The sequence below is a fragment of the Perognathus longimembris genome, chromosome 7, assembly GCF_023159225.1.
Source record: "Perognathus longimembris pacificus isolate PPM17 chromosome 7, ASM2315922v1, whole genome shotgun sequence".
NCBI classification, from domain to species: Eukaryota; Metazoa; Chordata; class Mammalia; order Rodentia; family Heteromyidae; genus Perognathus; species Perognathus longimembris.
The window spans coordinates 41,042,557-41,186,735 of NC_063167.1; the positions used below are offsets into that span (position 1 = coordinate 41,042,557).

The 144,179-nt window shown below is 38.8% G+C and overlaps 1 protein-coding gene across 1 annotated transcript; it reads right to left on the bottom strand.

Moving 5' to 3' along the window:
* Nucleotides 1-15,842: 15,842 nt before the first annotated feature.
* Nucleotides 15,843-79,255, bottom strand: C7H1orf87 (chromosome 7 C1orf87 homolog). Its single transcript, XM_048349926.1, has 11 exons — nucleotides 79,149-79,255; nucleotides 65,629-65,851; nucleotides 56,688-56,828; nucleotides 55,384-55,647; nucleotides 53,160-53,281; nucleotides 50,223-50,388; nucleotides 41,779-41,876; nucleotides 35,175-35,236; nucleotides 26,981-27,060; nucleotides 22,623-22,830; nucleotides 15,843-16,003 (listed from the first exon to the last, which is right to left on the bottom strand). The coding sequence occupies exons 1-11, from the start codon at nucleotides 79,253-79,255 to the stop codon at nucleotides 15,843-15,845; spliced, it is 1,632 nt and encodes a 543-aa protein (XP_048205883.1).
* Nucleotides 79,256-144,179: the final 64,924 nt, after the last annotated feature.

The window sequence follows — 144,179 nt, forward strand, 5'->3', positions numbered from 1 at the left end:
TGGATGGGCTTGCGTTTTCCTTCCCAGGCCCAGGAAGCCTCCACTTGCCTGCACCTGCCTTGTTATCTGTCTCCTGCAGACACTTCTTGCTTTGTGTGTGCAGTCTCTGAGGGTGGGTCTGTGAGAAAAGCTGGAGTTTCTGGGTTCTAATTTTGAGTGGGAGGAAAAGCACACTCAGCACAGCCCCTGTATCCTGTATCTGAGTAACAGGACAAAGTCATTCTGTGTTCCTCATGTGAGAATTAAAGGCACACACTGGGTGTGAGTGCGGTGCATTTACGCTATTTTAAACACGGAACGTTGGTATTTTAATTAAAAGTAAAAATGATAACTTGTTTGTTTGTCCTATAAATGTGAAATAGAATCATTCATGTCTAGAGATCAAGACCAAAGATGGATGTATTCTTTTCAATGTATATAAAATGTCAAGGGTGGGAATGTGGCTTAGTGGTAGAGTGCTTGCCTAGCATGCAGAAGGCCTGGGGATCTATCTCTAGGTACCACATAAACAACAAAAATAGAAAGTCAAACTACCGAACAACCCACCAGCCTGGTCAGGTGTGTGTGTGTGTGTGTGTGTGTGTGTGTGTGTGTGTGTGTTATGTGTGTGGTACGTGTGTATGTGTGTGGTGTATTTGTGTGTATGAGAGGGAGGGAGAGAGAGAGAGTCTCTAGAAGGCTCCATGGTTATCGGAACACAAAGCTCCTATTGCAAGAATATTTTTTTTAAATTTTCTCTCAAACAAATAAAATATGAACTGAGAGCAAGAAAGATCATTCCATGCTGAGATCTCCATCTGCACATGAAAACATTAAAAAAATAGAGATGAGTCAGAAATAGCTTATTTGAAGGCAATATTGTAGCTCTCAATAAAACATTTGTCGTGTCTGACCTCTTTGCTCCTCTTAAAGCTAAGTTAAAAAAAGATTTCTGTGTCTATCAAAGACAAGATGGAACTCTTCAATTGGAATCAGGTGAAATAGTTAGGATGATTTTTTAACTTAGTAGTTTCTACATTATTCCCTACCTTCTCTTTCTTTTTTCCTGGTGTCTTATGCCTGCTATCCATCTCTTGCCTTTTACCTATTTGGTGATTCCTACTATATACTCCCTGTCTCCGTTCTTGGCTCCATTTCCCCCCACACATAAGAGCAGAGGGGAGGAGAGAGGGAGGAAGGATTTAGCCTCAACAGGGCACCTGGTTGTGGCTCTCACCTCAGGAGATTTCTCCCATCCTTCCTCTGTTCCTCACTCTTGGCTGGCGTCCCATGGCCAGCATTCGGATGGAGGTTCAGAAGTGGAACTCTGGTGAAGGGCCTTGCTGGGCAACTGAGAACACGAAGGATTCTGTTGTCTTTATCTAAGGTGAGTCTGTGATTCCGCAGTGAAGACTGTTGAGAACATGTTCCTAAAACATTTGAAGCCATTGAGAACGTTTAATCAGGGAAAGCTGTTGCTTTATCCTTTTATAAATGAGGGATAAGGCAATCATCCTTTAGGCATGGGTCAAATGGCCCTCTGGGTTGTAAGGATAATCAAGAGAAGACAGCGCGACCACACTCATTTTTACTTTTAGCTTTTTTTTTCATTCTTGGCTTGTTAAAGAGTGGCCTGTTACCACGGAGGAAGAAAACGACAACGTCCCCGTTGTTTGTGTTAAATAATATAGGGGATCCGGAAGGGTCTGATGGATTTGACTAGCGAAGTCCAACACTGGTGTAAGGCAATTTCTCTCCCTGGCCACTGGGGGGCGCGGGAACCGAGGCTACGGCGCTGGCTGGGACTGGGGAAGCCGGGCTGCGCGTGAAGGGAAGGCGGTCCGAGGGGGGCGCGCGTCCCGAGGATGCCCCGCGCGCATTGGCTGCAGTTGTACTTGTTTCCCTAGCTGCAGAGACTCCTAGAGCTGCGAGGGAAGACCAGAACCCCACACACGCACCTCGCCGCACCTGCAGGGTGGAGGGAGTCCAGGGCCAGGCTAGGGGTGGATGGAGGGGTTACTGAAGGAGAAGGAAACTGCCCTGAAACCCGGGAAAGCCGAGGAAAGAAATAGCCAGGGGGCACAGCAGCGGCCCTGCCTTTCTGAAGGGCTTTTGTCTGGAAGAAGAAACAGGCTCCTTTTATGTGGCTCGGACAGCAGAACTGGGGCGTAGAAATAATATTTACCAAATGCAGAGATTCCTGTCCAGCCTGTGAAGAATCTGCAGGCGTGGAAGGCAGCATGGCGTAAGCAGGACGAGGGACTTGGGAGAAGCCACTTTACCTCTCCTAGCCTCCGTCCTCTCCTCTGTAAAATGGGCACGAGGAGGATCACATCTCAGGACTGTGAGATTGAATGAAGTGGCTGGGTACCCTGTTTGTTTTGTTTTTGAGAGCTAGCTAACCTTGGAAGCTAATTCGGTGCCATCTTTCACCCACCATCCCTCAGGCTCCCAATCATTCTAGGAAGTGAGCTTCTGTGCCCCCATTTTACAAACCAGCCAAGGAGGGCTCCGTCTAAGAGACGTGCCCAAGCTCTCCAGGCTAGAAGGTTGGCGTGCTGCAGTCCTCAGCCGGGCTCCGAGTCATCTCCCCTGCCCGGACGCGAAGCTGCCTGCCTGTGTCGCGCAGGGCCTCCTCCGCCGGGGCCCCTGGGACTGGCGGGCTGTTGGCGGGCTTATCGATCACACACAATGACGCGGGGGCACATATGCTGTCTTGGCAAGGCACCGCACATTTCCCCATGTCGGTGGCAAGGGTGGATGAATAATACAGAGAGGGATCAACAGAGGGGCAAGGGGGAGGCCAGAGCCGCATCAATTCCCTTGTTCACCCCCTCCTGCCGTCCCCCCCGCCCCCCCCCCCCGCAATGCAGGGTTGCAGAAGGGGCAGCTGGTGTCCCCCCCCCCCCCCAGTAGAGCTGCCAGCCCCATCATCTTGCCGCTGGATTTTGCACAGCTTCCCTGCCCTATCCTTTCTCATTTTTTGACACTTGTGATTATTACCGATCCTGGTGGCGCTGACGCACGGGAGCGCAATGGTTACCATGGCATGCTTAATAGCGAGAGCAGATGTTTGGCAGGCAAACTCCATGCATTCTAAATACACAAGGCGAAAGTCGGTGGAGGGCATAATTGATTTGCTGACTGCTGTGGGAAGCCGGCAAGCCGGCCTGAGCCCAGCCCAGCCCAGCCCAGGGCGGCAGCACCTTTCCACATCTTCTCTTTTACAGAGCACTCGGTTATCTCAAGAGAGTGGGGGGGGGGGGCGCTCCCCTCGCCTCCCAGGCCTTCACTGCCCACCTGCACGCCCCTCTTCAGCCTTAGGGACCACCTGCACCTTCCAAAGAAGCTGAGCATGGGCTGTCTCCCGTCTGGGCCTTGGCCCAAGTATTTGTCCAGGACACCCTGAGTTCTTTGTCTCCTGGCCGCCCGGCTCAGCCTCACACCCCAGCAGGCCTTCACAGTGTGTAAGCTGGCAGAAGTGCTCCTCGCCCACTCTATCCAGGAACTTCCCGGGCTTATTGTCTCCCCCTGATATTTGTAAGGAAAAACAGGACCTTTATTTATAGGGAACATTACAATTTGGCGAAATCAGACTTCTAACCTTTTCCATCAGTATCACCCACCTTCCTTCCTTCTTCCTTCCTTCTTCCTTCCTTCCTTCCTTCCTTCCTTCCTTCCTTCCTTCCTTCCTTCCTCTCTTCCTATTTCCCTTCCTTCCTTTCTCTTTTTCTTTCTCCCTCCTTCTCTCTTTCTCTTTCTGTCTCCCTTTCTTTCCTTCCTTCTTCCTTTCTTTTTTCTCTCCCTCCCTCCCTCCCCCTCCCTCCCCCTCCCTCCCTCCCTCCCTCCCTCCCTCTCTTCTTCCCTTCCTCCTTTCCTCCCTTCCTCCCTTGCTTTCTTGCTTTCTTGCTTGTCCCAGGCACAGTCCCTGAGCTTTTTTGCTCAAGGCTAGCACTTTACCACTTCAGTCATAGCATCACTTCTGGCTAGCCTGAGCAATGTCTAGAAATGTGCTATCCTTCCTTCACCAATCTCCGCCTTTTCCAATCCTGTCTGTCAGTGTCATGAAGGGTTCCTCTTGGCCTGCGTGGTTACCCTTCCCCGAATAAGGGCTCGTTTCCTGTTCATAATGGATTCCTTGTCACTACCACTCATGATGCCCACTCACCTCTATGATATGCTGTCCCTAACTCCTCTAACATTCTCACCTTTCTGAGAGAAGCCCGGTGTAGCAGTTATGAGCCAGGGTTTGGCCTCAAGACTAGATCCATGTCCGCAGTCTACCTGACTAGTGGTGACTTTGTCCATTTAAATGAGCTCTTCCGATTTTTTCATGTAAAGCAGGATGGTCACACATAGCCTATGTGGTGGCTGGGTGGTGTGAATGAGGTGCGGTGATGGTGATTGATGGTTGACCTTGTCAGCTTGATGGGGCTGAGAAGCACCTAGGAGACTAGTGCAGTGCCCTTCTTTGGGTGTCCATGACGGTGTTTCCTTCGAGGATTAATCAAGGTGGAAGACTTGTCCTGAATGTGGGCAGCACTTTCCTAGGCTGGGGGCCATGATGGAGCAAAATGGGAAGGAGGAAGCCCTCTTATATACATTAGCCACCATAGACCAAAAGCTCTGAAAGTGTGTCTGAAAATACGAATTTCTGCTGGAATATTCTAGTCCTTTCCCAAGAATCTAATATTGCCTTGACTCCATGCTGAAGGGTGCAAACCTCAGGCTCTTGTTGGTATGCTGTGGTAGAATCGGTCTCTACTACTCTGCCCTCTTGTATGCAAGGACTTTCTCTGTCTCTAGGCATGAATGACTGTCCCAGAACTCTACAATCTAGAGAGACAGGTTCTAGATCTAAGTTTTTTTTTATCAGGAATTTGTGACATTAGGGATACCTAGTTCTTTGGCTTCATATCTGAAGAATATCACGTTAGTCTCCATTATTTTCTGTTGGTGTGGCTGTCGTCTTTTCAGTTGACTGATAAAATGAATTGCATTGATTTTGAATGTTAAACCAACCTTGCAATTCAAGGTCAGTCTCACTTGGTGTTCTATTGATGTTCTACTGAACTTGAGAAGTTATTTCTTCTGTCTAACAGCACCCTTGCACTCTGGCATAGTAGGTTTTCAGAGGGCATTTTCCTCCTTTCTAAGGAAATGGAGACTCTCCAGTTTACTTGGTTCAAGGGTTTCATCTGGGTAGAAAGTCTCTCTGGACTTGATACAGGGATTTTTGAAGCAAGTAAGAAATTCAGGATTCATGGCTTCTCCATTTTTAACTTACTTTCGCCTTTACTCTTTCTTCCATGTCTTTCTCCTTTCTTTCTCCCTCACTCTCTTTCCCTCCCTCCCTCCCTTTCCCTCCCTCCCTCCCTCCCTCCCTCCCTCCCTCCCTCCCTCCCTTCCTCCTTCCCTCCCTCCCTCTTTTTAGCAAGAATACATTTAGCTACATTATGATGTCATGGGTAGATGGGAACAATCTGATACCATGCTTCGAATCCTCTGTTTCAGACAGGTGGCATGAATACTCTCCTCGATTCGGGAGGATTCGGGAGGTTCCAGAGCACTGCTTCCCAATGGGAACTGGAAAAAGACAGCTATTCAAATTCTAACCAGAGCCTAGAAAGATGGCTATTCCTTTTGATTGACCAAACCTCCCCCCCCCCCAAAAAAAAACAGCCCAAAACATGAGTCAGCTGCATAGGAAACTGCCTCGCTGAAGATATTCGTGCACAGAAGCAATTCCATCAGTGTAGGGAGTGCATTTGCAGGAGGCAACACTGGCAGGGCAGGGAGGACAGAATATTAATGAAGCTGTCATTGTGGGGGGGTGAGGGGTGGGCAGTGCTGCTCCAGCTGTGGGCAGCAGAGGGAGCTGTTGTCTCCTCAACATTACCTAAAGTTTGGCCAGGAGATAATGGTCAGAGATCTGCTCTCCTAGAGTTCTGTGAGGTACTTAGGAAAAGTGCATTTGAACCTCTCTTTGACTTAATTAGGGACAATCTGAAGGACAGACGATGGTTACTTATAATATAGGAGCTCACCCTGTTCAAGATTTACTATGAAGACCCAAAGAAACATGGACTCTATGGTCTCCTTTATTGGGAATAATTAGTACAGGTTTAGGCAAGTCACAGCAGAGGATCACAAGAGCCCAATAGCTATACCCTTATGAACACATAAGATGATGCTAAGTGAAATGAACTCCATGTTATGGAGACAATTGTTATATCACAGTTGTAACTACTTTCAACCTCCCATGTGTATCTGTAGCTTCTATTATTGATGATGTTCTTGTATCACCTTCCTGTGGTTGTACTTACACTATCTCTGTAATCTTATCTGAGTATATTGGAAACCGTGTATACTGGTATTAGAAGTAGGAAATTGAAAGGGAATACCAAAATTGAGAGACACAGGGTAAAAAAAAGACAAACAACTACAAAAGCAATACTTGCAAAACTGTTTGGTGTAAGTGAACTGAACACCTCAGGGGGGGAAAGGGAAAGGAGGATGAGGGAGGGGGGTATGAGGGACAAGGTAACAAACAGTACAATAAATGTATCCAATGCCTAATGTATGAAACTGTAACCTCTCTGTACATCAGTTTGATAATAAAAATTTCAAAAAAAAAGATTTGCTATGAACCGTATGATCAGCAAATAACACAGAAAGTATGTTTCAAGTCTCCTGCCTTGGCCTATGGTGTTGCTTATGACTACACAATTTCCTGCACATGTCCTTCCTCCCTGTGCCAAATTGGACAGGTAGGTAGTCAAGAGAGATGGATCCTGGTCGCAACAGGTACAGATGCCCTGGGCTGCCTTGACCTTTCTTCTTCTTGAGCCTTAGACACAGAATGGGATTTCAGCTCTTCTTGCTTGGAAGCCTTATGCCCTTGACCCTGACTCTCCTCCAACTGGGGAAGTGTGCTTTAGAAGGCAAAACTGAAGGACAGAAGGAACAGAAAGACAATTTTCACTTCTGAATAGGAGAGGGAGAAGACGAATAGCCTCTGTGGTTTCCTTTTGGTATAACAGATATTTAAATCATGTGCTCTCAAAGATACAATTGAAGGCTAAAATTCAATGAAGCTATCTGTTCATATAAACTTGGGATCTCTGAATACATCTTGATCTGAGGGCAGAAGACCTTGCTCAACCCAGAGGATGGAATCTGAAGCATGGTTCTCCACATCAGCCCTCTTGTTTTTGGGGGATTGGGGACTGCCTATTGTAGGGAACTACCTTACATATTGCAATTGATCCTTGGTTACTTACCAGAAGCCGGTGACACACTGCCGGTGACACACTGAGTTATATCCACAGTGTATCCCTTTCAATGCAGGGGATGAGTCCAATGGGTCAGCCGAAGGGGCCAATTCCCTTGGGTTGATGATGATAAAAGTGATGGGAGTATTAAGTAATCTGGTACTTACAACCAACCTATGATATTGGTAATTCCATTTTTATCAAAGAGAGAACTGATTGAGGTCCCAGATGAGCAGTGATCTCAGGCTTCAATCCCAGGCGTTCTTCCCTCTAAAATTATGTCATCTACTCTCCTAAGCTGATATAGATAGCAAGACTTGGTAAGTGGCCCCCCCCCCTCCTCCCGGCATGGGTCCATTTTCTGTTTACTCCATCCCTGGTGAGGGAAATTAGCTATATCACTAAGCACACCCATTAGTTCAGATAGCAATTCTTGTGGCAAGACTTTTTCAATGAAGAAAGCATGGGTTGACTTACCTTCTGACACAAGCGCCTTAACTTGTGGCAAACAAGCATAGAAATGAAAATATCAGGTAATATTTTGCCCAAAGCTTTATTGCTAACGAACTCTGCACACCCTATATTCTTTTCATGATCCTTGTAGGTGTGCCTTTCCAAGCCTTGGGAGACTCTCTTCTGTATTGTGACATCACATAAATTATCACCTTGCAGTTGAGGGAACCAAGTCTCAGAGAGTTAAGTGATTTGTTCTCACCATTCTAAGTTGGGAATCCAGAATGTGAATCTAGTTTTCCACAGCATAGTTCAGACAGTCTCTGTCTGTATTCTGATCTTAGCAGAGGTGGTTTTCTTCTTCGAAGTCTAGCTCTAAGTAAGTGTAAGGACTTGATAATAAATGACCCCTATTTCTTGGGGATTGTCTTTTTCATAGCATAATGCAGCAAAAGAAAGAAATTAAATCACTATTATTTTACCAGTGTACTTCTTACTCAAGAAGCTCAGTGTTATTTTGAATCTCTAGGGTTGTGGAAAGAGCTTGCATTTGGAAGCAGCTGTATCCCTCTTATTTAGAAACAATGTGACCTTACACATGTTTTTAAGCCTGTCTGGCCCTCAGTTCTCTCGCCTGTCAGGTGGATAGCATCACATGCACCTGTTGGGGTTTTGCAATTATGCAATAAAGCTTTCATTTTACACATACACACATGCGTGTGTGTGTGTGTGTGTGTGTGTGTGTGTGTGTGTGTGTGTGTGCCTACAAGCTGTCAATCTCAGGGTGAGTGCTCAGTCAGTATGTCTCTTCTCTGCTTCCTTCCATCTATCTAGTACATATTTTTCAATCTCTAAAACTGTCTTATAACATGGTAATAACAGTGGAAACCAATCTTTATCACTAATGTACAATCCATCTGGGAGAAAGCTAGTTCTCCTTAAATCAAGACTAATCAAGTGAGCCTCACGACCCAGCTCCGTCCTGCCATGAGCTTGTAGGAACAGATGGAAAATGGGTTGGGCAGATGGAAAAACTCCATTTTCCTACAGGAATTATTTATTTGTGAAGTTGGAACCACTTGGAATGAATATTTTGAATTAGGAGGATGAAATATTGTAAGATTCACAACAGGGCCATGAAATTAACTAATGTGCTATGACTACTAGAATCATTGTGAGGCAGGGGGGAAAGGATAATAATGAGGCTTTTAGAAATGGCCCAAACATAAATTATTTATTTCCATGTGTCAATGACTCCCTTGAAGCTTTTTCACTGATGGCATTATCCATTCATGCCCTAAGACATTTCTTTCCCTAAGAGAGATAGTTTTCACGTGAGTTCCTTTGTCTTTGTGATCATTGTGATTGGGTTATTAGAGGAAATGGATATTACAAAATATATAATTACCATTATGAAATATTCTTAGTATTAGACACTGTATGGTCTAAATATAAAATCTATATTATATATTCAACCCTTATCATAATCCTGCAAAGTAGGTCATTTAAAGCCTTCTTTCCTGATGAAAAAAATGAAGTTTAATGAAATGAAGTGATTTCACCCAACTGACATAAGTACTTATGTCAATTATTTATTCTTACCTGTGTTCTTGGGTATCTAACCTAATTCCCTGGATAGCCCTTGACTGATCAGAACATTCATCTGGTGGCATCAGTTCACTGTGTCATCTGTGTAGAGTCTTAGCAAAGTATCCGGGGTTTTTCAGGGTCAATTCTGCCTCCTTTCTTTTCACCTAGAACATCATATGTACATGTAACTACAGCAGACAATTCCCAGAAGTAGATCATGCCACAGAAGCTTTACTCATCTTGTGTGTCCCACCCAGAAAATTTATCCCTGCCCCAGGTTAGTTGATTTTCCTTTACCAAGATGTGACTCAGTCTTACTCTAGGATGCCTTCTCTAACAACAGTTGTGCTCCTGTCATTGGTCTGAAACATGTGTCTCTCAGTTATGGCTGAGCATTCAGGTTCCCATCTCACATGACACTGAGGGGCCACTGTTCTCCACAGCTTCCATGTCAAAGGTCTCTAACATCCTATGAGCTTTGCCTTATTGAATGCTATGGTGCAGGTACCCAGCACAGCATGACCACAGTAGGTGTTTGGCTGAATGGGTAATTAGATAAAAATGGCACATACTTCCCTCTTTCTAAAGTATGTGTGTAGTTTGTCTATATTATTTGAAATGGACTTAAATTAGCAAACAACCAAGCTATGTGGATAAGAATTAACCATTTGTCACTGGGATCTCAGGAAGGGTGGAGGGGAAGATTGACATTGGTTGAGTCAAAGTGAGAAAGACTGAACCAGGAGCCAGTTAAGAACCAGAAAGAAAATTTATCAACAGAAGCATTCTAGAAGTATCAGAAGAAAATCCAAGTTAGTCAGTGATACTTGGTTAAGAGCACTACCAAGGAAGAATGGATACTCTTTTAGGAATCTACCCAGACCACTTTCTGGGGGCTGACACATAAAAGTTACTTGGAAAATCCTAAATTACAGAAGCAGAAAATACAAGCTGACTTCCTCTTTTACATCCCCTCACATAAGAGGCCTAGGTAGACATCAGAAGGTAGCTGCACTCAGGACATTGCATGTTTCTCTATGCTCACAGAGTACGGGGTATCAAGGGTTTGGAAATGGGAATAGGTTTGTACAAATTATGATTAGTGTGGTCCTTTTTCTAGCCTCACCTCTTCAAAAAGTAGAAATAATTTCTATCTCCAGGGGATGACATATGCCATCACTGAAATTACGGAACCTGACCCACAGCATGTGCACCCTATTGAGTCACCTTCCTCTTAGCTTAGATTTACAGAACTTTGGCATGAGGTCAGGGAACAAAATCTTCAAATACAAGCATAATGGGGGATCAACATTCCTTGAGTCTAGTCTTTTTGGTTCTTGGCAATGGGAAGATCTACTCCAGGATGCTAGATACCAAGCCAGGATGCAGTTGGATTGTGAGATCCAACTACCAAGAACTCTATGGAAAAAAGATGGGACCTATCTCTGTCTCTAACTTCTTTTGACTCAGGAGCAAAGCCACAAAACTTGTTTGAACCCCTTTTTCCTCACTTGTAAAGATCAGCACTCTTCACATGTTCCACTCTATTCCTGGACATTCTTAAGTGTTGTTCTGAGGCACATTTGGAAACACACCCTAGATGAAGTCTAGGCCACTGAAATTGACCTAGTGAGAAGCGAGTCACTCTAGGGGGCATGGCCAATGGTGAGTACCAATTGCTCCTTCTTGTTTATTCATTCTGTCTCCCACATGCTGAACATAAGGGCAAGTAATGCAAGGCTGAGTAAGAAGTAAGTGTTGTTAACTAAGGTCAGCTATATTGCAAGCAGTTGAGATGGCTTGATTGGAATGGGATTTTTTTTTTTTTTTTACAGAGGATCACATACAGAAAATAAAAAGTAGAAGATGAAAGTCAGGGTTTGGGTTATGGAGAATTTTGTCCAGTGAGAGACATATGATTTAGACTTGGCAGAATAAATTAGAATTCAACAGTTAAAAATGAGAGAAAAAGAAGCTGGGCACCAGTGGTTCATGTCTGCAATCCTATCTACTTACAAGGTAAAGATCTAGGATCACAGTTCAAAGCCAGCCTGGGCAGGAAAGCTCATGAGACTCTTATCTCCAGTTAACTACACTCAAAAAAAAAGATGGATGGGGAACTGTTGTTCAAGTGGTAGTGTGTTAGTCTTGAACACAGAAGCTCAAGGACAGTGCTCAGGCCTAGAGTTCAAGCCCCAGAAAAAGCACCAAAAACAAAACAATACAAAAAACAGAGAGAGAGAGAGAGAGAGAGAGAGAGAGAGAGAGAGAGAGAGAGAGAGACAGAAGAGAGAGAGACAGAGAGAGAGAGACAGAGACAGAGACAGAGACAGAGACAGACAGACAGACAGACAGACAGACAGAGACAAAGAGACAGAGACAGAGAGAGATATTACAAGAAGGAAGGATTGTATGTACAGATGCAAAAAGCCACAAGCATACGTGATGTCTTTAGAAAACAGTAGGCTGTCCATGTGGCTGAAATAAAGATGGAAGAATGCTGAGCACATGACGTAGGAGGGTCTGGGCCATGGTGGGACAAAGTAACAAAAGGCTGATTTCTGGAACGGGTTAGACAGGCTTCATTTGGTCACATTTGGTGGGAAATGACAGCACTTTAGTCAGAATGCAGTTTTGTGACACTTGTCTTCAATGATTCAACAATGGTTCTTTGTTATCCCCTACAAGGTGGCTTAAGGTGGCTTTGCCTAAAACTTCACAGAATTCATTTGAGTTAAATCAGAAGTGTTAGAAAGTAAGTGTGAAAAACTTTTGTCTTGCTTGTTGCAGATGGCTCTTTAAGGTCGTGATAATATTTTCTAACTTCACCTACTGCTAAGCAAGTTGCTGTTGTGTCCATTGGGTTCTGCACTCACAGCTCAGCAGTTCGCACTAAGAACTGAATATGGCAGTACCTTGCTCTTAGGTGCAGAGCCTGGCCCATCACGAAAATGCGACACATGCTGTGTAGAATGAGAATTTGGATATGCTTAATCAGACTTAGCTAGAAAAACCCATGGCAAAAGTTTTATTTTCAAGCTACTCACTACCCAACAGCAGTAAGATAAAAGATTCAAAGCAATTGCCCTCCTTCCCACTTGTGACAGGGCGAAGCTGGGGTGGGAATTTTTTGTTTCCCTGTATATTTAGTTGGCCAACTCAAGGTGATTCTGACAGATTGGCAGCTCACAATCAAAGGCCTTCTAAGTATTTAATGAATCCATTGGTGTTTTGGGTAGCTTGGAAGACTTAAAGTGTTGAAACTTTACCTATGATGATATTTCCTATAATGCCTTGCATAGATCTTGTTCTGCTAAAATATTATTTGCTAAAAATGTTATTTGAAAATTTAAAAAGTACATTGGTAAAAAAATACACTGGATATATTTCTTTCTCTCAGTGTGAGCACATTTTCCCAGGGTATGTGTAAGAAAGTGTTTATTGCAGCCATACCAGTATTTATCTCTTGGCATTGTGGGTTGTACCATGGGCCCACACAAAAGATCAATGGGAGTTCTACCCTTGAGAAGCAGAAGACCATTTAGTTGGCATTGGAATCTTTACAGCGGTGCTCCAGTTCACATGAAGTCCTCATGGTGGGCCCTAATTCAATACGTGAATGTTGGGCATAGAGATAGGAGGAGAAAATCATGGTGAAAATGACATCAGAAACCCAACTCATGTGTTACTCATCTATAGACCAGAGAACACTTCAGATTGACAGAAAAGCAAGGCTAGGGAAGTGGGTTGGAATGGATGTTTCTTTGCAGCCCTTGGAAGGAACTATGCCTGCGGATTCCTTGATTTGGGGCTTCTACTTTCCAAACCGTGAGACAATAAATTTCAGTTGTTTAAATTACTCAGCTTGTAGCACTTTGTTACAGTAGCCCTAGAAAATGATTACATTTGCTCATAATATGTTCTCTAAATCCCCCTCTTTTGTTACACATTCTCTTTTGTAAATTATCCCTTATGGCAAGAAAGGCCAGGCACCAGGGGCTACAGTCACTGTTACAAAGTTCACATTCTGTCTGGCCACAGGGAAGGTGGGTGCTTATTTTAGGAGGACAAAAAAAAGAGTCTGTCTGAGAGGACAAGATGACCAAGTAGTGACATCCACGTCCCTGAAGATATTCAAACACATGGAGGCTGAGAAGAAACTGCTTCTGGAGAGATCTATGAGCATGCTGAGAGACAGCTTTGCCTGCTGTAATCTTCTAGGAGCTGGCCCATGGACCAGGATTTTGGAATTCTGGTGAGACAAAACCTGGGAACATGTCTCCCTTGTGTAAGCGTTGGAGACTGTGTGGCATGCGTGCTTTGAACAAGGGCTTAGTACCAAGTGCCAGTTGCTCTTCACCAGATAAGTCTCACTCGGCCTTTGTCAGAGCTCAATCTGCTTGTGAATTTGTCTGGAATCCATTCCCAGCAGCGCCATCTGTTCCCGATTGTCCTACCATCTGACCATTTACCCTTTGTCAACCCCCCTCCCTCCTACGGGCACCCTGACTGCCAGTTGGAGTCCACCCATTGTCCAACCTGGAGAAACTGAGTCTGCAGAGAAAACAGGACAGGAGTGAGAGGAGGAGACAGACACATGCCAATGGTGGTGGTGGCGTTTCAGGCCAAGATGTATCTGGGGAGAGCCCAAGCCTTCACACAGAACCTGGGGAGAGAGCATGTAGCCAAGGCAGAGCCATATTGTGCCCCAGGCAGCCTGATGGCTCCACAAATAATATTGACTCCTTTTGTTTGGAAACTTTTGTGGAGGCTTTCCCACTTCCCAACAAACCATGCTTCAATGCTGGCCCTCCCCCCAATCCACTTTGCCTTTTGCAGGGTCGGTTCCGTGGCCAACTGTGCCGGCAGAGGCAGAGGAGGGCCCCTCCATGCTAATGAGGGTGCGCCATGGCTGGCATTCCCCAGGCACCCAGGCTCTCCCCAACTGCCTTTGTTGCTAAGGAGTCTTGGAACTGTAGCTGAAAGGCTCTTACAAGAGAGGGAGTGAAGACAGGGAGAGAAGAAAGGCATACATTTGTTTTCTGAGCTTCACAGTTCCCTGGCCAGCTAGAAAAGCAGTCCAATTTCTGATCCCAATTAGAATATCAAACCCCCTTGTTATTGTTTCTCTTAATGATCTTGGGAAATTCCTCTGAAGAGTCAGGGAGCACTTAGCAAATGCTTTGGACTGTGCCCATTGTGCTTCTGACTGTATGAACGCACCACAAGGAGGCAGCCTGAAAATACCCATTATTCCAGCCCCCCGGGGTGGTGATGGAGTTGGGGGAATGTAAAGAGGGCAGAAAGCAGCTGGGTTTTCAAAATGTCCCAATGGGGGCTCTGTCCAACAGGCATTCAGTAGGCACCCGCTCTGCACTCTGTGAAGAATTTGGGGTCTGTCATGATGGAGAGACAAAACTGAAGATCCTGGCTTCCAGTTTGGATTTTGTGCCAGACTTCCTAGAGAGGCAGCCCATACAGACTCACGGGGGATTCTGTAGGTTATTTGCTGTAGCTGTGGGCTGTATGACATTATCAGAATGGGAGTTGTTCTTCACTGGTTTTCATCCTGGCACAGCTACTCACTGTTAGACCACAAATGAATAAATGATTACCCTATGCTTCATGTTCTCATCTGTAGGATGGGCACAGTAACCTAGTTTGTTTACTAAGAGCAAGTGCAAGCAGGAAAATGAAGAACAGGGATGAGAACAAGTCTTGATTCTCCATTGTCTCATGGCCATTTGTTAGCTTGGGGTGTCTATACCTGGAAAATGGTCTATTAAATAGAATAAAGTGAGATGCTGTGTAAGAATAAAACACACGAGTTTTACCTCATCGACCATGTCTATATGCCAGGTGGAGTGTGTTCTTGTCTTGTCTACTATGCTCCCTGGATAGGGAGTGAAGTATCTAGGATGGCACAGCTGAGAGACAGTCTGCCCATTGGTGAGATCCTGCCTTTGACATTCTCCTGCATTCTCCCCATCTTGAAAAGCCCAAAGTCCAAGGCTTGTAGAGAGATGTGGTAACACAGTTGGTTCCAAGCAAGTTTCATGACACAGAAACATACCCAGAAGGTTCTACTGGAGAAAACTCAAGACAACAGGTTTTACTATTCAGCAAGCTCTCACTAACACAGCCACAGAGAAAATGCAAAATGCTACTGAGAGAGAGAGAGAGACAGAGACAGAGACAGAGAGACAAAGAGACAGCAGAAACAGAGGAGAATGATGTTAATTCCTAGAGGTGGTTATTTAATCAGCAGTGTTGAAGAATATCAAACATACAATGTTAATAATAAGCTTTATTATAATAGCAAAGCAAAGTAATTGAGTTCTTATATTAACAAAGAAAAGTGGTATCTTTTCTGATCATTCTGAATTGCTCCTGGGCATCATAGTCAGAAACAAAGGCCATGGATCTCAGCTGCATGGATGTCAGCTCTGATAATGCCAGGGCCACTATAGTCAGGCTGGTTTAAACACGTGTCTGGGTTGAAAGCAAGGTAAGAGTGACATGTGTTCTCACAACATGGCCTAGTTATTACAGCTCCTTTAAGTACCTCAGAGCTGGCTCCAAGACCATATTTTCCCCTTTGCAAAATCTCTGCAAAGCCTGGTCGATTTTCCGAGGGCTGAGGGACAGGTTGTACATGAGATTGTAGTTGTGAATTAGGCGTCTGGCTCGTCCCTTCTCCAGAACTCCTGTGAGTAGATTGGGTGGGCAGAAGGTTTGTTAAAGAGGAAGGAGAGGAAAAAAAATATATGTATTAGCTCAAGTGACTTTAAGGTGGACACTAAGCACTAAGTTTTGAAACTTTAAGCATATTAAAAATCAAATGCCACATCCCAGAATATTTAGAGTCCTGGGTGCCCATCTGAGATTTTGGAAGGAATTTCTGTGTGACTTGGGGAGAGAGAAGGAAGGAGATGAAGTCCAATAAGAACCATCCCAGTAATCGTTCTCCATCATCTCTTCCAATCTCCCCTCCCGTTTTCATAGTTTCATAGGATATGCATTGAACATGAAGACTGCGTTCTTCTTTGCTTCTTCTCTTCATTTGTCTAACCCCTTCCTTTTGATTCCCTTCCTCCCTATCCTAAGTATCAGCTTCCTGGTATTCATTTTGTTGGACTGTGAGTTAGATTTTCTAGTGAGTTACCCTCTTTGAATTTTCCCCTGCATAAACTAGACTTTACTTAATAGGTTTGTGTACACGTGCATACATCTCCTTATGAGCCACACAACTTTTAAAGCCAAGTTTGGAAAGATGTGAAAGTATCTCTACATGTTTGAGTTTCTTTTTACCTTATCAAAGTATACAGACATGCTCCTACCCATGCAGGGTTGAAACTATGCATTTGAAGTGAGTTTCTGGACACACATTTACTGTGCTATTTTCTAGCTTGCTGGGAGCTCCTAGGTAAATTGCTTCATTTCTCAAGGATCAAATGTTGAACCTGTGTCACAGAGCTGGGGATACATACCACCTTAGGATACAGTCTGATACCTGCATGTGACAAAGGGCAATGCCAATGCCCGTATCCATTCTACAGGAAGGTTAGGAAGGTATGACAGTTGTTGAGAAAAGTTTTAAATGTATACCTAAGTATCACCAAAGATCACTAACTCATTCATAAGCCTGGATTATGAGCTTAGATGTGTCAAATACATAACTTGGGAATGTAAAGAATTTGTAGGACAGATCTGCTATCTCTGGAACTCTCTGACCCATTGGGAAACTAAGTTATGCAAAATGTCATTTAGAAGACAATTACTATGGTAATGATAACACATTACTGGATCAGGTTTACTATACGTCTGTAGGCATTTTGGCAGTATTAACTCATTTAATCCTCCCAGCGATCCATTTCACAAAGGGAAGAACTGAAATCTACCGTCTCCACATTATTTGATCAAGTTTCCTAACATGGTGCTATGTTAGGAATGAGGGGGAAAGAGATGGATTCAAATGTGTTTTATAGTGGTTCCTCATCTGTTTCTTGAATTGTGAAGACCTCTTTTACAGTTGTCAATAAAGAGCTTTCAAATATCTTTTCTAGAAGCGAAAGGCAATCCCCTGTGCTCTCTTTACTCCCCATTACCTACAGAGAATGTGATTGTAAAGCTATTTCTCCAAAGCCCTAGAGGCAATGCTTTAGTCATTTTATAGAGGATCATTATTAGCTCCCCACAACTGGGCAGTGGTAGATACGTGTCAGCCTAGCTTGCACTACCACAGAGAGTTGTATTTTCCTGTGAAGAGAGTGGTGAGCAGATCCTCTCTTAGGACCTGTTCTCATATGGGAATTCTTCTAGATTTAACAGTAAGCTATCCATTCAATTATACTTCTATTTTATTCTGTTCTCATTTGTTTATGTGTTGACTTATCCACTAGAATATACATCATTTTCTTTGTATCAACCTGCTTCTTTGCACAGGCAATATACAGCTTGGAAAGTCTCTGAATTGAGTGGTTTCTCCTAGGTTTTTCTTTCTTTAAACATTTCCCTGTCTTTCCTCTGGAAATAGAAGTCAATGGCTATGATGTAAGTTTCTAACTACAAGTTTTGGGAATTTTTTTAAAAAAAAGTTTTTTGAGCCTTATTTTAACTTTTACAAAGGAAGAATGAAATTTTGTGAAAAAAATCAATTAAATAATTAGCTCTAGGTACAGTAGCCAGTACTTGTAAATACACATCAATACCAAAAATCACCCCAAAACAATAATAATAATTAAACAAAGGATACTTTTATTTATTTATTTTTTGGCCAGTCCTGGGCCTTGGACTAAGGGCCTGAGCACCTACCTTCCCTGGCTTCTTCCCGCTCAAGGCTAGCACTCTGCCACCTGAGCCACAGCGCCCCTTCTGGTCGTTTTCCATATATGTGGTGCTGGGGAATCGAACCGTGAGCTTCATGTATAGGAGGCAAGCACTCTTGCCACTAGGTCATATTCCCAGCCCCAAAGGATACTTTTAAAGTATATTTGTGTATACTTTTGCCACTAGGCCTTTTTTTTTTTTTTTGGCCAGTCCTGGGGCTTGGACTCTGGGCCTGAGCACTGTCTCTGGCTTCTTTTTGCTAAAGGCTAGCACTCTGCCACTTGAGCCACAGCGCCACTTCTGGCCGTTTTCTGTATATGTGGTGCTGGGGAATCGAACCCAGGGCCTCATGTATATGAGGCAGGCACTCTTGCCACTAGGCCATATCCCCAGCCCTATATTTGTGTATACTGAAACAAAATAGTTATACTTCATGACATTTAGTTTATATTTTAACTAAAAATACAAAGAACTGTTAAAATTTTTATTTAGAAATTGCAGTATTATTATTTATTATTTTTTTCCTGTAACCTTTATCATTGGTAGAGGTTCTTAGTGTGAAATATTCACTGAAACTTTTATCTGTCCACATGACTTGGCCAATGGGGGACGGTCCAAAACGGACACCCACAATATCCCTTACAATCTGCCTCAGTATTAAAAAGTCTGCCCTTTTCCAGCCAGAGCACAAACATAAGAGTTAATAAGAACCACTTTAACAAATCCACTTCGTTTACAGTTTACAGAGAGTTTCCAAATATTTTATCTCACCTGATCCTTTCTCAACTCCAGGAAGCATGTTTTATTATTCCCAGTCCTAATTTATAGATGAAACTCTGAGAATTTAAGTGACTAGCTTTCAGTACTCACCAACTAGTAGAGTCTGGGACTTGTCCCTAAATATTCTTTTTTTTTTAAAAAAAATAAGCAAAACTGTATGTTCTTCCTAGTATGTCACTAGAGCTGATTCTAGGAGACATCCAACAGAGCAAGGAATAAATTATGGCTTCACCTCCTACTTGCTATCACTTTATCATGTAGAGTTTGGGTTTCCTCCTCTGTAAACAAGGGTCCTAATCTCTCTGGCAAGTGTTGATGTGAGAAGCTCGTGATGAAGTGCATGGAAAGTCCAGGCCCATGTAGAAAATATCCTGCCACCTTGAACTTTCAAATACTTTGTGTCTAGCCTTTGGTTCATTGGGCCACTTCCAAGTGCACTATTTGCTCAGACATTTATCCCAACCACCCTTCTTTCTTTAGCAAACATGACCAGTTATTCATAGTCATTCTTTATTTCTTCTCCTCAAGGCTATTTTCTTGACAAACCCATTAGAGAATAAGAGCAGTAGGTTCCCAGAAACAGTGATTTGATGATGGATAGTCTGCCTTCATCCTTCTGGATGAAGAACACCCTGCCCCACATATTTTCTTGCACATAATAAAGCACAGTGATTCATCTGTGAGTAAAGGAAGTGTCATCTGCTCCATGTCTAGAAGGGGGCCTTCATGGTCTGTGAAATGCTGTGGCTAATAAACCAACCAAATGACCTCAGTTAATCCCCTTTTCTCATTAAAGACAGTTGTCCACGTTCCCAAGTCAGGCTGACACATTCCTTGGCTGTTGAGGAGCTAATGAATTTCATAGAAACAGAAAAAAAAAACAACAACAACAGGCATAAACAGTGAAGAGGCCATGAGAAAGGCATTTCAAATCTGGTGGAATTTGTTTCCAAAGTCAACAAAACTTCATTTTCCCTCAGAACTATTCTGTTCCGATTCACTCTCTGGGGAGTCGCTTAGCAACTGAGTTTTTGTTTTATGATCCATCATCCATCAATCCCATTTGACATTTTTTTCTTTAGGAAATGAGGTCCCTGAGACTTTTGTTTTTATTTGATTGTGCTTTACTTGTAACTATACCACTCCTCTCCTAATTCTGAGATGAACACCTAGGCTCAGTTGGTCATACCTTTTAAATCTTCTTTCCTTCAGAATCTTCTCTAAATACTCTAGCTCAGCTGGGACATCCTTTGGTAGATTATGGGTAGGGGAGAATCCCCCATCTAAGCTCTCATGATTCCTAAGTAGGGTGAATTTTACCCTCCTCTGAATCATGGTCTATTGTAAACTTTACCCTCTACCCCATTATCCTGACCCCCAACCTCTAACCTTTGCAGATAATTGCCTCAGACATTCTATCCAACTCCAAAGTCTTCTTCACCTCATTTCTAAGCCCCAGCTCTCCATCTTCCCCCAGAGCCCTCTCTAGTACCCTGCTTACATTACACGGAGAGCTTCCTTTCATCTCTTTTCTTCTTGGCTCTTATATCAATTGATATAAAATTATACACACTTATAGGGGTACTCTTGATATGTACACTTAATATGTACATATATATATATATATAGTAATTAGGGGAGACATAGCTATCTCCTTGAACATTTATCATTTCTTTGTAGGGGAACATTTAGGAGCCTTTCTTCCAGCTTTTGTGAAATACATATTGCTATCTATAGTCACCCAACTGGGCAACTGCACACAAACTTTTCTGCCGTATCAGTCTGTCTGCTGTCTTTCTCTTAGAGACATTCACTGTGTATGTGCCATTATTTCCTTTCCTCTTTTAACTGTTCTTTCAGTCTCTGTATCTTATTTAAGAGTATAGTGCTGGGCTCATAAAAATGCTTTAATAAACACTTTTATATTTCAGCTGGATGAATCTTTTACATAGAATTTTCAGGTTATTTTTCTTTCTTCAGTAAAATTATTAAAATCCTTGAGTATGATATGGTAGTTACATTTTATGTAGTCTAGGATTAAATTGCTTTGAACAAACCAAAAGAAAAGGCAAATTAAGATAAAAACAGACACAGTCAAAGCATATGAAGGCATTGCTATTGTCAATGGTTTGCTTTAGAAAGCACTGAGGTTTACAACATCTCCTCCTGAGGCACAGAATACAAATCAGCTCAACAGTTTCCACCCATGAGCTTTTGAATTTACTTCTTCTTCTTTATTCTTGGCTCTCTGAGCCAGTTCTAGATACTTCCTTTCTCATGGACACTGAAAAAGCCTTCTTTTTGCTTTCCTCTCTTACTTACTTTCTTCTTCATCCTATGTTTCTTTCTGAATGACAGCTTCATCAAACCATACCTGGGTTTAGAAACAATTAAGTGACGTTTGCAATTCTCTGATCTGGCACTGAAATCATTTAAGTCTGTGGCCCCTTGTATATTACTGTCTTTATCATTTAGTTTTCTTTGAGTAGTCCCTATTCTGCCATAGATGAGCTCCCTACAGGAGCTTCATGCATAGAATTTTGCTTGGCTAGTCTTGCACCTTTGCCAAGAAAGGTTCTCTATCTCACTTCTTTGTGCCTAACTGCATTTACTGTTTAATGATCAAGCTATCATTATCAGAACCTTCCTTGGTTCCAAGAAAAAATTCTTCTTCCTTTGAATCACCACAAAGCATATTCAAATGGCATTTGCCATCTTCTAGTCTTAAATGATCATTCATTCATTTGCCTGTTCCTTCCCTACCTACCTCCAAATATTCATTGAACATACTCCTGCAGGTACTTGGCATAAAAAGAGTGATACAATCTATTGGTGAAATGGTAATAAGACTTCCAGTTTAAAAATACAATGTATCAAATACATTTTAGTGAATGTTCAAGAATCCTGAGGGGCCAGGTGAAGGCTGTCTGAAGACTCTCAGAGGAGTGCTTGATTCTAACATGAAAGATATTTAGGCGTTAATTAACAGGTAGACAAGTTGAGGGTGGGTAGGAAGCCCAGATGAAAGGATTAGTTAGGAAAGGCACAGACATAAGGGGAAACAAGGTGCATGTGAGGAAAAGGAAGTGAATCATTCTGAGGTGGTGGAACCATCCAGAGAACAACCACAATAGTAGGAGAAATGGATCAGGTGGGCAGGGACTATATTTTGCCTGGCTAAGGGCTCTGTGGTTCATTTGGGGATGAACTGGGGACCAGGAAACATGTTAGTTTGGAGAATTATAAGATAGGATTATGGGTTAGACTTAGGTAGTAGAATGAAGTAAGGGTCAGAGACAGGAAGTAAATGTCAGCAAACAAGTGGGAGATTCTTGGTTTTTGTTTTGTTTTGTTTTGTTTTTTCCAGACCTGGGACTTGGACTCAGGGACTGAGGACTGTCCCTGGCTTCTTTTTGCTAAAGGCTAGCAGCTCTCTTTCACTTGAGCCACACAGCACCACTCCTGGCTTTTTCTGTTTGTGTGGTGCTGAAGAATCGAACTCAGGGCTTGGTGCATGCAAGGCTAGCACTCTATCATTAAGCCACATTCCCAGGCCCGAGTGGGAGATTCTTGTCTGATTCATCTTTGTATTTCTTGATTGTGTTAAGCACAGTGCCAAGCACATGGTTTACATATAAATTGTATTTCTGTGCTACGTCTACATTTACGCAAAAACATAAATAGAAAGGTATACCAGCTTTGAAATGTATACTTCACCTGTGTTACTGGGATTGCACAGGTAGAGGGCATTTTCCAGCTTTCTGAACCTGTCTATCCACATTTCACATTCTTCAGGCTTGTTCTTCATGGCTGGACTCATGGGAGGCTGAGAAGCTGGCCTGATCTTCAGTGAGCTCAGAGCATCTTGTGGGGCTGAAGTCTTAGCAAGAGGGCTTTCTGGTTGCTGTTTCTCTTCTGCAGTGTTCTACCAAAATAACACAAGTATTTCACTGGCAACAATTCACCATGTAGAGTTTCTCCAGACTCTTGGCCAAAGATGAGGCCACACAACTAGGAAGATTTATTGCAAGGTCTGGCGTTGGAAAGTAAAGATGCATTTCACATGCTCAGTACCATAGGACCGTAGCTGCCAAGCTTTTGCTGGATGCAAATTTGGTTAAGATTTTATTTTTCTTTTTTAAGAGAAAGGTGACATCATTATTATGATTCAGTTTTCTTTTCTGACTTGCACAAGCAAAGGAACTGAAAATGGCTGAGGCTTTTCTTGTAAGGATAATAGTGGGGCTATAGGGGATGGGCTTTCCTGCAAACTCTGGACCTTCACAGGGGTGGGAGGATAACTTCTGTGTGATCAGAACTAGGGTTGGAAGCAATACTGATACCCTCCTAGGCTTGTGAGTCTATTCTTGAGAATGTTAAAGCATGGGAAGTATGCTGGGATGTTCATTTCACATAGGGAGTGAAAAGGCCCAAAAAGTTAAGGTGATGTATGAAGATTGCAGAGATATAAGGGCAGACTGAAGATGACATGCAAGGCAGTGAGATGATGGCTACTTTATGTAGGCATCCTAACCCATGGCTAGTGCTAAATGAAAATAAAAGAGACATTATCCCCAGGAACACCATGTGGAGACAGTGAGGGTCTATTATTTGCTCTGCCTTTGTTTGTTTTATTCTCCTCGCGGGAAATATTGTCCTCTTTCCATCTGTCCACCTGACATTTAGGAGAACTGCCATTTTCTACTTGCATAGTTCAAAACTGGGCATCTAATGTAACATGAGCAAATAAATCTACGGGCCAAGAATTTCAGTGATTTATGTGAAAGAGAAAGAGAAAGGGATCCCAATAGAGACCATTCTTTGTGAGACACTGAAACACAAGTGGGTTGTCTACTTGAGTACAAATGAGAAAAAGTGAGAGAGAGAGAAAGTGAGAGAGAATAAGAAGCTGACAGAAGAAAAAGAAGGAAAGATGGAACATCTTTTTTTTTTTTTTTTTTTTTTTTTTTTTTTTTTTTTTTTGCCAGTCCTGGGCCTTGGACTCAGGGCCTGAACACTGTTCCCTGGCTTCCTTTTGCTCAAGGCTAGCACTCTGCCACTTGAGCCACAGCGCCGCTTCTGGCCGTTTTCTGTATATGTGGTGCTGGGGAATCGAACCTAGGGCCTCGTGTATCCGAGGCAGGCACTCTTGCCGCTAGGCTATATCCCCAGCCCCAAGATGGAACATCTTGACAGTGTTCAAGGCCCTGGATTTAGTTCATTGTTAATGTCTGTCTGTATTTAATGTAGTATACTTCTTTATCCTTTTAGTAAATTAAGCTGCTAGACTTGATTCTGCTCATTGCAATCCAATTGTTCCTTAGGAAATGATTACTCCAGCTTTTGTATGTCATCTGTACTTTATACTTTGAACCATTTCAATCTTTCCAATTCTATATGTTTGTCTCAAACTTCTCACTTGTGAAATATATCCTGGGCTGGGAATATGGCCTGGTGGTAGAGTGCCTGCCTCATATATATGAAGCCCTGGGTTGGATTCCTCAGCACCACATAAATAGAAAAAGCCAGAGGTTGCACTGTGGCTCAAGTAGTAGAGTGCTAGCCTTGAGCAAAGAGAAGCCAAGGACAGTGCTCAGGCCCCATGTTCAAGCCTCAGGACTGGCAAAAAATTATATATATCCTGATGATAATTGGTGTGCTGGGGCACAGTGGCTCATGCTTGTCATTCCAGATACCCAGGGAAAACACATCAGGAGGAAGGTCATTCAAGGCCACCCAGGGCAAAACATTAGTAAGACCCTCATTTTGATCAGTAAGTCAGGCAGGGGTGGTGTACTTCTGTGGTCCCAGATACATGGAAGGTATAGGTAGGAGGTACAAATTGGAGAATCACAGTCTGAGGCTAGCTGAGCAAAGACGCAGGGTCCTATCTGAAAAATAACTACAGCAAATATCATTGGAGGAATGGTTGAAAAAGTAGATTGACTTTCTTAATGTATATAATGCTTATACCATCAAAGACAGAGAGAGAAAAAAAGGAAAAGAGGAGGAAGAGGAGTCAGAGGAGTTGGAAGAGAAGGAGGAGGAAGAGGAGGAGGAGGAGGAGGAGGAGGAGGAGGAGGAGGAGGAGGAGGAGGAGGAGGAGGAGGAGGAGGAAAATTATTGTTATAACAATAAGAAGCCGAAGTTCTGAGTTGGGTCACACACTTGGATACAGCAGATGTGGGGAAGTGTGAAGTCTTTCACCTGACAGAAGGATTGTACCTATGTGGACAATAAGCAACTGGTAAACTGCTTTATGACAAACCAGTTCATGGAAAAGCAAAAATGTTTTAATTTAGAAGAATATTGATCTTATGCATTTCTGGAGATTTGGGTCACTGTAGAACTCTTACGAAAACTTTAGAAAAGCTGCCGAGATAAACACACATTTTTGAGCATTTTGATAGATGATTTTAGCAAGATCCAAGATGACTGTGAGTCTCAGAAGCTGGTTCTAAACCATCTTATATTTCTTCAGATAGTCTAATGCTGCCTGAGATTTGTAGGGATGTGACTAAGGCTCAAACAAGTACTTAAGTAATTAACATGGCTCCATATATCTTATTCATACCCTATCAGGAGCTGTGAGAATTTCTTGCTTAGCACAAATGAATATGTATGTTCTTCTTGCTTATTTTTCTATTTTAACTCCCTTGAGTCCAACTATCCATCTTTTTCTTCAGCCATACCCATCCATAAAAAGAAAAAAACTCCGATTTTTAATGGCCTTAACTCCTTACAATGCTGTTCTATCTGTTATAAAAGATCCCCTCCCGCCCCCCACCACCTATGCCTTGAATGGTTGGGTTCCTAGCCACTCTCCAAGACTTATCTCACATTTCTATGAAGTCTTCCCTGAACACCTCACCTAGCAGAGAGGCAATTACATTGCAATGTCTTCACTCACTAAGGCTCTCATCACTGCATTTGCTGGGGTCTTCTTCCACTAGAGATTTGCAGACTATGGGCATGTGAGCACTACTGATCTAATTATCCTCAAGGTGTATGGCTTGCATACATTAGAATCTCAGTGAACAACTGAATAAGTGCAGTTTTCTCTGGGACAATAGGAACATTGCTTTTTTTTCAACTCTGCTTTGATTTTCCTTTTAAAAAGTGCAACAGTGAGTGCTATCTATACAAGAACGTGAGAAGAATCAATTATTGCTGAGATGCAATAAAATCCTCAAGGAAGAGGCAAAATAAAAGAGCAAAATAATTTTTTATAATCTTATTCACAACAGGCTTAGCATGCAAAGAGTAAAGCATGTGCTGTTGTTTCTTGCATAGCAAGAGGCTTGCCAAAATGGATACTGTTTTCTAAAATATTTCAACGTGTGAAGTGCTTGAGAGGCCTCCTGTCATTTTAAGATGAATTATGTTCTAATCTGGGCATTTAAAACACAGCAACAATAGAAAAACTCAGGCTGTTTTTCAATTTTACAGTGTTTCCTGGCTCAAATGTCCAGAATATTAAAATGGATTTGAAAACTGCTTGCCAAATATTTCCTCCTCTTCTTCCTCCTCCTCCTCTTCCTCCTCCTCCTCCTCCTGCTCCTCCTCCTCCTGCTCCTCCTCCTCCTCCTCCTCCTCCTCCTCCTCCTCCTCCCCCCTCCTCCCCCCTCCTCCCCCCTCCTCCTCCTCCTCCATTTAGAGAGTTGGTTACATGTTCAAATGTGATGCTTGGGGAAAGGCCAGCTCATTTCCTGGAAGCTGGAGTTAGGATGTTAAACAGTCTTATAATCACTCTTTATTTTAATGAGAGCCCGTGATCAGTCACCAGCTCAGGAAGGACATGTGTACATATTCTACAAGGGCAATTTCTTGTGGAATGTGACCATCACAATGCTGTGCTATAGCAAGAGGTTTCTGCATGCCATCTAGAATGAGAGTTAATCCACATTCTAGGAGTTCTTGTGCCTCTCCTTCTCTACTTGGAAGAGTCTTAAAGAGAGTATGGCTTCAAGGACTTGGAAAGAAAAAGTTCCCAGGGAAGAGCCCCACCAAGAAACAAAGATGAGGTCAAGGACTCGTGGGGACCTTCTGTGAGCTCCTTATACACAGGTACCTACCACGTGTTCAGTTTTGCTTTGAGCTATCTCATGGACTTCAGATTTCCTCTGAGTAGTAGGGGAATCCTTTGCAAACTTCCCTAAACAAGAAAAAAAAGAAACAGCAGGATTTTAGTTCAGTCCTTTGTTTAGCACATGTATACAGAAGACAAAGACACAAAGACAAAGAACAAAGCCTCTGTTGTGTGTTTGCCTCTGTATTGGGTGATGGGAATAATTGATGAATAAAACCTGGTTCCTACTCTTGTGAATCTCAGCCTAGTCAGACCAGGAAAGTAGATGCTAAAGAGCTTCTCACAGTTTTTATTTAACTACAAGCTACCACAAACAGTGTAAAAGTAAAGATAGGGAAATAAGGAGACTTTTACATTTATTTTAGGGCAAGGACAGGTGGGGGTAGGGGAATCAGGAACAGCTTCTGTCAGGAAGTGATATAAACTGAAGACCTGCGAGGTGAATAGCAACTAGCCCGCCAAAGGCCAAGGTGATGGTGGATAGGTGGGAATCAGGAACAGCCTGTGCCTATCTCCTCTGCTGCTGTCAGTGGAAGAGGGTGCTGTATGGGAGAGGCACAACCACTATCTCCCACCTCCCCCTGGCATTCTGTCCAGGTGTTACTGGCTGTAGTCTGCTGCCTTCAGGAATAAAGTAGATATCCTTGAATGCAGGGATACAACCCCCAAACACCTTCGCAGTCCTCGAACAGCTGGGTTTGAGTGTTAGCTACTTCCTTTATTAGGTGCATGACACTAGGTTGAGCCTCAGTTTTTTCTATGAAATGGGGATAATGACACCTTCTTCTCAGGATTAAATGGACTAGAAAATCTAAAGCAAGAGCCTGGCCTATAAGAAGTGTTTAATGAATATGCAATAATACTGTTATCTAGTTAAGAGCATTTTCATCAATCAATTCCCATCTCAGACATAAAAACTTTCTTTCTCAAGACAGGCTTTTAGCATGGTAATCATGAACCATTATGCAATTCCACAGTGTTCTCTTCTATCTAGCAATAGAGTGAGTATGGAATGCATACCTGTGGAATAAATGAATGGTTGTGTGCCCTCTCATATCTGACTCAGGTGCCATACAGGGTCACCCTAATTAGATGTTTAATGAGGGTCATGATGACAACTCGTTTTGGCAGTAAGTACCTCCTAGGCAGATCTTACTTGGCAGGGTGAAAATTTGTCAAGGTAACCCCATCATTACCCAGTAGCTCTGACTGCTGCTCATTATTTCACCCAATATGCAAATATATAGCTTTCTATTTATTGCAGGGGGAAAAAGATTTCAAATGGTAGGGGTGGGCATTTAGAGTGAATCTAGGAGTTGAACTCGAATGTCAGACTCATCAGAACATTAAACCACGAATTTTCACTTTACTAGCTATAAAACTTCAGATCATTTCTTTACCTCAGTGAAATTACACAGATATCAGTGTTATATGAAATACTTACTATAGGGGCGAGATACAATCACAGGCTATTATTTGTTGTGGTGTTATATGACCATAAGCAAATCTAGCTAACCAAAAGAAGAACTAATATTACCATATGCCAAACTTTTTTTTCCTGGACACTGATCAAAGCACTACCCTTTTAAGAATGGGTTCTAGAATTTAGATTGTGTCCCTGCCCAAGTTCCTTTCTACTATCTGTCATTTTCAAAGTTCCGTTAGAAGAAAATACGTACTAGTCTATTTTGATTTCTTTTAAGCTTCTACTTCTTCCTAATAGTTAATAGTATATAAAAAGGTAATGGTTTGCATGTGTAAACATTGTTTAGGAGATTTTAGGCAGAGCTTCTTTTTTTTTTTTAACACAGCAGGAAGGATAAATAATAACCATCTGTCTAGTCTGCCAGTTGAAGACTTGAATAGGAGGAAATAAGCCAAGTGGGTTTCTAGAAGTTTCCAGGTGTGGAAAGGGCCAGGTTTTACAGGGCTTCCAGTGGACTCTGATAGTTACATAGCCAGCCCTCCTGTCTGCTCCCACTAATGACTTGAAATCAGTGGTCTCCAGAGTTGGCTGCACTTTAGAGCCACTCAGGGAGCTTTAAAAATGACCACAGCTCAGCTTCATAGCATGCCAATTAAATCAAAATCTCAGGTGAGGAGAACTCAGCTCAGTACTTTTCACAGAAATCCCTCTGTGATTTTAAAGTGCAGCCAGTGTAGAGGACAACTGCGTGGAATAAAGGCTTTCTGGCATTTCAGACCTTATGAATGGAGCTTTTGTATGAAGGAAATTAATATTAGTTAAATAAAAACAGCAGATAGTTCCCATATAACCTAAAGAATTAATGCCTCTGTAATGTAGAAATTATACTCATTTAACAGATGAAGAAGTTCAAGCAATAAAAGTTTCAGTTATCTGTTGTCTTGAGACAACAGGGTAAGTGTAGGTCTATATTTTAGGACATACTTCCTTTTTCTTTTCTTTTCTTTGTTTTTGTCAGTTGTGGGGCTCAAACTCAGGACCTGGGCACTGTGCTTGGTTTTTTTTTGCTCAAGGCTAACGGTCTACCACATTGAGCCAAAGCACCACTTTTGGTTTTCTGGAGGTAATTAGAGAAGAGCCTTACAGAATTTTCTTGCCCTGGGCTGGCTTTGAACTGGGATCCTCAGATCTCAGCCTTCTGAGTAGCTAGGATTATAGCTGTGAGGCACCAGCACCCGGCCCAGGGCACATTGAAGTGCTTGTGAGATACTAGGCATGGCCCTAGGGACTGTGCCACAATAGTGAATAAATCAGACTTTTCTTGGGGCCTTGGCATTCTAGTGACAAGAGCCAACAAACAAATTCATATCGTTAAGTACTATAGACCCAGCTAGAGCCAATTGTGGAGGTGAGAATTATGCCAGTTGCTAACTTAGAACTGCACTCAAGACCTCCACAACAGTGATGGTTAGAATCTTGAGGCGTATCAGAGGAACAAGAGAGCCATGAAAATACCTGGGGAAAGTGCAATCAAGAAAAAAATATTACAGCTAAGACAAGGCCTGAATGCAGGGGTGTTAGTGGCTAGTATATTCCAGCAATAACTGAGAGAAGAGAGTAGCTGCAGTGAAAGGAAATACCAGGGGTTGAAGATGAAGCTCATTGTTTGATTTCCCCCCATGCTCATTCTTTCTTTGGTAATTTCCCTCTTGCTGTCTTCTCTGGTGATAGGATGTTTTGCTCTGTGAGGACCACGCCATTCCAGTGCTCTATGGTTTGGTGGGGTTTCATTCTAAGTTCAGATCCAAGATTCCAATTATTTTATGCCTCTTACTCAATCCTAATCCCATTCCTCATGTCAAACTTAAATTGATCATTCCAGTTAGAGAGGAGTGACTTGCTATTTATACAGTGAATTTCCTTTCTTGGGAGGACATATCAAGAGTGCTGTGGAGCTGTGACTACTATAACAAACCTATCTCCTTTTCTATAGTAGAAGGAATTCCTGGAGCAACCAGGTTTGTGCCATGTAAAGCCCATAGCTGATGCCAAAACTTAGTAAAGCAGAACAAAGAGCCAGAAAGAAAGCACATCTTGGATGATGACAATTGAATGGCTAGATCAAGCCATGCCAGTGGTATTTGCTGTGCCAGGCTTTTCATCTAAATGATCCAAAATCTCTCTACTGTCTAAGCCAGTTGAGTTGACTTTTCCACCCCTTTACTTTAAGTATCTTTATAGTAATAGGTCTGAATTTTTAGAAGTTAAAGTTAAGTTTCTGTTATCTATAGTGATATGTCTTCAAGAAATGTTTGTCTAGGAAAAGAAATCCTAATGAGAAGAACCAAATTAGAGTAAAATTAGTACTATAGACCCAGCTAGAGCCAAATTGTAGAGGTTAGGAGTTTAGATGTTAGACTAACATTATGTTGGGCGGGGCCTTTTTTTGAATTGGCCTACATGGGATTTCATAGCACTTTTTGGATCTGTGGCTTGAAGTCTTTCAACACTTTTGAAAATTTCTCCTCATTGCTTCAAGTGGTTTCAGTTCTATTTTCTTCCTCTTTTCCTTCTGTGACTCCAATAGCATGTATGTTGATGTTGGTACCATTTTATATATGTCTCTTATGTGTATTTTTGGATGTAATGTATCCTTATTTGTCTATATATTAATATGGATATTTCATACTGAACTGTTTTCTAGTCCACTAACCCTCTAATTAGGTATGTCCAACCCTCTGTTAAACTTATATTTTGGGCTATTTTAATTTAACTTTTATATTTTCTTGTTTGTGTGTTCAACTTGGTATCTTTTATAAATTTTAGTTGGTAATTTATTTTTTCAAATATATTAATATTACTCTTATTATTAATTTATTTCACAATCCGTATGCTGTTTGCATTCATTCTAGTAATTTTTAGTAAAGCTGGACTTTTCATATGCAATGTAGAAATTTTGTATGATGTTATCTCATACGGAGAGCTTTTTTCTTCCTGCTCTGAATAGTTTAACTTGAATTCTAAGTAAGAACCTTCAACAGATACTCTTGAGTTTTACCTGATGTTCTAATTTTGGTCTTTCCAGGGGATTTGATCAGTCTTAAACTAACCTACTCTTATCATTAGTGAAAATCACAGATATTAAGTATTTATGTGAAAACTATATGCACTCATTAAAGAACAAGTCTGTAAGATTTTTATGATTCCAAATAAAGTTTAAAGCAAAAGGAAGTGCGTGTAAATGGAGTGACTTTAATTAAATTATCATAGCATATTTTAATCAGAAGAGACCACAGGAACAAAAAACTCAAAATTTGACACATTCATAGTATATTTGAACACTTCCTGTGGGGCTTAGTAATATACAAAAAGTAAATATGTCACTCAGTGTTTAAGACCATCTAAACAGTGATACATAGATAGGAAGAGATCAGAACATTAATTTCCTCAGTGAACAATAGGCTATCATACAATACAACAACAGTAATACCACCTCAACCTGCTATCCTGGACAGTGCTGTGTTGACTAAATACTTGACAATATGTTGCCTGTTTTGCTTCTCAGACTTGTTACTCCATAAGATCAATAAGACTTGTTTCTGCCTTCCTTCCTCCCTTCCTCCCTCCCTCCCTCCCTCCCTCCCTCCCTCCCTCCCTCCCTCCCTTCCTTCCTTCCTTCCTTCCTTCCTTCTTTCCTCCTTCCCAGTCACCTTCCCTCCCTCCTTCCACCTGTTCCTCTCTCCATTCCTTTTGCTTTTATCCATTTTAAAATTGAAAAAAATAAGTCAAATTGAAGTAAATGATCTAATATAAAATGATTATTTAGCCACGAAAGTGACAGTTGGACTTACATTTTACAGATTCTTTTTCTGTCCAATTATATCCTATGTGCTAAACTCTTTTAACATTTATATATTCACGGTCAAATGCCTACTACCTTGGATTGTGGCTTGGAGACACGATTTTAAAGCAATGATGGTGAAGGTAAGGATGCCAGGATAGGTTTTTATCTAATTGGACTGATGTCTTTGTTGAGAATGAGAAATCTCAAAACAGAAAACCCTCTCACTGGACACAGCACTGAGCACATGGAGATCTGTATGAGATGCCTTGCAAAGCCCTTGGCATTCAGAATCAGCTGTGTGGCATCTTTCTAAAATAATTTCATTTACTTGGCAGTTTCTTGGAGACCCTAAACCAACTGTGTAGTGGCACCACACCCAGAGTCCAATGCCTCTATGTAGTGTGATATACTCAGACTTAAAGATGTACTGCATCTAGTACATTTACTAATGTTTGGTTTTTCCCTTGGAAAATTTTGTGTCTCTTCGCAAGACCCATTTACTGGTACCCGTGAACCTGAACTTATTTGGAAATAGTCTTTACAGATGTAATCAAGTTAAGATGAACCAATCCTATATTATCATGGGCTTTAAATCCAATGACTAATATCTTAAGAGCTACAATAGACAGAGGAAACATAGAAGAAGAGCATGAGAAGGCAAAGGCAAACACTGGAGTGACAAGCCAAGAGAGACTGGGGCTACTAGAATCTGGAAGAGGTAAGACAATTCTTGCATGGGGCATTGAGACTGGAGTACAACACTAATGACAATTTGGTTTCAAGAAAGAACTACTTTCTCTGTGTGAGAGGAAACTTTTCATTTACACCACCAACATTGTGTTTTTGTTACAGCCACCTGGGAGATGAACACATTCAACATTGCCCCCCGCCTCCACACATTCATCCTCAGTACCTTATATTTTGATTCAAAGTAGTTGATGGATGTAGTAAATAGAAAATCTACAACAGCAGATTAAAATTAATGCATATTTTTTCACCTGTCATTTTAAAAACTTGCTAATTGATAAATATTTTGCCCAATTTATCTTTATAGTTTCACTTAATAATATGTCTTGGAAATTTTCCTGTTGCAGCTCAGTTATCTTATTTTGCAAGTGTATTGTTTTATAAGTTGCGTGTACAATGATCTTAATTAAATGATTCTTGAAGGATCTTTTCATTATTTCCACCTATAAAAATATAAAAAAGTAAACCTGATCAATGAGTGGGGATCCCTTTATTTAGGGTTCTTTGCATCTTCACATTGATAGTATTTGAAAATCATGGACATTCTGGAATTGATTTCAGTCTGTATCCATTATAGCTGTGTTAATCAATTGTTATCTGGGCTTGGTCATCCCTTAGTCATAGTATGTATAAGACCTGAAAAATAGATTAGCTAAGATTCCAATAATTGTGATGGTGAAAGATTTGCTCTGATGCAGTCAAATTTTCCTGTGGACAAGGACTGTGCTTTTCTGGATAACCCTGAAACTGTAAACATATATTGGAATTGCAGACTTAATATATTTTAGTTGAAAAAGTGATATATGACTTTGTACAAAAGCATGGATAGCCAAATAAAAGTTTTCAAATTGCTTTATCCAACTTATTTTCATATAAGAAGAGTGTGTAGAATAACAGGATATTTGTTTAGCCTTCTGGAAAAAAAATCTGATATCTTAAAAAATCATTTCAAACTTACATCCAAGATGCAATATTGACTATTAAGAATTAAAGAAGAGGGGCTAGGAATGTGGCTTAGTGGTAGTGCATAAAGCCCTGGGTTCGATTTCTCAGCACCACATAAAAAGAAAAAGCCAGAAGTGGCACTGTGGCTCAAGTGGTAGAGTGCTAGCCTTGAGCAAAAAGAAGCCAGGGACAGTGGCTCAGGCCCTGAGTTCAAACCTTAGGACTGGAAACAAACAAACAAATAAATAAACAAATGAATACACAAACAAACAAAAATAAAATATCTAAGTTGTGTACTATACTGCCTCATTTAGGGGGGTAGGGGTACTGAGTTCTAGCCCCAAGACTGGAAAAAACAAAACAAAAGAAGAATTAAAGAAGAAATTAATTTCACTGATGTTGCTTATAAAAGATGTTTTGTTGTACCTATCTGCACAATCTTGGATTGGGGGATAAAAGAGAAAATGACTTGTCTTTCTTAAATAAAATAGGGCAAATATTCATGTAATATTGATAAGGTCCATATCAATTAGCCTGCCAATGGTTTCATGAAAGTTGTCTGGTCATAAAAATAAGCCAATAGAAAATAACAGGATATATTTTATGATAATAAAAATGATACTAATTATGGGTCTGTATTATTATGCAAAGCTGATGTGTAACTCTCATCCTAAGAATTATCTTTGTATAGCAGTGATCTAGAATTGTAAAATACTTTCAATGTAATGTACTGTATTCACCAAGACTACATAAATTAAAAAATATATATGTATAAAACTGATATACCCAACATATATACACATATATATGCATTTTTCTATATACCAACACACACATATGTTGAAAGGGCTTTTGGTGATTATCAGGAGAATAAACAAAACCAAAACCAAAACAATAATCAAATCAGAGCAACTGAAATTCTGACAATACCAACTTATTTGGGTAAGTATGCTGCCTTTATCTTAAAGGGCTACCACTGGAGAATGCCTCAAGATAAAATAAAACTTGGCAAGTTATGCTTTTACCAATCCAATTGGCCTAGAAATATCTTCATAAAGCAATTATCACTCCAATTTTCTTTCACTGCTGAGCCATTTGGCACTTCTGGAAAGAATGAGAGGAAACTCAACAAGCAAGCCACTCATGCTAAGCAGCGCAGTAAAGAAAGCTGCTGGAAAATGGGAGTTTCCTCAAGAGGAACAGAGTACTGGACCTCACCTGTAGATGTATCAGACAAATCCAAAGAAGCCTGGCTCAGCAAATCAACAAACTTCTGCCATCTGTGTAAGGAAAAGAGGTATAATATCAGTGATAAGTACCACTACCCTGAAAGAAGAGGCAGAGAGGCTCCAAGTTAAGCCTGTTTGGTAGAGGTATTGAAAAAGCTTTTTGAGATCTGTGTCATTAAAGGCTTAATGCAGGAAGCAGACTCTACTTTAGATACCTACCTTAGAAAGGATATAGAAAATTAGATACTCTGAAAACTACTGCATCGGAAATAAGAATAATATGATTTCAAGAATCAGTGTAGTTGTTTACATTTGTCATCCTGGCACTTGAAAGGTTGAGGCAGGAGGATCATACATTTGAAAACAGCCTCAGTTACACTGTAAGATCTTGTCTTAAAAAACAAACAGAATGAAATAGAACTAGGGTTTAGGTCTGGGAGATTGTTTTGCCTAGCAAGTGCAGGGCCCTAAGTTCTATCCACAGCAATACACACACACACACACACACACACACACACACACACACACACACACACATCTTTGTAAGGCTAGTAGACTGGAGGTTGAGGTTGGCTGTCAGCTTAGGGTCTGCCCCTCAGAAGCTGTGGTCCAGAGATCAGGGAACTGCAGGGAAGTCTGGCTGGTTCCCATTGTACCTAAACACAAAGTGTGTGCAATGTCAGGTGACACATACTGCCCTATATCAAAAGGAATGTGTGCACTCCTCCTAAGCCCATTATCTTTCTCTGCTTCCCAAATTGTGTGTTCTAGGCTAAGGGAGAGTGTGGGTAACCTGATTAGTCCAGCTTGTGCTTGCCTTTTTATCTTAGTACATCTTGCTCCTTCTCCCAACAATTCTCCACCATTTCTCATGTGAGATCCTGGAAATGCTGCCATGCTCAGTGAGACACAATGTAGAACAGTGCTCAAAAGCCAGCTCTGTCAAGACTGCCGTATCAATAAGCTCCATGAATCTTCACAGCCATCCCTTCAGAGTACTGCAATTCTCAACTCTATCCCAAATGTACAAAACCAGCTACATGGAAAAGGCAGGTAAGAAGCACGTTGCCTTCAGGGACTGGATCACTCTGCTGGGATTGTGTAATGGCATACATACTTATATCTTTCTAAAATTCCTATGTTGACATTCTCACTCACAGTGTATTAGGTAGGGCTTTTGGGAATGATTAGATTCTAGAGGCAGGTCCCTTATGAATTGGATTCGTTTCCTTATAAAAGGCCCGAGGAAGATTCTTACCTCTTCTTCCACAGTTCACAGTGGGGAAAGCCTGTCTTCTTCTTCTTTTTTTTTGGCCAATCCTGGGCCTTGAACTCGGGGCCTGAGCACTGTCCCTGGCTTCCTTTTGCTCAAGGCTAGCATTCTGCCACTTGAGCCACAACGCCACTTCTGGCCGTTTTCTGTATATGTGGTGCTGGGGAATTGAACCCAGGGCCTCATGTATACAAGGCAAGCTCTCTTGCCACTAGGCCATATACCCAGCCACGGGAAAGCCTGTCTATAAGGACCCTTCTCAGCCTCTAGACTGTGAGGAAACACATTTGTTGATTATAAGCTCTCCACTCTATGGGGTTTTGTGGCAGAAGCATAAATGGACACAGACAGGCTGCCATGACTAAATACTTCAGACCGTAGGCTAAAGTGTAGGATCACAGGGTTGTAGAGCAAAGGGAAGATACCCAGCTTCTTAGATACAAATTCTAGTCACTACCAAGCCCAGGGTGGAGCTAGCCCTTCTTTAAGGCAGTTTACTCCAAGCTCCTGGGCCAAGTCACAATTCTGGGAGGTGCTGATGTTTTCGAACTTATAATGTCACCATAATATAGTGACTAAGTGCTAATTCTCAAGCTTGAAACTCTATGCTGTACATCTACATCTCCTTTAAAACATTTAATTTTGCCTACCTCATGTGGCAGACAGAAGGATTAAAGGTTACTATTTAATAAAGCACTTGGAACATTGCTTGGAATATAGTAAGCCTATATAAATAAGTGTTGACAATATAATTGCAATAATACCTTTGTATTATTATCATTATCATTATGATGATGATGATGAAGATGAAGACAAAAGCCAGGTTGGATATCTCAGGCTCAACTAATGAACATTGGAAATCTCCAATAGCTATTTTCCAATACTTTTCCTATTCCCTTAAAAAGGTAATTGCTGAATCAGACACCTCATGTTTCCTTTATCTCTAAAAATCCTCTACTTGTTCCTGGGCTTAGCAAAACCAGTTCTTTTCAACCTGATTGCGCCCTCAATAATGGGCCAGATGTGTGCGGTAAGTCCTACTTGGGGCTGTCTCAATTGCTCCATTCTATTTACCAAGCTTGCATGGTGGCTTCATTATTTATCTCCCTCCTTCAACACAATTTGGCTTGGATGCTTGTTTTAAACCCCTTACTTTTGCCAATACAATTTTAGAGTATTAGTTTGCCTCCTGTTTCTCTCTCTCTCTGTTTCTCTCTCTTTCTCTTTCCCCCTTAATTACCATTGATTACCAAGTCTCACAGAAAACATCAAATGTGAATTCTGACTTCATGTTCCTGGCCAAGAACAAGGATAATCATTTCTATCCAACACAACCTGAGCTCATTTTACATAAGGGCGATTCAGAGGAGAGACTTGAAATCGTAATCAAGCCTTTCTCAAAATGCCTTACTCTGGCAGCCATACACTAATGTTTCTGCTAATTGGTAGGCAAATGGCAAAAAAAGAAAAGTCAAAATATTACTTTAAAAATGTTTTATTAAAAAAAACACCCAACATTGTGAGAAGGCTCACAATATTTGCCCCTCTAGTCAGCTCTTGCAATCTGACAGTTTAAGAAGGAAATGCAACTCATTTTATTTAGTTAGAAGGGGCTAATCCCTCCTGATGTTTTATTGATTCTAAAGGACATTTAATCAGGAAGGAGCTCAGCACTAGAATCCTGCTAATTAGCAAGCAGCCACATTCCAAATGGGCTCTCAATTGAACAGCAGATTAATGGACAATATGTACTAAAATAATGATTTGCGCACTCAGCTTCTGAAACTTGTGTCTAAATTGCATCTTTAATCTCTTAAGGATATAGGTTTGCATACAAAGTCCTTTACAGAATGGATTTAATTCAACAGAACAAGCTTTAGCCTATGACTGTTTAAGGATGAAACAGATTTATCTCTTATAAATGCAATTCTCTAGTTCTCATAATTTTGATGTCTTTACATATTCAAAGGTCAAAGATAGGTGAACGCTATCCAAAGGTCAAAGACAGGTGAATAAAGATATCTGTGAATTTCTGTAATTTGCACCAAAAATGCTAGAAAAGTAAGAAGATTTCTATCTTTCCTTCCTCCTCTATTCTCTCCTGGCCTTATATTCCTGATTCCTGAATTATTAGAGCTGGACTTGAATTTTTTTTTTTTTTTTTGCCAGTCCTGGGCCTTGGACTCAGGGCCTGAGCACTGTCCCTGGCTACTTCCCGCTCAAGGCTAGCACTCTGCCACTTGAGCCACAGCGCCGCTTCTGGCCGTTTTCTGTATATGTGGTGCTGGGGAATCGAACCTAGGGCCTCGTGTATCCGAGGCAGGCACTCTTGCCACTAGGCCATATCCCCAGCCCTGGACTTGAATTTTTAATCAGCATCAAGTCTCTACTATGGACTAGGTAGAATGCAACCTTTTGGCCTTCTTACTCCATTTCAGCCCTTTGGTTTTCTACCCAGTGTTTAGCTCACTTTCCTGCTCTTCCATTTTGACCATTTCTTACATTTAAACCCAACCACATTTGAGGTTTGAGGAAAGATAAAGTCCATGTACCGAGTTGGTCAAGTGCAAATTCACTGGGTAGGCTCAAACTCCTGTCTTAATATTCATTTATTCCTTTGTCCATTAATAGATGCACTCCATAATTTTTAATGCTTATTTTCATTGTATTTGTCTCATGATTATGTGATATGCCCTATGTTCTAACAAACATTGTTTCTCTTCCCAACTAGAATATAAACTTCATAGGGGAAGGGCTTTGTTTTATTCATATTTGTATCCACAGGGTCCAGAGTAGTGTTTAGTATATAGTAGGTACTCAATAAAGGTTTGTTAAATGAATGAATAAATGAATTCATTAAATATTTTCAGTACATTCTTATGTCAAGTGATGGATGATGGGAATATAGGATGAGGAAAAAGTGTGGTTCTTGCCAGTACTGTGGTGATCACCATGCCAGGTATCAAGTGACTAAATCACACTAATAAATACGTAATTGCAAGCAGTGGTGTTAGGAAATCAAATGACTGTTTTGAGAGTACATGGCATAGGGGAAACCTGATTTTGAGAAACTGGTTAGGGAATGCCTCCTTCAGTCTGACCATGAGCTAGAGACTGAGAAGAACTGACTTTTGGCTTCCTTCAGCATGTTTTGAGATTCCCATTCTTCCCCTAATTTAGTTCTAGTACATAAATATTCATTATAATAATATTTATTATGGCTGGCATGTTTCTAGACATTTAAGATATAGACTGAACAAAACAAAGATTTTGTCTACCCTGTGGTACTACAGTGTATTGTCTATTAGGGAGAGACATATGACAATAAACAGAAGAAAGCAGCAAATTATATATCATACAAGTCCAGGGGTGTATAGAAGAAAACAGAAGGAAAGCAGATTAAAGGAAAGAAGTGCAATGTTGTAAGACCACACAGGAGAGTGGTAGGGTACATTGAGAGAGACATTTGAACAAAAACTTGGAGGAAATCAAGGAAGCTGGCATGAGGATGTCTGTGGAAAGAGCATTCATCATGGTAGAGGAAACATTCAAAGGATGGGTGTTGAGGAGGAGTGAAGGATGGTCTGCTTGATATAACAAGGTTCATAATGTGACTGAAACAGAATGGGCAAAAGGAAGTCCTAGAGCCAGAGAATAATTGGGTAACAGATTATATAGAACTCTTCATAATGAATTTTTGTTTTTTCTTCTGTTCAGTGAAATAAAGTGTTCTTGCAATATTATAAGCACAGTGATAATGCAAATTGGGGTTTTAAAAATAACCGGAGTTGCTGATTTGAGGATCAGCTAGAAAGAAGGGTAGGGTCAGATTTAAGGGGCTGCTGTAATAATCTGGAAGTTTGTATGGAGTATAGTTAAGCAAGATGAGAGGTAATAAGGTAAAATTCTGCTATGTCAGGATTTTATTTTACTTCATTTCAAAATATTTTCTATTTTTTCCTGAGAATTCTTTGATCATTGATTATTTAGATTTATGTCTACCCTTATAGTATTCAGAAATTTCCAAGTTTAAAGAAAATCTTGATTTCAAATCTTCTGTGAGCAGAGGATATACAATCACCCTTTGGTTAAGATTCCAGGAACCTTTAGCATACCAAAATCTACAATAGTTACTTATTTATATAAAAGGTATAGTATTTGAATATAACTTACATATATCCTCTTGTATATTATATTATTAATAATTTCTAAACCACTTTTAATACATAATGCAAATGCTATTTAATAGTTGTTCTACTGTAATTGCCCATTATTTAGGGACTAATAATAGAAAAAGTCTGTACATGTTTAGTACAGATATTATTTTTACTTTGAGCATTTTTGATTCATGGCTGTTGAATCCTTAGAGCTGGAATCAGTTTATACAGAGAGCTGACTGTGCTTTTATGATTTCAAAGGTTCTAAATATACTAAAGTCAATACTGAGAACTGATAGCATAGTTCAAATTACACACATTAATATTGATTTTTGTACATGTTCTATCAATTTCTGACAAGAAATATTGAATTCTTAAATTGTAATAGTGAATACATTCATTTGTATTTCTTTTAAATCATGAGGTTCTGCTTCATATAAATGGAATCTATGCTATCATGGGCCTAAACATTTAGAATTGTTAGATTCTCTTTATGAATCCACCTGGGTAATATCTCTTACTTTGGAATTTATTTTGTCTTATGTTAATATAACTCTTCCAGCTTTCTTTAGAGAAAGCTTATAGGATACATGTTTTTTCTTTTAGCTTTATATTTGAAATGGGTTATAGATGGAATTCCATTCTTTTAAAAATAAAGTCTGAAAATCTCTGTCTTTTAATTTCTGCCTTCAGACCATTTATACTTAATGTAATTGTTGATATTGTTGGGGTTAAATCTACAATCTTAATACTCATTTTTTTCTTTGTTCCCTCTATTTGTTCTTCTTTTTTCTTGAAGTGAAGGGTTCTTTAGAGGATTGGCTGTAGTTATGCTTCCATTTTTCTTCTTTGTTAGAATTTAACACATTATATTCCTAAAACACAATGACTCTATTCTACCTATAGTACAAAAACTTCATCATGGTGCTGGATGCTGCTGGCTCACATCTATAATCTCAGCTACTCAGAAGGCTGAGGCCTAGAGGATCATGGTTCAAAGCCAGCTGGAGCAGAAAGTGCTAGAGACTACTTCCAACTAATCAGTCAAAAGCCAGCCTGAGGGTATGGCTCAACTAGTAGAGTGCCAGTTAAGCAAACAAACTGAGTGAACTTGAGAATTTATACAAGCCCTAATATAGTGAGAGAAAAAAATGTCAACTTACCTTATTTCCCCTTGGTAACCCAAGTCTTGGTAGTTAAGCAATGTTTCCAGCAGGCTCAAGGTTATATATAATCCATGCTTCCCACATATAGCTCTGACCTAAATATAAGAAAGGATTTGAGGTTAGTAGGACAAAATTGATATTTTATTTTCCTTCCATAACTAGAGCTTTTATTACTTTATCAAATAACTAATGTTCAGGAGTGCATTTTGTCACCATTTAAAGCAAAAATAGCTAGTTGGATACTTACCAATAGCTAATTTTGATTTGGCTGACACCGAGGTGTAGTTTGTTATTCAGAAGCAATTGGGATTTCAATTGTTGATCTTATCTATTTTTTAAGCCATGATACAGGTAGTAATGGCCTAAGAATTATCTATATTTTAATACAGGTAAACTGCAAACAATTTTTATAGCATCCTCTTGGATTTACAAAATAAGTTTGTTATATTCTCAGGGTTAATGTTATTATATATACTTTATGCACAAGAAAACCAAGGCATAGATTAAATATTTCCTTAATGTCCTATAGTTAATAAGTCATAGAACTTAGCACAAAAAGCAAATACTCAATAAATATTTGTTGATTGAATGAATAAAGTGTCATTGCAGTTTCCCAAATACTTAATATAAAATTCTGGGGTGGTAGGTGGGTGATACTTAGATTCAAATATGCTACACTTTTAAGAATGTGATGGCATAAGTTGTATGTTTATATTAACAGTTAGAAAGGAATAGAACAGACTTTATTTTGAACATCAGATCTACTGCTTGTGATGTGTGAAGTTACTTAAATCTTTCTGTTTCCAATTGCTTCACTTATTAAATGAGACAAACACTTTCTAATTCCCAGGATTTTGTGAAGATCACGTGATAGAAACATGTACTTAGAATGGTACCTGGATTTTACTATGCATTTGAATATATATATTTTGCCAGTCCTGGGCCTTGGACTCAGGGCCTCAGCACTATCCCTGACTTCTTTTTGCTCAAGGCTAGCACTCTACCACTTGAGCCACAGCACCACTTCTGGCCATTTTCTATAGGTGGTGCTGAGGAATCGAACCCAGGGCTTCATGTATACAAGGCAAGCACTCTTGCCACTAGGCCATATTCCCAGCCCTTGAATATTTTTTGAAATGAAGTATAGAGGACACAAGTAAAAGAGGAGGGATTGGGGAGGGGAGATGACAGAGGAATGGAGATATAAGGAAGTATGACACAGTAAACAAGAGAGATAGGAAGGAGAAGAGGAGGAAGAAAGTGTCTTAATTGAGGACTGATTACAAAACATGTCTACTACGTTGTAGTTTGGGTATAAAGTATGTCACCGAAAGGTTCATGTATTAAAGGCATGGTTGCAACCCAAAGGGCTTTAAGGAAGTGATTGTATCATAAGAGTGATGGAGGAAACCATTGATGAGTTTATAGTTGAATGAGATATAAGGAGGTGGAGCCTTGTTGAAGGAATCATGTCACTGAGGTAGTCTTTGAAAGGTACATCTAGTCCCCAGGCTCTTCCTCCAATTCTCTATGCACCCAGCCATCATGATGGGAACTGCTCAGTAGTTTTCTATGAAGCTCCCTCTACCTTCATGCTCTGCCCTAGCTCAGGCCCACAGAGATAGAGCCAGACCACCGTGGACAGAAACCTCTGAAACAGTGAGCCACAATAAGTCTTGTCTCTTTAGTTGTTTCTCTCAGGTGTTTTGTCACAGAGACAGCTTCATAACACATCAACGGTTCAAACTAAATTCTTAGTTAACATTGTTATTATTTGGGAGAAAGTTTAGTATATTGCGTGTAGGTCTTTTTTTTTTTGGCCAGTCCTGGGCCTTGGACTCAGGGCCTGAGCACTGTCCCTGGCTTCTTCCCGCTCAAGGCTAGCACTCTGCCACTTGAGCCACAGCGCCGCTTCTGGCCGTTTTCTGTATATGTGGTGCTGGGGAATCGAACCTAGGGCTTTGTGTATCCGAGGCAGGCACTCTTGCCACTAGGCTATATCCCCAGCCGCGTGTAGGTCTTTTAGTCATGATGTTTTGTCATCTACAGACTTTGTTGACCCTAGCATGTATCCTTGCTTAAGGTTAGTTGATTTCTTGGAGAGAGTAAAGAGCTCAGTGGAAAGTGAGCTTTTTCCACTGATGCAAACAAAATTAATTTAAACACAAAACAAGCACTTCTTTGGGGGGTTATTACAGAGCTTTTATTCTGCCCTAATTAGTTGAGGACTGAGTAACTGATAAGTAGGAATACCCTCTACAGTCCCAGAGTCCATTGACATTATTCAATGTGGCCAATCCTAAGCTCATTTTACCAGGAAACCTCAGGAAAGGCTCTTCCCACTCATTCCCATAGCCTCCTGGCTAGCCCATGTGCTTCCTGGTGAAACACTGCATTGATAAGGCATGCTTTCCTTTTAGGAACCATGAGTACCAAGGTTTTTTGTTCTTATTGTATCTGAATAATAAAAGAACCATAGAACATTTTGAAATGGTGGCAAGGGTAGGGGAATAGGGGAGTGGCAAAGCATTTGCTTAGTCCATACAATTTCCTGGGTTTAAGCACACAAAATATCAAAAGAAAACAAAACAAAAAGACAAAAAACATACCTTGATTCTCTTTATGGAGGGAAGGGCATCAAATCTATATCTAAACTTTGTGTTATTTGTTAGGTATAGCGGTATTAAATCAGAGTGATTTATAAAGGGAAAATCAAATTTTGTTTTGGAAAACAAAAAGATGAATAGAGATGACCAGAAGCATGAGGCATTGGGAAAATTTCAGGCAGAAGAAAATCAAGTGTAAAGAATGAGAGAAAAAGACCGTGGTGCTACTTAGAAGGACAAGCATTTGACTTTAATTACTCTCCTGTTGTTTTAGACCCTTTTCTTGCTGGGCAGTAATTTTCTGTGACTTGTTGACCTTCTTTACAAAAAAAGTTGTCTACCCAGGGCTGAAACTGTATTTCTTGTCTTAGCACCAATGATCAACAGAATCATGAATGAATGGACATCAATAGACAGTGAAATGTGTCTGGTTCAGGCTGGCAAAAAGAGAAGTAGAAAATGGTCACATTATGTCATTTTAATCTATGACTAAGAATTGAATTATCCACAGGCATAGAACATATTGGTTTACTTTATACAAAGAGGTTATTCTAAAAATAGATCTCTTACTTCTGGCAACATTGGGTTTTGCTCTAGGCTAAAGTGAATAACAGATTAGAAACAGTATATCAGGGTACCTAGAAGCAGACTGATTGGTAGCTGCTAATAATTGACTACTGCTAGCCTTAAAGGAGCCACCCAAACATCTACCAAGAAAGCCTAGCAGTAGTGTTATTCAAGATTATTGTTAAAAATCCTTCAATGCATGAAGATGCATAACCATGATCCTTACTAAGAAAAATGTTTAATGTTCTTCTGTTTAATAAGGAAATATTTTCAGTCAGTAGTAAATAAAATGTCTATCTTATCTTATAAATGACCTATGAAATGACTGTTCATTTCCTCAAAACTTTTCTTGAAAGCTGCTGAATAGTAATTCAGCTTTCTCTTTGCTCATGGATTTCTCCACTTCTGTTTTACCCCATCACACTACATTTAACATTCTCTTCTATATGCTGCTAGGAACCTCCCTGGGTTTCCATTTAATGAATACTTTTCAGTCCTAGTCATGGATGGTTTCTTTGCTACATGAGTTGATAATGATAGCACCATGTTCTTTCTCTACACTTGGGCTTTCTTGACAATTCCCAGATCTCCATTCATGTGATAAGCTTTTCTTCATGTGCTTACTCATCAACACTGAGTGCCTTCCTCATCCATTTTTACTTTCATTATACCCTTGTATAATGGTATACATATCCATCCCACAAGGAAGAGTCTTGGAATCATTATGCAACTTCTGTCTCTCTATCAGATCACCATGTACAAATGGAATTTGTCAATCTTTCCTTGATCTCTCCAAACTTTGTTTCTATGTGGTATCTCTGCAAATGGCACTAAAACCATGATGGCACACCTTGGAAGCCATTATCAGTTTCATCTAGTTCAGGGTCCACATTCCATTAGTTATCACAACCTACTTTTGTGTTTCCTCAATATTATTGTCTTGGCTTAAACCTTTAGTATCTCCTATGGAATTACTAAAACAGCCTTCTAAAATGTTTTCTCTGCCTTTAGTTTTGCCTACCTCTAACCCATTCTTCAAATTTGATTAGAATGTTCCTTTTCAAAAGCTCAAATATGGCTGTGCAATTCACTTGTTAACATGCTTCAATGATTGCTTTGGCCTTTCAAAATAAAATTTGTACTTTTTAAGAAAGATCCTCCATATACTGGCTTGCACTATGCATCCTGAAGTGGACTTGAGCAGAGACCTGTCCAACTTCCTTGAACTGGGCATATTCATCTCCATGCTGAGTGAGTTCACAGGGTGCCTATCCCTAGGGAAGCTTTCCCTGCATTCTTCCTGTCCCTACTCACCTGGCTCCTGTTCATTGTCAACCTCCTCTGTTTTCTAAGACACTGTATTTGTACCAACTGAATTTGTTTCTATACTACTCACTTCATTCCTTCGTTCATTTATTCATTTATTTATAGGCAGGGGCTCACTTTGTATATCAGGCTAGCTTTGAACTGGTAATGTTCCTATCATCTTAGCCTCCCAAGTACTGGGATTAGAGACATGCACCATCATGTCCAGTTCTAGTCTTTTTTTTTTTCAATGAATGGCTAAAATTCCATTCATTTGAATGACAAAACCTGTAAGGTTATCTTTGAAGACAGTGTTTATTTGGAAGCTACAGTTGGTCTGTAAACTCTTTGAAATGGTTGATATGTAGATGTGTGTGTTTGCCTGGAGATCGAGTACACAGTTTTTAAGGAATAATCACAAAAATTCATAAGTCTCTCTCGGCTTTCATTGGGGGACTATTGGTCTAAAATAAACATGTAGTTTATCTCACTCTACTCTTAAGTCCTGTGTCTAGAACTGAGGACGCTGAGGCGTGACTGTTGCTGCTTCCTGGATCCAATGTCCTTTAGGTCACAATTTGCCTCACATTCTGGGGAAACAAAATTCTATTTCACATGCCTCTTAGAACTGTTTTATATTTCAAGTGAGTTCCAGATGTTTTAAGAGATACCACATTCCCTAGGAAAGTCAGAGCAGCTTTAAGGAAAATATGTCTCATTCCTTGGCTCTATAAACATAAAGGTTAAGTTTTCAGGGACAGTTGTGGGGGAAGAGCCCTGAAGGCCTGAAGGATAGCCAATGCTCAATGTTTCATCACTCAACGGTGGGGGAAAAAAAATCCCCCTTCCCTGGGCTATTTGTGAAGTGGGCCTCTCACTGAACTGATTTAAACATATATTTGCAGGAAAGGAAACTGCATTTATTTAGGGCCTTGTACATTAAGGGGCATACTGTGTACTTTGCAATATTTGTCTTTGTTAATCTTCACAGTAGATGTAGGAATCTAGATTCGCCAGGTGAAATATCTGAGGTTCAATCAGATCATATAAATGTATTTTAAGTTTCAGGTTGTTCATGTTCCATCCATTTGAAAAATTTCATGCTTTACCTGTGATATTGTATAGTTTCTAATCTAACAACGAATTTCTGCTTCTTGGTTTATTTCTGTCATTCTTCTCATGAGCAGAGTTGTGAACTTTCCCCTCCAGTATTCTGTCTCTTTCAACTACAACATGCTTGCATATGTAACACACACACACACACACACACACACACACACACACACATACATATACATAAATAAATGTATGTCCATATATACCCAAAGGTTGATAGAATATATGAATACTAACATACAAGTGAGAGCTGCTTTGTTCTATAAGAAGAACCTGTTTAAAGTACATTGAAGCTTGGATTTCTTAATATATATTACCATCTGAAAAACTTCTCTGACTCCTTTAATTCTAAACCCCATACAACTAAACTGAAAGGTATATTCCAATGTGTCTGTTGGAAACTGTCTTTCCAAATTTTGTACTTTCCAAATTTTTCTAATTCTCTATCATTCTAACTATTTGATTAGACTCAGTGGGCACTTTCAGACCACTTCTAGCTAATGGAGTTCCAATTCTGGCTCTTATTTTCCAGAATTATTCTGTACCTTGACACTGCCATTTGTTTCCTGTGGTCCCTAGGTGATTCGACTGGCCTTGCTAAGCATTAAGTTCTATTCAAGATGATTTGTAAGAAATTAACGTTGTCATTGTTAAATGAGAGCATGTAAATGAAACACTTCACATATGGTAAGAATTCAATGGAGTGATAGTGATAAAGTATTACCAGCATAGTTGTAGTAACAGTGTTGATTATAATTTCACCTGCATCTAAAGTAGCCTCATGATTGGGTATTGTTTGGCCTCATAATCTATGAATTAATTTGGTGCTGGACCTTCTTCTAGAAAGCACATCCACACTGTTAATTAATGTGCCAAATCAGCATGCTATTCTCTATCAGCAACAAATTACATCAGTCCCTAAAATATGGCCTTCCTAAGGAAGGAGACGCCACATGCTGGTATTGCTGGAAGCTGGGAAAGGATTGAGAAATGCATCTGGCCTTAAAGTACTTGTTATTCGTTGTGAAATATTCTTTTTTTATACTTATTTATTGTCAAAGTGATATAGAGAAGTTACAGTTTCATACATTAGGCCTTGGGTACATTTCTTGTACTGTTTGTTACCTCCTCCCTCATTCCCCCCTACCCCTTTCTCTCTCCCCCCATGAATTGTTCAGTTGGTTTACGCCCAATGGTTTTGCAAGTATTGCTTTGGAATCATTTGTCTTTCTATCCTTTGTCTCTCGATTTTGATATTCCCTTTCACTTCCCTAGTTCTAATACCAGTATATACAGTATCCAGTGTACTCAAATGAGATACAGTGATAATACAGGTACAACCTCAGGAAGGGGATACAAAAGGATCATCAACAAAAGAAGCTACGGTTTCACATAGCATGTTGAAAGTAATTACAACAGTGATATAACACTCATTTCCATAACACGGAGTTCATTTCACTTAGCATCATCTTATGTGTTCATAGGGGCATAGCTATTAGGCTCTTGTGATCCTCTGCTGTGACTAGCCTAAACCTGTGCTAATTATTCCCTATGAGGGAAACCATAGAGTCCATGTTTCTTTGGGTCTGGCTCACTTCACTTAGTATAATTTTTTCCAAGTTCTTCCATTTCCTTATGAATGGGGCAATGTCATTCTTTCTGATAGAGGCATAAAATTCCATTGTGTATATGTACCCCATTTTCCTAATCCATTCGTCTACTGAGGGGCATCTGGGTTGGTTCCACATTTTAGCTATGACAAATTGTGCTGCGATGAACATTGTTGTGCTGGTGGCTTTAGTGTGTTCTTATTTGTGGTCTTTGTGGTAGATGCCCAAAAGTGGGGCTGCTGGGTCATAGGGGAGCTCTATGTTTAGCCTTCTGAGGACTCTCCATACTGCTTTCCAGAGTGACTGAACCAGTTTACATTCCTACCAACAATGAAGTAGGGTTCCCTTTTGGGCACATCCCCTCCAACATTTGTTATGGTTAGCCTCTTTAACAAATGGTGCTGGCAAAACTGGTTCAACACCTGCAACAAACTAAAACTAGATTCTTATATATCACCCTGCACCAAAATCAATTCCAAATGGATCAAAGACCTCGAAATAACAACAGATACCCTGAAAACACTAAAAGAAGGAGCAGGAGAAACACTTGGGCTCCTTGGCACAGGATGAAACTTCCTTAACAAAGACCCAGAAATGCTACAAATCAAGGAAAGGATGGACAAATGGGATTGCATCAAACTGCAGAGCTTCTGCAGGGCAAAGGACATAGCTTGCAAGATAAACAGAAAGCCCACAGATTGGAAAAAGATCTTTACCGGCCATACTATGGATAAAGGCATCATATCTAAAATATATGCAGAACTAAAAAAATTAAATTCCTCCAAAACAAAACCCCAAAGAACCAACAGCCCCCTCAACAAGTGGGCTAAAGACTTAAAAAAAAAAGGCTTCTCTGATGAGGAAATGAGAATGGCCAAGAGACATATGAAAAAGTGCTCTATGTCATTGGCCATAAAAGAAATGCAAATCAAAACAACATTGAGATTCCACCTCACCCCAGTAAGAATGTCCTTCATTGTGAAATATTCTTTGGATATTATCAAAGTTTTCTCTTATTAACATTAAAACACAGTCCAATAAGTAATTCCTGGGCCAATTCTACACATTTCATAGTCCCATTTCTGTCTTATTTTTCTCTCTTAAGTATAGAAAATAAATGATTATGGAATGGAATCCACCCCCAGAACACAGATCAGAACTGTGTCTTACTATTATAGACTCTAAGTTCTAAAGTAGCCTTTGGAAACTGAACAAATCTGAAATCTCATTTTGTTACCTTGGGTAGAGGGAGGCAGCCAGAGAATGAATGATCTTCTTTGCGAAAACTCAGGTTGAGGTTTGTGATGTTGGGTCTGCCATTGGCTATCTTCAGTGCCATCTTCAAAATCTCCAGAAGGCTCTTGTTTATTTCAGACTGCAAGCTGGAGCCCTGAGGTGGGGCCCTGGTGAGAGGGACATAGGACAGATGATGAAGAAAAGATGTTCCCCTCTGAGCAGAGGCATGCAGCCTCCATGCCGTATCTCAAGTCTATTGTCTCTTGGGGATCCCCAAGATCTTACCTAAGAACACCTTTTAAATCTCAGTAATTCACAAGTGACCGCATGTGGGGATTTCACATTACTTCCACTGGAGTGAGCTCTCCAGTCTCTTCTCAGGAGGCAGCAGCCAACTTGACCACATATAGAGGAGACTTCTTAGTCCATCTCCCTCGCTCTTTTGTCCCAGTTGAGACAACAACAACAACAAATGTGTGATTTTACCAGCCCACCTACTTAATATTACTATTCTCAAACACAAATAATTTTTAGCAGCAAATCAGATATTTAAAGTATTCATTGTCACTACCCATGCCAAACCTAATAAAGATCTACCATCTCCCGCAGCCCCAAGAACTTACTGGGGAGGAAATCCTGAATCAGGGGATAGCTTGGATTGTATTTGACTCTACTCTTTATATCTAGAAAATCCAGAATGATTTTGAGACTAGGTACTTATTTACAAATATGCTCTGTTATTTTTTTAAGTGACATAAGGCCATCATTTTGAGTACATCAGAGGAAGTGAAGGCTACTTTCTACAAACCAGTGTATTTATAGAAATGTGGTGGGGGAATGGTGGGCTGCAGTGAAGCCAGGCTGCTTGTTAATTAATGTGCCACTCAGCAAAATGCCCTTCCTGCACTGTGTCAGAGGAGCCTGTTGTGGCATTGCTCAGAGGCCCTCCTGCAACAGGCTTTCCGTGAAACGTGCCAGCTACAGGAAATGGATTCCATACATGCATGTCCACTCGGTACTCAGTGCACTGAGCCAGGGCCAAGCCTGATGATTTCCTATCCCCAGGAATGAGCAAGGAAAGAAAGGAAAATTTCAGAGTCAAATCTAGAAAACAGATATCTGATTGACAGAATTTGGGACATGTGTCCTCACAACAAAGAGAGACTAGTAATGGCCAGCCTTCCCTTCTACAAGAGTGAGCCAGTCCCATTTGCTGGGGGAACTTCCTGAAGTAGGAGGCGATGTTGAAGCCTCTAGCCAAATATAATATATGAGCATAATATCTATTCAGGTGTCTCTGCAATCAAATTACATAAACTCTTTAAGTAAGGGAAGATGATAATTATAGTCAGCAAATATTTATTGAACATCTCTTATATTAAATAATAAATATATATTTTATATCAATATCTATCTATCTATTATCTGAAAAAACCTCTAGGACTTGTTGATTCCAACAGGGTAGTTTCTATACTTGACTGGAGTATCCATCTGGAAATATCATTTCCTTAGGATTATCAGCCTTTGAGGGAGAGACTGGGCCTTGCCAACTCTGGAATTTATTGTGCCCAGAAGAGTGAGCCTTATAATCAGCTGCTATTCAGTGAGTCTACAGTACAATGAAGGATCACTGTCAAACCTGTAGAAAAGAATCAATTCTAACACCTGCTCAGGGGCATCTGTCCAAGAAAGTCTACTCTTTGTACTAGAATAAAGCAATGTAGTCCAGTTCTACGGCTTTTAACCATGACTTCACATTGTTCATGCTTAAGAAGTCTTCTGAAAGAATAGTTTAAAAATAATAAAGAGATGTGTATAGTATTTACTATGTACCAGTGCTGTTTTCCATGTACTTATTAAGTCAGTCATTCTTACAAATCAATGAAGTAAACCTTTCATATTTCCACTCCCCAGCTGGGAGAATTGAATCACTGACAGGATAAGTACACAGCAAGATCACACAGACATACAAGGCAGAGATAGAAGTTGAGTTCAGTTTTTTGGCAATGAAACTGATGCTTCTCACCTCTGCATTTGTCACTGCATTTGTCCTCTGAGAATGTGGTGAGTATCATTCCTTTATTGTGATTCATCTCTAATGATCTCTAATAAAAATACTATGGTTTTTATTTGTGTCCATTTAGTTCCCTTAAGATTATATAAAGAGATTTTAAATTTTCTGTACCCAGAACCTTCACTTACTGAGTGAATCTATTTCTGGAATCACACTTTATAGATGAGCTTTGCATCTACATACAATCATTTCTCATTTCATAATGAGGTTTTTCATTTTCACACAGTCATCTCATAAAGAGACACATGCTTGGTGTTAAGAAACATATGCACATATGCAACTGCTACAAATAACTTTCTATGCTGGCCTGAGTGTGTGTGTGATAGAGAGACAGAAAGACAGAGAGAGACAGTGAAGCAGAGAGACTGAGAAGAAAAATAAACCATGTGTACAAGTCAACTGTTGATGAAGACAAAGTGATTCTGCATTGGCTATCGTGTTAGAATGGATGCCTACAAGATCCTGCCAGCTCTAGAAGCCTAGTGCAATGGAATAAATCACGTGTCCTTCCAAATTTCAAGTATTGCAACTTTAGTCTCTATACAGTAGTATTAGGAGGTAAGATGTTTATGAGATAATTAGGCTATGAGGCTATACCCCTCATGAAAGAAATTACTGAGTGCCCTTACAAGAGACAGCGAGCTCTCTCATCAATTTACACCATGTGATGGTATATCAAATACTTATTCAATCCTCACTAGGTACTCATTAAAACCTACTGGCACTTTGTTCTTGGACTTTCAGCCTTCAGAACTATGATAAATAAACATCTGTTCTTGATAAGCCAGCCAGTCTCAGGTAATTTATTACAGCAGCCTGATCTAAGTCATGTGGGAGTACTATGCCTATTCAAAGGGAGAATACCTTTGGCTATGATTACTATGACTCTGAGTTTTCTTCAGGGTGCTGTCCACAACTGTTGTGTTTTGCTGGAACTCATCTGAAGTTGCATCCTTTAAAAACCAGAGTAGTTTTTCATAATTTACCTGAAAATTAAATATGAAACAGAAACATCCTCATTTAATTTGTTTTGAACAGAAAGAGTTCTAAGGAAATAAAATATATTTGGGGGCTGGGAATATGGCCTAGTGGTAAAAGTGCTCGCCTCGTATACATGAAGCCCTGGGTTCAATTCCTTAACACCATACATATAGAAAAAGCCAGAAGTGGTGCTGTGGCTCAAGTGGTAGAGTGCTAGCCTTAAGCAAAAAGAAACCAGGGACAGTGCTTGGGCCCTGAGTTCAGGCCTCAGGACTGGCAAACAAAACAAAACAAAACAAAACAAATAAAATATATTTGGAAACATTTTACGACTAGAAGTTTTAAAAATCAATCTAAAATAAAGTATCATAACTATTGGTACATTCTTTACCATGACTTTTCATTTTTATCCTTTTTGGGCAAAAGGTAAAACTATATTTCCTGATTGCCTGGCTGTTGGGCAAGGCCATGTGACCAGCTTTAGGCAATGAGTTGTGAGCAAAAGTGACAAGTGCCACTTTGAGTTGAGGCTCAAACTCAGTGGCTGCTTCATAAGCCAATGTAATAACCTTACCAAAAAGGGTCTGTGGTTGATTTAATGGAAAGCCCACTGAAAATTGTTTTTATTTCATATTACAATGTAACTTGTCCTCTTGTCAACCCTTCTCTCCTTTCTGTGTGTCCCTTCCTCCTCATATCTTTAATATGTTCATTATATATGCTTATATTTAGATATGTTTGGCAGGAGTTCTGGTGAGTAGAAAACTTCAAGGTAGTAAAGGGGTGGAAGTGAAAGAAGGAAGCTTGAGTCTCTGATATACATAAGGCCTCAGACCAGAAGAGCAGACTGAACTGAGCATTCATATAGGTTGCCATTTTATTGCTTACAACTTCTCACAAGTAGACATCACATTCCCTTTATTCTATTATGGCAGGTTAGAAAACAGAAAAGTAAAATTAATTTAAGTACCTACTAAATGCTAGACATAGGATAAATAGTTTGCATTTACCCTGTCACTAAACCCTGAAATGACATGAGACCCGTGTTGAGCTAGGGTTCTAAATAAGATGACTTAGATATTAGGGACATTAAAAGAAAACTGAACACCATGTCTAACAGCTGATGATCATGGAATTAGATCTAGAGGCCTTGTTTTCTGAGAACTTTTCTGTCTGTATTCATGTTATCTTTATACACTGGCTGGTGATTTGTTCAATGCTATTACTTTTTTCTATGCTAGAGTATTTTCTGTGGCTCTGAGAACTTAGTGGTGCTTAGATCATACTATATTCAAGTCAGTGACAAAGATGCTCACTATACAAAGCACTCTGGCTTTGGCATTGGAGAAATTATGTCTCAACCCCAAGTCTGTCATTAGTTCTCTGGGTGACCTTGACAGCCTCCAGGCCTCACTTTCTTAGTCTGTAAAATGGTGACAGAAATCATATTTCAAAGGTACTTCTCACATGTAAGAAACTGGTACATCCTATAGGAAATCTAACTATAGACCCACAAACTAATTCAGCTCCGGAGTGAAGTAAGTAGACACATCATGCTAAATCTGTACACATCTTTAAAATGTCAAGACAATTGAAGTTCAAATAGGAAAGAGCTTTAAAAAGAAATTTAATAGGATGTGAGTGTGTGGCATATGCTTAGAATCCCATCTGCTTGAAGGTAGTGATTGGTGGTTTACGGCTATTGAGGGCAGAAACTTAGCAAGTTCTTATCTCAACAAAAAGCTGGACACAGTGTTGCATGCCTATCCATACGGGAGGTATAAATAAGAGAATCACTATCCAGCCTAGCCTAGGTTAAAGTTGTGAGACCATATGAAAAATAACTTAATCAAAAAGAGGACTGGTGGTATGGTTCAAATGGTAGCAAGTATAAAGTCATGAGGTTAGGTAGGCCCCACAAACTTCAGTATCATCAAAAAGGAAATTAAACAGAGCCTTAAGCATATTTTCTGTTCCAATCTATTTTGACTAGAAATTTCTATGAATGCGAGTAAAGGTCATGTTCAAGAAAGAAATTAATTACATTAGTGTGCTGGGTAAGAAAAGACCAAAGGAGTCCACACTTAAAGTAGCAAGATGGCCATACCATTTCAGGAGAGCCTCTCTTAGAGAATCGCTGGAAAAGGAGCTTGACTGTTGGTAACTGCAGAGGGACTTGGTGCCTTATGAGGAGCTGGCTCAGCTGAGACTTGAGGAGAAACTGAGAGGAGATGGGGTCCAAGGTCTTCAGCTCTTTGTGGAGGTTGTGTAACAAGCTGGAACTCAAAGGCTGGGACATGAGTTCTCTCCTGATCAGGGCAAGGAGAAAAGCATCTTCTCTCTGCGTTCCATTTGGCTTCTGGCCAATGTCCTAACACAACCCATAGAAGAAAAAATGAACAGGGCTTTGAAACAAAATAACTAAAGACCCAAGCAAAGAAACAGAAGCCACTGGGGCTGACATCAGAGCAAGGTGGGAGCACTTCGGGGTGACATCAACCTAGTGATTGATCTCAAATTCAATTTGCCTCAGATCTGTTCCATAGAGAAGGAAGGAAGGAAATCTTTTCAACACACACACACACACACACACACACACACACACACTAACATCTACTATCTGTCTTATGAAATAACATCGTTGATTATACAAGAATTCAGAGGAACAAATTGTAGAGAATCATTAGATTGGGGAGTTTTTTTTTTTTTTTTTTTTTTGGCCAGTCCTGGGCCTTGGACTCAGGGCCTGAGCACTGTCCCTGGCTTCTTCCCGCTCAAGGCTAGCACTCTGCCACTTGAGCCACAGCGCCGCTTCTGGCCGTTTTCTGTATATGTGGTGCTGGGGAATCGAACCTAGGGCCTCGTGTATCCGAGGCAGGCACTCTTGCCACTAGGCTATATCGCCAGCCCTAGATTGGGGAGTTTAGTACTGGAAAGAGTAGAAAAAGGATAGAATCCAGATTCTGAATTTACTGGAAGCACTGTGACTCTCCTGGAAAACTTTGGAAAGAAGACAAATGGAAGCCCACTGTCAGGGGCTCGTGTCTATAATTCTAGCTGAAGAAGAGGATGAGAACTGAAGATGGAAGGTGGAAGCCAGTGGAATCAGAGACTCTTATCTCCAATTTACCAGAAAAATGTTAAGACTGAAGGCGTGAATCTAATCAGTCATGAGCAAATAAGGCAATGATGAACAAGAGGCCCAGTACTGGCACCACATGCAAATAGAGGGCAGGTCAACTATAGTTGAGATCTATAGGGTTTTCTCAGGAAGCTTCCTGGAACTCTCTCTAAACATACAGAGTATGTTTCATCCTTAGACTGTCTCATCTTCTGCCCTGTATCAAAGTATAGAGTCAACAAATGATGCTCATTCATTCACAAAGAGAACAAATAATTCAATGTACACACCTTAAGTTGACAAGAACTGTTCTTTTCCATGTGTTCCAAAGATGAGTCTTTAAGCTTTCTCCTGGGGAGGCCATGAATATAGGACAAGGCCTGGTCTCCAGTTGGTACAGAGTAGCAATGGGCATTTGTCTGCCTGGAACTCTTACAGAAACAAAGACAAATGGAAGCAAGGAACAGAAGAAAGGATGGGACAAAAAATGTTAAGGTGAGTATATGAATGAGCCAGCCAGCATCTCTTGACAAACCCCAGTTCTAAATGAACTTTAGCTCATGCCCATGTCATCTTTCAGTCATTGGATCCCCAAAGAAGAAAACTTGCCTCACACCATTTTCAGCATTATTCCATTAGCATGTGCTTGGCAAGTATGCTAACAGGTACTGTCTCATTTGCCCAAGAATGCTGTCTATAACAGACAACAAAATAGGTAGAACTTAAGGTATTTGTTGGTAAATGTGGAATGAGTTTCTCATGTATTCTAGCACATTAAATAGCTTGATAAAAGGCTCAGATAATAATGAAGGCAGCTCTGAGAACACAAAGCCTGTGAAAAGTTTGGTATGATTTCTCACTTGTCCAACAGAAAGGTTTTTAAAGAGTTCATACTGCTACTTGCAAAGGTAGGGCTATAAAGGTTGCTAACTCATCAATATTACATCTATATGCGATTTCTCCTGTACAAAAATTGTAAAAAGACAAAGCAATGCAACAGCAATACTTACAAAACTATATGGTATAAACCAACTGCACATCTCATGGGGTGGGGGGAAGGAAAATGGGGAGGGGGAAGGCAGGGTGGGGGGGGAATGAGAGAGGTGGTAATAAGTTGGATAAGAAATGTATGCACTGCCTTATGTATGAAACTGTAACCCCTCTGTATAGCACTTTGACAATAACGAAATGAAAAACAGAAAATGACAGAAAAAATACAAAATACCAAAAAAGTTAAGTCCGAAACATATTATTTGTCTCATAATGATCATATATAGACACAATAATCTTGAAAAATATGAGGGTATGGAGTGAATTCATTATGTTTCCAAGTTATTTACAATAAATAATTACATTCTGTTTTATTTAAATGCCAATTAAGTCTTAGGTTTATGAGGTAACCAATGGGTCCAGTGATGACTTGTTTCCTGGTTTCCTTGTTTCTTTCATCTAGTCTCCCTCAATTTTCCATTTAATTAGATGAGTCGATGTGAGCAGTAGCATGCTGAAAAAGTGATGTCATGTGTTACTTGTGAGATTTAAGTTAGAAAAGATGTGATGGGATTTGGTTGTGCGTGCCCCCCCCCCCATTTCTCTCTCTGAAGCATTTATCCTTTGGGAAGCCAACTACCAGGTCATGAGCAGTTGTACTGAGAGGGGTTAAAACTGAGACCTTGAGCCACAGCCAGCAAGAAATAGAAAGCTCTGTCTTTGGACACAAGTGAATCTGAAAGTGGCTCCTCTAAGCCCTGGTCAGCCTTTGGGTGCCCGCCTGCCTTGGGTGGGTGGGTGGGGGGGTTAGGGGTTGGGCGAGAGATACCTGGGGTGTGAATTTCATGGAGATCTTGGGCTAGAATCATGTGTCTCAGCTGTGCCTCGATTCTAAACCCTCAAAACAAAGCAACCTGGCATGTTTACTGATTTAAGTGGTAAATTTGGGACAATTTCTTATATAGCAGTAGATTATGAAATCTGATTTATTTATTTTAATTTGTTTTTTATTTTTATGAAGTAATCCCTAAACATTTAAGTGCTCTTTCATTATGTAAAATGTTTACGTATTTCTCAAGCTATATCTATAAAACAAGATTTGTTCGGCAAGGTGTGGTTTCTATTCTTGATCCATTCAGTGTGTTCTATCTGTCTACAATTGTCAACAATTTTTTTCAAGAATCTTTTAATTCCTTTATTTGTAAAGACATAGGTGAGTGACAGATATCTGGTAATAATAATCTATATGCTTTTCTTTACTTTCCTTGTAGCCAACTAATAATATAGCTTGCTGTGTTATTCCTATATGGTGATATTCATATATATGTATATAAATTCTTTATTTCCATTTACAGTTTCATAGAACTCCATATACGGGCCCACTTTGGTTATTCAGTAATCCTCAGTCCCTTACTGATGAATATTAAGATTATTAATAGTTTTTAGTGCAATGGGTAATATTGCAGTGAGGCTTTTCCACGATTTCTTGAATAATATTCCAGTGTGCCTTTGAGATAGATTCTTAAAAGTGAGATTTTCATGTCAGCAACCAAATACATAGAAAGTGCTTCTAATTATTTTCAAATTTCCTTCTCAAGTTAATTCATTCTAAATTTCTTCCATAAGTAGAGAATGTTTTGCTTAGCTTTCCTGCAAATTATGTTATAAATTTAGTGGATTTTTCCAGTGAGAAATTGTATCTTAAAATGAATTAATTAATGTTATTCTTGTTGCCAGCAAGACTCTATCTTCTGACATGTTAAGGAAACATTTAAATTTTATTTTATTTTTTGCATGCCAGTCCTGGGGCTTGGACTCAGGGCTTGAGCACTGTCCCTGGCTTCTTTTTGCTCAAGGCTAGCACTCTACCACTTAAGCCACAGCACCACTTCTGACTTTTTCTGTTTATGTGGTGCGGAGGAATAGAACACAGGGCTTCATGCATGCTAGGAAAGAACACTACCACTAAGCTATATTCCCAGCCCAAAACATTTAAATTCATGCCTGTTCGCATTTGCCCATTTTGCTAATGTTTCACTTCCCTATCCTTTATGCATATTTAGAAGTTTCTCTACAGTAAGGATCTATTTGTATATGATATTATATATGGTTTGACATGTTGCTTATAATGGTTCTGGCAGTATAGCAATAGTGAAACTATTTCTTTTTCTATGTATTTGAGTCACAGCTAGGAAAGATTTCCTTTATCCTATTTAATACAAGAAGGTATCTAGATGTACTTGTACAACTTGTATAGTTTCCTTTTTTTCACACCCATGTGGGATGTGTTTAAATATTTATTCCATATATGTGTGGCATATATGGAATAGACCTAATTTAAAGTTTTGGTATGGCTATCTAACATTTCTAGTACTGTCAGTTAAAAAGTCTACCGTTTTGCCAGGCACCAGTGGCTTATGTCTGTAATTCTAGCTACTTAGGAGACTGAGATCTGGGGATCACAGTATGAAGATAACACGAACAGAAAAGTCTGTGAGACTCTTATTTCCAATAAACTACCTAAAAAGCTGGAAGTGGTTCTGTGACTCAAGTGCTAGCCTTGAGCAAAAGAAACTCCAGGACAGGGCCCAGAGCCTGAGTTCAAGCCCCAGGACCAGTACACACACACACACACACACACACACACACACACACACACACACACACATCACCACCACCATCACCACCACTAACACAACAACAAAGTACTTTTTATCACTTATGATATAAAATTTATTTTATTATATGCAAAATGCAATATATCAGTGAATCTATTTCTGGATTTTTTTTCAATTCCACTTGTATTTTATGTTTGTGATGAAACATTTCTATTTTAAATATACAGATAACATCTGATATATCATAACATCTAATATATCATAACATCTGATTATGGTATTTTCAATGTTTCCTAACTTGCTAATTTTTTTCCAAATTAATTTGATAATCAATATGGTACTACCAAAGCAAAACAAAAATCTGAACATTCTGTTGAAATCTCATCAAATTTATAAGTTCCTTTGGGGATGATTTATATCTCAATGGTGTCAACTCTTGTCACTTGGAGATCATAAAATGCTTTCCTATTTTTAACATAAATGAGTAGACTTTTTATTATTTATATTTTTGGCACTTGATTTATTTATTTAGTCAATGTAGTTATTTACCTATTTTTCTCTTGTAAGTGGTGCCTCCTTATGCATTTTATCTTCTACCTAGTTTTTGTTCATGTATATGAAGGGCATTGATGTGTGTTATTGTTAGTATTGTTTTATAGTTCTTCAAATTTTCTTGTTTTAGTAGTGTTCTCCCGTTTTGAGACTGTAGGATGTATAATCTTATCTGAAGGCAACACAGGTTTCTCTTCTCCTTCTTAAGGATGATGTGTATAATTTATTTCTTGTGTTGGCTAATACCACCAGCCTAGTATTATATAACCAGTGGATAATCTCAGCTTCTAGATTGCAACGGGAAAATTGTTGATGTTTCCACATTCAGTTATATATTGGCTTTGGGGTTATTATACAGAAAGAAGTATTTTGTGAACCAAAATGAATAATCCACAGTGTTATTCTAAAGAGGCTTACAGACTTGTTGAGGTAGCCAAGAAAATAGTTTATTTTAATAGTAGGACAAGATCAACTACAGAGATATGCATGGATTGAGTTAGAAATACAGTAGGAAAGGCAGTTACCTCAGTCTGGAGAATCAGACAAAAGCATTTCTTGGTGGAGTTGATGTCTAATTTGAGAGTTCAATAGGAATGAGCTCATCAAATAAAGATGGAGGGAAAAGAATTTCATCCAAAGGAATTAGCATAAACAAAGAATAGGAGGTAAAAGGGAACTGAGCTCTAGTCCTGGGAAGAAAAGCTTGGTGAGTGGACAGAAATACAGCAGATAGAGAGAACTGGGCCAAGAAGATGAGTCAGCAAGTTTGAATTTTATACTAGAGCAATGTGGATTTATCAATCAATTGGTTTAAGAGTTTTAAGCAGAGAGAGGTACCATCTGATAAGTAGTTTTGAAGTTCTTCCCTAAAGATATGATATTTATATCCTAGACCCAATGGTGTTCCCTTCGTTCCCATGTTCTTTGCTTTACCCTTTTATACCTTAGTGGGCATGACTCAAGCAATGACTTAAAACCAGCTTATGTTGTTGAATTCATTTTTTTGAAGTATTTAGAGAACCCATCTGGCCTCAATGTAAGGTAAACAAAGCAGACTTGAAAATTTTGGAGCCAAATGCAAATGAGATACAAATGTGTGCCTTAGTTCACATCTATAAGGCATTGGTTTGTGTGTATGAGCATTATTGTTACAAACCACTGAATGCTGTGTGTGTTGCTACACAGAAGTAGATACTATCTTAGTTGGGTTATACCAGAGAGACGCTTCAAGGCAGTATAGTCTCTTTAAAGATTATTAAAATATCCAGTAATTTAGTATTGTGTTCTGACCAGGATAAAATAGAGAAAATGAGAGAAAGAAAACATTTTGAGATGCCTGGAGGAGAGATTGGCTGGACATCAGAGTAAATAGAGAGAGCAAGAACATTTGTTTGAGTTTGTCGCTGGTACACTGGAAGAATGGTGGGATCATTTTGTGAGACATAGGCCCTAGAAAGCAGAGCAAGTGAGCAAGATCAGTAGTATGCTGTGAACATGTTAAGTCTGAGCGGCCAATGCACAGCTAACCAGAGAGGCCATCTACATTTGCCCACTCAGCTATTCAATGAGGAATTATATCATGTGTGTCTACGCACCTCACAGGGGAAATATGAAGAATGAAGAAGAAAGACTTTGCGAATGTGCACCTAACCATAATCTCCAGTAGTTATTAAAAAGGAAGTACTTAGTATTATTTTCATGCTGCCAGATTCAAAAGGCACTCCCTAATTTCATTTTTGAAATTGTACTATGGAATTTATTGTTACATAGTCACACATCCCCCCCACCCTTTTTTAGCTAGAGAAGGCAGAGCTAACACTTCTGAGAAACAAAATGTGAATATTTATATATTCAAAGACTTACCTATAAGGAACAAAATTTTGAAGAAAAATATCCCAGGGTTGTAGGACAGAAGACCCAAGCTCTCTTCTTGCAAGACCTTGGACAAATCATTTAAACTCTCTGGATTTCTCATTCTTCCTTTGTGAAGTAAAGGTTTATATTTGTCCAGTTCTGAGAAATCTTATTGTTCTTGTATGCATAAAATGATGGGTTCTCATCAATTTTATTTTTCCTTTACTTATCTCTTACCAGTGATTCTCTTTGAACTTCATCTGTTATTTTGCCCTTGCCCTTCCTCACTGGTGCGTGTTAGCTCTGTCTTTATCAGCAACTCCTTTTTTGGAGCAAATTCAGTGGGTCCAGATTGCCAGTTATATGCCAAGCAGGAAAGCTTATTTTCATCTATGTGCGAATGATAAAGATCTAGAAGGAGTTCTGATTGGTTTACTTCTATAACTGCGGCAGGATTCCATTTACCACTTAGTCAAGGTGGTAATGAGGGTCTCTGTACCAGGCAACTGTGGCTGCCATCTGGCAGGCCAGCCTTACATGCCTGCCTGGCAGACAGAACCAATTAGTCAGTCCCCACACCTCCCACGAGGCCTTCCTGTGTTTGGTAGCTGGGAGTCAGCCCTGCAGAGCCTCCTGCAAATCCCTGAGTTCTGACAGAGGAGGGGCAAACCATTTCTCTCTAGTATCACAGAGACAGCAAGACTCCTGAACACGAAGACCCAAGAACTGCTCACCCAATAAATGTGGTGCCCATCCTATTGGTGAAGGTGAAGTCTAGGGTAGGAATAAGGCAGCCACGTCCAATAGTAGTGTCAAGGAACACATTTCCATTTTGAAGAGGAAAACTAGAATTAGTTTAAATGCCCATAAAGGCTGTTTAATGAACCATGTTATATCCAAACAAAGGAACAGATGCAGGTTAGTGATTTAAGACCTAGAACTTAGGCTTCCCTTGTGGCTTCACCTCTTTGCAGCCTTATGACCAGGGTGTGACCTCTTTGTATCTTGGTATCTTTACCCATGAATTAAAGATAATAAAAGCTTTTACTTCATTGGGTTCTTGGGAATAGTAAATTAGTTAATACATGTGAAGAGCTTAGAATAGTGCCTGGCTCATAGTGAATGCAATCTAAGTGTTATCGGAGTATGATTCTCATAGTCATTAAAAATGCATAGATGGAGGTCCTTATGCCAGTGGGGGAATTCTTGATGTGGAGTGATTTGGACAGGAAAAGAAGTATATGCACATAATGATTCTCATTCTGTATCTATCCAAGGAGGAAAGAAAAAAAAAGACTGCTGTTATCCTTTGCCTGAACTTTTATGTTCTTTGGATTTTCAAAATGTCCATATGCCCATATACTATTTTGTAAATAGAAAGATAAATTTAAAAAATAAGTTGAGAAGATGAGAAAGAAATCTAATATGTACCTTTATGAATCACTTTAAAAATCTCAAGTCTCAGTTCTATACCATGGTGACAGAAATAACAGTGGCCCCTATCTCATAGGGCTAATTATGAAGACTAAATAATAAAGTATACCTGGAAACAATCAGAAAATAGCAAAGTACACTGCTCCCTTCCTCCAATATTGGGACTTGAACTCAGGGCCTGAACACTGTCCCTTAGCTTTCTTGCTCAAGGCTGGTTCTCTACCATGCGGGCCAAAGCTTCACTTCTGGCTTTTTAGTGGTTAATTGAAGAGTCCCTTGGACTTCTTTGTCTAGCTAGTTTTGAATTTTGACTCTCAGATCTCAGTCTCCTGATAGACAGTATAACAGGCATGAGCCACCAGCCTCCAGCTCAAATAGTAATATTACCATCAAGGTCATCCTTTGGGGACAATAAAAACAACAAGAAATATATCAATGCCAGAATCAAAATTAGAATGAAAGATGGATGTTTTCAGAAGTCCACAATAGATTATTTTACCTATTCAGATGCATTGTCTCCTGCTCTAATCAGGCACTGAATTCAAGGACTCCTCATTAGAAATACAAAGTAATATATTAAATAGAATCAATAGCACTTGAATTCCCGCCTAAGCTGTGCCACTAATGTGGAAAAGTCACTTTTTTTTTTTTTTTTTTTGGCCAGTCCTGGGCCTTGGACTCAGGGCCTGAGCACTGTCCCTGGCTTCTTCCTGCTCAAGGCTAGCACTCTGCCACTTGAGCCACAGCGCCGCTTCTGGCCGTTTTCTGTATATGTGGTGCTGGGGAATCGAACCTAGGGCCTCGTGTATCCGAGGCAGGCACTCTTGCCACTAGGCTATATCCCCAGCCCGAAAAGTCACTTTTATAAATGAAATTCAGCATTCAACTATACCTTGTAGAATATAGTCTGATGGTGGGCTGTAAATGACTTCAAATGTATAACATTTTGCATGGTTCTTCTGAGTAAAAGATCACAGATCCACAGACCTTCATTTTCTCATATTACTGAAGACTGGCTAACATCTCAATGACTTAGAAGGGGCTATTAAAATTAAAAACTAAAAATAGTATGTTGGAGTTTGCTGCAGACTCTAATCAGCATTCTGCTAAAATAACTGGCTGTCACTTAATGCTTGGCAGCATTGCAAAATTCCTACTCCATGTATCCATTGAATTGCAATTTCAGCAATTTTTTGGAAATGGTACTTTGTTATCAATGAATCATTAGTTTAGTTTTGATTTAGATCCAGTTTTCAATTGCTGCTATATTCACATTTTAATTACAAATTACTAATCATTTAAATTCATCATTATCAAGTCAATTTGTTATGGATTGTTTGGTTGATTCTTAACATAATGTAGTGATATATATATTTCCATCAAGACAGTTTGGGGCCTATAATTTTTTGGTATGTAGACATGGTTGCATTGGATTTTGATATTTAATGATCTATTTCTGCAATGTAAATGTAAATAGACCCTCCTCTAGCAGACTGGAACTTTGCATGGATAGTGACAATCACTATATTCATTGCTGAGTAGCACTGAGTTAGCTACAGGCAGTGTAGATTGAGCAACTCAACTGGTGGTCTACAAAGTTGTAACCTGTGAAATGACCTTGAAGTTCATTTTCAGATAGAAAAAAATGCATATTTAATTTCTATTTCATGCAAAACATACTAATTTCCACTGGCACAAATGTGTGTTTGGGTAAACTTGTGTTCACTCTCTGTATTTTTGTAATAAATTCCCAAGAAAAGTTTGAGTATTATCATATACTCACTTTGTTACCCAGCAATCTGTTGGCATGTGTTCCCATTAGGAGTTTCTGGTTGCTGTTTGGGTGCTTTTTCTCTTCCACATCATCTGGGTTGTCCCTGGTTTGCTGATCAGAGCAGCCAGTGTGGGACTCTGCATTCTTGCTCATTTGCTTTGCATTGCCAGACATGGGTTTGGATTTCTGGAGAGCTAGTTGGGTTTCTGCCTTCAGGATTTCCTCCTGCTTGCTGTGAAGAAATAGGTATGGCACTTTGTTACAGGCAGGGCAGACCCCTCTTGCACTAGGTTGGCGTTAGAAACAGGAGGTGATAGCCTAGCAGTGTAAACAGTGGTAACTGAGCATTGTGGAATGAAAAGTGAATGTTGCTTATTTGTCTGAGGATCATTTGCTATAGAAAACGCATACTACTATCATTTTAAGCTTTATCTGTTCCACTGACTCCTTCCTGATACTTATAAAGATATCTATCTGCTCTACATCCTTTTTTGTAAATAGTAAACAGCATGAAACCTGAATCCTAAATGTTATTGCATTCCTTTATTCTTATTATTTTATTTAAATTTTATTGAAAAGATATACAGAGGGATTACAGTTACATAAGTCAAGTAGTGAGTACATTTTTTGAGCAGTGTCACCCACCTCCTTCATTTTTTCCCAGTTCCCCAATTCTCCCCTCTCCTGTAATTCTAACATATTTTCAGCCACTAAAAAAGAAAGTCAGAAGAGCTTGCCAGGTCCAGCTCTGCTCTTTCTCTCCTAAACTGCCCAAACTGGAAAATTTTAGGCTCTCAGTGGCTCTCCATCTGAGGTTAGTTATAAGGCAGAGAATAGAAAGGAGGAAAAGGGGAATTATTATTATTATTATTATTTTTTTTTTTGGCCAGTCCTGGGCCTTGGACTCAGGGCCTGAGCACTGTCCCTGGCTTCTTCCCGCTCAAGGCTAGCACTCTGCCACTTGAGCCACAGCGCCGCTTCTGGCAGTTTTCTGCATATGTGGTGCTGGGGAATCGAACCTAGGGCCTCGTGTATCCGAGGCAGGCACTCTTGCCACTAGGCTATATCCCCAGCCCCGAATTATTTTAAAATTATAGCTAATGAAAAAATTAACTGAAAGTCAGCCTTGTTTAATAATGAAAGATCTGTGCATTAAGATAAAATGGTATCTATTTATACACCAAAATATAAAAAGTAAGAAATTCAATGTTTTATATGAAAGAGACATAATTCTTAAAACATGGTTCAACCTTATGAAACATCTTAGGTAGAAGAAACTTTTTGATCAAGTAAAAAATTTAAGGATATGAACTAAAGAAAAAGAAGACATTTATAAACGCTCAATGTTTTGTACTGGGTGGATAGGTTGAACATTTGTTTTATATCCATATTACAGAATGTGTGGAACTATTCAAATAGTTGTGGATGATTTCAATATAAAATTAGTGTCAATTATAGAAGTAAGTAGAAATATGATTCATTCAATCATGCAAAGTACATATACATATATATATGGATCTATTAAGTCTAGAAAATCATACTAGATGTTGGAAGTATTACTGTGTCGAAGAAATTTGTGTGTCACTTTATATTACATCTCATAGTATCAGTATTCTAAATTTTCTATATGAGATAATATTCCAAAATCAGAAAGAATTAATTTGACATTTGGCAGAAGTCATTCTAAAAGTTCTTGATGCTATTATTGATACAACAGACAGGATTATTTTAAATGTGACATGTTATTTGAGCATAAAACAATTTCACCCATGCTTATTGATTTGAATAAGGCCAAACTATAGGCAATACTCAGGATATTTGTGGGGGTTTTTTGTTGGTGGTGGTGGTTGTGAGGCTTTAACTCAAGGCCTGGGTGCTGTCCTTGAGCTTCTTTGTGCTCAAAGCTAGTGCTCTACCTCATGAGCCACAGCACCACTTCCAGATTTGGAGTGATTAGTTGGAGGTAAGAGTTTCATTAGGACTTTTCTGCCTGGGCTGGCTTTGAACTGCAATACCCAGATCTCAGCCTCCTGAGTAGCTAGGATTACAGGCATGAGACATGGGAGCCTGGCTTCGTAAGTGGCTTTCATTAACAGGTAAAGGAAAGAGGAGTACAGGAAATGTAGATGGAAAATATAATATCGATGAAGAGTTTAAGCTTCAGTAGGTCATGGACTGTGAGGTTTCCGATGAAGATTTGTTACTCTCAAGTACAAAGATAGTCGGGGCTTCAGCACACTGGAATGCAATGGCAAAGTGGCATGGAACTGAAGAAGAGGAGAGGTTTAATTTTGTTGTTATTTTATTAATTATTTATTGAATTGATAAAATACACTTGACTCTGACAAAAAGAGATAAGGTGCTTAAGAAGGGAAAGAAAAACGAGGGTATAAGATATCACAAGAAATGTACTCACTGCCTTATTATGTAACTGTACCCCTTTTGCACAACACCTTGTCAACAAATTTTAATTAATAAAATGAAAAATAAAATAAAATAATTAATAAAGATATTTTTTCTTATAGACAAAAAAATCAATTTAATGAGCCAGGCACTGGTGCCTCATTCTTATAATCCCAGCTACTGAGCTGGTTGAGATCTGAGCATTAAGGCTCAAAGACAGCCAGGGTAGGAGAGTGGCTGAGACTCTTATCTCACAGCAAAAAGCCAGAAGTAGAACTGTGACTCAAGTAATGGATTTCTAGCCTTGAGTGGAAAAGGTAAGGGGCAAAACCCAGGCCCTGAGTTCAAGCCCCAGTACCAGCACAAAAAGAAAATCAATTTAATGTATTACAATAAGTATTTTTAAACAAACTTAGGACAAAATAGAAATTATCTGGATGCATGCCATTTAGTAAGAAGAAAAGCATTACATCAAAGTTCATTGTCAAGTAGGTATCAATTAGGTACAGCTAATGCCTGTAATAGCTACTCAGGAGGCTGAGATCTGAGGATCATGGTTCCAAGCCAGCCTAGGCAGGAAAGTTGATGAGATTTTTTTTATAATTAACCAGCAAAAGTCAGAAGTGGAAGTGTGGTTCGAGTGACAGAACACTAACCTTGACTGAAAAAGTGTAAGTCCTTGCATTCATGTCCCAATAATGGCACCGAAAAAATTAATTTAATGGAATTCAATAAGCATATTTAACATAAAATAGAAAATAAGAAAAAAAAAGGACAAACATAGTAGGGGAACTTGAAAGGCAGTAGACACATAGGTGAATTTGTAGGCAAACTAACATGTTTGGTGACAAGGAGTTATCAAATTGTGGATAGCTTGAATCTTTTTCCTCTGATAACTTGATAAAGTTACCTGTTAGGTCTCATGGGGAAGTGGTTGATAGAAAAGTTGAATTAGGGACAGACTGAAATATCAGGTAAGAGTATAGAGAAGCGCTGGTTGGAAAAATAAGACAAGTGATTGGTTAATTTGGTGACCTCAGATGTTTGTGACATTGGTTTGGGTGGGTAAATACTGTCCAACAGGAGTACTGAGTGTTCCTCATGGGGAGGCAGAGAAAGCAGATAAAGCAGCACTTAAGCCTTGTGCCTTGTGAGGCAAGTGGAGTGCAAATATCAGAGGGAAAGTATGTATTTGAGAATAGTTCTGACAATGATGGAAGATAGGTTGGTTTCCTGACCTCAACAAATGTAAACCTGGCTTTAAAAAATCATACAAAGAAGAAAGTTAATAACTGGTAAAAACTTGGTTCTGGAGGTCAGGATATTGATTACCTACCTGTATGGAGAGGCATAGAGGACAGAAGGGATTGTGAGAGGATTTGGGGTTGTTCTTATCATTGGGTTTCTTAATCTGAGCATATTTTGTATGACTATATTACATTTGTGAAAATTCAGTGTTCTAGAATTTAATCTTGTACACTTTTATATAAATCTAGATGTATATTTCTACAGTAATAAAAGAAAATGGTGTAAAATCTACATAATGTGAAACCTAACTCAAATCTAAGTAAATACGAGGTGAATTTTACAAAGAATTTGAACTATTTGCAGTTCATAAGAAAGAGAAATAACTATGGACAATATGACACTTAATCTTACAAACTGATCTGAGAGAAAGATTAGACTAGGAGACTGAGAAGTATATTTGTGTCTCCAAACAAGATTAGTAGCGAGGGCTGTAACATTGTGAAGGATTTAATCTATTGACTAATCCATCATAACATTATTGAGAGGTAGTGAAAGGTAGGAGGTTGACCAGTTGACTGAAATAGGATATGGGAACACTTTGGGGACTATTATGTGCCCCACACCCCTTCCTATATTTTTCTTTCTCTGCTTCCTCTGCTTTGACTGCTGTGGTGTGTGAATTGCTCTGCTGGGACATACCCTCTTTCACATAATGGATTGACACATGTGAAAATGTTAGCCCAAATCAGTACTGTAATTTGTTCTCTGGAAATCTGGTCACAGCAATGTAAAAGTAATCCAATCTATGATGATTATAAAAATAACTGTTAGAGAACTTAACTACATGAATTCAATTATGGCCATCGATATGCCATATTTTATTCATTCCACAGATCAACTTTGTAAGTAGGTGCTTCTATACTTCTTCTTTTAGGAAAAAGAAATTAAGAAAGTTTACATGACTTACATTTCTTTGTATATATGACTAGGAGTGGTATAGCAATGTCATATAGTTCTACCTTTAATTTTCTAAGGAACTTCCGTATTGATTTCTATAGTGACTGAATTTATTATATTCCCATCAACAGTGAATAAGGATCTCTTTATTCCCATAGCACCACCACATTCTATGTTGTTTGTTTTGTTAATGATTGCTATTCTGACTGGGGTGAGAGGGAATTTTACCAATGTTTTGATTTATATTTCCTTTTTGGCTAAGAATGTTGAATATTTCCTCAAGTATTTATCACTGTTTCTGAGTTTTTTGCTCAAGGATAACACTCTATCATGTCAGCTACAACTCCATTTTCAGCTTTTTGGTAGTTAGAGAAAAAAGTCTCATGGAATTTCCTGCCTCTGCTGGCTCTGAACCATGGTCCTCAGATCTTAGCCTTCTGAGTAGCTAGAACTATAGAAGTGAGCCACCAGTGTCCAGCTATTTGTACTTCTTAAAAATGAATCACGGGGTATGAAAACAGGATCTGTATGAGGGTGAATATTAGCAGGTGCAGAAAGGGTGAAAGGAGTTGGCAAAGAAGGAACAAATATGGTTGAAATATTCTGTATATGTGTATGAAAATAGAGCAATAAAATTTTTAAAAATTTTCAAGGAGGAGGATGAGGAAATGAAAGAAAGTGATGGCATAAATTTGATTAGGTTACAATGTGGTCATATTAGAAAATATAATAAAATTTCTTTAGTATGAATAATAAATGATAAAAATGGAGTAAAAAAGAAAGAGAAATATTTTATGACTTAATTTTGTGTCTAAGATTCCAAACTGTTGGCCCCAGAGACAGGAGAGAGTTCTTGGAAGTATGGGATTACAAATGGAGCAGAAAGTAGAGAGCAGGTAACCAAAGGAGGAAATGTAAAACTTGAAGTTAAAAGTGGTCACAGGTAGTTAATTCTTCTGGGCAGTTTTGGGACAGAATTGCTTGAGAAATTTTGAAATGAATCTGCCTGTCTTTTTAAGCAGCCATAGTAAATGTAAAAACCAAAAATAACCTGTTAAGTCTGTTTCAAGTAAAAGCTGTCTTAAAAAAAAAAAAAAACCTCACATGTTAAAAATTAACATGAAAATGCCTCTCCAGCTGAGAAGCAGCATGTGTTTGTGGTTAGCACAAACAATTCGTCAACACACATTGGTTGTTATGTTGTTCACAAACTCACAGTTCTTCCTTCCAGGCTTGAGTGCTAGCTAGCTAGCTACCTACCTACATTATTGAAAATAGAAGCTTGCCATTTCAAAAGACACACACACACACACACACACACACACACACACACAGACACACACACACAGACACATCATTTGTTAGAAGCCAAGACATGCTCGCATTTCCATGTGTACTTCTGACCTCTCCTCTGCTGTTCCTGGGATGCCATGAAGAGCTTAGGGAGGATGACTTTGTGGTGGAATGCTAGATAAACAAGGGGAAACTGTCCAATGGTCCCCTTTCACACACTGGGCTCTTGCTCTTAGTGCCACTCTCTAGCAGAGCCCAGAGTCTCAGGGTTACAAAGAAGCACCATAAGGCCATGTCATAGCATTCTCTGCTCAAGGCACTGTAGGGATCCCCCTTGGCCTCACTCCCCATGTTTCTCCACTTCACCAGATCTCACATTTGATTTGGATTACACCCCTGCCGAGAACATAAAATCTCAAATGGAGGACCCAGGGGGCTCCACAAAAGGTCACCAGATGCCATCCTAAAGGTCTGCCAGCATTGGCAGTGACTCAATGCCACAAATTTCCAACTGTGAACCAACTAACAGGTCTTAAACCCTCTGGAATAGATGCCTGGAGTGTGCAAATGAAGTAAAAGCATGTTCTTATTTGGAAGTCAGAAGATATCATGAACACAACCAAATATTTCTGTTTTTTTTTTTTTAAGACAATAATAAAAAAAAGAAACAAGAATAAAACACAGCACTTGTATATAACTGCCACAAGGGAGCTGAATTGGGAAGCCTTTGCTAAAGTACTTAGCAAATGTTATTGTGGCAAAGTGCATAGGACCTATGCACTGTAATTGTATCACAATAGAAATTTGGTCTTCAGAAACATCTCAGAAGGGCAAGAAATGTGGCTTACTGGTAGAGTGCTTGCCTAGCATACACGAATCCCTGGGTTCGATTCCTTGATACCACATAAATTAAAAATAAATAAAACCATTAAAAAAACCATCCCAGAAGTGTGTTAATTCAACCTCCAAACCTATCCCCGAATTTCTTCAGTATTGCACTTTGATGAAGTGACACATTTGGAATGCTTTGATGTGTCAGTCAACACACAGACATCAAGTCCATTGCCTGGGATCATATTGTTAGTAAAGTGGACCTCTCGATGCTGTAGCCAGGGCAGTGCAAGTTTAGGGAGCAAAATCTCTGCTCCTTAATCTCACACCCATAACTTATTAGACGCCATTAAACAACAGACATTTTATTTTTTCTTTTAAAATATTAATATGAAAAAGTGGACATAGAATGGCATCTAGTCCATCTTCCAACCTAGTCTCTGTAGAACATTGGAGTGGTCGTTAAGGTTTTAAGGTTTCTTTCTTTTTTAGTCACTCATGGTGCTTGAATTCAGGGCCTGGGCACTGTCTCGGGCTATTTTTGTTCAAAAGCATTCTACCACTTTGAGCCATAGGGCCAATTCTGGTTTTCTGGTGGTTAATTGGAGATAAGGGTGTTATGGACTTTTCTGCCTGGCCTGGCTTCAGATCTAAGCCTCCTGAGTAGCTAAAATTACAGTCATGAGCTACAAGTGCCTGGCTCATTGAGTGTTTTGTTGTACTTTTCAGAGAAAGGAATTCATTACCCTCTCCAAAGTAGCTCATTTCTTTTTTCTTGACATGGAGCCAAATTCTAACATTAGTGAAAACAATAAAGTTTATTTTTCATTGCATTTTTACTACTGCCGGGCTAAATTTATACCTCCCCTTATGCGGAGACACCAAGCTTTTATCCCATTATCTGTGTTCCCTTTCTACTCTCTTCCTTGGCCGCCTGACCTGCGGGCAGGTCAAGGTGTAATGGAGGACATGGGTAGCCTCGGTTACGGCATGGCTGTGCGAATGCCCTCTCCCTCCCTATACTGGCCAAGGAAGCAAGGCACGCATGGACACCTCGGAGTAAGCTTCAACAACTTTCTGTATATTCAAGAGAGGGGCAATCACACTTATAGCAGTAATGATGAGGGAAGGGGAAGGACTGACCAGGAGCTAGCAACAGGCGGGTGAGCATATTCATCCAAGAGCAGCGCCCTAGGACCTACCCACAGGCTAATGTCACCTCCCACAGAACCGCTGTCTGGGCGCCGGACTGAACCACTATGACACACGTGCTCGCAGAGGAGAGGTGGGGCTGGTTTGGCTGTCTCTTCTGGTTTCAGACCCAGAAGGAGGTGGGAGTAGCTAGCAGCCAGCAGTCCCAGGTCTTAAAGGTATAGCCATCCCCTACATACTACTATGTTTTGCAGACTAAAATTGGTTTCTCAAATTGGAATGATTTGGTTGCAAAATTGGTAATCAATTTAATCAACAATTATTCATTGGTATAAGCTACTTTTAACTTACAGAACTATGTCTCAAGACATCTGTTCTCCTGTAATTTTTCTTCATTTATATGTGATTATAAAATGGCAGAAAAATTTATAGCATAATTTCTTATAGCTTTTATCTGTGCATTTTTACCTTGATTGAGATTTCAATGTTCATCCAACCCTCCCATTTCGTTCAGACTTATTGTGGAAGGCCGAGATTTAAAGACAAAACTACATATAGTGTGATAATTGAAAGAAATGCAAGTCATATGAAAAGAAATATGGAACCATAGGGGAAGTTCAGACCAAAGATAGAAATTACTCCACTATACTTGACATATGAAATAGCAGTTTAAGAAGAAAATAAAAAGATTAAAAATATTCCAGATAGGATGATGGACTTGCTGTTGGAGAAAATTGCAATGATTTCTAACTTTCAACCTTCAGACTACATGTTCACAATCACACATGGTAGTAGATGATAGAACAGCCACTTGCATCTCTCAGAACCTATTAAATTAGAATTTCTGAAACAAGTATAGGAAATTTATATTTTTAGTAAACATTTCAAATGAGTTCTATGTACAGAAAAGTTTGAGAAACAAAAGTATGGAAAATGAACAAGAAAAAAATTCTAAATTTTTACTAGTTTAATTCCTGATAATTTTAAGCAGTATATAGTGATTATAGGCATAGAGTCCAGACAAAACAAAACAAACTTGATTGTGAATCCCTGTCTCAAGCAGAATTAACTTATGGGACTTTTAGTAAGTTCACATCTCTGGTTTTCAAGTTCTCATCTATGAGATGAGAAAATTAGTACCAAGAAAATAAGAAGATATGCATAAAATACTGGTCAGTCAAGCCTGGTGCACAGGGCATGGTGATCCCTTAATAAATGACGGTTTTATGTTAGTAAGGAATTAGAATGCTTGAGCAATAGAAATACCTCCCTCAGGTACAGATACTCTTTCTTTTAACTGGCAAAATTAAAATTCAAAAGAACAACTTGCTAAAGAGTGAAAATTGTACAGAAATGAATCAATTCTTAGAGGAGTATAAACTGCCCAAACTGAATCAAGAAGAAATAAATCAACTAAATAAACCAACAACTTACAGCGAGACACAGTAGGTAATCAAGAGCCTCCCAACAAAGAAAAGCTCAAGCCCAGATGGCTTCACCAATGAATTCTATAAAACCTTCAGTGAGGAGCTAATACCAATACTCCTCAAACTCTTCCATGAAATAGAAACAGAGGGAGAAATCCCAAACTCATTCTATGAAGCTAATATTATACTCATCCCCAAACCAGGCAAAGACCCAACAAAAAAAAAAGAGAATTACAGACCAATAACACTAATGAACACAGATGTAAAGCTCCTCAACAAAGTATTAGCTAACAGGATCCAGAAACTGATCAAGAAAATTATACATCATGATCAAGTAGGCTTCATCCCACAGATGCAAGGATGGTTCAACATCTGCAAATCAATAAACATAATTCACCACATCAACAGAGCTAAGACCAAGAACCACATCATCATCTCAGCCTATGCCCCCAAAGCCTTTGACAAAATACAACACCCATACATGTTAAAAGCACTGGAGAGAACAGGAATAGAGGGAACATTCTTTAAAACAATTAAAGCCATATACAACAGACCAACTGCTAACATCATATTAAATGGGGAAAAACTAAAACCATTTCCCCTAAACTCAGGAAAAAGACAAGGATGTCCACTGTCCCTGCTTCTATTCAACATAGTGCTGGAATCCCTAGCCATAGCAATAAGGCAAAGGTCCACATTGGCAAAGAAGAAATCAAACTGTCTCTATTCGCAGATGACATGATCTTATATCTGAAGGACCCAAAAAACTCAGTCCCCAAACTCCTCCACCTAATAAACCATTTTGACAAAGTAGCAGGATACAAAATCAACCCACAAAAGTCAGCAGCTTTTCTGTACACCAGCAATGCACAAACAGAAAAGGAAATTATGGAAATAATACCATTTACAATAGCTAAAAAAGTATAAATTACCTAGGGATTAACCTAACTAAAGACATAAATGATCTATTTAATGAGAACTATAAAAATCTAAAAAGGGAAATCAAAGAGGACGCAAGGAGATGGAAAGACCTCCCATGCTCATGGGTAGGCAGAATCAATATAGTGAAAATGGTCATATTGCCCAAAATGTTATACAAACACAATGCAATCCCCATCAAGATCCCAGCTACATTCTTCACTGAAATGGAGAAAACAAACCATAAATTCATATGGAACAGCAAAAGACCTAGAATAGCCAAAGCAATTCTGGGCAAAAGAAGCAGTGCAGGAGGAATCACAATACTAGACTTCAAGCTCTATTATAGAGCCATCATAACAAAAACAGCCTGGTATTGGTATAAAAACAGACCTGAAGACCAATGGAATAGAATAGAAGACCCAGAAATAAAGCTGCATTCTTACAGTCAGTTGATATTTGACAAAGGGGCTAAACACATACAATGGAAAAAACATAGCCTCTTCAACTACTGGTGCTGGGGAAACTGGGCAGCCACATGTAAAAAACCCAAAGTAGACCCTAGCCTATCACCATGCACCAAGATCAACTCAAAATGGATTAAGGACCTCAACATCAGACCTGAATCCCTGAAACTACTGAAGGACAGAGTAAGAAAGACGCTAGAACTTACAGGCACAGGTAGGGGCTTCCTGAAGAGAGTCTCAGGGGCACAACAGATAGGGGAGACTCTCAACAAATGGGACTACTAAAAAAAAATAAAAAGTTTCTGCTAACTAAAGACATAGCCACCAAACTAGAAAACAGATGACCATATGGGAAAGAATTTTCACCAGCACAGCAACAGACAAAGGCCTAATATCCATTATCTACAGAGAACTCAAAAAACTAACCCCCTCCAAACCTAGTAAACTAATTATTAAATGGGCAAGGGAGCTAAAGAGAGACTTCACGGGGAAAGAGATAAAAACGGCAAAGAAACATATGAGGAAATGTTCAATATCCCTGGCAGTGAAGGAAATGCAAATAAAAACAACCCTGAGATACCACCTCACTTCATTAGAATGGCCTATACACTGAACTCAGGCAAGAACAAATGCTGGAGGGGATGTGAGGAAAGAGGAACCCTTCTCCATTGTTGGTGGGAGTGAAAATTAGTACAACCATTTTGGAGAACAGTAGGGAGGTTTCTCAAAAAGCTCAACATAGACCTACCCTATGACCCAGCCATACCACTCCTAGGCATCTATCCTGAACAACATGATATCTCAGGATATCATAAAGACATCTGCACATCCATGTTTATCACTGCACAATTCACAATAGCCAAAATATGGAAACAACCCAGATGCTCCACTACAGATGAATGGATCCAAAAATGTGGTACCTGTACCCAATGGAATACTATATAGCGATTAGAAATAATAAAATATTGGTATTCGCAGGGAAATGGTCAGAACTTGAACAAATGTTGAGTGAGACAAGCCTAGAACACAGAGAACAATGGGGTATGGTCTCCTGGATATATGAGTTTTGGGGGGGCGGGGAGCAGAGACCAGGTCTGCGAAACAAAAAACTTCTTTTCAAATGGTATTTCCACAGGTTTGGGTCAGCGACCTTACATTATCTATAAGCAAAAACAACTCCAAGAGAAGGACACAGGAGGATTTTATTATTGACATTGCATTTAAAGTTCTAGATGAATTTCCTTTGGTGTACGCTACGTGGTTACTGTATATGATTTTGTTACACTGGGTATTGTATATATGCCTACCTGATGTAGGGAAGGGAAAGAAAAACGAGGGTGTAAGGTATTACAAGAAATGTACTCACTGCCTTATTATGTAACTGTACCCCTTTTGCACAACACCTTGTCAACAAAATTTAATTACTAAAAAATGCAGATTAAAAATTCAAACGAACAGGTTTTAGTCTCTCTGTAGAGATTGAAAGAGACACAGAGAGAAAAAGAGACACAGAGTGACAGAAAGAATGCAATCTGACCATCTTGTCACTTCCTCATCACAGTAAATATAAATTCTAGAAATCTCTCTCTTGAAAAATCAAATAAAATTAGTGCTAAAACCAGGTTATGCTGAAGCTGTGGTTCAGTGATAGAGTCCCCCCCTAGAAAGCAAGAGGCCCCAAGTTCAAAGCCAAATACCACTAAAAGAAAATAAATGTATCATGTCTTATAAATCCCTATTTCTTAATCTTATAGAAAACTCTCAAATCTCATGTGTCTTGTCCCCAGGTAGATTATTCTCCAGAGCATTATATATTGCACAGCATCTAAATCTCTGAGCCCACCTTATGGGTTGAAATCTAATGTCTTTTGCACTTGCAGTCTCCTCTGTTAGGCTTTGCAAGACTGCAAGACTACACAAACTGATCATGAAAATGTATGCCTTGTTCAACAATGATCTTGGTGCTTTAGGGCACTGTTTCTGACCTAGGTCTTCTATCTAGACTGAGGTGGTTTATAATAAAATTCTCTTTCTGTATCATTTCCTTTTTTTAACCATACACATAGTTTTGAGGGAAGGGAGCAGTAATTATTGTTCATTATTTTCTGTAGTTGGGATGAACTAAATCAAAGCATGACTCCAAATGGTAAAGTGATGGCCTGGCAAATGCAAAATCTTGAGTTCAAACCACAGTCTGCCAAAGGGAAAAATGGGGTTACTTCCAGTACTTCCTTTTCTTTTGTGAACTACCAAAAGTCTACAAAGAAGAAGTATCTGTACCCTTCTGTGCCAAATTGCATGTAGTGACTTTTAGGGACATATTAGTTCTTCCTTCAAATGTAGCCACGATGACTCTGAAAGGGGTGAAACACAGGCTGGCTGTTTGCTGACAAGTCCACACTCAGAGGAACATGAGATGCGAGGAGGAGGAAGTGAAAACTTTACAACTAATGATGTTATTAATCTGCCCTTTTTCCAGTCCCCTCGCCTTTTCTCCTCCCCACTCCAAATTACTGTATGTGGTGGATTACAAACCCGATGAAGAGAAGCAGGGATACTACATTAATATTTATAACTGTTACAATACTCATATTTTTTGTCTATTTGGAAAATCAGCTCAAGTAATTAAGGACTATGGGGAATTATAAAGATGAAAAATATCAGGGAACTGTACACAGAAGTTATCAATGCTGTTTTACTTCTACCATTACATCTTAATGAGTTAATTTTCCACGGAAGTAATTTTTAAAATGTAATTTTTTGGGGTGAAAAACAACAACTAATTTTATGGTCATTCAAGAAACAAGGATATTTTTTCACCCAGAAGACTTACGTCATTGGTTTCTCCACAATATATCGGAAATGTTTACTTCCAATGATTTTCACCATGATCTCAGGCATTGCATCTGATTCGTGGGGAGTCTTCCAACCTGAAGACATGATCTTTCTAAAAAAATCTCCTCAGATCTTTAAGGGTAGAAAAGAAAGCATTACTCTTGATTTTTTTCCCCACAGGCAATTGCAGTATCCTTGTCAAAATAACAACAATAATGCCAGGAGTTCTGGCTATATCTATGAAAGAGATAAGCTAATTTGGTATAATAACCAAGTTAAAGGCCCTTGAAAAATAGGAAGTACAGAAAGGTTACAGCAGCTGAGATTTTAATGTGAACCATACTCTGTCCTTTCTTCAGGACTACTGTAAAAACCTTCTCTCATCTTTCAATTCCTTCCTCAAATAAGTTAGGTGTGTTATCATAATTTACTATTATTTGTTCAAGGCAGAATACAAGTAACTGATTCTAATTGCTTTTGGGGAGACTTCATTTTCTCAAAAGGACTTTTGAGAAAGTAAAACCTGGTAAAACCTAGATTAAACAAATGTATGTGCTTGACTTCTCTTAGATGCTTTTACAGGCATAGCCAGGAACTTATAAGGGTGGCAGAGGAATTTTGCCATCTCTACACCTATTTTGTCTTATTTAACACCTCTTATAAAAGTGAGAAGTACTCTTAATATATTGTTATCGTCTCACAATTGTGGGTGTAGGCACATGTCCTTATGTAACTTAACATTGCCTGGGTAACACAACCAAAGTAGGTCCATGGACTCAATTTTCATATACTAAAGACATCAGATGGGATTCTCATGAGGTGAGAGAGGAAGCCAAGGTTTTGTAGGACACTGGAAAAGGCCCTGCTTAGCTCCATTTTCCTGTTGTGAAATCAAAGTAGTTCCAGTTCTGAACTCGGGCAGACTAGGGTGAAAGCAATGGAATGGTAAGTATGGAGAAGCACTCTAAATAACAAAGGGACTGGTTGTCATATAACTTGTGGCAACAATCCAAAGAATCTGAAATTGAGGTCGTGCAAAAGATCAGAACTGAATATTTCCAGAGGTGTGATGTCAAGGAAAGTCCTACTGAAATCACTGTAACCTAGAACTTGGGTTACAGATTGGGAAATGAAGGCCCAGAGAGAATATGTTATTTGGCCAATGTCACGTAGCATACGGGGCAAAGGTTTTTCCAGTACTCTGGGCTGACTGGCAGATCAGGGTTCTTCCCAAAACCTGAGTTTCATTTAATGTGTGGACATCTCAACGCCTGCCAGGTACCCCTGACTTCTGCCACCAACCAGCTGACATCCTCGATGCTGTCTAGAAACTCCAGAAGCAGAAATCGTGGTTGGCAAGATCCCTGCCTGCCCACGCCAGCATTGGCGTGGTGTCAACCTGACACCTTCCCTAGGACAGAACAAAAGCTCAGCCTTACCGCGAAGGTGGTCTTTTTCCCACCCAGGACACAGGGGCGCAGCCGGTGCTTCTCAGGAGCAGACCTACACAGAGACCAGGGAGACAGGGGTGGGGATGGAGCCTGGGAATCGCGCTAATCACAGCACCAGGTTCAGGAGAGGAGGCTGCCCGCCCTCTGGTTGCTAGGGACGCTGAGGCGGTTGCTGGGCGGGGTCCAGGGTTCCCTCCGCCCGCCCATTGGAAGCTGACAGTTCTCTGCTGAGGTTTCCAGGGTTGTAGCTGATGACAGGTGACATGTGTCCTCAATTCTGTCCTTCATGCGTCCTTAAAGACATGAAGCCCTGGGTTTGATTCCCCAGCACCACATATATAGAAAACGGCCAGAAGTGACGCTGTGGCTCAAGTGGCAGAGTCCTAGCCTTGAGCAAAAGAGAAGCCAGGGACAGTGCTCAGGCCCTGAGTCCAAGCCCCAGGACTGGCAAAAAAAAAAAAAAAAAAAAAAAAAAAAAAGACCTGTAGGGGCAAACACTACCCACTCTGTCCCTTAAATACCCTGTAGATGGCTTTGTGAAATTGACACTTAATTGGGATTCTTAAACTTTAGGTGGGCATCCATGCTTCCTTTCGGTGCAGTTGAGTAACTCTCCTCTTTCCCCTGAGGTTTGTTTTCCCTATTGTTCAAATGAGGTAAAAACAATAACATGGACCTAAAGGGGAGATGGTGACATACAATAAAAAACATAAAATGTTAATAATAATGCGGAGTTATTGATATTCTTGTCCCTTTTAAAGGATAAGAAAAACAAACAAACAGACTTGTTGAGAAGTTACCAAGACCCTACAGAGACACAAGATTCAGTGACAGGATCAAGATTGCAATGTCGATTTATATATTTCAAATTTCTGGGTACTTTTTTATTATTATGATAAAATAGTTCAGTACATGTGAGTGATGACACCAATATTGATTTAAAAATTGTGTTATTGTTTGCATCAGTACCATTATCTTTCTCCACCATTCTCCTATAGGTTAGCCATACTTTGCTTATAAGTTACTGAATCCTCTATTGGAACAGATAAGTAGAAATGGATAGCATAACCCAGGTCTCTACAGGGCCTCATCTCTAAAGACCCAGAGACATGAGATGCAAGCACATTCTATGATATCATAGGGGCACCCTAGCCATCTTGTAGTCCAGCTTCCACATTGCTGCCAGTCCCTCTTCTGCTCACACCTCAAACACTTGGTCAGTTCTAGAGGATGTTTATGTTTTAAAATCTTGTCTCAAGCTAGATCTCTAACCCAATCTTCCACTCTTTCTCCTAGGCTTGCGATGTTCTGTCTCCACTGTTCTACTCACCACTGGAATCTGCCTTTCATTTCACTGACCCTGTATCTTTGTTCTCTGTTCCCTTGGTTGGCATTGCCCTTCCATTTCTTCACTGTGTCAGCCTGTTTATCCATTCTTCAAGTTCCCTCTGAAATGATCAAGAGCATGAAATTGGGGTGAAGACTCCTTCAAATCCTAGCTCATCTGATTCAGTGTGGTCTTGGGCAAGTTAGCACATACTTGTGTCTTAGTTTGCTCTTCTGAACAACAAAGGTAATTTACTACGAAGACGCACAAGTGAGGCAGTCAAAACAAGGCCTAACACCCAACAAACAATTTAAGCATTTGGTGTAATTACCTTTTAAGAAGTAGACTAGAACTCAGAAACTGAAAGTGCTGTTTTCAAACTATATACAATTTATGGTTTCTATCTTAGGAAATATGCCATTCTCTGCCTGACAGTATGGCTGTTTGCTTGCTTTGATTATGTGCCTTTTTGGATTATGAAGGGCTGAACAATGGCCCCTCAAGATGTCAATGGCTTAATATCTAGGATCTGTGAATGCTAACTTTTATAGCAAGAGAATGTTCATGTTTATGAGTAATTAAATTAAGGACTTTGAGGCTGGGAAATTACCCTGGATTATTCCAGAGAACCCTATACAAAATTCCAAATGTCCTTATAGGGGAAAGCAGAAAGAAATTGGCATAAAGGATACGTGGCCACAACAGCAAGAGTACACAGTACTTTGGGAAAGGAGTAAGGAAGCAAGGAAAGGAAGTGGGTTCCAGGAGGCTAGAAAGGCTAGGAGACTCTCTTCTAAAGTCTCTAGAGGATGCAGCCCCGTTGATCCCTTGAATAGAGCCCAGTATGGCTGGTTGTGGACATCTAGCCCCCCAAACTGTAAGAGTTTGTGTTATCATAACCATCAAGTAAATTAATGCAATACTATTCAAAGACTCATATATAGTCTCTCTCTCTCTTTCTCTCTTTCTCTCTCAATTCTCTTTAGTTTCTTCCCACATCTTTATTCCTCTCCTGCCTCTTCTTTATCTTCTCCTCCTCCTTCTCCTCCTTTTTCTCTCTGTTTTTTAAATGTCCAGACCAGAACTCTACAAGTTTTGACTACATAAATTGACAGGAATATAACAAAAATCAACCATTGGATTTTCTTTCTGAGAAAAACTCTAGTGAATATTGCACTCATTCTAGTTAGGGCTACTTCAATATGATTTCCTATCCTGCCCCTCTGCAAGTAGATTCCTTGAGAATCTTTTCCTATCCCAAGGTGTCTTTTGGGGGCTGTCCATAAAAGTGCCCTTACATGCTTCTTTTTTCTATTAAAATGCCCTTTCTATCTCACTTCTTCATAGGAAGAATTACATTCTAGCCAGAGAACCAATCAATGACCAACTGGCAGATGTTTGAGCAAAAAGAGGGATCTTACCTGTTGGGGTTACCAGGGTGTGGGTCAGGGGTTAAAGTTATTGTCACATGTCTGTACCGATATCTTCCTCCTCCTCCTCCTCCTCCTCCTCCTCCTCCTCCTCCTCCTCCTCCTCCTCCTCCTCCTCCTCCTCCTCCTCCTCCTCCTCCTCTTCTCCTCCTCCTCTTCTTCATCTTCTTCTTCTTCCTCTTCCCTCTCTTCTTTCCCATCTTCCTCCTCCTCCCCCTCCCTTCCTTCTCTTCTTCCCCATCCTCATCCTCCCCCTCCTTCTCTTCTTCCCCCTCCTCTTCTTCCTCCTTCCTTCACCTTTCTTCTTCCTTCTTTGTTTTTTTTTTAAGAAAGGAAGATAACTCCAGCCCACAGAGGAAAGTAGAGCAGAAACAATCCAGCTATGCCTTAAATTAGATTTTAGAATTCTCAGAAATAAGAATATTAAACTACACTTTGCCTAAGATATTTTAAGTTGTGTTTCATTAATCTTTACTCAGAGTTCTGACTAAACCAGGGACTATTAAACTTAAGATTGTAAGTTTATCTATTGTGTATAGTTTGCTGATTGGATGACATTTAGAGTTTCACTGTAAACTTGTATGAAGCTTTAAGGAATATTAAATTGATTTAGATTAAGTTAATTATTTTAGTAGAGACTGTTCTTTGATCCAGCTGCTGGACCACACCTGTATTTCCAACTACATTGGAGGCTGAGAGTAGAAAAATCACAGTTGGAGGCCAGCCTAGGGAGGAAAGTGTATGAGACCCTATCTAAAAAATAATCAACAAAAACCAAGTCTGCAGGTGTGTCTTAAGTAGTAGAGCACCAGCCTAGCAAGTACAAAGCCCTGGGTTCAAACTCAAGTACTACCAGAAATAAAATACTAAAATAAAAATATGCCTAGTGGTTCATGCCTGTAATCCTAGATACTCACAAGACTGAGATCTGTGGATCACTGTTCAAAGCCAACCTGGGCAGGAAAGTCCATACTATTCTTATCTCCAATAAACTACCTTCCCCCCAATCCAGAATGGGAGCTCTGGCTTAAGCGGTAGAGCACTAGCCATGAACAAAAGAAGTTCAGGGACAATGCCCAGGCCCAGAGTTGAAGTCCCAGGACAGGAACAATAGACAAATAGACAGACAGATAGGTATATAGATAGATAAGCAGATAGATAGGCAGATAATTTTTTGGTTTTGTCTTGATTCTTTGGGTTTTACAAATGTCAACTTGAAACTGACATTGGAGAGATGCATTGAGTCTTTTTGTCAGGTTGATTATATCAGATAAATTTTGATATGTTTTTCAGACTCAAGAGAACCTCTTCTTTTCCATTTCCCAACAAAATGCACTTGAACATGTCCCTTGTTTCTTTTATCTGTAAGATGGAAACAATCAATAATTACCCTAGGTGATTGTTTTCAGGATTAGAGATTATGCACTTTGAGATGTTTTAGAAGTAATAGGCTTACAATGAATGATATTCTCATTAAAACAATAGCAAGTAATATTCAGTAAATATTTATTATTTGCCAGAAATTATACTAAAAGCTTTCCATTAACAACCCATGCAATATTCTTAGCAACTTCATGAAATAAAGACTATTAAGTTCCCTTATTTTAGAGATGAGGAGCCTGAGCCGAGAGGACACAATTTACTCCAGGGAATAGAGCTAGGAAAACAACTGCATAAAACTCTAAAGGCCAGGTGTATGTGATTCCAGATGTGGTCTTTATAATCCCTACTCCACAGTCCTGATGCAGACATGGTGTCACCATTGCTGCTGTAATAATTACTGTTTTCAGGCCCAAAGTCCCTCAATGAATACGGAATCTATAACTCTTCCTGTAGGAGGAGTGGCCTTTTCTTATCTGGATTTTCATTTCACACTGTGCTTTATGAAATGACATAGCCAAGAAACATCTCTCCAGTGGTTTATATTAAACAAGGCAAAACAAAAAGCTATGCAATAAATGTCTCCATAAGATTAAATACTGTGGTTAAAACTGCCTTCCCTGGATTCAACAGCTTTGGATTATGAGTCACCAGAGAAAGATTCCACACAAACATCTCCATCCAACAGAGTGAATTTTCTTTTTCTCCCCCCAAAAGATGAATAGTTGCAATAAGGGAACCAAAGAATACCCCCTTCCTAAAAGATCATGACTTTATATTTGCCATCAGACTAAGGAAGAAGGCAAGAAATATTTTCTCCAATGTTTTATTCTTGCCCATGGAGGTCAAAGTAGAATGAGTTTATAAACAGGAAGCAGTAAAGAACTGTACTTTGAACAGTTTAATCATAGATCTATAAAAATGAGGCATTTTTCAGTGAAGTTTCTGTCTAAATAGAGACCAATACTGACATTAAACTGAACTGAATTTCACAAAAGAAATTGAAGCATACAACGTTTTCTTTTCTTGTGCAAGAGACATACAGAATCTAAGCTAATGGTGTTTGTGAATAATGGGAGTGTCAGGAGAAAAGACAAGCAGGGTCAGGCTAGTTTGAGAATAGAATTCCAATGTGGTCAAGTTCTCTTCCTCCTAAAAATGCTCTCATGGCTCTGATAAATGAGAGTGTGGCCTACTGATTAGGTGAACGACTTTGGAATCCACACAGAGTTTTCTAGGGCTATTGCTATGATGTTCAATAGAATGGGTACATTCAGTAACAGAAACATATTTGTTTAGAATTTTGAGACCTGAGAGAAATCTGAGCTCCCGCAGTTGGCAGGGTTGGTTCCTTTTGAGGGTGATGAGAGAGAATCCATCATGCCTCTTATCTAGCTTCATGTTGTTAGTGGTCATCTTTGCTGGATAGATTTCCTGTTCACATGGTGTTCTTCCTTTGTGCAAGCAAATTTTCATCTTTGTGTAAGGAAACAAGTGATATTGGATTATGTTCACACCCTATTTCACGCATGACTTCATCTTAATGAATTACCCGTACAGTTCCTCCACCCATAAAGTCACATGGTGAGATACTGAGTGTTAGAACTTCAACATAATCTTAAGAGTGTTTCCTGTTTTGTTTGGTACTAGAAATAGAGCCCTGAGCTTCAACACCAAGTGTCCTGTTTTAGTTTTAGGTTTTTTTTTTTTTTTTTTTTGCCAGTCCTGGGGCTTGAAGTCAGGGCCTGAACACTGTCCCTGGCTTTTTTTTTGTTCAAGGCTAGCACTCTACCACTTGAGCCACAGCGCCACTTCTGGCTTTTTCTATATATGTGGTGCTGAGGAATTGAACGAAGGGCTTCATGAATGTAAGGAAAGCACCCTTGCCACTAGGCCATATTCCCAGCCCAAGTGTCCTGTTTTTGACATAGAATTTTCCTAACTTTTCCAGGCCATTTAACCCTTTGTCTCCTGAATGGATGGAATTACAAGTGTGGTCATTGCACTTGGGCACAAATTCAATATTTAATGTCAAAAAACTGGCTTGCGTTTACTATGCTGTCACTTTGTGCAAGCTGCTTTGCCTTTCTATAAATTTATTTCTTCCTCCATAATACTAATGTATACCTTAGTTGGAAGATAAAATGGGTTAAGAGTTGCTTCGAAGCGTATTTGTATATGCAAGCCTTTGCTGCTGCTACTATTACTCCTTTAATGAGCATTAGTATGGCACTTTTGTTCTGGCTTGTGAGCACTTATCCAAATTCACCTCCTACTCTTTCACTTCCTATCTAAAAAACTGTACCTTCAGTCACCTGCATTACCAGAAGAGTTGCCTGTCATTGCCTACACCAGTCCTCATACCTTCAGTGGGAATTTACCCCTACAGAATTTTGCATATTTTATACCATTTTGCTTGAAAAACAACAAAGCTTCCTTATGGCTCTATTTCTGACTTTTAAGATAAATTTATAATGAATACCTTGGAGCTACCATCTGTCTATCAATCAGTCTATCTATCTATCTATCTATCTATCTATCTATCTATCTATCTATCTATCTATCTGTATCTATATATCATCTATCTACATATATATATATATATCTGTTACAACCTCCAATCAGTCAATTATGTTCAGTAAACCAGCAATTCAAATGACCCTACTGTAACTATTGCCTTAATATATATGTTTTCCTTTCTCTATTGCTTTTGTTGACCACAAATACTCTATTATATTCACCACATTGCCTAAGCACAGTGCTGGCATGTAATATGTGATCACAAGTGTGTATTAAATAAATGAAATGAAATATTCGTGTTGGATGGGTTTTAATAGAATAATAACGATGTTGAAAAATAAACACAGTCTAAACAAAGGATAGAGACTATTTGTTTAATGCCTGCTTTGTGCTAGTCAGTGGGTGAGGCACTTGTGATAACCTCAGTTAACTTCAGGGATGATCTTATAAGGGGTGTATTATTTTCCTTGTTATGTTGATGGGGAATCTGTTCTCAGAATGCTACATTATCCAGGGTCCTGGGGTAAGAACAAAGGGTCCACCAGAGTCACCACTAGCAAAAAGGGAGCTTGCTATGGAAGGCAACTCTTGACAAGAACCCTCTAGAAGAGTCAGGGCCAATAAAGGAAGGAGTATGTCTTTCTGACTCCTCTTTGTCTGTATCAGCCTCATTTATTATTTACTTACGTGTGTGTGTGCCTGTGTGTGTTTGTGTGTGTGTGTATGTGTGTGTGTGTGTGTGTGTGTGTGTGTGTGTCCTTGTTGGTCCCAGGGCTTAAACTCAGGGCCTGGGTACTGTTCCTGAGGTTTCAAGACTTTCCTGCCCAAGGTGGCTTCAAGCTGTAGTCCTCAGATCTCAGCCTCTTGAGTAGATGGACTTGCAAGTGTGAGCCACAGGTGCCCAGTGCATTTATTTTTATCTCTGATACAAACATTGGTTTTTCAAGTGCCACACAATGTGAAAGAAACTCAACAATCATAATTTATGCAGTTGCATAATTTTCCTAGAAGGAACAGCAAGACCTAGAATTTATTAGTTTCATTTGTTAGGGAAGAAATTATGGTGGCCCAATTTGGGTCATGGGACAATCTAAACCATTTAATTGTTGTACAAGGGGAAGAGAGACCGTGACAGAATCATAATAATTGTTGCTCATTTTAACTTAGAAAGTTAAAATATATAGAAACCTAAGAGGTTAATCTGGTAGGAGGTTGGTCTTACAGAAAGTAAAGGATAGAACAATGATTGAATTTCACATTTATTGAATTTAAAGTATTGTATTTCCTCCTGGGTGCCTTAAGCCTTATAAACAAGGTCTGGAAAATATAACAAAATGCTAAGAATGGCTGCTAAGTGGAAGTTGCAAAGCTCATAAAGATTGTCCACTTCTTTCTTTAGCTTACTCTGCTTGCATTGTTAGAAACAGTACCTTTAATTTTTAACCTCTATAAATAGAATCACAGTGCCATACCCTGAATGCATCCCCACTCTGCCAGTTCCCATGTTCAAATTCTGGCCTTCAGGGTGAAGAAGTAAAGACTTTGGAGAAGAGATTAAGTTAGGAGGCCTTAGTCCTCCTGAATAACATTAGTGTCTTATAAAATGTTTTCAGAGCTTCCTCACCTTCTGCCATATGAGCAAACAAGAATGAGAGCACAACTGTGAGTCAGAAAGCAGGCCCTCAGACACTGAATCTGCTGGCCCTTAATCTTGGGCTTCCCAACACTTCGGATGGGGAGAAATAATTTTTCATTGTTTATAAACTGCTGTGAATGTGATAGTTTTCGTTACAGCAACAAAAATGGACTAACACATACCATACCAAGGTTGAAACCACCTTTAAAAAATGATCTGCTCTAGGCACTCTTTTACAAGCCAGATGGAACATAATATTCCTTGTCACATTCTGCCCCATGATTCTGAAGGCTTCAAAGAAGCTGTAAGGTAGAAGAGTTATAATTTTGGCTCTCAGTCCAGGAAATTTGATTCAAATCTTGACTCTGTCACTTAAAACCTCCATGTCCTTGGGAAATGAATGAACATTTCTGTGTTAGTCTCTTAATCAGTTCACTTATCATTCTTTTTGAGAAAGCATTTGTTGTACACTTATTCAATACATATACTCTTTTATTTGCTATTCATCCTACATTTACCATTAACCATTTAACATGGAGATAATTTTATTTTCAGTGAAGGAAACTGAGAGATAGAAGGAAGTCATTCACGATTTCAGCTAGTTAGTGGTGGGGCTGGGATTTAAACACATGATGGTACCATCACTCTGCCATTCTTGGGTAGAGAGAATGATGTGTCATATGTAAAGAAGGTAGTACAGACCTGGGCACATCCTATATCCTCAAGATAGTGAGGGTCTGCTTGCTGCTGCTCTTCCATAAGTCCCAGGCTTCTTCCTACCATCCCAAGTGACATAAACTGCCTGATTCCTGGATGCCTCTGGGGAACAAAGGAAGCTGGTTCTGTTCCTTGATACTTCACCAAGACAGTGAATTCAAGAATCTTCAATGCTTTACATCCCATCCATTAATAAATACAACCCTCCATTTGGGAGATAGTGACAAAGTGATCCAGTGAAAGAATGCTTCTTGATCACACCTTCTAGTGGCTCAGATAGATTTTTATGATAAAACTTAACTATATTTGTATTACTAGTAGATCAATGTACATCAAATATTTATTGAGCACAATTTTAAGACATTACAGTGAGTTGCTGAAGATACAATGAAGAACACATCTTAAGTGTTCTCTCCATGTAACTGGAGAAATAAAACATCTTCATGAATAAACATACAGGATATGAAGTAAAAAGGGGTAATAAGAAATAAATATGAACATTTGCAAACAAGAGAAATTGTTTCTGCAGCATTAGATTAAGGAAGATTTTTAAAATTGATTTTGTATAAAAATTGGCCTTTAGGAGATAATAAGTGACATGTTTAAAGATAAAGGATTATAATAAGTAGAGAGAAATAAATACTTTGAATAAGAAAATCAAGAAATTGTGAGATATGGTCAATGAACAGTTTCTACTTTCACCTAGAGAATGAAACACAGAGCCACTTCTGGCTTTTTCTATGTATGCGGTGTTAAGGAATTGAACCCAGGGCTTCATGTATGCAAGGCAAGTACTCTACCACTAGGCCATATTCCCAGCCCGAATAAATATTCTCTTTATCTGACTTAGGTAACTGTAACCCCTCTGTAGATCACCTTTACAATAACAATAAAAAATACAAATAAAAAGAGAAAGTCCAAGTTATGTTGTGCTGACACATGATACTTTCATGTCAGTGGTTTAAGAAAAAATAGTTTAGGTTTTATTCATACAATGTTCTGCTATGGATTCTCCAGGGCAATTATCTTCCATGGGTTGACTCAACAATCTGGTCTGTGTTGACCCTAAAACATGTTCTCTCACACTTCTCTGATGTCTGTGCCAGGAGAAGAGGGGGCTAGGATGCTGTCCACCTGGAAGGAAATGCTTTGCTTTAGAAGCAACACACATATCCACTTTCAGCTTATAGTCCATTGACCCAAAGGAGTGAGTGAACCCTCTGGAACAAGGGGCTAGTTTTCCATTTGGCTACAAAGAGTGAAGTGGATAATGATGAGATCCTGTGATGTCTACCACACCCATACTCGCAGAAAACTCACTGTGATTCAGAACAAGTTTGTATTTACAAACAAAATACAGATTTCTAATATGCCATGAACAGGAATTTTCCCATCTGTTGCATTTGCCACTTTCAAAAGAAGGAAATGTTGTTTACCATGTATCCACCCACGGCACATAATGAGAGAAAGACACCTACTTATTTCTGTCATCTGCTGGTTATTATATCTAGAATAGCATCGATGGGTGTGCATTGCATGTGACATAGGCTTTGCTGACACACAGCTGACACCTTGTTTGGCTTCAGCTGCAAGCTGCAGTCGTAACCATGATCAGCTAATTCCTTGTCATAACATGATGAGAGAGAAACATGTGCTTGCAGGAGAAAGCCTGGGTTCACAATGTGCATACAAATCTGACTACACACAAATTTTCCTATGTCTGATATGCTGCTGTCGGACCTCAAAATACTTTGCTTTTCCACAGCATGGAATTAAATGCTAGCACATTTTGATCACATGTCTGAGCTTTGGGAATCAATAAAAGATGAGTGATCCAGGATTCTAATGTGGTGGATTAACTGCCCCATGGCTTTGTGCCTCAGTTTCTTCTTTTAATAAATGACATTGATAACAATGGGGCCATTGCCAAATGCATTAGCATTTTACATGTAACTCTCAGTTTCTATTTCTTTTCCCTTACTTCCATCTATCTGTCTGTCTGTCTATAATTTATCAATGATCTATTATATCTAACCTTTGTCAATTGTCAACATTAATAAAAATATGTCTGATTCAGTTCACTATAGGAATACTATACTTTAACTATAACCGGGGATATATGTATCTAGGGAATTGAGCTGGTAAGTGAGGCTTCAGGGAAAGGGTTCTTAAGAAGGTTTTGCTCTTTTCCAAGAGTGGAGAAGGGTTGGTAAAGGAGATGCATAAGGTCATTTTGTGAGGATATCTAGAACTGATCCTAAATAGGATGAAAATAATATTATTTTTCTGCAATGTAGGTTTCTATGTGTGTCTAGATAGATAGAGATAGAAAGATATATGGGGAGATTCTGACTAACGGGGACATTCACCAGGCATGCTAGATGAACAGGTGAAAAAATGTTACTCAACAGAACCAGTGAAAGAGAGTATTTCTGGACCTGAGGCCAGTGTGGCCTCACACTGTGAGAATCATAAAGGACACAGCTCTATGCTATTCTTACCGGCAATTGATATTGTGAGCACTTTAGACCACACTATCCTTGGCCAGGGACCAACATCCTCTTGGAGAATGCTCTCAAGTGAGACTATGGCGGGACAGTGCTTCTTTTGTGAGAGACTTCCTGATATTCTCAAGGGAGGAAAAGAAAAATCTGTAAAGGACAGCACTGCTATACTGGTGAGAATGCATGAAATAATCATTTGGAAGCTGTGAAATTCATATGGAGAAATGTTTTTAATAGTAGATTCATCATTGCCAACTCAGGACTAGATAGAAAGAGCTTGGAAAAACCTTTAATTAAGAGAAATAAAGATGAATATTTATTTCAGTGATCAGGTTAAGGTGTGGTGTTTCAGTGGAGGCATTATTGATATTCTGGTTGGGATATTATTCATTGTGACAGACTGTCGAGGCAAATTGTGGGACATTTAGGGACCCTGAAAACTACATGTGAGAAGTGTGCTTCATTGATTGTTTTGATCAAAACACAAACCTCATCTCAAATACCCATTGTGAAGATGCTGCTCTCTGCCTCTCAGAAACCACCATTAATTTAATGGAACTCAACTCTACTGTGCTGCCTGAGACCCAGTGTTTCTGTGGAGACCCACTGAAGGCTCTGTAGAATGCCCCCTCTTCTCTTCTTTGTGTGTTCAACATAGTATCACAAGGGTTTGGTTGTTCTTCTTTGCTTCGAACACTTGTGGTCTCTCAAAAAGGAACACCACTACACCACTTCACAACCCACTATGCTTCTCAGGACAGTGAGTCCCTGCCAAAGTCATTTCAATGTTCTCTCAAGAGATCAATCCTGGCTCCTTGATACTACTATTTTGGTTTCAGCTTTTCAGCAGACCGGAAACTTCTCCCCACTGGATTCCAACTGGTGGAAATTTGGAAACCAAGAGTTGATTTGGGAGTTCCAATGCCATCTTTATTTATGGCCCAGCAGATATTAAAGATTGAGCATCTGACAAAAAAAGATTTGGGACCTTTCATGCCACCCTCACACTGAGATCAGTCAGGTCTTGTCTGGGGCGATGGTTAAATCTGCAAAACAGACGGCTGAGATGTGTTTTCAGCCAGGGGCTTGTTGGCTCACAGAGCGAAGCATCAGCAGAACACAATGTGCAAAGAAGCTGTTTCCTTTTATGTTGAGCCACTCTCCTCCTGGTCTAAACATGGCCTTGTGTTTGCCAGGTTTTATAATTAGCACTGATTGCCTTCCCTAGTGAGGTATAAGTAAGGGGTAGAAATGGGTGCATTTTATTCTCACCATGGTCTGAAGAGTCAGTATGAATTCAAGACAAAAAGGATGACCTATTGAAAACTTAATGTATGACTTCATTACACCATCACACTTGGTTATTTTTCTGTGTTGTTTTAACAGAATGAAGTCATAGAGTAATGGCGAATTACCATGTCTATGCCAACTAGCTAAGAGGTAATAGAAGCTGGATTTGACCCTAATTTTGTCTGCTTGAAAATCAGTATGTGTCTCATCTAGATGCTTGTGCATTTACATATATGCATATGTCAAGATGACATGTGATGTGAAACTGTTTTCTTGTATTCCCTTCCTGTAGTTTTACTCCTGCTATTGCTGTAACTGATCTTAATACCCTAGGTAATGTATAGATGTGTATTGAAACTAGGGAAAGGAAAGGGAATACCAAAAATGAGAGACAAAGGATAAAAAGACAAACCTTTGAAAAAGCGATACTTACAAAACCAATTGTTGTAAACTAAACCATACAACACAACTCAGGGGAGGAGGTAGGGAACTGGGAAGGGGGGAGATGGGGGAAAATGAGGGGGGTAACAAGTTGGATAAGTAATGTACTTGCCTTATATATGAAACTGTAACCCCTCTGTACTTCACTTTGACAATAAAGAAAAAAAGTTAAAAAAAGATGAGTTATAAGTATATATCGTGCAAATTTAATAGGGACAGAAACACAGATGGAGCTCTTAGTCATTGGTCACCTGCAGGGTCTGGACATCACAGCTTCATGTTGTCACATCTACACTAAACTAGTTATGGCTTCAGAGTACATGCATTATTGCACGATGTATTATTTGACTTCTGTTTTTAAAACACTAAAAAACATTTACTTTTAACCTCTAAAAGCATAAAATACACAGATTAAGGGGTTAATATATTTTACTTTGGTACATGGGTACATTGCATAGCTTTCAATTTAGGTTAAGTACATCTACTCAAATGTTTGCCACTGCTTTCTGGTGAAAACTTTTTTTGGTCCATCATGGGTCTTGAACTAGAGGCTTGAGCATAGCCCCTGAGCTCTTTTGCTCAATATTAGCACTCTACCATTTTGAGCCACAGCACTACTTCTGGTTTTCTGGTGGTTAATTGTAGATAAGAGTTTCATGGATTTTCTTGCCCTGGCTGACTTTGAAATAGAGCCACCTGCACCTAGTGTGGTGAAAACTAAAACTCTTTCTTCTTAGCATTGTGAATGCACAGTACATTATTATCCATAATTACCACTCCACTGTTTTTGTTTATTTGTTTTGTTTTTGTTGCCAGTCCTGGGGCATGGACTCAGGGCCTGAGCACTGTCCCTGGCTTCTTTTTGCTCAAGGCTAGCACTCTATCTCTTGAGCCACATCACCACTTCCAGCTTTTTTCTATACATGTGGTGATGAGGAATAAAACCCAGGGCTTCATGTATATGAGGCAAGCACTCTACCACTAGGCCATATTTCCAGCCCCAGCACTCCACTGTTTTTGTAAGCATGAAAATGATGGAAAATGAATGTAAGAGTTCAATCTACTTGACTTCACTTTTTAAGAACAAAGGTGGGAAGAGCAAACAAACTGGTGCCAGTGGCTCATGCCTTTAATCATTGCTACTCAGGAAGCTGAGATCTGAGAATCATGATTTGAGGACAGCCTGGACAGAAAAGTCCCTGAGACACTTATCTCCAATTAACCAGTAAAATTCTGGAAGTGGAGCTGTGACTCAAGTGGTAGATACTATAAAGCTAAGGGATAGGAGCCATACCTGAGATCAAACCACAGAACTTGCACCAAAAAAAGGAGAGAGAGAGAGAGAGAGAGAGAGAGAGAGAGAGAGAGAGAGAGAGAGACAGAGAGGGAGGGAGGGAGGGAGGGAGAGGGAGAGGGAGAGAAAGAGAGAAACAGGGAGGAGGAGGAGGAGGAGGAGGAGGAGGAGGAGGAGGAGGAGGAAGAGGAGGAGGAAGAGGAGGAAGAGGAGGAGGAGGAGGAGGGAAGAAGGGAAGAAGGAAGGAAGCAGGAAGAAAGAATGGAAGGAAAGGAGAAAGAAAAAACAAACCCAACAAAACCAGGTCTTTAAAACTGGGAAATCAGGGGCTGGGGATATAGCCTAGTGGCAAGAGTGCCTGCCTCGGATACACGAGGCCCTAGGTTCGATTCCCCAGCACCACATATACAGAAAACGGCCAGAAGCGGCGCTGTGGCTCAAGTGGCAGAGTGCTAGCCTTGAGCGGGAAGAAGCCAGGGACAGTGCTCAGGCCCTGAGTCCAAGGCCCACGACTGGCCAAAAAAAAAACAAAAAAAAAAAACTGGGAAATCAAATACTACATATATCAAAGGAATAGAGCTATTGTATAATACAAAATCTTCAGATGAGCTAAGTCTGCATGTACTGATCTGGAAATGTCTAAAAACAATTATTTCTATAAATGTACAAATCACATTGTGGTTATCTCTATGTTAAGGCTTGTGTAGAAAAACTCTTCAAGACTGTACACCAAACTATGAACTGTGGTTCTATCAAGAAATGAGATTAGTGTAGACTTAGATCTAGGTTGGAATTGGAGTAGGGTATAAAATTGGGGTTGAGCTACAAAACTGATGCAGAGGATCCCATAAGTACATCTGTCTCCTGTGAGAGAGTAAGTGTTTCAACAGCAGGGCCTCAATCCTGGCTTCCACCATGTATTTGACTATATCTTCCCGCCTTTTCATTATATTTTCCTGTAGTGGATTCAAAGTTCCAAATCTTATATTAAATTCTTTTTTTGAGGGAAGATTCTGCGAATTTGAATTACAATAGTACATAGCATGAAATAACATTGTTTTAACCACTGACCTTGCAGCATAAGTCCCTCTCATATTCCAGCTTCTGTGTAGGATCAATTCTATATCAATGTTTGGATTTACACATTTAATAATTATCTTTAAGTAATTGTACAAAGTGTCACCATTTAACAATAAGATTTTTGGTCACTTTGGTGTAGAGTTTTGTTTTGGGTGAGAGATAGGGATATAGTTTCAGTCTCTTAAGAAAATACAGGTAAAAATCCTAACAGAGGAGCTGAAGCACTTCAGCAAGAATATAATATTTAAAAGAGATAGTAAAGTTGTTTATAAGAGAAAGATGCAAATAAATGATTGGGAAAGGCATCTTTCTTCCTGATTGATTTATTCTTCTCCAAATATCTCCCTTGCTACTCACATACACACACACATGCATACAAAATGTTCCTGCCAGAATTTACAAGGAGCTCATATAGATTATAGCTTATAGTATCAGTGAGCCATTCAGTCCTTGAAGAATTCATTCTGTTTTCTACTCTGTAAAGGAGATTTTCTTTTGAGATAAGGTTTCACTGTGTAGCTGAGTCTGGCCTTAAAGTCTTGATCCTCCTGTCCCATCCTGCTGAAGATAAAAAAGGCTTGTTAGAACATTGTAGAATTCCTTTTAGATATGATTTTTTTATTATCTACTCTCTACATGGTACTTCAGATTTTAATACCATGTTGAAGGTATGGCCACTCAGTACATAAAAATGTGACTATATATAGATGAATAAATGAATGAAAGAATAAATGAATAAATATAAATGTCATCTGCTATTTGAAACACAGCCACAAAACTACAGATTCTAATTCAAACCACTGGGTGGCAGTAAAACAGAAATGTCTGAAAAGAGAGCAGAAATCCCTTCAGAATTATAATAAATTTTATAGACCAAGACAACTGTAGTTGTAAAACATTATGGTGTATCAATTGGCATATTTGCTGATCAAATCTTTACAAGGTTTGAATAGGCTCATAAATACTGGTTCTCTAGTTGGTCCTATTCATGCTTCATGCTTCTGTTTAAAACATTTTGGAGGGAAGGAAATCCAGCAAATGGTTGAAATATCCAAGCAATATGCCACTGCCAATTTGTTTTCCTCTGATTGAGGGAAAATATATATGTCTCGATTAGAAACACGACCCAAACAAGCAGAATCTGCGGCATTTGAAGCTGAGCTCGTTTCCCATGCAAAGCACAGCCAGGCTGGAGTTAACAACAGCTAAATCATTTTGCTACTAGCTTTTTTAAGTGAGTTCCAATTCCTTTGCTATTTCCACCGAGTCTTGTTATTCAGGAATTTACTTTTATAAATGGTTATTGGCTGAGGATAAAATCAGACTTTATGATAAATACTTTGAATTGCAAGACAGGAAGTGACATCAAAACATAACTTCTTTCAAAGGGGTCTTATACAGATGGTTGAAAAGAGCTCTGAGATGGTGTATGATGGTTAGTATTTAACACTCTGGAAACTGAAACATTGGTAGTAAGTGGCTTGATTAGGTAGTAGCCTAGCCAGATTATAAACTTATATTTTCCATCAGCCATTGGATAGACTGAGGAATAGATTACTTTCATAAACTCATTCAACAGTGTTTGGTGTCTAGAGCATACAGAGCATCCAGTCCTAGTCACTATCATCTTTTAAAGAGCTGCTGTTTTCCTGTCCTTGGCAAGTTTAGTGCTTCTGCCTTTATCTGTCTATGTTCTGCTAAGTCAAGGCTAAGGAGTCCAATTTTGTGTTTTGTCCCAAATACCCTCCCCCAGATACTGTCCATAAACAGTTGTAGTTCTTTGATACAACTGGTAGAGCTTTACCATTATGTTCAAGACAGAGAACTTATTGGCTTGGCACATAGAAGGCTCTTAATTTCTTCATGAAGGAATAGGGTGACCCTGCCCCTTGCCTTTAAACAACAGTACTTTTTCAGAAGAAATATTTAATTCAGAGCCCCAAAAATATATAGGGTCAGAAATGTTTAATACCATATATTACATTGAATATATATTTATATACATTTAAATACATGGAGGTTTGGATTTTAATAAATATTACCATAGCTGAGTCTTCCTGGCTCATGCTTGTAATCTTCACTATTTAGAAGGCTGAGATCTGAGAATCTAAATTCGAAGCCAGCCTCGGCAGAAAAATATGACAGACACATCTCCAGTTGACCAGGAAAAGCCAGAAGTGGAGATGTAACTCAAATGGTACAGCACCAAACTTAAGCAAGAGCCAGAGGTCCTGAGTTCAAGCCCTTGTACTGGCACACAGAGGAAATAAAAACCACCATAGTTTTAGTAATTCATTTTTGTTGGTCATAGGGCTTGAATTCAAGGCCTGTATGCTGTCCCTGCGCCTTTCTGATCCACAGAGCCACTTCTGGTTTTCTGGAAGTGGAGATGAGTCTCAAAAACTTCCCTGTTTTGTCTGGCTTCAAACTAGGATCCTCAGATCTCAGCTATCTGAAGAGCTAGGATTACAGGCATGAGCCACCAGCACCCACCTTAACCATAGTTTTTATATAATAGTAATACTAACAATAATAATATATAACTGCCTATATATGCTTACTTTACCTCTGTATCTATCATATATATGCACATGAGTAATTAATTATACATACTTAGTTGTATATATCCCTATATGTTTCATTACTTTTCATACTCTAATAATAATTGACCTCCTGTTGTATACTATACACCATATTACATCTTTATACATATTGATATTATTTAATTTTCAAGTTGATGAAGTTCATATTATGTAATTAAAATTAAGTAGTTACAATCAGCATGTGAAAAGCCTAGATATAGAACCCAGACCTGCCTTTCTTAGTTCATAGTACTCTTACTCTCCAGAGTAAATGGAATTCAGAGAAGGATGTATGGCTTTCTCAAACAAGAGAGGTAAAGCTCAGTGGTAGAATCTAGGACTTCTGATGTTCGCTTAACTGAGATGGCTGCTTTCTGCCTCATATTCACTGAAAGCATTCATTTTCAGGCAGCTGCAATAGTGCAGCTGATTTCAAAATTTCTTGAGGCCCTGACTTTCTATTAGTTCTGTTTACATTGAGAAGTGCATTCATTTGGCATCTGCCCAGGACATATATGAACAGATGCTAACTGGTGGTATTCTCTAGTTCACCAATCCTTGGTCCTCCCAGCTTGAGCTGCTGCAGAAGTTCAGGATGGGGAAATGCAGATTTTGTAATCCATTCGTCGATATCTTCCAGCTTTCCCAGTCTTGTTATTTTCTGCCGAAGCCCCTTTGCTATACATTTGTCAGGTGCCATTTTCAGTGTGGAGACAAATCAAGTCAGAAAAAAAAAGTAAACTCCAGAAATTATTGAAAAAAATAGATTCAAGCAAGTTTAAAATGGGAATGATTCTGCTTGTTTTTTAACAAGCAGAACATTTAAAAAATTGATAATAAGAACAACAACTGGTAGGGATTGCATCTTCCCTGAGTGATATATTTATGAGTAAAATGTTGTCATCAATGAGAAATACTTTACAACGTATTAGTATTACATAGCAGAAGATAAAATTTTTTTGTTTTCTCATTGTTTTTAAGCACATATAAAAGTGAGATTTTATCCTCAGGACCAAATGCTATTATTGATATGTCAAGGGTTAAATTCCTCAGGGCATAAAGGGTATTTGCAGCTTCCATATTCTGCTACTTATAATAATCTCTCTCCATTGGATATGGCCAAGGGCAAGTTACAATCTCTCTGAGCCTCTGTTCTCAAGCTTTTAAGATGAAGACTGTAACTAATACAGTCAATAATGCCTACTATCTAGAGTGTAATTCTAAGCTCAATTACAAAACATCTTGGGCTTGTTATCTCATTTGATGTTTACAACAGCTGTGTGCAATGCCTTATCTTACCAAGGAGGACAATGAAGCACACAGTAGAGAAATATTCAACCCAAATTATAGAGTGAGAATTTAGTGAGGTTTGTATAGAAATCCATAAATGTTTGCTTCAGCTATATGAAGTGTGGCACATGATGCAGCTATAGACTTTACCTTCCCAGGATACATTTTGTTACCCATTCACTTTGAAGAATTTAGGCCATAGTATTCCAATAAGGCTCACTCTTCTCAGCTTCTGAGCCAGTAAGTACCATTTTGAAAGTTAATTCAAATTAAAATTTTTATACTTGAAACTGAAAAGATTTCTGATTAATATTAATACATAACAAAATATCTTGATATATTTTAATCTCAAATTCTGACAGCAGCATGAGATCAGCATTCTTATGAATGATTCTTCTGTAGACAAAATTCAACTAGAAATTTCACATTCAGTGAATGGTTGACATTCATACACAGTGGATGTGATTCACCAGTTTGCTTTCTGCCTTGTGAGTTACAGAACGTAGAGCCAGACTGAAAAGTGCATGCGAATAAGCTTTGATTTTCCTATAAAATAGAGGTATCATCATGTTGAGCCTTCCTTTTATGTGTTCTATACCATCTTGCTGCAGTTGCTGCAGTTGCTGCCGGCCAGCGGCTTGGGGGGCAAGTGGAGATGGATTCACAGAAGAGGGGGCCCGGGCGAGACAGACTCCGGAGACCAGACTCAAGGTACAGATCTAGTTTATTGTGCAATTTCAAAGCCTATATAGGCGAATCACCCAATATATGATGTAATCAACAGCCAATAGGTAACACACACCTTTATTTAGGGACTCTTGTGAATAGGGACTTTCCAGTAGGTGCAGGCTTGGGGCGGAGCCAACTCATGCCTTAATGCCCATTGGGTTTGTCCAAGAGCATGTAGTGACTCTGCTGTTTGCAGTAGAGTTCCAGGCATATGGGGCTCTATGCTGATAGCCGCTAGCTCCCCTGGGGCGTTCCCCACACCATCTCATAACAGAATGCTTGTCAAATATTTTTCTACAATTAAGGCACATGTAGATGTATACCAAACTTATTTGGGTCTCTTGACTGAAATATAAATTGTATTTTACATTTTTGTGTATTTTTAACAAGGAAATTTAAATAATCATCGTACTTTATGCGGATACATTGAAGTTGTTTTTTTTTTTTTCTGTCATCACAGATAGCATACTTTAACCACATTGCTGATTCAACTGTTTGTTGATTGTTCATTAGGTTGTGAAGTGCATGAGGGTATGTGACATGCAGACTCAATTGTCCTAAGCATAATAATAATGATAATCCTATGTGAGTTTCCAGATCTTAGCCTCATATCTACTAGATACTGTCATCTACTAGATATTAACATAAATGACTAATGAATAAAATGCATGTGTAAGTGGAACTCAATCATTCTTAAACAAACCACAGTAATTACAACATAATTCATTTGTTCATGTTTTAGAGTTTATTGAAAGGATGAAGTTTTACTGTTCGTTGAGTTTCAGAACCTGAGCTTTCTGGGCATGGTATGTTCTTCAGTAATTCTTACATTTCTCTGTTTTTCATGATTCAGGTGTTCATACCAACTTAATACTTGTGGGTCTGCTTACACTGTAGAAAAGTGTAGTGTCAGGTCTCTACCATCTGGCAGATCCTAGCTCTGCTGTCTGTAATTCAGTGACCTTGAGGAAATCCCTTAATATCTGTGAACATAACTCTCCTTTATAATGTGGCAATACAATAAACTACCTCATAAATATGTGAAGATTAGCTGAGATTATGCTATGAAAAGCATCCAGCAAATTAACAGCAGAGATGTTTCAATAGGAATTTTTATAGGAGTAGATTGAATGTAGGCATATTTTAGAACATAAAGCAAATCTTCACCAGTATAAAAAAAACAGAAATAATATGCTGCATTTTACTAGATTACAAATGAATAAAACTAGAATTTAAAAGCAAAAAAATCAGGATTTTTTAAAAGCATAGATAAGATTGAAAAAAAAAGGAGACTGCTGAATTGAATGGGTAACTGAAGTAATAACAAGTTTCCTAAGAACAAATGAAAACAAAATACAATTTACCAGAACTTTTAGGGCACAGCAAAGGCAGAAGAACAAAGTTTATAACTATGAATACCTACATTAACAAATCAGAAACATTTCAAACAAATAAACATTAATTATATACTTTGAGCTCTTGGAAAAACAAGAACCACTAAATTATTAGGTAGAAAGAGATAATAAAGATAAGAAAAATATTGATAAAGTTAAGAATTCAAAATCAATACAAATAACAGCAAAACTAGATTTCTCTTTGTAAAGATAAACAACTTTGACAAAACATTAGCTTAACTAATCAAAAGAAGGGAAAAGACTCAGATAAAGAACATTAGAGATGAGACGGGTACAACAGTCAATACCATTATAATTCAAAGGATTTGTAAGGGAGTACTTTGAACATTTATATTCTAATAAGCTGAAAAATCAAGAAGAAATGGATAAATTTCTAGACTCATATGGCTTGCCTTTCTTGACCTAATTGATTATCAGGTTATCAACCACTTATTTAATTTCTAGACTCATATGGCTTGACCTAATTGGTTATGAGGTTATCAACCACTTAAAAGATCTCTACTGAGGGGTGAAACTGAAGCAGTAATTGACTTGCAACAAAGAAGAATCTAGAACTAGATGGATGTATGGCTGAATTGTACCAGACACTTAAAGATGAGCTAATGCCATCGTCACTGAAACTATTCCATAAAATAGGAAATAAATGACCCTACCAAATTTAGTCTATGAAGCCAGCATCATCTCTATACTCAAACTAGAGAAAGATGTAACAGAAAAAGGAAAGTTATATAGACCGACATATGCTTAAATTTTTACTAAAATAATTGCAAACCAAGCATAACCACACATCAGAAAGATCACATACTCACTACCTTACTTATCTATAATCCCTCTGTACATCACCTTGACAATAAAATTAAATTGGAAGAAAAGATCATACATAATGATGAAGGGGCATTAATTTCAGAGATGCAAGGGTGAGTCGACATAAAGACATTGTGGCAATTTGTTTTCCTGTCTACCAGTTGATAAAAAGTTTTAGATGTAATTAGAAACACTGTAAGTCCTGCTGCTTCTACTTTCACTTGTGCATTGTGTATTATTAATAAGTTCTTGTCTTACTGATATTTTTGTCAACAAATACGTCAGTTGAGAGAGGTATATTCATACTTACAACTGTGATTGTAGGCCTCTCTTTTTACTTTTGTCAATTTGTATTTTGCATATTGTAAAGCTATATGTCAAGATCTAGTTTGATAGAAATATAGCTGTCTTGGATTTAACTCTACTTAGTCTGCCAGAGCTTTAGAAGATTCTCTTATTTGCAATTTCTATGGTTTGACCTAGCTATGGCTGACTTTGTATATATTTTGTTTAGTCTGTGGCTTGAATTGACAGTTTTTGCTCATTAACTTTCAAGTATTTGGTACTTTCCATTCCCACTTTTTATCACTCCAGTTATATATGCGATCATAGCACAGTATCATTTTACATGTTGCATTATTATATATAACACTACACATAGTGTTATGATATGTAAAATATAAATTGGCATAAGTCAAAGGAGAAATATATCATTACATCATTAATAATATTATACCTTTTAATCTCTCATATTTATATCATAAATATTTATAAACATTTATATCATAAATATATCTTCAAAATTTTCAGCCTTTTTTGCTTTTTACATTTAGTTTGAATGATCTCTCTCTTTCTCTCTCTCTTTTTCTTTCCCTCTCTCTCTCTGCAGGTCATGAGCCTTGAACTCAGAGCCTGAGTGCTATCCCTGAGCTATTTTGTTCAAGGCTACACTCTACCAATTTGAGCGACTATAGCAACATGTCCGGTTTTCTGGTGGTTAATTGGAGATAAGAGTCTCATAGACTTTCCTGCCTGGGCTGGCTTTGAACTGAGATCCTCAGATCTTAGCCTCCTGAGTAGCTAGGATTACAGGCATGTGCCACCAATGGTCATTTCTCTTGACCTAATTCATTGGTGATTGTTATTCCATAATGAATTCTTAATCTGGACTATTATATATCTTTTTTTTTTTGTATTTTTTTTGTATTTTTTTTTTTTTTTTTGGCCAGTCCTGGGCCTTGGACTCAGGGCCTAAGCACTGTCCCTGGCTTCTTCCCGCTCAAGGCTAGCACTCTGCCACTTGAGCCACAGCGCTGCTTCTGGCCGTTTTCTTTATATGTGGTGCTGGGGAATCGAACCTAGGGCCTCGTGTATCCGAGGCAGGCACTCTTGCCACTAGGCTATATCCCCAGCCCTATTATATATCTTAGTTGTAGCAATTTATTTGATTCTTATAGGTTCTTATTCTCTGATTATATTTGTTATCTTATTATCTCCTTGCTTAAAGTATATTAACCATAGTTATTTTAAAGTTCATGCTTGGTAATTTCCCAAACTGAATAATCTCGAATTTTTTCTTCTTAATCTTGCTGTATCTGGTCTGTTTAGCTGAGTGTCAGATATTGTATATGGAAATTTATGAACTATTTAATATATATCATTTTCCTCTAGAATGAATTCATCATATCCTCAAAATGGTAGAGGTCACTTAAGTACAGTCTAGGATAGAAATGATTTATGTGAGTTGCACCTTTGATATGGTTCCATTTGTTTCTGGCACATCTCACATCTAAAATTCTCCAGAGGCATTGCTTATTTGATTTTTCTATTATATCAGATAAGAGTCCTTTGACTACTGCAAGTAAAAGGAAAAATGCACAATAGCTTAAACACAGTAATTCTATTATAAATGAGAGACAGACAGAGCCTAGACTGACAGAGACAGAGACAGAAGAGACAGAGGGACTGAGAGAGACAAAGAACCAAAGAACAGAAAAAGAGAAAAAGGCAGAAAGACAAACTGAAAGAGAGACAGAGACCAAAAGAAAGACTAAGACAGAGATAGAGACAGAAAAAGAGAGATATATTACTTGGATAATTCACTGAGTCTTCTTGTTATTATGTGATTGTTCTAACTTGATTGTCTGACATTCTTACTCTCTGTTCTCTGTGTTTCTGTGTGTGGCGGGGAGGGGTGGGGGAGTTGAACCTAGGGACTGGCACTGTCAAGCTAGAGCTCTACCACTTAATTCACAGCTCCAGTTCTAGCTTTTTGGTGGTTAATTGGAGATAAGAGTCTCACAGAGTTTCCTACCCAGAGTGGCTCTGAACCGTGACTCTCAGCTCTCAGCCACCTGAGTAGCTAAGATTATAGGTGTGAGCCACTTGTACCTGGCCTTAACTCTGCTCTTACAATCTTTATAGATTCAGCAGTTTCCAGATAACACATGTAACTGATGCCATCATTAAGCAAGATAATAAAGTTTGGCTTTATGAGGCTCCATATATAAGTCAATGATTAATTTCCCTAAGGCCACCTTACTCCATATGAAGTCTTTCAGTCGTACATCTGTTTCTCAAAAACCATCAAATACTCATCCCTAAAACATATTCTTCCAGGAGAAAATGGGCTGGCTGTGTTTGGATTAAACTGGTCAACATAAAATTTAGAAACTAATCTTCTCTCTCAACACACAACTGGGATGACAACGAAGATCTAAACAGGAGTGGAACTTGACTAACAACAAACAATGAGGGGATACTAGTACGTATCCCACAGTGAGACAGCTGCATCACTGAGCAATCTTGTAGGAGACATATTGAATGCATCCAGTTTCAACTATAAGCATTTTGGGATTGAGAGAGTTTCAATGCACAGCACAAGATCACATATTTAATGGCAGGGACTATTCAAACAAATACTCTCAGATCCTACATTTGGGGCTCATATGCTCTACAATCCTCTGACTTGGATGCAATTTCTTCTTTTAAATCTTTCTTTTCAAACACCTCCATACAGCATTCATGCATAGACACTGAAATAGACAACACAGCTTTCTTTCCTGACTCTCCAGGACTTAAGAGAAACATCACAAATGATCAGTTTTACAAGGTTCTGTCCCCAGAGGGTTAATCACTTATAGATATAGAACTATGTAAAACTTGAATTCATGTATCTGTGTTCTATTCCTCAATGGACACTAGCCACCCAGAGCCTAAGCATAATAAGGTGTTGCTATGCAAGCTAAAAACACAAGGGGCCAATTAGATTTTTCACTTCCATTAGCAAATATGATTTGTGTCCACTACCCACTGCCATTCATAATTCTCAATTTCACTCTACTTAAAATGTTCCCTTCTCAGCTTCAGCTGAATGATTTCCCCAAGAATCTGTCTCTTTGAGAAGTGCCCTTAAGTGATTGATTAGCTGCCCTGATGGCATTTGCTAAGTTGGGAACACATTAGCTGTTTCCATTTCCCCCTTCTAGAGTGGCAGTGGGGAGCGCAGGGCCCTGCAGTGAGAAGGAGGAGGAATGGACGGGTCTGTGACAAAGCTGCTGGAACTACTGCAATGGCAGCCCCTGAGAGCAGCTCATGCCACAGGGTCACCAGAGCAGCATTTTATGTTCCTTTGTAGAATAAACTGAATATTTTTATAAGAAACAAATCTTCCCTCTATGATCCTGTTCCCATTAGTAGGTCAAGGCAAGAGCAAACCAGAGAGGCTTAATTTACTTAGAAGACATTCAGCATAAATACTCCATTCCCTTGTGTGATGTTCTTGTGCTGTTAGCCTTAATACGTGCAAACAAAGATGACTTATTCAAAGTTTTGATATGCCGGAAGACCATTCTTCTTATAACATGGTGTTCCTTTTAGGCTGGGTGTCAAGAAGATCCAGAAAGTCTACATCAACACAACACATATTTTCATTCCCCTACACCACTCTACAATCTGTAATTGCTAACCTCACAAGTTTGAGAATTTACCTTAACATTTGTAGGAAGCAGATGGTTTCCATACACTGCCAACCTGTTGTTACCAAAGCATTTTCTAAGAATTGTTTTCTAACCACAGCCACAAGCATAATTAACCTTTCTGTGGATTGAATAAACAGAGAAACAATCACAGATCTACAGGAAAACCAAACATGTTTTTCAAGATTTTGCCTCAGAGAAAGCTCGGGGCAAACATAAAACCATACACAGTATGATGAATGAGCTATTTTAGTATGAATCCCGATGGCAGCTATGCTGTCCCTTCCACCATTCCATGTTGCACCCTCTCCTTATAGTCACCCATTCTCATTCACCCACTCTTTTCTTCAGTCATTGGTCTGAGTTTGGAGGTATTTTTCTGAACAGAGCAGTAAACAGGCAAGGACTTTGTCAGTTGTAAAACCCAGCATCACCTAAGACTAGGCCCTAAGACTGGGGCTCACCTGCTGTATTTTCCCCACAGGCTTAATGTAGCCTTTATTTTACCTCCCTTCTTTTTTTTTCATGACCTTCCTGCTCCTTTGACTATCTTCTTAGCATTGTTTTCTGATTTACCATGTTTCTGATTTTCTGCTTGGTTTGCTTCTTTCTGTTCCCTCTGACTTTTGAAAAGAAACCTTTTGTTTTGAAGCACTCATAGGTTCCCAGAAATTTACACACACACACACACACACACACACACACACACACACACACACACACACACGCACGCATGCACATGCTTAGAAAGGACCTACCTGGACTTCTCTGTTTTTAGTTTTTTCCAATGCCTACATTTCACATATTGTGCCATCCAAAGCAAGAAATGAACTTGAGTGAGATCCATAGAGCTTATTGAGGTCTCTCTTCTTTAACCCTTCACCCTCTCACTAATACCCCACCACAAACCCATTTTACTTTCTTGTCATTTATTTTAGTGTGTATTAATTGTATCAAGAGGTTTTTTTAATCACAGTACTTCAGATGTTGGTATATTATTTTTAATAAGAATGACCCTTTCTCGTTGCATTTTCTTTAGCAGAGGTTGTGTGGTGTTTAGGAATCCAGCATCTACATTATAGCACTGAACTCAGTACCTTGAGTATGTATGGTTTATTGCTCCAGAGCATCTCCTTGGATCCATACACCTGTGGGAACCAAGGATCACCTGTAAAGCTGAGCTTTGAAGCTGCTTCCTGCTTACTAGTCTCTCTACTTCCTACAAAATGTACTCTGGTCAAAGTCTCAGTGGAGCCCAGCCTTATAGCCATCCAAGCCAAGGCAAAAGATATAAGTAAAGCCATCCTTGGTATTCTGAACCAAAGCAGGAGTGGTCTCCTTGCTGGGTGAACACCTGTGGGAGATCTTCATGGTACCTGGAACACAAAAATTACACATCTGAGCTCTGCTTCAATGAGTATCTCAAATAAGACATTACAAAATCTTTTGTATTTTATTTTATTTTTATTTTTATTTTTTGTATTTTTTTTTTTTTTTTGGCCAGTCCTGGGGCTTGGACTCAGGGCCTGAGCACTGTCCCTGGCTTCATTTTGCTTAAGGCTAGCACTCTGCCACTTGAGCCACAGCACCACTTCTGGCCGTTTTCTGTATATGTGGTGCTGGGGAATTGAACCCAGGGCCTCATGTATACGAGGCAAGCACTCTTGCCACTAGGCCATATCCCCAGCTCCTCTCTTGTGTTTTGGACTACTGTGTTTGGGCTAGCTTTTCTTTTCCTTTTTGCAGGAGGGGGATAGCTTTTCTAAAACAAATCTTAACAAAATTCTTATAGCTCTGTGCCACAGTTAAGAATAATATCTGCCTGACATCTCTACACAAGTAAAAATGAGAGCAACAAATAATGAATTTAATCACATACTGTATATTACTTAGTGCTATCCAGATAATGTTGTTATAACTTGCAGAAGGCTGAATAGCTTAAATTCTTTATCAAATGTTTTAATTAGCCTTGGTCTTCTTAAATAGGCTCCTTCTTCTAGCTACATTGGAACATTAAAATAACCAGAATGAGGGTTTAATGGAAAGCTAGCCAAATCAATTTTGTTTGACAATGAATTACTGTTGGGAAGAGAACTCAGGTCACTCTGTAAGAATGACTACAGAGAAAATGGGGCAAAAAGCTTTTAACCAATTGGATGACTAAGGCTCAAGAACTATTCTACTTTCAGCAAATTCCTTTAGAGCTCTTATGGCTGTGCTGGGTGACTTAAATGGTGTCACTATTTAAGCCCTTGCTTTTTGTTTCTTCCTGCTGCTGGTGGCTGCTACATAGGCTTCCATTTTGCCTGATCCTCTTTTCCCTAAACTTGGCACCCTATATAGCCCTTCCTCCTTGCGATTCCAGTTGACATATCACTTCTTCTGCTTTACCAAAACTTCAAACTAGTTGAGTTTTCTCTGTAATAGATTGCCTGTGTGTTTGTTTCAGTAAATTCATGACAGAGACATTTACATTTAATGATTAATGTCCTCATACTTCATTCATTGAGATGGTAAAAAACATAGTTACTGCAGTTTCAGCAATGAATCTGATACTTCTATGAAGTGGCTTCCTCAAACTCCATTTTAATCTGGCCAACCAACATCAGTTGCTAACAGTGTATAAAGTCTTATCCATTATGTGGTCCCTACCAGTTCAAATGCCCAGTGATTTCAAACTCCGTCTCAAGTCCACGCTAGGCTGGTGTCCAGGTGATTGAAGGAACAAGTTTGAGTGACTTATAATTTCTAAGAGGAGGTGGTCTGTGCTGATTGGTTTCTGTGCTTTATGTAGTTCATATGATATACTCAGAAGTGTGCTGTATTGACCAATTTATTTTAAGCTTTAACTTTTTTGAGGATAGAAATTTTAAATTTATTTTATAGAATTTTTTTTGATTTTTTAAAAAGTTTTTATTATCAAACTGATGTACAGAGAGGTTGCAGTTTCATACATTAGGCATTGGATACATTTCTTGTACTGTTTGTTACTTTGAAGAAGGGCTACTATATGACCCTTTGCTTTGGAGTTTCTAATCTGTCTCTTATCAATAGTATCTTAGACTTCATTACCCTAAATATGCATTTCTTGATCTTCATAACAGAGATCTCCATTAATAGCTATCGCTGGTTTTAAGTAATTAGCATAGGGGTAAACACATAGTTCCTCTCCCTCTTTTTATTTTAAATCACTTTCTAGTTGTTAACTTTCCTCTTTGTAGAAGATCAAATCATTGCATTTCATAGAGTTGGATCCTTAATCTGCAATCTTTCCCCCTTTCCACCAAAATTTATCAATCCTGGGTTCTGTATAACTAAGGACCCACACAAATGTTACAATCAAGGATCTGGTATTTTCAGATTTCCTGGCTATATTTCCTTCTAGGAAGCATAGCAAATTAAGCCAGCACATTACAATAGTCTTTCAGAATAGAGATTCACAATATGGCAGTGGGTATGGAAGTTTACTATATGCAGCTCTAAATAAAATTAGCTTATGCAGGGTACAGAAGGATTGTCCCTTGATCTATCCAAATCAGTTTTTTGCTGGTTGTAATATGAGTATCTAATAGTGTTCTCTAAAGTGTTTACCAATTTCCCTAGGGGAGGATAATTTGTTTTGTTCATTCCAAAAACTGTTTAGGAAAACAACATTCAAACTCTTATTTTCAAATCTGGCATACCCACAGGGCCTCAACTTCTTTAATTTCTGTAGTCAAAGAAGAGAGAGATCTTTAAATAAAATTAATGTCATAGGCACAAATTTAATGTGCAATTTGTTATTACAAGGGACAACTTTTTTTTTTTTTTAAAGATTAGATGGTTTAGGGTCAAGGCCAGTTCTCTGAACTTTCTCAGAGCATGAAGACGATCACAGATCATAAGGTCATAATACAATGATGAGGGTGACAGAATTTCTGGGAATATTGTTATGCAGTTGAACATCCTGGGAATCCTTGAAGTTAGTCTTCAAGTGTATGGTTTTCAAATTATATCATACAATATAAACTTTAAGGAGCTCTTTGCTAGAGATAGTTATTGCTAAAGCTTGGATGCGGTTTGTTGACAAGGGTCCACATTTGGAAGATTGATACCCAGGTAGTAGAATTATGATGTGGTAGAATCATTAACATATAGAGCCCCTTTCCCAGCCTTCTCTGGCTTGCTGTTACTAGATAGGAACACTGCTACCTGCATGTGCTCTTGCCTCTGGATCTATGATTTTTACTAGAGTGTACACCATCTTTTTGAGCTTTCATACTTTGGAGCTGTGAATTACATAAACCTCTTTACTTTCTAAAGCTAACTCACATCACATATTTTATCATTGCAAAAAAAGTTAGAAAAGAATTGTCCTACCTTATGTATGTAACTGTAAACCTTCTGTACATCACTATGAAAATAAAATGAAATTAAAAAATTTGACAGTAAAATAAAGAGAACATGATTTCTTGAAAAATACCTAATTTAGTTATGGATACAATTACAGCTTTTGTTCTTTCTGTTTGTAAGGTAGCCACAATCAAATCCTGCTGTATAAAGACTGCTGTATAAAACCTGCTTAACTTCTATCTATATTTTAAGACTCACTTTTTTCTCTTTTGCTAAAAAGCTTTACTTGAGCCATCTAAGAAAAATTAATCACTCCATCTGCATGCTTCTATTCTTTATAGAACAGATCACAACTGGGGATGAACACATAACATTTGTTTCTTTCTGTTCCCTTCTGGACTATGAGCTGTTTCTGTATTAGAGCCATGCCCAGCTCCTATGACAGCTATTAGCTGGCACTGAGTTTGATAGAAAGAACATACTTGATAAAAATGTTTGACGTGATCAAAACTTCTGCTTGTAAATCTTTAAAAAATGTATAGAAGCAGAGATTTTATAATTTAGGAGAAGGGAAGGAGAATTCATCCAAGACTTTTTCGATATTATATTCATAGTACAAGTTAAATATTTTATTTATTTCTCATGGTATTCTTGAAGCACTTTTTAGTGGGAAAGTACTATTGTCTTCATGAGAAGAAGCAGGGACTGAAACTCGAAAGTTAAATAGATGTTTCTAGGCTGCACAAAGTAATTAATGCTTCAGAAAGTAATTTTTTTCAGTTAAAAAATTCAAATATATTTGGTGAGGATAGATCCACATTAGGGCATACATTCAATACATATGCATCATACAAGAATATTAGTGATTCAATTTTCTTGCAAGATGTGTTACATGTTTACCTGAATCCAATGACATAAATCAACCTATCAACAATGAATAAAATGGACATAAAGATCCACTCAAGCTCTCAATTGTCAAAATGTATGTACCCAATCTTATTACTATGGACCTCCTATGCATGAAGCCCTAAGTTCCTTTCCCCAGCACCACATATGTAGAAAACGCCAGAAGTGGCACTGTGGCTCAAGTGGCAGAGTGCTAGCCTTGAGCAAAAAGAAGCCAAGGACAGTGCTCAGCCCCTGAGTCCAAGGCCCAGGACTGGCCAAAAATAAATAAATACATAAAATAAAAATTAAAAAAAGAAAGTAGCCAGTAGGGAAACCAAAGAAAAAGCAGCTCTGTCAACATACTGATTTTGGACTTCCAGCCTCCAGAAATGTCAGAAGACAAACATCAATTGTTGAAACCACCATCAGAAAGTAATTTTAAACCTGTAGATTCTAAGCTCTTTTATCTTTTGTATTGCACTTTCCTGCTTCTTGGTGAGGTGGAGGCCATTGTTTGTTTCTGTTCCCATGAACATACTTCCTGGGGGGAAGTATATTTTTGCACTCATCTTCCTCTGAAGGGAGGCCATGTTCAGCCACCATTGAAACACCATTCTCCACGTGATGACTTCTAGATTACTTCAAGTTTAAACAATTAAGAGTCTGTAGATTGCACTGCATCAATTATCAGAGAGATTGTGCTTAAATGGTATATTGACATGTGATAAGTATAAATCACACATATTGAATGATGTATGTAGTTGGATAGATTTTTATGTGAGTACCCACCTATATAAATAGCATCACCATCAAGTTAACAAAGTATCCCTTTCTCTCAAAAGTTTCCTCATGTACATGGTTAGTACTTCGGAGAGATCTGAATAGAAGTAGTGAGAAGAGATATGTCTTCATCTTAGGAGAAAATATTCCATCTTTTACCTTTAAGTGTGATGCTAGCTTGGGCCTTTTGAAGGTAGGTTTTGCCTTGTTGAAAATATTCTTTCTCTATGTAATTTGAGTTTTCACGAAAATCAGGTTTAAATATTGGATACCTCAGATAAATACTTTTTTTCTGAAACTATTGAGAAAGTTGTGTTTCTTGTGTGTGTGTATGTATATATATATGTTGAATTATTTTCAAGAGCCTCATAAACTTTTAGTCTTGGTGATCAGATTCTATATAAATACTTGAATATATATGTTATATAATATTTTATATGTTATGTTATATAAACACTTGAATACTTGAAGATAAATACTTGAATATCTTGTAAATCCAAATAATTACTAAAGATTGCTTAACTATGTGGTATCTTAGGATAATAAAACCATAATCATTAGATACTTAACCAAAGTTCTTAATATTATACCACACAAAAAAGTCATGGGGATTTTAACATTAGTTTTTCATGAAATTTATTTCTAGTTATTCAGCTTAATGTAGGTTGAATAGATCCTGCAAGAATTTTTAAAAAATGATGTAGAAGAGTTTCATCTAATCTCCTGGCTAAATCTCCCTCACTTTGTTGCTTTCTTTTTTTTTTTTTTTTTTTTGCCAGTCCTGGGCCTTGGACTCAGGGCCTGAGCCACTATCCCTGGCTTCTTCCCGCTCAAGGCTAGCACTCTGCCACTTGAGCCACAGCGCCGCTTCTGGCCGTTTTCTGTATATGTGGTGCTGGGGAATCGAACCTAGGGCCTCGTGTATCCGAGGCAGGCACTCTTGCCACTAGGCTATATCCCCAGCCCACTTTGTTGCTTTCTAAGCATGCCCATTTCTCTTCCTCCAACCTTAGCAGCCAGTAACTTTTCTCTCTCTCTTTTATAGAAATAAAGTATTTATCACTTTATCATCAAATGCCTTGTCATTTTCTGAATATCCTGTGCATGGATTCACACAACAAACAAGCAATATTCAAGAAGTGAGTTATTTTACCCATGTATGATTTGTTGATATTGCATCTTTCATGAATAGCTTACAAGTAAATTTTTTACCAACTGCCTGAAAGAAAAAGAAGATGAGATCTTAAAAGTGGTATATTTGTCAAAATAAAATGGGCCCAGTTACATAAGTAGGGAAGAGGGAAGCAATTATTCATTTTGGTATAGTTCTCTAGTCACAAATTTTCTGTGATACATGGAAAAGACAAAGAGAAACTATAGCCCTTTTGGCCCAACAGGTGACAATATCTTTCAGTCACAGTCTCAAGAGTGAAAGCTCCAAGTATAAGTCCTTGTTGTTGTTATCATTAGATATCATTATTTTATGGTAGCCTGTACTGTGACAATGAAATAGTTACAGAGTTAGAGGAGGTAAAATCCGATTTAATAAATACATTTCCATTTTTCTTCACATGTTAATTTTGAACTCAAGCCTCAACATTCCAAATACTCCGGTAGGGGGCTGGGAATATGGCCTAGTGGCAAGAGTGCTTGCCTTGTATACATGAAGCCCAGCGTTCGATTCCCCAGCACCACATATATAGAAAATGGCCAGAAGTGGCGCTGTGGCTCAAGTGGCAGAGTGCTAGCCTTGAGCAAAAAGAAGCCAGGGACAGTGCCCAGGCCCTGAGTCCAAGGCCCAGGACTGGCAAAAAAAGAAAAAAAAAAAAAAAAGAAAAAAGAAATCAAATACTTAGGTAGAACATGGCTGTTCTATCAGGCAGAACAGAAGAGCAGCAAGGGACCAAGAAGAAGGGAAGAGGATAGAAATAACCAATCTCATTTACATAGGCATTTCACTCATACTTCAGGGAAGTTAAACAGGATATGATCACCAAGTTTTCATGGTATACATCCACTTAGATATACATTATGCTTTATTATGCATGTCATAAACCAAACATCACTAGTAGGTTCTGCTCTCAAGTTTTACGTTGGCTGTCACAATAAGGTCATGAATGAAAGAAGACAGAGGAATGTGTGTTTTGAAGACAGATGAATGTTAGAAGAAACACCCTAAGTCACAGAGCAAGTAATGTCTGATCTATAGCTAGGAAGCCTTCAGTAGTCAGTGTTGGGTGGGATGAGGGAGTTTTGGGGTTGAGAGATGACACTGAAACTGAAGAGCATTTTAGAATATAAACTTCCCTCCCACTCCCTATAGCAAGGAGCAAATTGGTAGGCAAAAACAACCCAACTTCCAACAAAAGCTGTCAGGCTCTCATTCACAGCAAATGTCTGACTCCAGACACCAACTGCTAATGTGTTAGAAAACTCTGATTAGAGAGTACTGAAGCTGCCTATAAACTTTGTATTACCATTATTTAAGAAAGTCAGAAGTGAACGAACTGATTCTAATTCCATTCAGATTTTATGTTTTTCTTATAGGTTTCTGATATGTGAAAGTGAACCTTTACAAAATCTGGATGAGTGTTATATTTATAACAAATGTATTATGAAAGAAAAAAACCTAGTACTCAATATAAGCATCAACTTTAAATCATTGGTACTGCATTAATTCTGGAATTGATTTGTATGATGTACATAAAAATGATATCTCCAAACTGAATAAGCTCCATGGGGATAGGATTTTATTTCTGTTTGGTTAGTTGATGTATATCAAATTTCTAGAGCATTTAGTCTGAAAAATAGAGTCATAGACCATAAAATAAAATAAGAATATAACTATGCAACAAGAATATTTGTTATTGTTGGGCAAGAAATTTGGCTCTGATATTCCTAGGAGTTAAAGTGAAAATGAAATTATGCTTGGTTAAATAACTCATACTGTCAAAGAGGAGAAGGGATACCAACTTATTATAGGAAAATAAGCTTACTTAGGGCTACATTCTGTAAAAAAAAATTCCTTGTAGAATTGTAAGGAGCCAAACAACAGTATATTTTTAGGGTTATTTTAATTGAAAATTGAAGTATATAGGTATATTTTAATACGAAAAAGATAATCACAGACCAGATTTAAATACTATTCTTTCAATTGTAAGATGATAAGAAGCAGATTGTGATTTGTGTAATTGTACAAGTAGGCAAGACTCTACTGTGGCCAAAATAATAATGGGCTTCTCTGGTGGCTTATCCCTATAAGTTTAGCTACTCAGGAGATTGATATCTAAGGATTGCAGTTCAAGCCAGCCCAGACAGGAAAGTCCCTGTGATTCTTAAGTCCAAGTAACTAAAAAAACCCAAACCAACCAAACCAACTAATCAGACAACAAATGAAAAAACCCAAAAGTGGAACTGTGGCTCAAATGGTAGAATGCTAACCTCGAGCACAAAAGCTCAGAGACAATTCTGACTGAAATTCAAGCACCAGTACCAGCACCAAAACAAGAAAAAAAAAAACACCTCTTATCAAAACTAGAACCTTTTCCCTATATGGTTCTGTTTCCTATAGTTTTGTAGGCATTGTCTATATCATGTATTCATTCAGCACCACTTTCTAGCCACCTTCTACTTCAGTTACTGTGATCAACACAGAATACGAGCAGTATCACTTTATTTTTCAGGAGTCCAAAACATGTAGAAGGGCAAAATAAGTCATCCAGCCTTCACGACACATTGTTTAGGTGCAGGGTGTGTCCATGATAAATGCTGGAGTATGTATAGGAAGGACAGAGAAATGCTAAATTAACCTCAAGTAAGGGCAGGCTTTCCAGAAGGCACCATGGAGTTAGCTTTTAAAGGTACCTTTGTGCTAACTTATGAAACAGAGAGGAGAGGCATTCTAGGTTGAGGAATTGCCCATATCCTGGGAAAATGCAACTACTTTCCGGGTGTGTTGTGTGCAGAAGAGAAAATCATATCCCTAGAGATTGAGGAGCGAGGAAGGCAAAAAGTTAAGCAATGAAGAGTTTAGAGGGATACAGGAGGAAGTTTGAATTTGATCCTGAAAACTACGAACAGAACTGATCATTGGCAAAATGATCCCAGTGATCACAAGGAAAACCTAAATTAATGACTATTAGTATTAATCTTAGTTGAATAGTGGCTTGACATTCTTCCTTTCATCATTATAAGTAGTTATTAACAATTATTACCAATTCTTTTCATACCAGATAGGCAAGGAATTCTACTTGGTTTGTGACAGGGCTATAGAGAAAGGGAAAAAAACTCAGGGAGAATAATCATTTGACTAAGTGCACAGACTACAGACTAGCAGACCCAGCCTTCTGATCTCATTTGACAAACAGAAAGGACAAAATTAAGTCAGGAGATAAGAGTGCAAATTTCAAACCTGAAATAATTTTGTCATCTTAAAGTCATGTAAGCTTTCTGAGCTAGTCTCCTCATTAGAACATATAGTTAATGATTGCTTTAAAAGAAAAACTTGAGATTGCAAGACAGTGAAATGGCTTGAGTTTACAAAGGGCTGTTGGGTGGTGATGTACACAACATTTGATTCTGAAACAAAAGCACTGGGCTTTCTGGTATGTGGAAGTTTTCCAGAAGCCATTACAGGATAGTCATGACTATGGTTTTCTGTTTCTTCTTCTAGACCTGAGCTCCAGTGTAATCCAAGTGCTTTCTTTGAGTTGGAGGTCACATGATCTGTAGGGAGTTGCTTGAAAGTTACAGAGTGGTAGTTCTGTGGATTACTGGAGTTAGAGCAAATGGCAGGAACATGTGCTTCTTGTTGAAACTCAGGGAAAACACATTTCAAAGCTTAATATCACCAAGATCTGCCAGCACATCTGTGGATAAAGGCCTGAAATCATCCAGAACCTAAGCACTGGTCATTAATGATGAACGTGCAGACAGAAAGTTCTGTGTGGTGGAGGTGAGGGGCTGGGAAGGGAGGCTCTTACCTCGATGACATGGATCAGAGGCTGGCTTTCTAAATCAATTTTTCTTAAAATCAACCCACCCAAATGAAGTCATTATAAAGCTAACCAAGAATAACAGCTCTATCAATCAAATATATATTTTTTGCCTTCACAGTTGAATGAAAAAAAAAAATGATTCCCATCTTTTACAGTCCAAACTGAGAAGGCAGCTTAATTTCCCAGGAAGAGGGAAAAGTCTTTATTCTTGCCCTCTTTTTCTCCAACTCTATTGAATACCTCACCCCATTTCAATGTCATGCTTTATTATTCATATTACTAGCATTGGAAGTTGTGAAGAGGGTAGACTGAGGCTGAGGGAATAGGATGATAAGGCATTGGACTTTTTCTTTGAAGAATAAATCATATTTTAGGAAGACATACCAATGCACCATAGGGTTTCCAGGCAGGAGACTAAAGTGTTCTGTTCTCTTTGCTGGTTAAGGAAGCTCATGTGTAGAAGAGAAAGAGCTCTCTGGGCTTTATAGGAAAGGTTCAGAGGAGGAAGCCGAGGACCTCATTATGTATCAGCAGGAGTGATTCCAGGCTCAGGTTAAGAGCATTCTCTTTTGAAAATTTGAAATACCATCCTAATAGCTTCAGTGAATTCATTCTTTAGTCTCATTCCAGGAAGAAATAAAGTTATTGTAGAAGAGATCTGCCTCAGAGAGGATATTTGCCAAGATAGGTTGATTATGGCAAATGAATTACGTATGGCTTATTGCATTTCACAAAGCCTGAAGTACACAATAATAGACTCTTGAGACTAAGTCAGATTCAGCTACATCCTAGGATCTTACATATAATCGTCAGAAAAATCAACAGAGACATGCAGATTTTCCTAGCTAATGTTACTCTATGTATTTAAGGAGAGCTAAGGTATTGGTGAATTGATCTTTCTAAGCAAATATAATAACTTCAGGACATTAAGGAAATGATGGAAATATTCAATCTAAGGCCCTCACATTAAAGCTGAGGAAGAATTGGAAGCAAAATATGAGTTGCTGAAAGTAAGGGTGATTATGAAGGTCAGTAACAACCTGGCCTCAGATCTGTGAGGACTTTCTTTTTTTTTAATTTAATTTACTTTTTAATTGAACACAATATTTTTTGACAAGGTGTTGTGCAAAAAGGGCACAGTTACATAGTAGGGCAGTGTGTACATTTCTTATTTATTTATTTATTTATTTTGGCCAGTCCTGGGCCTTGGACTCAGGGCCTGAGCACTGTCCCTGGCTTCTTCCCGCTCAAGGCTAGCACTCTGCCACTTGAGTCACAGCGCCGCTTCTGGCCGTTTTCTGTATATGTGGTGCTGGGGAATTGAACCCAGGGCCTCATGAGGCAAGCACTCTTGCCACTAGGCCATATCCCCAGCCCTATTTCTTGTGATATCTTACGCCCTGTTTTTCTTTTCCTTCTCTAGGTCAGGTAGACATATATACAATATGCAATGTATCAAGAACATATACAGTAGCCACGTGGCCAGGCCCAAGAAAATTTGTCTAATGGCTTTAAATGTAATGTCGATATTAGACAATATGTCGACAGTAGTCTTATATGAATGTACATACATAGCTTTTGAGCTATTGTATTCCACTGAGAGGTCAATTTTTGACCTTTATATGTTGAGTAGTTGTTTGGTTTTAGTTACATACAGTTGGGTCGCTCCCCCAATCCTGTGGGAAATACTATTTGACAAGCAGTTTTTGGTTTCACAGACCTGGTCTCTACTGTCTCTCCATCTCCCTTTCTTAACAGTCATATATCAGGGAGATCATGCCCCTTTGTTTTCTGTGTTCTAGGCTTGTTTCGCTCAACATTATTTGTTCAAGTTCTGACCATTTCCCTGCGAATAACAATATTTCACCATTCCTAATCGCTATGTAGTATTCCATTGTGTATAGGTACCATATTTTTTGGATCCATTCATCTGTGGAGGGGCATCTGGGTTGTTTCCATATTTTGGCTATTGTGAATTGTGCCACGATAAACATGGAAGTACAAATGTCTTTTTGATATCTTGGGTTTTGCTGTTTAGGATAGATGCCTAGGAGTGGTATGGCTGGGTCATAGGGTAAGTCTATATTGAGCTTTTTGAGAAACCTCCATACTGTTCTCCAAAGTGGTTGTACTAATTTGCACTCCCACCAACAATGGAGAAGGGTTCCTCTTTCCCCGCACCTCCTCCAGCATTTGTTGTTGCTTGAGTTCAGAGTATAGGCCATTCTAACTGGGGTGACGTGGTATCTCAGGGTTGTTTTTATTTGCATTTCCTTTACTACCAGGGATGTTGAACATTTCCTTATATGTTTCTTTGCCATTTTTATTTCTTCTCTTGTGAAGTCTCTCTTTAGCTCCTTTGCCCATTTCCTAATTGGTTTACTGGTCTTGGAGGGGCTTAGTTTTTCTGAGTTCTCTGTAGATGACAGATAGTAGGCCTTTGTCTGTTGCTGTGCTGGTAAATATCCTTTCCCATATCGTTGGCTGTCTTTCTGTTTTGGTGGCTATGTCCTTAGCTGTGCAGAAACTTTTTAATTTGTAGTAGTCCCATTTGTCGAGTCTCTCCCCTATTTGTTGTGCCCCTGGGACTATATTCAGGAAGTTCCTTCCTGTGCCTATAAGTTCTAGTGTCTTTCCTACTCTGACCTTCAGTAGTTTCAAGGAATCAGGTCTGATACTGAGGTCCTTGATCCATTTTGAGTTGATCTTGGTGCATGGTGATAGGCTTGGGTCTACTTTGAGTTTTCTGCATATGGCTGCCCAGTTCTCCCAGCACCAGTAGTTGAAGAGGCTATGTTTATTCCATTGTATGTCTTTAGCTCCTTTGTCGAATATCAGCTGACTGTAAGAGTGCGGTTTTATTTCTGGATCTTCAATTCTAATCCATTGGTCTTCTAATCTGTTTTTATACCAATACCAGGCTGTTTTTGTTATGATTGCCCTGTAGTAGCCCTTGAAGTCTGGTATTGTGATACCTCCTGCACTGCTTTTTTTTGCCTAGAATTGCTTTGGCTATTCTAGGTCTTTTGCTGTTCCATATGAATTTATGGATTGCTTTCTCTATTTCAGTGAAGAATGTGACTGGGATTTTGATGGGCATTGCACTGAATTTGTATAACAATTTGGGCAATATGGCCATTTTCATTATATTGATTCTGCCTACCCATGAGCATGGGAGGTCTTTCCATCTCCTTGTGTCTTCTTTGATTTCCCTTATTAGATTTTTATAGTTTTCATTAAACAGGTCTGTCATGTTGTGAGGACTTTCTTAACAATCTAACATTATTGATAAGCATATGAGGTTGATGGGTGAGGTAGAGGCATCTAGTATGGGTGCAGTAGTTCATGGACACTTAAAGACTAGTGTTTCATAGCTGTTAAATTTATTATCACAGTTCATCTATAGTAATTCTACAAAGGCAATATGCCTTTATACAAGTGCAGACGGAAGCTCAGAGAAGTTAATGTGGTTAAAGTACCAAAGGTAGTACAATGGAACTGGAATTAACTACAGTGTCACTTAAGTTCCCAGATGCCATAAGTCAATAGTTAACTGTTAGGTAATATAAATTAATGAAATCATATTTACTCATATGGAAGATTTGGAATATAACTTAACAAACTTGTATCTTTGATTCCATGCAAAGGTTTTCACTGTGGAATACCTGACATTCACAAGTTTCTGCTTGAATATCTTCTGGTCATAAACAACTCACATCCTTCCAAGATAAGTTAACTGTTGTAGACATGCAGAAATGAAATATTTCCTATATCTAGGCTATTTAGGTTGGATTCTCTTTAGAAACTTGCTATCCAGTATCTCAATCAGTAATTACTGTGGCTGCTAAGTCTTTGAAATGTGACTAGTCCATCTAGATGGTGCATGAAGGTAAAATGTGCATCAGATATTGATAGTATGGGAAGAAATACTGACAATTATTTTTAACATACATGTGTGAGTAATGATGATTACTCACAAAAGAAGTCTTATAGATTTTTCTGCCCAATAATCATGATTCCTCATAAAGATGTTTAAAAACATTGCCTACATTTAAGTTATTTAAAAGTATTTTTCATACATTGGTATAATTCATTTCCCTTTAATCTTTCATTCTGCATGTCATAATTCAAACATTAGTTTATTAATTCAGAAGTTTATTGCATATTTGCAAAATATTAGGCACTATTCTCTTTTGAGAGTAAAATGATGAAACAAATATTAGCATCCTCATAGAGTTCATGTTGTTTAAGCAATAATTTGGGAATAATTCATATTTGTGTAAGTGGAAGAGGAAAGATTATTAATCATGTACATAGAAGTATGAAAATGGTAGCCCAGGTCCTAAAATGTGCAATGCTAAAATAAAATGCCTAAATAGAAGGTCACATCCATCCTTTTGAGAATCACTTAGAAAACAAAATATAGGGAGAATGTTTCCTTTGTAAAAGCAACAAAATATTTGTTTGGAGCACCTAAATGTTCCTCTGAGATTTGACTTATGGCTGAGATATGGTGGATGACATAAAGCAATCTTCAGCAGTATGGCAGGGTATGTTCATCAGACAAACTGTGCTGAAGATGGGACCTTCCATTGTGTAACCATGACTCCTAGAATTGAAATGAACCAGTCTGTGTTCTATTCATTTGAAAGGGCAGCTTCTTAGTTGTCAGAGAAGAAGCAGGTCTCAGAAAATCTGGGAGGTAAGCTTTGGGGAGAGGCCTCCCCCTGTTCATATTGAAAAACACACTAAGTGCATGTTAGCATCTTTCTTTTGTTTGTCAGGTAGTCCTTTCAACAGTGCCTTGAAGGAAGGCATAATATTTCTATATTATAAGTAATGCAGTTTAAGACTTTTGAAGGTTTAATCTTTTATTGAAGTTCCAAATTTATATATACTACTTAAGAGGAATAGAATTCCCATTATGTGTATAGGGCTCTATTTACATGCTATATTACATTACACCATGCTGTTCTTTTCATATTTTTACTTTTTAATTTTATTGTCAAGGCGATGTACCGAGGGGTTACAGTTACATAGTAAGGTAGTGAATACATTTCTTGTCATACTTGTTACCCCTCCCTCACTTTTCCCACCTTCCTCCACCTTACCCCCCCTTCATATTTTTATAACGATGACTGACAGATTCCTTGAAATTCAGTCAATTCAAGAACAGGCATATTGAAGCTAGAGGAGCCTGCTTCAGGTCTTTCATTGGCCTGGGACCCACTTGAGATCATGAGAACAGCTTTAGCAAGAGGATCATTTATCTCTTTAAACATGGCAACAGCAAGATATTTGTAGTCTTTTTCTTAAAAAAATAAAAACAACTTTTAAAATTGTAAAGGCCTTGACCCCATAATATCTGGGCTAAACTCATGTTTAGTGAACAGTGCTACACACATGCCTCACATTGTTTTATGTGCTTAAACTACAATAATGAACAGTGCAGAATAGAGAGCCCTATCTTCATGGAGTTAATACCTCAGACACAATGTGTATTGGCAAGGTCTTTGTAAGAAAGGTATGTCACACAAACTGAATTTGAAGCAGTATGGTAAACTGCACTGTAAGTAAATCACAAAGTTCAATAGTATAGTATTGTCTGCGTAGTAGCAAGAAAACACTAGCTTGATGGGCAAGGAGAGTGGGTAGATACCAACACCTAGAGACAGAAAACAGCAATAAATACTCTCACTTTGCTCTTGATCTGCTGATACTCATTACTGACCAAAGCCAACTGGAAATTAAAGAGCAGCTTAATCCATTGCCATAGTTCTTCCAGGCCAGCCTATTAGAGGAAGGGTGGAAGGGAGATCTGAAGGAGACATGGACAGTATTTACCACATCAGTGTGTTCCATTCAGCCATTAGAACTCCAGTAAGGATAGGATCTGGGGGAAAGAGTTGCATACAACAGAATGCTAGTTCTAGTGTTGTTAATGTTATTGCAAAACAACACTAGCAGTCCCAACATAAAAAACATACTCTGCTGTAGACACGATGTCAGAGTTTGCAGCATCTAGCATCACAGAACTTCTCTCCATTATCAAAGTTCTCTTCTCTAATATTCCAAAGGGATCTAGAAGCTGGCCTTTCATCAACCTTGAAGTAATTTTATCCTGTGAAGAATTAAATTGCCCGAGGGATCCTTTCTTACCTTTCTATATTTTATATTAGAATGTTAAAATTCATTGGGTAACCATATACATGAAGAATTCACATTCAATCAGCAATAGTTAGGATAATAAAAACTTGAGAAGCAATAATTACTGGCTTAAAATGTATATGGGTTGGCACAATTCCTTAGGAACTCCTCCATTCCCTCACAACTGGACACCTGTTAAAGGTCCATTGGACCTAAGAGGCAGAGCATGAAAGACAGAAGGTATTGAAACAGTCCTCATTTCTTCTTTAAAATTCTCTTAAATAGAAAGGCTATTCCCAAAGAGGAACAGTAGGGAATGACCCATTTACAAGAATTAAGTGATCTGTCCACCTGAGACACATTTCCAATCTCCCAGTCCACTGAGACTGGATATTGAAATGAGTTCTCTCTCATGTACCTAAAGGTAACCAAAGCAAACTTCAGAAAGGCCACAAATTTCAACAAAAGTAACAATAACTTTCGTGACACTCAGGTTAACTATACTTAATAAAAATCTGTCTCTTTTTGAGGACATGTGATGCTTAAAAGTGAGAAATTCTAGGTCTCAAATTATTCTTTGAACTGGAAGAATTTGAAGATATTGACCTTTCTACTTCTTCATTGAATCCCTTATTTGAGAAATGAAGAAAGGAAAATGGTCTGGGTTCTGGTGGTTTATGTCTGTAACCCTAGCCACTGAGGAAGCTGAGATCTGAGGAACATAATTCAAAGCCAGCTTGGACAGGAAAATCTATGAGATTCCAATTAACAACCAGAAAACTAAAAGTGGACCTGTGGCTCAAAGTGGTAGAGAATGATCCCTGAGCAAAAGAGCAAAAGAGCTCAAGGACAGTGTCCAGGCCCTGAGTTCAAGAAGGTATGCTATGACCTACCAAGAAAAAAAGTAAAGTGGCTTTTTTTTTTCCTCAAATTTTTATTATCAAACTGACGTACAGAGAGGTTACAGTATCATACGTTGGGCATTGGATACATTTCTTGTACTGTTTGTTGCCTTGTCCCTCATGCCCCCCTCCCTCCCCCCTTTCCCTCCCCCCCCAGGTGTTCAGTTCACTTACACCAAACAGTTTTGCAAGTATTGCTTTTGTAGTTATTTCTCTTTTTTTACCCTGTGTCTCTCGAATTTGGTATTCCCTTTGAATTTCCTACTTCCAATACCAGTAAACACGGTTTCCAATATACTCAGATAAGATTACAGAGATAGTGTAGGTACAAACATAGGAAGGTGATACAAAACATCATCAATAATAGAAACTACACATACACATAGGACGTTGAAAGTAGTTACAACTGTGATATAACAATTGTTTCCATAACATGGAGTTCATTTCACTTAGCATCATCTTATGTGTTTCTAAGTGTATAAAGTGGCTTTTTAAAAAAGGTTATTCTACAAGTGAGCAGCAGACCTCTGATTAGTGGCCTTTGTCTTCTCTCTCTACATTCTACTCTTTGTACTTCCATAATACCAAGCCATGGAGAAGGTCAGTGGTGGACTCTGCATTCTCCTTGAAAGCTATTCATTTCCTATGAGAAAGAATACAAATCATTAACATTGTTAATGAATTTTTGTGTGACTCTACTAAACAAAAATAAGCTATCATTATAAGTCATTTTCCTTGGAATCCCAAAATATTAGTTTCAAGAAGCAATCATTACTTTTGAAACATATAATTTTGGAAAATTATATAATATTAAATTCAATTAGAAGATCATTTCAATAGTAGCTTAAGTGAGAAACTAATATACAGAATATAGGTTTCACAATTAGTGGGCAACTTCAAGAGCCATTTAATGAATTTAAACAATGGCTGCTTTCCTTTTTCACCTGAGCAGGCAAGGCAAACTTGAGAAATCTGGGTTTAGAGTTCCAATGTATGTATGTACATGTATGTACATTTAGTTTTATATAAAATGAATGTCCTATCTTCTATCTTTTTATTTAAAGAGAACTATTTTGGTGAGTTGGCCTGTGGTACAATTCTGTTAATCATGCTTCCTAAGAATGTACATCATTCCTAAGAATGTACATCTAGCCTACGTCACTGCTCAAGTGAACACACCTTCAGTACATGGACTTTTGGGACATGTAACATCCAAACCATAGCAAAACATACAATGAAAATTATTTAATTTTAAAAAGTTAAATTTAAAAAATTCATGTGTGTTTGTTTTCATACTAATCCTTCTCAATGGTCACAAAAGAAGAAAATTGCTTTTAGGATAGAATTATTAAAAGTATATTGGGGGGCTGGGGATATGGCCTAGTGGCAAGAGAGCTTGCCTCGTATACATGAGGCCCTGGGTTTGATTCCCCAGCACCACATATACAGAAAACAGCCAGAAGTGGCGCTGTGGCTCAAGTGGCAGAGTGCTAGCCTTGAGCAAAAGAGAAGCCAGGGACAGTGCTCAGGCCCTGAGTCCAAGGCCCAGGACTGGCCAAAAAAAAAAAAGTATATTGGGATTTTTAATTTCTTGATTTTAAAAATAATCACAGATATCTGGATATCTTCTCATGTTAATCAGAAAAAATATTAAAAGACTCAGCTGAGTCAATTTAAATGGAAATAACAACATGAAACTCAGTATATTTCTTTGTTGTTTAATTAACTTGAAATTTTGATGGATTAGATTAAGGTATATCTACTTTATAAAGCATCATTTCTGTGTGTGTCTGTGAGGTTATTTCTGGGAGAGTGTGCCATGTGATTCAATGGACGGAGAGGGGAAGACATCTTGCCATTGGCTGTTGCTGTCCAATTTAATGGGGCAATCCTTAAAAAACAAAAAGATGGAAGAAATGTGAAAATGTTGTGACTAGAGGGAACTGGAACTAGAAAAGAGAACATGAAGGAGCTTAGAAGGGACATTTGGATACCTGTCAGGACTGCACATCATCCTCCCAATAGTGTGGAACCATAATAGAACCAATGAGTTTGAGGGCCCTGCTGAGATTTAGGCACTCAAAGCCAGTAGTGATGGGCTTCCATATATTTTTTTCTAGATGTACTTGACAAATCCTCAGAATTGCATGGTGACAATGTAACTTTAACTTTGGTTAAATATTGAAGGATTTTCCTAGTATATATTCTGAGGTAGAGCTGGTAGGCCTGAATCCAAAGGGCAGAAGAGGATTTCCAGTAAGTCTGTGATTACTTATACCTACATCCCTTATAATAATTTTGTATTTATTTTGCCTCCTCGCATTTTTGTTGGGAGAGGAATTGGAGCAAGGTAGAAACCCAGTATTGGAGAATATGAAGCATGGCTACATTCCCCTCAAGCCCTGAAAGGACATGTCTGACTTCAACTGAAGCTTTTCCATTGTTTACTGACCTTCAGCTAGTGCTCAGATTTCTTACTTATCAAAAGATATTATTAATCTCAGATAGCAATAGATTAAGTGATCAGAGCAAGTAAAGTGTCTATAATTATGGCTTAGAGTTTTTGTGTCCCACATCCAATACCCAAGTCATATGTGCCTCAGTTTCCTCATCTGTAAATTATACAAAATATATCTATGTGTGACAAAGATGCATGTAGAGTACTTTGTGTAGATCCTGGCCTGTTGTATGTAAGAAATAGAAATTATTCTTAGTAGTACAAGTGCTCAGCCTAAAATAAACATCTTATTGGTAGGTATTTTTCATCTTTTAAACCCTGTCAGGGAATTCTGTGCCTCTATCAGAAAGAATGACACTGTCCCATTTGTAAGGAAATGGAAGGGCTTGGAAAAATTCATACTAAGTGAAGTGAGCCAGACCCAAAGAAACACGAACTCTATGGTTTCCCTCATACAGAATAATTAATACATGTCTAGGATAGACATAGCAGAAGATCACAATAGCTCAATAGCTATGCCTGTATGAACACATAAGATGATGCTAAGCGAAATGAACTCCAAGTTATGGAAACAAGTAGTTTATCACTGTTGTTAATTTCAACATGCCATGTGAAACCTTACCCTTTTTTTTTCTTTCTCTGGTATTCCCTTCCTGTGGTTTTACCCCTGCTATCAGTGTAACTGATCTTAGTACTCTGGGTACTGTATATATGTATTGGAACTAGGGAAGCGAAAGGGAATAACAAAATCAAGAGACAAAAGATAAAAGACAAACCATTGCAACAGCAATACTTACAAAAACATTTGGTGTAAACCAACTGTACAACTCATGGTGGGGGGAGAAAATATAGGGAGGGGGAGGCGAGGGAAAATGATGGAAGAGGTAACAAGTTGGATAACAAATGTACTCATCTGCTCTCTCTCTCTCCTTTCTCTCCAGCCATGGATCATCTTGGCCACAGGCCAGCAGTTCGGTAATAAACTTTCTTTCCTGCCTGAATATCGCGTGGTGTTCTCCTTTACCGGCTACCTACTTTAAAAACCTAACATATATGGTGCCAGGGATAGGGCTTAAGAGTCAGGACAGGCAGAATTCCCATCTATTTTTCTTCTTTTTCTGGGAGTATCCCCAGTCCTGACGGCCCTTTTTCCACGAACCGAACTTCTGCGAAATGCCACGTGGGACTTTTCACTAATATCATTGCTGGCCTCCACATCCACCTCCACCTCCACACCACTGTCTACCCTGGTGAGTTAAACTGCTGCTGCTCCGGTTCTCTGCTGCTCTGTCCACTGCTTCTGCCGCTTCTTCCCGGTAAGCTCATCCACTCACCAGGCACCTCCCTCCCGTGCTTTTTAGGTTTTGCATCACAGTCACACCCGAGCTGGGAAACTGCTAGCACGCCTCTTGACAGTGCAATGAGGCCTGCTCAAAATATTCAAACAGATACAGTTTTTGCCAGGGCAATGGTAAATGGTCAGAAGTCACTTATATTCAGGCTCTCTTTCTCTCTCTCTTTTCCTCTCTTTCTCTTCCTTTTTCTCCCTCTCTCATCTGCCTGCTTCCTTGCTTACTTTATAAAAACTCCAAGTCGTACCATCCTGATAATGTGCCTTGCTCACAAAGCTGCCTCTTTTCACAGACCTCTGATACTGAGGCTTGACCAGCAATGTGCTTTGTCAGCAAAGATATCTAAAAGTTCTTTTCTCTAGCAGTGACCATGTGGTGGATATTGGGTTTAACAGGCATCAGCTCAGGCGCCATTATGCCATGCCACGTGTTCTCTATTAGTGTGTTTGTGTCCTCCTGCCACCCCCCCCTCAACATGGCATCCCACTGGAGTTTATCAAAATATGATTTCTCCATTTTATAATCTGAAAATTGTTGTTTGCTAGCAAAATTGTTTTTCTAACTGACCACGTGGTTCTAAACATTTACTATTGGAATTCCGAAAGAGTCTACTGCTTAAATTCATTTTTGCATGCTGTAAAACCTATGTGCACAGTGTGTATGTGTATTCCATGTGTGTATGTATGTGTAAACATCATTTGTTAGTATGTCCATCTAGCTATATATCTGTGCTAAAACTCATCACATCTACTGAGTTTTGTCATTGCAGAATTTTGGCAAGTATTTGGTCAGTTCTTGACAAGGTACAGGTAAGCTCTAGTCCCCTTGGTCTCCTTGTTGTTTTAATTGGAAATCAAAAAGGGCTTTTGTGGCAAAGACTCCTTGGATTGCAGTTCGAAGCCAGCCAGGGCTGAAAATCTCTCTCAAACTCCATCTCCCAATTAATCAGTGAAGTGCCAGGCTGGAAGCATGGCTGAAGAGACTTATCTCTTACCAGCCACATGCTGGAAGTGGAGCTCAAGTGGTAGAGTACTAGCCCCGAGCAGAAGTGCTCAGGGACAGTGCCCAGGCCCTGAGTTCAAATCCTGTGAATGCCAACGAGGGCAAGCCATCCCAGCAACAAGCACTTAGACCCCTGGGACTCAGCCAGTTCAGGGAACAAGGATCATGGAGAGGAGTAAGAGGAGAATTATGTCACATCCTAAATGGAGTCACTTTGTCTCGCCATTTCAAAATTAATCAGAGCCAGGGGATCAAGAGATAGTAGCTTGTCCATCTAATGTCCATGCCTGAGTATAAGAACTGTCCAAGTCATCCAATTTTTAATTTTGTGCCCTAAACCCTTCCTTTTGGCTTAATGTTTTTTTTTGCCCAGCCCCTGGCTCATGAGACTTCTTCCAGGCTTCATTCAAGGACTGGCATCTACCACCAAGGGACCCTGCTGCTCGCCTTCTCCAGGAGGGGCCACATTTCTGCCTTTTACCCCTAATGCCAACACCCCTTGCCAGCAGGAAGCAGCCAGAGAGAGTCTTTGTCCTTTTTTATAACTATTAAAAGGCTGGAATGTTAGGTCCTCTCCCTGAGGGCTCCATGTAGCTGCCCCCACCTCATTAAGTCTCCACCCAGTTACCTGGGTAACCTGCAGACCTGGAGGCAGTTACCTCCCCTTTCCCTGAGGTCACATCCTAATCCACCTGGCCACACCCCTTGCCCCTGCCCTAGATATAAGGCAGGGCTGGGTGGGGGTCCCTCTCTCTCTCCCTTCTCTCCAGCCATGGATCATCTTGGCCACAGGCCAGCAGTTCGGTAATAAACTTTCTTTCCTGCCTGAAAAAAAAAAAAAAAGAAATGTACTCATCTTACATATGAAACTGTAACCCCTCTGTACTTCACTTTGACAATAAAGAAGAAGAAGAAAAAAGAACACACACACACACACACACACACACACACACACACGTAAGCCCAGGGAAACAAGCTCAGAAGATGATTTTTGTTGTTGTTTTTTCTTACTTGTTTTATAGACTGTCAGATGAGAAAACTCACTTGACTCAGGTGCAGGTATTGTGCATTTTCAGAAAGACAAATGAGTGGGAGAGGAATAATTGGTACAATTAGGAAGGGTTAGAGAATCCATATATGCCTAGAGAATTAGATATTGCAAGTATGATCAGTTCTCTTCCAAAATTTCTCAAAAGCATTTGCATCTCTTTGTTGGCCTTTGGCAAAAGACTACACTATTTTTTTTCATTCATTAACCAAGTATTTACTGAGCACTCAGTGAGTGTAATGATCAATCATCATACTAAATAATGGAAGTAAAGAGAAGGTATGGAATCTTTTGACCGGGGTCACCTTTCAGGAAGGAGAGGCAGGCAGAAGAGTTATTAATTTGTCAAATAGTATGTCAAGAGCACTAACAAGAGAAGTAAATACACAGAGAGTGATGACAAGCATGAGAAAAGAGGGTTCTCCTCCATCCACATGCACAATTTCCAACAGAACTGTTAATGTCTGTCTCACAAAGGAGGGACAAAGACCTGTGTGGCACAAGGAAGTGAGCCAGATGATATCTAAAAAAAGATTTCTTTAGAAAAGGGGAACTTGCTTAAATGGTTCTTTTTATAATCATTATTGAAAAGGTGATGAGTGGCCGGTTAGGGGGGTTACTATTAAATAAGTAAGGTAGTGAATATATTTTTTAATAATGACTCTGTAGGGTCTGGTCTTCCTAAACTAGATAGTAGCAACAGATCTGACATTCATCACAATATCATGAGACAACCTTTTTAAGGTCACTAAATAGGAATTAAAGATACCTCTTGGTTGATTACCAGAGATTATTACAGTCCAGGAAAGAATTAGATCTGCTAATTCTCAAAATCTCATTTAGTTAGATATTCCTGCTCATTGGCATTTATTGTATTCTTACTATGTGTGGGCATTGTCATGAGTGCTAAAAACAGCTCAGTGGGTAAAGTACATGGGGTCTTCCATCATTATGGAACATTATTGTAGTAGATAGATGAGCTAGTTAAAATTAACAAACTTCATTACAAGTTGTGCTGAAGGTGATAAAAAAAAGAGCCTGCCTGACATAGAGACTGACAGGGTGAGTTTTCACTTAGGATGAAAGAAAAAAGACTGAGAAGATGAACTTGAAACCAGTTTCTCCTTAAAGGGGTAGAGCTGGCTGCCTGCAGTAAGGCTTGGGGCCTTGAAGCACTCAGAGGAAAATCATGATTCTTATAACATTCTCAAGACCTCACAGGTAGATTAGAACGGAATCTCCAAGCTGCACTATTGACAAAGTCCAAATGTGGAAACAACTCAAAGATATGTCAGCTGAGAAATACACAAAATGTAATTGAGCCATACAATGGAATACCATCCAGCCATACAAAAAAGTGAAGCACTGATTGTGTCACAACATGGACAAATCTTGAAAGCATGGTAAGTGAAAGAAAGAAGCCAGTTGTGAAAGGCCCCATTTTGTATCATTCTATTTATATGTAATGCCCAAAAGAAGCAAATCAATCAAGACAGAAGTGAGGTTAGTGGCTACTGGAGGCTTATGTATGCGGATATAATCTAATCTTTCCATTTGGAATAAAGGAAGCCTTCTTGGCTAGAAGGTGGTCATAGTTGTTCAACATTGCAAATGCCCTTATTGACACTCTACTGTATCATGAAAAATTGGAAATGATTATTTTTTAATATTACACTTTTTTACTTGAACAAAAACATTAAATTATCTCAAAGTCAGGCTTGTATGTTAAAATTGACTAGTTTTACAGTTTATCTAACTTTTCAATCTTCCAGTAATACTAGCAGGAAGAACTCGCAACAGTTGGCTACCTAACTTTTGAACTCCCCCCACCCCCAACATACTTCCTACTTTTTTGAAAACACATGAATGGCCCAGTTCCCTCAATTCTCTCATGAAAAACATATGTATATATCAAACCACACCACCCCAGAGTGGCACTGGGAATAGTGAAAGCCAGAGGAAATATATCATTTAGTGACTGCTTCTACCTCACATATCTGTGGGTACTCAGGAGCTCTGCTAGGCCTCTCTGGTTTTCTTCTTATTGAGCTGATTTTTGGAATGTGTGGTTCCAATTCTTAATTTTAAGGTCAACATCTTTCCTGATTGGTACCATAAATGTTTAACAAGTATGACTAAACCATTCCTGGTTTCCTACTTTGATTTCCCAGTATGTGTCAGAAATGCAGGTGGGCAGGAAATCAAATACTCAGATTGAGCCCTTTGAAGTGGATGTTACGGTTGATGTCATAATAACAAGTTTACCCTTTTTCAAGAATCTGGAATAGAAGTAAGCTAGTAGATTAACCCTTCAGAGACCAGGAAGTGCCATCATTGATTTACATATTCTGGAGCACCTTTATATGAATCACACTGGAGCTGTGGAAGGAGCATAGGCTTTGAAGTGTGATAGGTATTTGCCTTTGTTGTTTTTCTGCTTTTGGCTTTGGTGATGGAACCAAGGGCTTCATGACGGACAAGAACATACTCTACAACTGGGTATATCTCCAGGTCAAGATGTTTTAAATTCCAGCTCATTCAGTCTGTTATCTGTTGAAGAGTGAGTAAAGAGAGTCAAGTTAATAACTCAAGAGAGAACACCAGTATAAGAATAATTGTGTTGGCTAGTAAAAAAAATGAACCTTAGGTGATCAGGAAAATAAAGTAAGCTTTGTTTAAGTGAACTCTGAGTAGTCCTATGGAAGCAGAACTGATCTGCTCCATCTGTAGATTTACTACCAAGCATCATTTGTAGCAAAAGCCATCCAACTATGCCATTGTCCAAACAAAACAACAGCTGTCAGGGATAAGTGAAGGTCATAAAGCCTTCCACTGGTTGAGCAAACCTGATAGTGCCTGTATGGTAGGCACAAGAGCAGAGCAGCCTGATAGAGTCTCTCCTAATTAGCTACACCTCTGCTTATGGCCCAAAAATTCAGATGTGAAAAGAATTACTATGACCCAGTCTGCAAGGCAGGCAAAGCAGAAAAATTGTGATTGGACAGAAGACAATTGTTGCCTGAATCAGCTTCCTAGACAAAAAGTCTAGCTGAGACATGGATCCACAGTTCAATGTATTTGTGTGACAAAAGCTACCTACCCACCAGTCTGCAAATGAAACATCAGCCTACAAGGAAAGACTTGCCATAGATGAGTCAAATCTACTAATGGTACAGGTCTGCACAGGTCTCAATACGGTGCATAGTGAGCAGAGTGTACCCACTAGTTGTACAGAGGACCCTTAATGACCTCCTTCTATGGGCTACTTCAAGCACCTGGAATTGACTCAGCCCATCAGAGCTCCTGCAATGAGACATGGCTGTTCCACTCCTGGAAATTGCTGCTACTCAACAGGGTCACTTTGCTCCCCCTGCAGCCACCATCTCTGAGCCAAAACCTTAACCTGCCAAGGAACACTACAACCAGTCTTCACCCAAAGGTGAATGACATATGAAATGGGTTGTGGGGCATGCCAGACGGGTTGCCTTGCATCATTAAGAGGCAGTTCTAGCTGGCCCCTCCTACCCTGGGGCCATGTGGATAGCTCCGCCTGCCTTCTGGGATCCTCAGAACCTGAAAGGCAGTTCTAGCTGGCCCTGCCTCCCAGCCTTGGGACCACGTGTAGCCAAGATGGCGCCTGGTGGTGAACCCAGAGGCCATCCTGTGGTCTGTGATGTAGAATTAGGCCACCCTTAGGGTGGTCCCTCGGCTCTCCACCCTTGACGGACAGGTCAGGCATCCATTCACAGCCCCTACATAGGTGCACATACCCCTACCCTTCCCTCGCTCTCTGACCCATTTAAAAGCGGCTTATTTCCGCCATTAAAGGGAGTCTTAGCGCTGACTTGGCTCCCGGACTGTCTGTTTGTCCCCCGATGAAAGGGGGCCTTGGGTGGCAGTCTGTCTGCCCTTTCTTTCTCTTCTTGGCTCATCCGGTTGGGGCGTGTTTTCCCATCTCTCCTGCAGGTCAGGAGAGCGCAGGAGGCTAAAAACCCCAACAATGGGTAAGAGAAAATACCTACTGCACAAATGGATCCCACCTGGTACACACTCTACATGGTAAAAAAAATAAGAATAAATATTGACTATAATTTTGTGGTAAATTTTTCTAATGTTATTTTGTTTCCTTTAAGAATAATTTTTCTATCCGTTTGAAATTCCTGACTACATTGACTTTCTATGTAATAACACAGCTATATTCTAGCACACTGTTTCATTTATCTTCAACCAACATCCACCTTCCTTTTTCCTTTTTCCTTGACTGTTACCACTTAAATTTTAATCCTACACTTACACTAAAAAAAAAAAATTTCCCTAGCATACCCTATAAGAATTCTAATCCTTTTCATATGTAATTTCCCTAGGGTAATAGATGGTATCATTGATTGTTTTTTACTTCATGTAAAGATATGATTTGGTATTGGATTAATGGATTTGTTGTTTTTGGGCTACACTCCCTGTTCAATAGTAAAAAAAAAAAGGCTTATCATCTCTGTCAATATCTACTTCTTTTAGAACAGTGAGAATAATTTCATTGAAAGACTAATTTTAAGTATCTGATTGAAAGCTCCAACCAATGACTTGACTTCAGTCTCACAAATCTCAATGTAAAACATAAGAAGCATGAATAAACAAAGCAATATGACATCTCCAGAAGTCAGCACATCACAATAAAGGACCTGAATGATAGTGAGGTGAATCTCATACAGCGATTTTAACAGAATTCTAAGAATGATCAATGAAATTAAAGAACACATGTGTAAACACTTCAATAAGTTCAGAGAAGATACAAATAAACAGTGGTATGAATTCAAAATAGGTTCAAATGAATAGCTGAATGGAATAAAAATATAAAAAAAGAATATGCTAATCTTGAAAACAATTGAAATTCTATAAATAAAATTCTTAAAAATTCAGTTGAAAGCCTTTTCAGTAGATTGGATCAAACTGAAAACTGAAAACTAGGCTCGAAGACAAGGTAGGTATAGAGAAATATTCAGACATAGCTAAAGAGAAAAGGAGAAAGAGAGGGAAGTATAAATAAAATATTAACATGACATAAAGACCAAATTGATGAATCATAGACATAAAAAATAGAAGAGAAGATGCTAGAGCAATGTAGTCACTAAAGTAACAGGAGAGGGCTGGGAATCTGGCCTAGTGGTAGAGTGCTTGCCTTGCATGCATGAAAACCTGGGTTTGATTTCTCACCACCACATAAACAGAAAGAAAAAAAAAGCCAGAAGTGGTTCTGTGGCTCAAGTGGTAGAGTCCTAGCCTTGAGCAAAAAGAAACCAGGGAAAGTGCTAAGGGCCTGAGTTCAAGCCCCAAGACTGGCAAAAAAAAAAAAAAGTAACAGGAGAAAATCCCCCAAATCTGGGCTGGGGATATGGCCTAGTGGCAAGAGTGCTTGCCTTGTATACATGAGGCCCTAGGTTCGATTCTCCAGCACCACATATACAGAAAATGCCCAGAAGTGGCGCTGTGGCTCAAGTGGCAGAGTGCTAGCCTTGAGCGGGAAGAAGCCAGGGACAGTGCTCAGGCCCTGAGTTCAAGGCCCAGGACTGGCCAAAAAAAAAAAAAAAATCCCCCAAATCTTGAGATTAAATATGTGAGTAAAAAAAAGATTGAAAAAAAGAAACAACAAAAAAGAAAAAAAATATGTGAGTATATAGGGCTTTTGAGGATACCCAAGAGACAAAACTAGAAAAGAACCTTTCTAAGGTGGGGGAGTTCTTAATCCTAGGATTCTGAGTGTCCAAATTGGCTTCTGAATGTTATATTCCCTTTTCCTCTTCAGTAAATTCTATTGTTTAGAGCCTAACATTATCTCCTTATGGGCTTCCTCTCATGTTGGTGCCTCAGTCTGGGATGTAGCAAATACTTTTTTGTCTGAGATTGTTGGGAATGTAGGCTGCAAGTCTTCATCTCAATATGCAGAGAAGACTATTAAGTACTGGGAACAAAAACACTGCAGAAAGATATCTTTTCTTTACAGGAAGTGAAGGAAAGATAGGTATCTCCTTTCCAGGTTGAGAATAAAAGGGTAGGAGGATACTATCAACTCTACTTGTTCTTTTTTCTAATGCTTCATAACAAAGCAATATGAAACTCAAAAGTTAAAATCATGATTTATTGCTCACATAGCTGGACTCAGGTGATAGTTTCTTACTTGGGATCTCTTACATGATATTAGTCAAATGGTCATTGGAATTAGAGCCATCTTAAGCTTTCTTCTACTTAAGTGTTTTTAGAAGTTACTAACAATAATATCCCATTCCATCATGTCTTTCTGATTGGTAGATTAGCCTTCTGAAGTACATGACAGGCTGAGGGTAGTTCGACATTTTACATGGCAGCTAGTTTCACCAGATTAAGTGTTTTGACATACTTGTGTATATTTTGGTAAAATACCTTCTATTAAATGGCATTGTGCTACCATATGGTCTATTCAAAAATTCATATACACTTGAGAAGATTGTATCTTATGGCATTGCTAGCTTTAGTATGTTATAGATAACATTTACTTAAATTCTATTAATTATATTTTTTCATATTTTCTATAGTTTAACTGGATTCTTGTGTGTGTTATATACCCACTGAATGTTGTATTAAATTTTTCAATATAATTTGTCTATTTTTTTGTTCTGTCATGTTTTCATACATATTTTGAATCTGTGTCATTACATGTTTAGCCACTAAGGATTTTTATATCTTTCTGTGAACTAACCCTTGTCATTATAAAAGTTGTTTTTTACAGGTAGAAATTATTCTTGTCTGAGAGCTTTTTTTCTTGTCCTTTTCTTTCTTTTTTCTTTTGTCAGTAATAGGGCTTGGACTCAAGGCCTCATGCTTACTTTGCTTGCTTGCTCATAGCTATTAATCTAGCATTTGAGCTATGCCACCAGCCTGATTTTTCACCAATTAGAGATAGAATCTCCAGAGCATTTCTGTGAACTACAATCTTCCAGATATCAGCCTCCTGAGTAACTAGGGTTATAGATGTATGCCCATGGTGCCTAATGAGCTTGCTTTCTTGATAGGCTTTTATCTATTTTGTATTAGTTATTTGTATGTAAGACATTTCCATTTTTAAAATTTAAACTATTCTTATATATCTTATTCAGTGTCTTTTAGAGATAGTGTTCAGATAGGGAATTAATTTTTTTTCATTTCTTTATTGTCAAAGTGATGTACAAAGGGGATACTGTTTCATACATAAGGCAGTGAGTACATTTCTTATCCAACTTGTTACTTCCTCTCTCATTTCCCACCCACCCCCCGCTTCTCCCCTCCCCATTTCCCTCCCCCACTATGAGTTGCACAGTTGGTTTACGCCATATAGTTTTGTAAGTATTGCTGTTGTATCGGTTTGTCTTTTTATCCTTTTTCTCTTGATTTTGGTATTCCCTTTCCCTTCCCTAGTTCCAATACATGTATATACAATATCCAGGGCACTAAAATCAGATACAGTGTTATCAGGGGTAAAACCATGAGGAGGGAATACAAAAAAGAAAAGAAAAGAAAACAAAACAAAACAGAAGGGCACGGTTTTACATGGCATGTTGAAAATAACTACAACAGTGATATGTCCCTTGTTTCCATAACTTGAAGTTCATTTTGCTTAGTATCAACTTATGTGTTCACACAGGCATAGCTCTTGAGCTATTGTGATCTGCTGCTATGTCTATCCTAGACTTGTACTGATCATTCCCTATGAGGGAAACCATAGAGCCCATATTTCTTTGGATCTGGCTCACTTCACTTAGTATGAATTTTCCCAAGTCCTTCCATTTCCTTACAAATGGGGTAGTGTCATTCTTACTGTTAGATGCATAGAATTATTTTGCATTTCCTCTTCTATCCATTATTATTTAAATATACTGTATTATTCATTTGTGATTAACACTAGAAATTAGCATGTAATATTTATGTTACAATAGTAACACTAAATTAGAAATTTTACCACTCTGAAGGAAATAAGGATTTCTTAAACCCATGTAACTGTATTTAATCTTTCCAAGGCATTTTGCTCCTGTTTCATATAGTTCACATATATATAAATTACATGAGATGTCATTATTTTAAGGAGCTCAAAATATTTTATATACTTACCCTTTTCAGTTTCCCACTTTTCTCTTCCTTTTCTTTTTTATTCATTTTCTTTCCAGACTGAATAATTGCAGATCTGCTATGATGAATACTTTCTTTCTTTCTTGTTACTGGGGGAATTGTCTGAAATATTGCTATATGAACTTTTTTTTCTTGGAGAATACAATTGTTAGAAGCAAATTAGGAATTCATTATTTTTTCAGCACTTTAAAATACCACTGTTTTCTCAATGCCACAAGTTTCATGAAAGACTATCTTCTTTTTCATACTTGTTTTTAGGCAAGATGCCCATTTAACTGGCTGATTTTAGCATTCTTCTCTCTCTCATCTGTCTGTGTGTCTGTGTGTTTGTCTATCTATCTCCATCTCTATAAACACATGTACATATATATGCATATGTTCACATCTTTAGTTTAAAGATATTTGATTAGGCAAACTTTAATCTGCTTGCAGTTCACTGCAATTCTTGAATTGTCAGATTATAAACTTCTGACATATTTCTGAAAGTTCACTTCAGGTAGACTTCAAATATTTCTTCTGTATCTTTTCTTTCTGCTTCCCTTTTGGCAGGCCAAATGTGTTGACTATATTCCTTATGCACCTTACACAAGTATATGTACCTTACACCTTGTGTAACATACACCCTGTTCTTTCTTTTTATCTTCCTATCTCCATATATATAATAATTACTTTTTGTTACATGGAATAATCACCTTTTTCCAGCCATATATTGAAAGGGATTCAAACTGTGCTGCAGTTTAATGAAACAACCTTCTCCATTGATTTCACCCATTTCTTCATGTGCTGTCCTTCTGGATTTTTATTGAGCTACCAGTGGGTATCTATCTTCCCAGATTTGAAAGATTGCAGGGGATTTAGCTCTATTCTTTGGAAGTTCATATCTCAGGTTTTAAGCCTCCCACCCTACGTGCTTCAGTAGCTGCTAATTATTTCTAAGGGAGATGGGCTGTGCATTATAGGCATGGCTTCATCCTCTAGTAGGATTTGGTCTCTTAAAAGGACAGCGTATTTTGGCCTATGCTTTAAGATTTATAACCTCATTCTCTCATATGCAGAGAATCGTCTGTTGGCAAAACATACAGAATTTTATGTCTCTTCATACTTCAATTCTGTTAGCCTTCTTTGTGGGACACACACACACACACACACACACACACACACACACACACACACACACACCTTTCTCTTTATTCCAGTAGAGATCTGTTGCCTCTATTTGTGTTTGGACAAAGCCCTTCTAAAGAGAAAATAAAAGTAAAATGAGGTCAATAGGGAAAGTCCTAATCCATTTTGATTGGTAGCTTTAGGAAGGTATTAAAGTACATGCATCGAGGAAAGACTGCATGGACTTATGGGAAGGACTGGGGATATAGGTACAAGTGGTAAGATATATGAATTGCTTAGGATATATGAGGACATATGGGTTCAAGCCCCAATAGTGTCCAAATAATTTGAAGAGAAAGAACTTTGAAAGACACTCATAGAAAGTTTCCATGAACAAACCAAGAATGGAGGACTCAGAAGAAAGCAATTCTTTGGAAACTACATCATAAACGTTGAACCTACAGAGGTATAACAAAATAAATTTCTGTTGTTTCAGACAAGAAGAAAACAAAAGTAAAATGGACATCAATTTGTAAAAATGTACTCTGGAGAAAAAGGAAAGAAGTAATGGTGATATCATGTTCTAGATGACCCAGATTATATGTATAAATAAATTGGAAAATTTCAAGTAGGTAAAGTGATCCATGATGTTACTGTTGGGTTACATGAGGGATAGTATTTCATGCAGATTGAACTAGAAATTTCAGTATGAAGACAGGATTTTCAGTATATCATATTTGCAGGAGAAAAATCACATTTTAGAATCTACTTTAAAATTCATGTATTTCCTTAAAAGATGGTCAATTTGATTCTGAATTTCACAAATTATTATGTTAAAGCCTCACAAACATTGTTTAGAATGATTTTCCCCTTTAGGTATTTGTCTTCATTCTATTACTATGTGCTGTGTTTTCTTCCATTTGTTCTTCTTGAAAAAGTTAATGGCTTACTTATTTCTTCAAGGGTACTTTTCTTGGCTTTATTAAGCAATTATACTGTTTAATCAAGTCTCACATATGGGATAGTTATTATATTTTAATTTATTTAAATTCTGTGGATTATTTCACACACCATTGGCAGAGGTAAATCAATTTCAATCTTAGTTTTTCATATCTAAAATTTCTGGAAGTTCTACATTTTTGCTCATTACCCTTCCATGGGCATGTAAATTGAGACTATATCTACATTTATGAACATATTTTTATATCTGCCTTATTATTAGTTTAAAGTTGCCTTTTGTATGAAAGTGTGATATGTGGTAATGTTATTTTTTGTTTTATGTTAGGTTTAAAAAATGTTCTAGTGACTACTTTCAATGTCCCGTGCGTATCTGTAGCTTCTATTATTGATGATGTTCTTGTATCACCTTCCTGTGGTTGTACCTACACTATCTCTGTAATCTTATCTGAGTATATTGGAAGCCGTGTATACTGGTATTAGAATTAGGAAATTGAAAGGGAATACCAAAATCGAGAGACACAGGGTAAAAAAATGACAAACAACTACAAAAGCAATACTTGCAAAAATGTTTGGTGTCAGTGAAATGAACACCTCATGGGGGGGAAAGGGAAAGGGGGAGGAGGGAGGGGGGTATGGGGGACAAGATAACAAACAGTACAAGAAATGAATCCAATGCCTAATGTATGAAACTGTAACCTCTCTGTACATAAGTTTGATAATAAAAATTTGAAAAAAAAAAAGAATTGTCAGTCATAGTTATAAAAGTGGCACTTGTTCTTCTTAAAAGAGAATTGTCATTCTATATAACTTTTTCACATTTTATTTCAGAATGACCAATTTGGACGCTTTAATGTGTATACCTCAACCCAGTAAAATAATATAAGTTTTAGTGTAAAAAAATGTTCTAGAAATAGGAGACAAGAGAATAATGGAAAGGATGATCAGTCAAGAAGCACTAGGCACATAAATGGACATGCTATACTGTAACCCAATTGTACAACTACTTGGAGTTTAAAAATAAAATTAAAAGAACAGAAGAAAATGTTCTAAGTAAATAATCATTATTAAAAATAATCTCATAAGCCCTTTTGAGGAAAGTGTATTTTATAATCATAGATGATAGTTTGATTAGCTCTATATTAATTTATATATATAAATTCTAGTTTTGAATATATTTACTCTATGACAAATAACTTTATATTGTTTGAATCTTTGTGCCAATAATTTTAAGATTATTTAACTATATTTTCTTCAGTTTAGCTTGTTTTGATTCCATTGATTTTGATGTTTAAAAAAGTTATTTATAGGGTATTTTTTCCCACTTGTCTATATTTCTCATTTTTCCTTGATCTGTGAGTTTTCTGAGGTATCTTAAGTATATCTGTTTTTATTTTGGCTAATATAAACATTTAAAGTAAAGTTTAAGGTTTCTTCCTATTTCAATTTTCAGTGATGATTATCACAAAATGATTATGGTATTAAAATTGTCTTTTTATTATTTTTATAGTGTTCCTTTCTTTTCTCTTCCCTTTACAAAATTTTAACTATCATTGGGAATTTTTGTCCTTGTTTTCCTCTCCTAGTAGTTTGACAGGTGTGGTTTGCTTTTAGCTTGAATCCTGACTGGATTTATAATTCTAGGTATGATATTCATCTTTATATGCCATAGAACTTCAGCAACAGAACATTCTCCATTAAGTCTCTGAAAAATAAAGACAAGCATGTTCATTTTTTTTCCTTTAGCTGCAGGCAGGTGACTGAGACCACTTGCAAATATTAATGACAAGATATTACTGCTGGAATATGCACAAAAATAGTGGCTTTTCCAAGTTGGACTCTTATTTTCCAAGGTGGATCTCAAAGGCATTTTTTTTTTCCAACAACCCGATAACCTGGAGGAATTCCAGAAGCATTTCAGGAGGAGAAAGTGGCTTCTGTGGCTGCTGATACTGCTGGAGTTTAGCGGAAGCTGAAAAGCTGGAATGATGACCTTTCAAGAAGAACAAATGTTATTAAATAATGGATTTTTGTCCCACCTCCTGCTCTAGTCAAGAGCAAAAGGATGAAAAGGGAATCCTATTCTTCTATTAATAACTCCCCAGTCAGTCTCATGCTGACAAAGCAGAAAACAACTGTAAAATTAGCAATTTTGTCTGCAAATTAGCGCTTGCAACGCCATAAAAAGATAAAAGGAATTAAGAAGAATTCTATTAATGGAGTTAAGGATGGAAAAATCTTGAGTGATAGAGTATAAAGGCTCAGAAAATGGATACTTATTTTAAGGAAGATATTGCCTAGGCTTTAAAAAGCTGCTTTAAACACTGTGTGAGGCGTGTTAATTTATTGCCCTTGGATCAGTGGCTTTTCTTAATGGCTCCATGGAGCAAATCTATCAGAGCTTCAAAGAGCACAGAGTGGAGATTGATGTTAATAAATATTACCCCATTACCTTTATCTGTGGAATTCCTACACCACATTAGAGAGGCAATACTGTCAGAGGGAGGAGAATCAACTTTTAAAGTGCACAAAGTTAGAATTAAACTCTGACCTTGCTCCATTGTCAGCCTTGGGAAATGTTATCCCCAATTGTGGCCTCTCTTTAGCCAACAGTACAGATGGTAATTCTACTTTACTGTATTCATAACATGGTATTTGTAACATACAAAGAAAGGTCTTTGTTCTTGGTAGCTTGAAAGAAAATTTTAGTTCATTTCTATTTTTCCATTCCTCCTGAGCAGGCTGGAAATACTCAGCCTTCTTGGAAATCTATACAAAGCAGGTAAGTTCAGCTCCTTGAAATTCTCCCCTATGAGATAAATATCTGCAGAAAATAAAAATGTATTTTCATAATTTATGATTGGTCTTGGACAATAAGCTCTCATTTGTACTTTTATGAAAATGATAAATCAATGTATAATAATGAAGATAAGTAGGAAAAGAAACAAACTTTTAACACTAAGAGAGGAGGGGTTCTCTATTTAAAATAAAGAGTGTATGTAGACAAGAAATTTAGAATTTGTTCAATTTTTTTCATATTTTGCTGTAGTAGCTTTCACAGT

What these genes read in the sequence shown, in the direction of transcription:
- C7H1orf87 (XM_048349926.1), bottom strand. Translation starts at nt 79,255, where the DNA reads ATGTCTTCAGGTTGGAAGACTCCCCACGAATCAGATGCAATGCCTGAG. An exon ending in CATAGTAATCATAGCCAAAG is followed by an intron (nt 50,389 to 53,159) that starts GTATTCTCCCTT and finishes CCCTCTCACCAG; the next exon opens with GGCCCCACCTCAGGGCTCCA. An exon ending in GCTGCCTCCCTCTACCCAAG is followed by an intron (nt 41,877 to 50,222) that starts GTAACAAAATGA and finishes TCTTATATTTAG; the next exon opens with GTCAGAGCTATATGTGGGAA.